The 109,895-nt window shown below is 43.1% G+C and overlaps 2 protein-coding genes and 1 long non-coding RNA gene across 7 annotated transcripts; all 3 read right to left on the bottom strand.

The window, feature by feature from the left end:
* Window positions 1-15,840: 15,840 nt before the first annotated feature.
* LOC102155331 lies at window positions 15,841-39,360 on the bottom strand. Of its 2 annotated transcripts, none has more exons than XR_005386280.1 (3): window positions 39,160-39,359; window positions 38,973-39,046; window positions 15,841-16,142 (listed from the first exon to the last, which is right to left on the bottom strand). It is a non-coding gene; the product is annotated as an uncharacterized LOC102155331 (long non-coding RNA). The 2 variants fall into 2 exon arrangements; XR_005386281.1 differs by lacking the exon at window positions 15,841-16,142 and adding an exon at window positions 19,427-23,339 and having other exon boundaries at window positions 39,160-39,360.
* A 5,048-nt stretch (window positions 39,361-44,408) lies between these two features.
* TSPYL2 (TSPY like 2) lies at window positions 44,409-51,320 on the bottom strand. 2 transcript variants are annotated; one of them, XM_038587486.1, is made up of 7 exons: window positions 50,368-51,320; window positions 48,981-49,058; window positions 48,745-48,856; window positions 48,514-48,659; window positions 48,288-48,385; window positions 47,232-47,992; window positions 44,409-45,132 (listed from the first exon to the last, which is right to left on the bottom strand). In XM_038587486.1, the coding sequence occupies exons 1-7, from the start codon at window positions 51,166-51,168 to the stop codon at window positions 44,963-44,965; spliced, it is 2,166 nt and encodes a 721-aa protein (XP_038443414.1). In that variant the 5' UTR covers window positions 51,169-51,320; the 3' UTR covers window positions 44,409-44,962. The 2 variants fall into 2 exon arrangements, with proteins under 2 accessions (XP_038443414.1, XP_038443415.1); XM_038587487.1 differs by having other exon boundaries at window positions 47,232-47,980.
* A 1,135-nt stretch (window positions 51,321-52,455) lies between these two features.
* Window positions 52,456-76,182, bottom strand: GPR173 (G protein-coupled receptor 173). 3 transcript variants are annotated; one of them, XM_038587483.1, is made up of 3 exons: window positions 75,506-76,182; window positions 61,493-61,581; window positions 52,456-56,525 (listed from the first exon to the last, which is right to left on the bottom strand). In XM_038587483.1, the coding sequence occupies exon 3, from the start codon at window positions 56,423-56,425 to the stop codon at window positions 55,304-55,306; it is 1,122 nt and encodes a 373-aa protein (XP_038443411.1). In that variant the 5' UTR covers window positions 56,426-56,525; window positions 61,493-61,581; window positions 75,506-76,182; the 3' UTR covers window positions 52,456-55,303. The 3 variants fall into 3 exon arrangements, with proteins under 3 accessions (XP_038443411.1, XP_038443413.1, XP_038443412.1); XM_038587485.1 differs by lacking the exon at window positions 75,506-76,182 and adding an exon at window positions 66,039-66,083; XM_038587484.1 differs by lacking the exon at window positions 61,493-61,581.
* Window positions 76,183-109,895: the final 33,713 nt, after the last annotated feature.

The raw sequence follows: 109,895 nt of genomic DNA, 5'->3' as shown, positions 1-109,895 counted from the left end.
TTCCTAGCTGCTTCAGCTAGCAGTATATCCAGGATTGCTGATAAGTGCCCCCATATTGAAAAGTTTGACCCTACCAATCAAAAAACTCCCCAGAAGGAAAAGTCCAGGGCCAGAGGGCTTCACAGGCAAATCCTACCAAACATTTAAAGAAGAGTTAATAGGTACCTATTCTCAAACTGTTCCAAAAAATAGAAAAGGAAAACTTCCGAATTCATTCTATCAAGCCAGTATCACTCTGTTACCAAAACCAGATAAAGACACCCACCACAAAAAAAAAAAAAAAAAAAGAGAACCACAGGCCAATATTTCTCATGAGTATAGTTGCAAAAATCCTCAACAAAGTAGTAAATACTGGGTATTTACACCCAAAATACAAAAACACTAATTTAAAAGGATACAGGCACCCCTATGTTTATAGCAGCACTACTTACAATAGCCAAATTATGGCAGCAGCCCACGTGTCCACCAATAGTTGAATGGATGAAGAAAAAGAAGTGAGACACACACACACACACACCCTCCCTAAGATACTATTCAGCCATAAAAAAGAATGAAATCTTGCCATTTGCAACAACATGGATAGAGCTAAGGTATAATGCTAAGGGAAATAAGTCAGAGAAAGACAAATACCATATGGTTTCACTCATGTGTGGAATTTTAAGAGAAAAACAAGCAAAGGGGAAAAAATGGAGAGAAAGAGGCAAACCAAGAAACAGACTCTTAACTATAGAGAACAAACTGATGGTTACCAGAGGGGAGGTGAGTGAGGGAATGTAAAAAAAGAGAAAAGTTTGAGCCTGCCAAAACCAGATAAAGACATCACAAGTAAAGAAAATTATAGATCAATTATCCCTAAGAATGTAGATGCAAAAGTCCTCAACAAAATACTAGCAAACCAAACCCAACAGTATATTAAAAATATTATACACTATAATCAGCGGGATTTATCACAGGAATGCAAGAGTGGCAGAAAAGGCATAGAGCTAATAAATTCAGCAAAGTTGCAGGGTACAAGATCAACACATAAAAATCAGTTTTGCTTTTATACATTAGCAATGAACAATCCAAAAATGAAATTAAGAAAGCAATTCCGTTTACAATAGCATCTAAAAGAAATACCTAAAAATAAATGTAACCAAGGAGGCCAAAGACTTGTTAGAAAACGTTGTTGAAAGAAATTAAAAGAGACATTCTGTGTTCATGGATTGGCAGACTATATTGTTAGGATGTCAATACTATCCAAACTAACATGCAGATTCAACACAATCTCTTTAAAAATTTCAACAGCCTTGGGATGCCTGGGTGGCTCAGTGGTTGCATGTCTGCCTTTGGCTCAGGTCTTGATCCCGGGGTCCTGGAATGGATCCCCACATCAGGCTTCCTGCATGGAGCCTGCTTCTCCCTCTACCTATGTCTCTGCCTCTGTGTGTGTGTGTCTTTCATGAATAAATAAATAAAAATAAAATCTTTTTAAAAATTCCAACAGCCTTTTTGCAGAAACATGGAAATGCCAATTTGCCAAGAAGAACATGCCAAGAAGAACAAAGTCAAATGGCCAAGTGGTTCTCTTTAATTAAAATTGAAATGTAATTAACATACAGCGTTATATTAGCTTCAGGCATACAATATAATGATTCAGCAATTCTATACATTACTCAGTGCAAGAGTACCAAATCAATTCGATGGGGCAAAGACAGTGTCTTTAACAGTTGGTGATGGTTCAACTAGATTTCCATATGCAAAAGAATGAAGTTGGACCCATACCCACTATTTTTTTGTAGCTAATATTTCCATTTTTCCGTGCCTGAGAGTAGGGGGTAAGAGTAGATCTCATGGAGAAGGTGGTGATGAGCTATTTGGAGAGATGAACAGGAGTTTGCCCGATTATAAGAATAAAGAGGAGAATCAACCTGAAGGTTCAACAGTAGCTAAGCCTGGAGACCAGACAACAGGGCTCAGCTTGTCTTGGGAATAACTAGAACATCGGAAGTAGGGTGGGAGGGACATGAGGTGGAGAATACTTTATAGAGCTATGGTCTTTGAGGCAGGTGGAGAGAGCTCTGAATTGAGAGCCCCACAGATGGTGACCTCCAGAAAGATGGCAGCTTCAAGGCAGTGTTGGAGGACACGCAACTCCCCCCCCCCCCCACTTCATGTTCCAGCTCCAACCTCCTCCCCTTGGGCCTCTGCCAGAGGTCCCTCCTTTCTTTCCTGGAAAGGGAGATGAGATGGGGAAGGAGACTTGGGCCCAGGAAAGTTGCCTACAGAACCTGTGGTGAGATCTGAATTTTGTGGGATGCTGGGGCAAGGGGTGGGGGAAAGTGGTTCAGATAAGGAGAATAGAGGAAGGCAGCCATGATAAGGGCAGGAATCTGTGTGTGAGAGAAAGATGGTGGGGAGATACCAAAGAGCCTGCCTTTGAGCCTAATCTGAAAGAGTTTGGATGCTGAGGCTGATGAGGGAGGGGCAGACCCTGGAGGTACCCAGAGGGCCATAACCGTCATTTTCCAAAAGCCATTTCTAGGTCATAATTACCTCTCTCCCTCCCCTGGCTGTACCACCCACTGCCTCCTTCCTAGTGGTTTCCTGACAGGCCCTAGCCTCTTCTGAAGTTCTTCCATCATCCACACACACCTCCCTGTCCTTGAGGAGAGGGTGTCCCATGTTTTTTCCTCATGATCTGCTCTAGGTAAGTAGACCACGGTCTTGAGAGGAGTGAAACCTCCTTTATTCCCTGCTCCACTGACAGATTCTACAGTGCTTCCTTCCCCTGAAAGGACTCCACACAGCATCTTACCAGGGGATTTTAGACAGTGGGGTGTCTATGGGGGTATTCTGATAAAGGGTTGGCTCTGGGGAGGGAAAGATAGCTTCTGAATAAACACAGGGCTGACTGGAGGTGTGTGAAGGGCATAGGAGTTGCATTCTCAGAGTCAGTAGAGAGGTATGAATAGTGACTTTACCGTGGTCTTGATCCAAAGGGAGACTTTGAAAAGAAGGTGATTCGGAGGATCAGAGTTAGGGAAGCTAGTTTGAACAGGTCAAGAAACCAAAGATTGGAAGGCATGCAAGTTCCTCACAGTATAGAGTATAGAAGCCCTGGTTTGGGTCCAGGCTTCCCACAGTACTGGGACTATCAGTGTAGCCCTCACAGAGGGGAAGCTTTGACAATACCTTCAGGTGCAAACAGGTCTACAAAGGATATAAAAAGGAAAGCAAGCCATAAGGCTAATAGGCACATGAAGAAATGCCCAAACTAAGTAGCTATCAGATAAATATAAATCTCAAAAAATATTATTAATAAAATCTTTTTTAAAAAGGGATGCTTGGGTGGCTCAGTGGTTGAACATCTGCCTTCAGCTCAGGTTGTGATGTTGGGATCCTGGGATCGAGTTCCACATCAGGCTCCCTATGGGGAGCCTGCTTCTCCCTCTGCCTGTGTCTCTGTCTCTCTCTCTCTCTCTGTGTCGCTCATGAATAAATAAATAAAATCTTAAAAATAGAGATTATTTAAAACCTATTAGACTGGTGAAAAGAATTTTAAAGTGAAATAAGGCCAAATGTTGAGGTGTATGTGTGTGTGTTTGTGTGTGTGTGTATAGGAATCCTCATGAACTGTTGATAGGAGTGCAGATGCTGCAGCCATTTTGGAAAGCTTAGTCAAATTAAGAATATACTCTATGGAAAAAAGAGAAAGAATATACTCTATGAACCCACAATTCCACTCCTTGATATATATCCCAAATAAATTCTCCCAAACGTGCATAAGGAGACATGTTGGAGGATGTGAATCACAACAAAATTTGTGGAATGGCAAAGAATTAGAAGTAACCTAGGTGACCATCGCTGGTGAGTAGACAGGAAAAATAAGGTATTTGAACACCATGTAGTGCTGTGAGGTAGTTGAGGTTGATAGAAGTCCTACTCAGTCTCTTGAATATATACCTTACAATACATTGTTGCCATTTTTCATCATAGCCAAATAAAAATGGAAATAACTCAAAATGTCCATAACTGATGAATAGATAAGTAAAATATGATCTATCCATATAGAATGGAATATTATTTGTCAATAAAAATGAGTGAAGGACTGACTCATGCTATATAAAGGGATGAGCCCTGAAGACATTTTGCTAAGTGAGAGAAGTCAGACACAAAAGATACATATTTCATGATTTCATTTCAATGAAAAGTCCAGAATAGGCAAATCTACAGAAGCATAAAATGGATTAGTGGTTGCCTAGGAAGGTGGTGGGGAGAGATTGGAGGGCAATGGGGAGTGACTACTAATGGATGCTAGTTTTCTTTTTGAGGTGATGAAAATATTTACTTATTTATTTATTTATTCATTCATTCATTCATTCATGAGAGATAGAGAGAGGCAGAGACACAGACAGAGAGAGAGGCAGAGAGAGAGAAGCAGGGTCCATGCAGGGAGCCCAACACGGGACTCGATCCCGGTCTCCAGGACCACGCCCTGGGCTGAAGGCAGGCGCCAAACCGCTGAGCCACCCAGGTGTCCCGAAAATATTTTATACTTAGATTGTGATGATGGTCAAACAACTCTGTAATTTATTCATTTGAGAGAGAGAGAGAAAGAAAGAGCACAAGCAGGAGGAGCGGCAAAGGCAGAGGGAGAAGCAGACTCCCTGCTGAGCTGGGAGCCCAATGCAGGGCTCGGTCCCAAGACCTGCAAATCATGACCTGAGCCGAAAGCAGATGCTCAACCATCTGAGGCACCCAAGTACCCCTCCCTTTTTCATTTTCACAATACATTACAAATACATGCAAACACAACAGTATACTTTACCAGAACACGTACAAACAAAAAGGTTATACACTAAAACATTAGCTTGATTCCCTGAGAATGGCAAATGGGAAAGGGGGAAATCAGTCATTCAGTTTATAAGGAGATGAAACTTAACTTAGGCACTATAAGGTTTCCTAGAGGGTTTGGGATTAGATTTGGATCTTGCAGGATGTATGTAGGGACTTGGGAGAGTTAAGGGGTGGTCTGAAGTCACGGTAGTGGCAAAATATGCGAAATGGAGCTAGATGGGGTTTGGAGGTGGTGCCAAGAGTCAGCCTTGGTCTGAGAGGAAGGACCAGGTGTAGAGGGGTTGGGAGATGAGACTGGCTAGAAAGGCTCAAGCTCTGGAGATGGCTTCTGGGCCAGTCTCCTCTCTGGCCATGTCATCCCCTCAGCTACTGCCAGGAGGTGCTGCTGGTATTGAACACTTTTCTGCCCTTTTCCTGCTATTCAGGTCTCATTCTCTTCTAAGGACCTTCCCCCCATAATGGTATCCATTGTGTTGTCCTATGATCAGCTCCACATAGGGGGTTAGGTAAAAGGCCAGACCTTTCCCCTAGACTAGGGATTAGGGTTGGGCTGGAGCAGGAGCTGGTGCCTCCATTACTCCTTGCTTCCCTTAACTATAGACCTGTGTCCCCAGCTGGGCCTGTCCCGCTATGTGGCTTATGTGGTCATCTGTACAACCTATAGCTAGGCCTGGGACAGCCTCAATATAGGATCCTCTCACAAACAAGCATTGCAGATGAAAATCTGAGGCCCAAAGGGAGCATAAAGGGGCCCAGAAAGAGCAAGCACATAAAAGCATACTCAGAGGAGGAACCACCCACCCAGGAACTACTGAACTGCCTGAGTGCAAATAGTGCCTCCACCAGTTATTGGCTATGTAATTTTTTTCACAAATTAATCTCTAATAGTCTCAGTTCCCACATGTTTATATTGAAGGAGAATAGCTGAATTATAGTACCTATCACGGAGGGTTATTGTGAGAAGTAAATGAGATTATGTATTTATGTATGTATTTATTTATTTATGTATTTTTTGAATCATATTTCTTGAAAAATGAATACAGACAAACACAGAGTGGGTGCCCAGTGCCCGGGGCTGCTCCTTTCCACAGGCCCCTGCATCATGGGTTCTCATAGCTGGTGTGAGACATGACCCTGGCTGTGGCTATGGCTCTACCTCAGAGGAGTTATGGGGTATTGAAAAAGGATGGGAAATGGGCTTGATGAAAACATGTACTACTTTGTATTTATTTTATATAGTTATGATAAGGGGTGTCTGGGTGGTGCATTTGGTTAAGGGTCTGACTCGGTATTGGCTCAAGTTGCAATCTCAGGATCATGGGATGAAGCCCTGCAACAGTCTCTGCACTCATCTCCAAGTCTGCTAAAGTTTCTCTCTCCCTCTCGCTCTGCCCCTCCCCACCTCATGTGATTGCTCTCTCTCTCTCTCTCTCTCTCTCTCTCTCCAATAAATAAATAAGTGATTACAGCTTGAATATAGTTTGAAGTTCAGAATTGTGATGCTACCAGCTTTGATTTACTTTTTCAACATTCCTCTGGCTAGGGTCTTTTCTGGTTCCATTGCAAATTTTAGACTTATTCGTCCAGCTCCATTAAAAATGTCAATGGTATTTTGTTAGGGATTGCATTGAATGTGTAGATTGCTCTGGGTAGAATAGACATTTTAACAATATTTGTTCTTCCAATCCAAGAGCATGGAATGTTTTTCCATTTCTTTGCATCTTCCTCAATTACTTTCATAAGTGTTCTGTAGTTCTCAGAGTACAGATCCTTTATCTCTTTGGTTAGGTTTATTTCTAGGTATCTTAAGGTTTTTGGTGCAGTTGTAAATGGGATTGATTATTTAATTTCTCTTTCTTCCATCTCATCAAGACAGTATGGTACTGACACAAAAACAGACACATAGATCAGTGGAAACAGAACAGGACCCAGAAAAATGGACCCTCAACTCTATGGTCAACTAATCTTTAACCAAGCAGAAAAGAATATCCAATGGAAAAAGACAGTCTCTTCAACAAATGGTGTTGAGAATTGGACAGCCACATGTAGAAGAATGAAACTGGACCATTTTCTTACACCATACACAAAGATAAACTCAAAATGGATGAAAGACCTAAGTGTAAGATAGGAATTCATCAAAATCCTAGAGGAGAACACAAGTAGCAACCTCTTTTACCTCAGCTGCAGCAACTTTTTGCTAGACACATCTCCAAAGGGAAGGAAACAAAAGCAAAAATGAATTATTGGGATGTCATCACGATAAAAAGCTTCTGCACAGCAAAGGAAACAGTTGACAAAACCAAAAGACAACCTAAGGAATGGGAGAAGATATTTGCAATTGTCTTATCAAATAAAGGACTGGTATCCAAGATCTATAAAGAATTTATCACACTCAACACCCCAAAAACAAGTAATCCAGTCAAGAAATAGGCAAAAGATGGGATGCCTGGGTGGCTCAGTGGTTGCATGTCTGCCTTTGGCTCAGGTCTTAATCCCGGGGTCCTGGAATCGAGTCCCGAATTAGGCTCACCACCGGAAGTCTGCTTCTTCCTCTGCCTATGTCTCTGCCTCTCTCTCTGTGTGTCTATCATGAATAAATAAACAAAATCTTTTTTAAAAATAGAGCTACCCTATGACCCAGTAATTGCACTACCAGGTATTTACCCAAAGACACAAATGTTGTAATGCAAAGGGGCACCCGCACCCCAATATTTATAGCAGCAAAGTCCGCAATAGCCAAACTATGGAATGAGCCAAGATGTCCACTGACAGATGAATGGATAAAGATGATGTGGGATATATATAGTGGAATATTACTCAACCATCAACAGGCTGAAATCTTACCATTTGCATCGACATGGATGGAACTGGAAGGTACTATGCTAAGGGAAATAAGTCAGTCAGAGAAAGACAATTATATGGTTTCACTCAAGTGTGGAATTTAAGAAACAAAACAGGATCATAGCGGAAGGGAAGGAAAAACAAAAAAGATGAAATGAGAGAGGGAGACAAACAGTAAGAGACTCTTAGCTAAAGGAAACAAACTGAGGGTTACTGGAAGGGAGGTGTGTCAGAGGACAAAGTAAATGGGTGATGGGCATTAAGGAGGGCACATGATGTAATGAGCACTGGGTGTTATATGCAATGAATGAGTAACTTAGCTCTACATCCGAAACTAATGATGCACTATATGTTAACTAATTGAATTTAAACTAGTTTTTTTAAAAAAGAGGAAAAAGATAAACAAATCTTTAAAAATATACATAATTATTACAAAAAATACACAGTATTAAAGAAGATAGTAAATCTTTAACTTATACAAATATCTAAGTATTTTCACATTTTTAATGATATAATCGAGTATCTTTTGTGAATATACATTTTACATAAGGTTTCATGCTGGAATATGCACACTGTTCCTGATCAGGACTTTTTACTAATGACTTCTTCAAAATCTTGATTGTTGCTATTAATGAGAAATGCTTTTTTTCTCAAGTAGAGGTAGGTACTTGTAAATGGAAAAGAAGACCTTTTTTATTAGCCAGAATTTCTATTTCATTATTGAAATAATTTAAATCCAGTTGAACATTTTAATACTTTAAAAATACTTATTCTTTCTTCAAGTTATTCACAGATGTTACTCTACTTATTTCAATTTTTTCTTTATGATTCAAACTATAATAGCAACATTACCAGGGGATGATTTTTTTAATAAAATAATTTTTATTGGTGTTCAATTTACCAACATACAGAATAACACCCAGTGGGGGATGATTTTTTTTTAACCTCACTTTTCCAAAGTTGAATTTTTGCTTTGAAAAGAAAATCAAATCTTTGTCAGTGCACATTAATCTATTTTCACATGGCCCTTCCAAATTTTTTTTAAGATTTTATTTCTTAAAATTATTTATTTGACACAGAGAGACAGAAAGACAGAAAGCACAAGCAGGAGGAGTAAGAGAGGGAGAAGCAGGCTCCTCACTGAGTCAGATGTGAGGCTCAATCCCAGGACCTTGGGATCATGACCTGAGCTGAAGGCAGACACTTAACCCATTGAGCCACCCAGGTGCCCTAGTCCTTCCAAGTTTCTTTTCTTTTTTTTTTAAGATTGTATTTATCTATTCATGAGCGACACAGAGAGAGAGGCAGAGATACAGGGAGAAGCAGGCTCCCCGCAAAGGAGCTCGATGTGATACTCGATCCCAGATCTCGAGATCACACCCTGAGCCGAAGGCAGATGCTCAAGGGATGAGCCAAGGATGGTGCTGAGCCACCCAGGCATCCCTTCAAGTTTCTATAAAGTATATTCAGGGACCAAAAAAAGACAGCTAATATTTTTTTCCACAATCTACCAGGTGAGAATGCTTCATGGAAAAAAATATTTTGATTTTTTACTTACAAATTTTTGAAAATATTCTTTCTTTGGATCAGCTCACACACTTATGAAACAGTAAACCATAAACATTAGGATTATGTTCTAATCCTTTGTCTTAAAACAAAGATAAAAAAACAGGTGGGATGTTAGTACCTTGTATTTTAATTAGATCATCATACCAACAGTACCATTCCCCATGGAAATCAGATCAAAAGGCAGACTCTTACAGATAAAGATTCCTCTGTATAAAACAATAAATAAAACAATGTATTGGGCAGCCCAGGTGGCTTAGCGGTTTAGCGCCGCCTTCAGCCCAGGGCCTGGTCCTGGAGACCCACGATTGAGTCCCACATCAGGCTCCCTGCATGGAGCCTGCTTCTCCCTCTGCCTGTGTCTCTGCCTCTCTCTCTCCCTTTCTCTCTGTGTGTCTCTCATGAATAAATAAATAAAATCTTTTTTAAAAATGTATTACTAGAATCTCAGGGTTTTTAGAACAAACTCTAGATGCAAAGCCTTTACGTGTCCTTATCACTGTGGTCTCACTACACAAATTTATTTGTTTCAAAATATTCATAAAAATGTAATGCATGATCCTGGATTGGGTCCTTTTGCTATAAATTACAGACATTATTAGGAAAATTGGTAAAGTTTGAATGAAATATGAGGATTAGGTTGTAGTGATATATTAACATTGATGGTTTTATTGTGATTATGTAGGAGAATGTCCTTATTTATAGAAAGCACACGAAAATATTTAAAAGTGATGGGTGTGCAACTAGGTCTGCAACTTGCTTTCAAGTGGTTCAGGAAAAGAAGTTCTCTATATTGTTCTTGCAATTTCTCTTTAACGTTGTGATTGGTCCATAATAAAAGATAATTAATAAAATATTTTCTTGGATATTTTAACCTGGAAGCATCTGCTTAGCATTGTTGCTTCTCTTGATAATTTTCCATACAAATCAGACATTTAGCCTGAGGAATGAGGGCTTGTAGGGCACCCAAGTCCAAACTTTTTTTTAAAATAAATTTATTTTATATTGGTGTTCAATTTACCAACATACAGAATAACACCCAGTGCTCATCCCGTCAAGTGCCCCCCTCAGTGCCCGTCACCCATTCACCCCAACCCCCCGCCCTCCTCCCCTTCCACCACCCCTAGTTCATTTCCCAGAGTTAGGAGTCTTTACGTTCTGTCTCCCTTTCTGATATTTCCCACACATTTCTTCTCCCTTCCCTTATATTCCCTTTCACTATTATTTATATTCCCCAAATGAATGAGAACATATAATGTTTGTCCTTCTCCGATTGACTTACTTCACTCAGCATAATACCCTCCAGTTCCATCCACGTTGAAGCAAATGGTGGGTATTTGTCATTTCTAATGGCTGAGTAATATTCCATTGTATACATAAACCACATCTTCTTTATCCATTCATCTTTCGATGGACACCGAGGCTCCTTCCACAGTTTGGCTATCGTGGCCATTGCTGCTATAAACATCAGGGTGCAGGTGTCCTGCCGTTTCACTGCATCTGTATCTTTGGGGTAAATCCCCAGCAGCCCAGCATCATTTATTGAAGACACTGTTTTTCCCTATTGTATATTCTATATTATCACCTCCTTTGTTGTAGATTATCTTTTTTTTTAAAGATTTCATTTATTTATTCATTTATTCATGAGGGACACAGAGAGAGAGGCAGAGACATAGGCAGAGGGAGAAGCAGGTTCCCTGTGGGGAGCCCAATGCAGGACTTGATCTCAGGACCCCAGGGTCATGACTGAAGGCAGACACTCAACCACTGAGCTACCTAGGCGACGCTTTTGTTGTAGATTAATTGAGCATATAAGTGTGGGTTTACTTCTGGGCTCTCCATTCTGTTCCATGACTGCTCTACTTCAAAACTTCCTTTGAACTGCCCCCACCAATAGTTGATGACAGCAGATAACTTCTGTGGGGCGGAATGCATGTACACACCTGGTCAGACGGCTACAGCTCTTGGAGGGAGGGTGTGCAACAGCTTTGGCAGCATGTTTTCAAATTAGCCAAGCACAAATACTCTCACAAAGGCTCACCTGGACATTATGTCTTCAGGCTAATAGAGAACAGGTGGGGCTGTCTTCTCCTTACAGGAGGGCAGTACTAAAGGATAAATGCTGTGGGAGTGGGTGACTGAAGACAAAAAGGAATATACGACTTCTTTTTACTTTCTCTTTCTCATTTTATTTATTCTCTATTATCCACACTCCCGTTCCTCTCCAAACCCTGCCACATAGACATCTCTTTGAATGTGTTTAACCTACATCTTTTTGCTTAGTTGAGTTCTTGTAAGATGTGTATTTGGTATGTACGTGCATGCATTTTTAACTTATGTGAATAGTGGTTGGGTTTTTTGTTTTGTTTTGTTGTTTTAAAGATTTTTTTAAAGCAACCTCTACACCCAACATGGAGCTCAGACTCACTATACCCTGAGATCAAGAGTTGCATGGTCCTCCAACTGAGCCAGACAGGCACTCCGTGAATAGTATTTTGGTTTTTTTTTTTTAAGATTTTATTTTTCATTTATTTATTTATTTTTGCTTTACCAATAGTCTTTAATAAATTTCAGGGTACATATAAAGTGCAAGTTATAAAACTTATGCCAGAAAATGAAATGAAGGATTCCCTTACCTATTTTCTTTTTTTTAATAAATTAATTTTTTACTGGTGTTCAATTTACCAACATACAGAATAACACCCAGTGCTCATCCCGTCAAGTGTCCCCCTCAGTGCCCGTCACCCACTCACCCCCACCCCCTACCCTCCTCCCCTTCCACCACCCCTAGTTCGTTTCCCAGAGTTAGGCGTCAATAGTATTTTGTTATATGGTTTAGTTTTTTCTGCCCAGTGCTATGTGCTGGAGATCATCAGTATTGCTCTGTGTATATCTAACTCACTGATCTAACTGCTGAAAGGCTATAGAGTGCATTCTTCACTATTTCCCTTTGCACTCCCCTGTGATGGGCACCCAGAATGCCTCCCTACCATTGCAAACCACACCATAATGAACATTCTCCTGCATTACCCTTTATGGATCTGTGTGAGAATTTCTTGAGTCCACGGGGGTAATGAATTTGACTGTGTACTGCCACATTCAGCAATGGGATGACTGCCAAAGTTTCTACAAGTGCATGGGGGTCCCTATGCCCCTGCATTCCCACCACAGGATTTGGCACGATTCAACTTTTTAAAATGTTGAGGGACCTATGAGACCTTAAGTGAAATCTCATTGTAGTTTTGTCTTGTATTTCTCTGATAACTAATGCATTTGAGCATCTTTTCTTCTGCCCATTAGCTTTTTTTGGATTTTAATTTCAGGAAACTGCTTGTTCATATCCTTTATAGACCTGTTTGTGGAGGCCCCTCCAGTGTTTTCCCTCTCTATGTGGGCTCCTTTCATTATCCTGATCCCATGGGAAGGCTGGATCCTAACCAAGGCTTCTGTGTGGTGCCCTTGTATTTTCATACAAATTTTAGGATCAGCTTGTCAAATTCTGAAAAAAAAAAAGCCTGCTGAGATTTTTATAGGTATTATGTTGAATCTATAGAGCTGTTAGAAGGAATCGACATGTTAGCAATACTGAGTTTTCCAATGAGTGAACAAGATATTCCTTTCCATTCATTTTGTTCTTTGTTCTTTCTCTTAGCAATACAGGTGTACACGTCTTTCACAGATTTTGTCAAATTTATTCCTAATTCACATTTTTAGATATGAATTTTAAACTGGAACTGGAATTTTAAAAATCTGGAATTTTAAAAATCCTTATGTCTAGTTGTTCATTGCTATATACATTTGGTATAATAATTGTTTTATGTATATTGATCTTGTATCTTGCAGCTTGCTGGATTCATTTATTAGTTCTAGAAGGGCTTTTTGTTGCTTTTTTGGTAGATACAATTGGATTTTCTACACAGATGATCATTTCATCTTTAAATACAGTTTTACTTCCTCCATTTCAATCTGGGTGCCTTTTACTTCTTTTGCTTGCCTCATTGCACTGGTGAGAAGCTCCAGTACAATGTTGACTAGAAGTAGTGAGAATGGACACCCCTGTGTTATTTTTGATCTTGGGGAAAAAAACATTCAGTCTTTCATTACTAAATATGATGTTAGATGTGGGATTTTTTAGATGCCCTGAATCAGGTGGAAGAAGCTCCTTTTCAGTCTTAGTTGGCCAAGTGGTTCTTTTCTTTTTTAATCAGAAATGGATATTGGGATTTGTCAAATGCTTTTCTGCATTATTGCAATGATCATATGGGTTTTTCTTGTCTTGGTTTATTGACATGGTGAATTGCACTGATTTTCCAATGTTAAACCCACCCTGTATTCCTGAGATAAACCCCACTTGGTCATGATATCCTATCTTACTAATATACTGTTCAATTTTTAAAAAAGATTTTATTTATTTATTCATGAGAGACACACAGAGAGAGAGGCAGAGGGATACAGGCAGAGGGAGAACCAGGCTCCATGCAGGGAGCCCGACAAGGGACTCAATCCCGGGACTCCAGGATCATGCCCTGGGCTGAAGGCAGGCGCTAAACCGCTGAGCCACCCAGACTGCCCTATACTGTTCAATTAAAAAAATTTTTTAAATGAAGTTCGATTTGCCAACATGTAGTATATAATGTTCAATTTGATTTGATAAAGTGTTAGTTAAAATTTTTGCATCTCTTGAGGTACCTAAGTGGCCCCGTCAGTTGAGATTCTGACTCTTGATTTCAGTTCAGGTCATGATCTTAGGGTCATGGGATCAGACCCCATGTCAGGCTGGGTGTGGATCCTGCTCGAGATTCTCTCTCGCTCGTTCTTTCTCTCTCTCTCCAAAAAAAAAAAAAACCCATTTTTTGCATCTCTTGAACTTTCACTTTTGATACTGTTTCTTCAAATTTGCCTCACCACCAAGTACTTATCTTCAGTATGAACCCCTCGTCCCGTCCAAATCCTCCAGATCTTGTCTGGGATGGTTACTAAGTCTGAGACTTTTCCCAAACTCAGAGAGGGTCCCAGAAAATTTAAGACAGAGACTGAAAGCATTTCTGATTGGCAAGTCCTACCTCTGGAAGCATGAATCAAATCCTGGCAGCAGCCTTGCCCCTCAACAGATGCAGGTTCTCAGTCTGAAGAGCTATCACACCCTTTAAAGCCTCTCAGTACCTGACAGGTTTGTTCTGAAAAGAAAAGCATTATTAAATGCTTAAGAAATCCCTTGCCCTGAAATAACGCCTCACTGTCACTGTTCCCCCACTTGGTATTGCTCTGCACTAAGGAAACAGCCAATATAGGTCATCTTCTCAAGAGGGGTCCACCCTTAAATACACTACTTCCTGTCTTCCCACTGAGGAATCCTATCCCATTCTACCTAATGAATTTGATATCCCACACCCTCAGGTGCCCAAAACACTGCTTCAAATTCTTGACTTTGTGGTTTTTGTGAATGACCTTTGTCTCCAAGACACTGGGAGAACACACAGGACAGGATACACTCTCTGCTTTTCTCATTGCACTAAAGAAATTCTACTTCGGGATGCCTGGGGTGGCTCAGCGGTTAAGCGTCTGCCTTTGGCTCAGGGTGTGATCCTGGAGTCCCAGGATTGAGTCCCACGTCGGGCTCCCTGCATGGAGCCTGCTTCTTCTTCTGCCTATGTCTCTGCCTCTCTCTCTGTGTGTCTCTCATGAAAAAATAATAAAATCTTTAAAAAAGAAAAAAGAAATTCTACTCCCTTCAAGCGCAAAAGTAATGATGGTAATAATAGCAAACACATAGAGAGCTGGACTTGGACTCACTGTGTGTCAGACACTATTCTAAATTAACTCATTTAATACCCTCAACCACCCTATGAAATAAGTACTGTTATTACCCTCATTTTTACAGGTGAAACTACAAATAAAGAAGTCCCCTGCCTCCCCTATGAAATGACAGATCTGGAATTTGATTCCAGGCAGTCTGCGCCAGAATCCACTGCACTACTAAGGTCTCGAGTGACAGAAGTGTGGCACTGTTCTGTACTTGCACACTAGGAGAGGGGCCCCTTCCCACCCCTACTATTTATACAAACTCTAAGACTTCAGAATATATCGTGTCTTTGGAATCTCTGGTGCCTCAGGTCAAATCTGACATCAGTGAGTTTCCCACTGCTGCTGACACCCAAATATACATATTTGGAAACAAAGACTTGGACTGAAGACTGAGGATTTAATGTCCTCAGAGTGACATGAAAAAATACTGCATTCATGAAGCAAGATCAGGAAGCTCTAAAAAGAAAGGTTCATCCCCTCGGTATTCTCAGGCCCTAGAACATGGCCTCTCAACAAATATTCACTGGAACATTTATCAGATGATCAAAATTATCAGGAACAAAACAGGACTACCTGCTACTACCATATACTCAACCTTGTCTTGGAAGCTATAAAGGAACAGTAGGGCAAAAAAATGAGGTGACTGGTATAACACTAGAAAAGCAGAGATAAAAAACCTATTTGTTGCTGATATTATTTTATGCCCAGGAAGCCCAAAAGGTTCTGATGAGAAAAATGCATTAAAATGAATATACTCATGAGGTGGCTTATAAGTTAAATGTATAGAAGTCAATAACCATTATCTATTTTAATAATTGCCTAGAAAAGCAATGGGGGAACTTTTTCCATTCATAAATAAAGGAACATATAGAGAATGACAACAAAAAGCTTTTAGCATCAACTCTGGGAAACGAACTAGGGGTGGTAGAAGGGGAGGAGGGCGGGGGGTGGGAGTGAATGGGTGACGGGCACTGGGGGTTATTCTGTATGTTAGTAAATTGAACACCAATAAAAAATAAATTAAAAAAAAGCTTTTAGCATCAAGCAATAATCAAAGAAGGATCTTCAAAGCATCCAGAGAAAAAGGACACCTACAAAAAAAAAAAAAAAGATCAATCAGACAATAGCAGACTTCTCAACAGCAATAATGGAAATCAGAAGACAATGTCATAATACCTTCTAAGGGTTTAGAGAGAAAAATATAATTTAGAATTGAGTACTCAGCAAACCTATCTTTCAAGAAGAATAAAAAAATAAAGGCATTTACACATTTACAGATAAATACAGTTTGAGGCAGTTTACTGTGAAGAGATTTGCACTAAAGGATCTTCTAAATTATATACTTCAAGAAGATGGAAAATCATCCCAAAAAAGGAAGACTAAGGTATAAAAAGGAAGCTGAGCAAATAAAATAGTAAACAAGTATTCAAATGTAAACAAGCACTGTGTGCATAAAATAATATTATTAACGTCTATTCTTTCAGTATGTTAATAGCTTCCTTAGGAAAGAAAGCACTAAAATAGTGAACAACAATAACATGTAAATTGGGAGACAGTGTTTCATGAAGTCCTTGTATTGTTTGGGTGGGAGATTACAATACTGGTTAACTGATTTTAGATTAAATACATATGGTAAAATTTTAAGACAAACCACTAAAAAATCTTTGGAAGGACCAATCAAGGAAAAAGAGAAAAGGCACAAATAAGTAATGTGAACAATGTAAAAGATATGGCCGAAATAAAAAAAAATAAGAGAATACAATTAATTTTATAACTTAGATGAATTGGACCTATTTCCAGGAAAATTCATTTATTTATTGGATGAGCCCACTCTACCCTTAACCAGACAAATACAGTAAGTGACCAAAGATGCAAAAATCCTAAACAATTTATTAGCAAACCAAATCCAGGGTGAGTAAAAAAAAATAATAAATAAATAAATAAAAAATAAAAAAAATTTAAAAAGATTTACTCTAACATGACAGGGTTGGGTCTAATTCCAGAAATGCAAGAGCAGTTTATCATTAGAAAGTCCCATTAACAAAGTGTCCCCATGACTCTGAGGGAGAAGCTCAGTCCTCTTTGTCAGCCCTAGGGAGAGGGGTAGCTGAGAAGGGGACAGATTTCCTGGGGAGGGGGTCTCTGAAGAGGACAGGCTGGGGAGAGGCCTGGAGCCTGTGAGAACATATTATACACTGCTATAATAATATATACACATGGCAACTCTGAAGTAGAGGCACTAACCTCCTTTTGAAAATGTAAAAAGTAAGGCTAAATGAGGTTAGAAAACTTGACCAAGGTCACAATGCTACTAAGTAGTCCAGCAGCAATCCAAATCAAGGTTGATCTAGATCTATGGCTCATGTTCTCCACCACTATGCTGTTTTTCCTTTACTGTTGACTGTGGTAGACATTCAATAAATGGTGGCCATGTGCCAGGTACTTGACATATGTTCTAACAGACACAAAAACTGTCCAAGGTAGGGGCACCTGGGTGGGTCAGTTGGTTAAGCATCTGACTGTATCTCAGGTCAGGTTTTGATCTCAGGGTTGTGAGTTCAAGGCCAGTGTTGGGCTCCCTGTTGGACATGGAGCCTACTTAAAAAAAAAAAAAAACTGTCCAAGGCATTAAACTCATTTTACTGATGAGAAAACTGATACTTGAGAGGATTAGTGTAAGGTCACACAATCAAGACATGGGGGTTCCTGGCTTGGAAACTGGGCTTGCCAGACTCCACAGCCCACTTGTCCTAGATTGTTACAAGGTGTGAATGAAACCCAAGTGGAGATGAATCTCAATGTTTGAAGTCAAGATAGGCAGGCCCTCTTCACTCCTTGAGAGATGAGGGTCTCTACATCACGGTTAGTGTCAGGAGTCAGAAAAACTCCTCTCCACAGAGATCTCTCTACCCATAGAGCTGAGGGAGACCCTAATCTCCAGGAGAGTGAGAATGACTCCAAACCCAGGGAGGTCTAAAGGAAGCAGGTCACATCAGCAGTATGGTCTAGATACGGAAGCCAAGGACATTGGAAGCTAGTATGGACAAGCTCATGGGAAGTCATGTCTAACCAACTTTTCATTACTTTTCTGAAGAGTTTGAACACAGTATGTCAGGAGGGCCACAAACTCCTCATATCCGGGTTTTAGTGTTAGAGTATCTTAGATGATCTCATGGACAGGTGAACAGTAAGTGTAGTTAGGCAGGTTAGTGCATATCATGCTGCTTCCTATCTTTGAGCCTTTGCCCATGCTGTACCACTTGCCTGGACTGCCCTCCTCTCCTCTTGTTAGTCATCCAGTAGATTATTACTCAACTCTTTAAAGCTCAGTTCATATGCCATCCCTTCTAAGAAATCTTCCCTGGTCTCCTGACTTGGGTCCTATATTCCTCAGAGACTCTCACGTCTATTGTACCCACTGTTACTGCACTGGCCACACTGAATTATGGTTCTGTGTCTGGGGACATATCCTGTTCTTTTCTGGGTCCTCAGTGTAGAGCAGGAGGCCTGACATGTAGTAGGTGGTCAGTTGATTTTGCTCAATTAGACTTATAACTAGTTGGATGGTTACATTGGTAGTGACTAATGAATTCATGTTGGTCTGGAGAGGGAAATCTCCAGTGGCGTGCTACAGGGCCTTGTTGTATACTGATAGCATTCTGATGAAATCAGTGGGTGACCAAAAAAAACTAAGGGAGTATGTTACATATTAGACAACAGAATTAGTATCCCAACAGTCATGGGCAAGTAGATACACTGGAGCGACATTGGTCCCAGGACCAACGAGTTTAGGGGAAAAGTCAGGACTGAAACCTCACAACCTATTGCAACCTTGACAATGGAAGAAAAGGAGTTTTGGAGCTGAAACTTAGCTCCCCATGTTGTCCAGCATTATAACAGTACTTACTATGTTCCAGGCTTTGTACCAGCCTCTGTACCACCACCACTTCCAGCCCAGTAACAGAAAAAGTCTAATGGGGGTGATTGGCTCGACCTGGGACCAAGAAACAGTTTCTCACAGAGCAGGGAGAGGGGGATCCTAGCTGGGATCAGACGGCTCAGTGAGAGCTGGGGTTTTGGTTTTCACCAAGTAATAGGCAGGCATGACAGTGCAGTGGTTTGAGGGCTGTTTGAGAAAGAGGTCCACCTTCAAGGCCCTCAGGGCAGAGAGCCAGTCATAGAGAACATGGGCCTTTGTCACCACCCTACCAACCAGGAGCTTGCTTCTCCAAAGAACCCAGGAGCTATCCTTACTGCTTCTTCAACCCTCACCCTTCCAAACAATGACATCCATGCTCCTTAGCATGGTATGAAGGGCCTTCATGACTAGCCTCATTCTCAATGCATTTCCCAATCATCCACATTAATTATTTAATTAGTTAATTAATTCAGTTTATTCCATAAATATTTATTGAATGTCTACTAAATATTACTATGCACTGTTCTTCTTGGAACTGGGGATACAGTTGTGAACAAAACAAAGTCCCTGCTTTGTGGAGCTTACAGTCTACTGGGAAACAACAAACACCAATCACAATAAATAAATACAAAATATATCAGGGAGTGATCATCACTTCGTACAAAAACATAAGACATCAAGTAGGATAATGGGGTTAGAAAACACTGGTGAATGGGACTAGTTTGGTCAGGGAATGCTTGTCTAGGGAGGTGACATTTGAGCATACGGGAAGTGGGTGGGAAACTCATGACATTATCTGGAAAGAAGAGTGTTGCAGGCAGTGAGAACAGCAAGTACAAAAGCTCTGAAGGGGGAGGGCACCTGACATGTTTGAGGAATATCCAGGAAGCTGGGGTGGCTGGAAAAAAAGTGAGAAATGGGAAGAGTAACAGGATAGGAGGTCAGAAAAAGCATGGGGACCAGACTGTGCAGGCTTTTGGGCCATGATGAGGGCTTTGACTTTTATTCTGGGGGAGCTGGGAGCAGGGAGAATTTCGAGCAGAAAAGAGACATGAACTGATACAGATTTTAAAAGGAATTTCAAAGAATTAGTAATACTAAGCAAAAGAAAAAAAGATGATTACTAAGAAAACAAAAAGGCATACAACAAAGGATCTATAATTAGAGTGTACTGTGTGGTTTAGACGTGAACAATAATTATAATGTCATACTTACGCAAACAATGATTATTGGTTGAACAAAATAGTATAAAATTTTTTTTTAAATGAAAGATGCAACCACAAAGATGAGCAAGCAACAAGAGACTATGAAGGATGACAAGGCAGATTAGAAAGCGAAAAATATGCAGCTTGTACACGTGAAAAATATACTTACTGAAATAAAAAACTCAGTAGTCAGATTAAGCACACAGAGTTGACAGAGCTGAAGAGAGAATCCATAAATTGAAAGATATATCTGAAGAAATTGCTTAGAATGAAATGTAGGAAGACAAGGAAATAGATTATATCAACAAGACATTATGAGATATGGAAGATACAATGAGGCTCAAAATATGACTAACTGGATTCTGAGAAAGAAAATATAGGAAGGATGGAAGAAAGGCAATATTTGAAAAGATAATGGCTGAGAATTTTCTAGAAATTATGAAAAACATGAATTCAAAAGCATGAAGCACATTTTTAAAGTAGAATAAAAAAGAAATACATGCCTAAACATGTTAGAATGAAACTGCATACCCTCTGCAGATCCCCCTCTGAGAGAGAGTGAGAGATAATTTCTTAAAAGTAGCTTAAGTATAAGAAAATAAAAACACCTACCAAAAATAGCCATTAGACAGCAGACTTCTAAATACCTATAACAAATTGTCTTTTAAGAATGAGGATAAAATAAAGACATTTGCATATCACAACAACTGGGAGAATTTAACACCAAGAGACCTGTTCTAAAAGAACATCTAAACATTGTATTTATGATAAAAGAAAATGATCCCAGAATCATAGTCTGAGATGCAAGAATGTATGCATGTAAATCCAAAAAAAATACTGTCTATATAAAATAATACTAATGATGATGCAGAATCTGTGAGGTTAAAAAAAAGGAACAAACTAACATACTCAAGACAATAGCATGTGGCAAAGAGAGGAATGATCAGAGATGAAGTTTCCTGCATTCTTCAAGAGGGAGGTTAAAATACAATTTCCTTTAGACCTTGTAAGTTATGCATGCATGGTAAAAGTTCAAGGATAACCACAGAAAGAATTTTTTAAAAAAGAATGCATAAATAAATTTCAAACAGTACAGAGGAAAAAAGTGAATAAGAAAGCAAATAAACAAATCTCCAAACTAAAAAACAGGCCAGAAAAAGAAAAATGAAGCATAGAAAAGGTGGTGGTAGGAAATAGAAATAAAAAAAGTATGATGTTAGAAACTAGCCCAAATATATCATAGAAAATGTAAACAGACTAAACTCACCCATTAAAAGGGATCATCAGATTAGATTTTTTTAAAAGGGTCCAGCTATATGTCATTTTTAAGAGATATTCAAGGATAAGGGTATGAGAATGTTGAAAAATGAAAGGATGGAAAATTCTTCATCACACAAATCCAAATAAGAAGAAAAGCTTGTGTTGTGTGATTAGATAGACTTCAAAAATGTGTTATTGAGAATAGAGAGGGTCATTACATATTTACCAGGAACGTATAACAATTCTTCATTTGAATATTCCTAATAAAATATCCTCAAAATATATAAAAATTGTTAAAAAGAACTCTAAGGAGAAACAGACAAATCCACCATCATAGTTGAAAATTAGCACACCTATTACAATTATTGGCATAGCACAACCAAAAAATCAGTGTAGAAAATTTGAATAATACAATTAACAAACTTGATACTAAACATAGGTGGAACTCTGTGTTCAACAATTAGAGAACACACATCTTATAAAGCACATAGGAAACATTCAAAAATATTTATCATGTACTTAGCCACAATACAAGTCTCATAAATTTTAGAGTTGCTACCACACAGACTGCATACTCAGACCACAATCCAATTACGATAGATTTCAATCACAGAGAGATACATTAAAAATTGCCCGCACATCTAGAAATTTAGAAACACACACCTCTATATAACTCACCAAAGAAGTAACCATGGTGGAAATGCTGAAGTACTCGGAACTGAACAATAATGAAATGGGACATGTTTGAATGTGTAGAAAAGTAGTATTTGGAATCTACATCCTTAAATGCACACACCATGAAACAAAAGAGGCTGAAAAATAATGAGCTCCATGTCCAACATAAGCAATTAGAAAAAGAACAACAGAATAAATCCAAAAAATGTGGACGGAAGTAGGTCAAAAAAGATGAGAGCAGAAATTAAAGAAATAGAAAACAAAGACACAATAGAGAGGAGTAACAGGGCCAAAAGTTGGTTCTTTGAAAAGACTAATAAAATGGACAACCCTCTGGTGAGATTGATCAAGAAAAAAAGTGAGAAGGCACAAATAACCAATATCAGCAATGAAAAAGGAGACATAGTTACAGATTATACACAGCAGAGGACTTTAAAAGGGGGGCCTTTATGCCAAAAACTCTGAAAGTGCAGATAAAATGGACCAATTCCTAGAAATTGATAACTTACCAAAATTGACTCAAGAAGAAAAAACAAATCCTGACTAGCCCTCTGGCTACTAAAGGAATTAAAGAAGTAGGTAAAACTCTTCCTAGCCTAAAACAAACACAAGAACAAAAAACAGGAGGCTGAATTTTCCAGTCGATGTGTAGATCACGGGTAGGTGAAAAGGTATTGGATCCCCTCAGCCCTGGAGGCATCCACGTAGGACGTAAGGCAGTGGAGAACCTAGGCAGGCCAATTCTCTCTATGGGCAGCCTCCTGTGGAGATCTTTACAGGGTGGCCCTTTGTGAGACAAGGCCTGACAAACCCCTCTACAGTTCCCGTAGGTAGTGAGCACGAATGAGTAACATCCAGCACTCAGCTACTGCTCTGTGGTAAATGTGCTAAGCAGAGTCAAGGAGGAGCTCTATCACTTGGACAGCCTCTTCAGTAGCCAGCTTCTGTAGTCTTCTGATCACTGAGGACAAGAGGGGCTGTGGAGCTGCTGGAGGAGTCTGTGTCCCAGTTGCCAAGAAACACCACACACAGCCCAAGTTGTGACTGGCTGGTGCAGGGCTGGGTGCAGGGAGGCCAAGCAGGGGTTGCTGGAGGGTGTAGCTCCAGGTGGTAGCCCTGAAACTCTGTCTTCACGAATACCAGACACTTCTATCCGTTTGTAGCTGATGAGCCCTTTTAATGGTGTCCAAGCTAGCTGCAGGGTGATGGTTCTAACAGTGATGCATGTTCTGCAAATAAGAGCTTCATCATTATTTCAAAATAATTAGGATGAAAGAGTTCAATTGGATTCGAAATCTAATTACACTGTCTCAAGAAATTTTAACAATACACTTGGTCAGTGAAACAAAAAGGGCTGATACCATTTCAACTGTTAAACATTTTTTAACAGGTTTTAAAATTGGCTTTAAATACTTTATTGCTTAATTGTACAAAGGAAGATTTTTGTTGAGGATTCAAATCTCTGTTAAGGATTTGAAGAACACATTAAAAAGTCTTGATTGGGATTTGTGTGTAGTCACTTCAAGCATAAAACCTGACATAAAAATAAGCATGTTATGGAAGCAGATGTCAAGTTTCTCATTTAAATTTTTGGAAAGATTTTATTTAGAAGTTTAATATTAAGTCAATGTTAAAAAGCAAAACACCAGGGAAAGATGGTTTTATAGGAGAATGTTACCAAACAAGTCATTCCAAAGTCATTTAGCATCTTCCAGAATATTGAAAAAAGGGAACACTAACTCATTCTATGATACCAGCAGAACTTGAGGCCAAAAGCAAATTATGATAGCAAAAGAAAGGAAAATTAAAGACTGATTTTACTCATTGACACAGATACAAAAACCCTAAACAAATATTGACAAACTAAATCTGGTACTCTATAAAAAGGAAAAGATCATGACCAGGTTGTGTTTAAACCAGAAATGCAAAAGTAGTCTTCCATGAGGAAAATCCATAAACATCATTTACCGCATTATTACATTCCTGGGGGGGAAAACCCCATGATCATCCTAAGAAATAGAAAAGGTAACTGACAAAAAAAAATTCAACACCCTTTTGTGATTTAAAAACAAAAATAGAAACTTCTTAGCATAGTGACAGGTGGGCACTTGCTTGAATCTGATAAAACCCAGAGAAATCCACAGCAAATATCATTCTTAATAGGGAAAAAAGTTAGTGGTGTTTCCTTGAAAATACCCAACAAGAGACGGATGACCATTACTGTTTTTTCTCTTGAACACTGTACTGGAGGTCCTGTCCATCTCAGTAACACAAGAAGAATAAATTAAGGGCATAAAGAATGGAAAGGAAAAAAACAAAATGATCATTATTTATAGCTGATATTGTTGTCAACATAGAAAACACAAAAGAATATACAGACAACTTAGAAGAAACAAGGGCTCCTCGAGAAATGGTCAATTCTAAGGATGGAGCAGGAAAATAAGATGAGTAGGGAGGATCTTATAGTGCCAAAGCAAGGAAGACAGTGCTAAAAAACAAAAGATGGAAGCATGTCAAAGGGACGCTGTAGCCAACCTGAAAGAGCCCCCAGTGGCCAAAGTTAGAACAATTTGAGCAACAAGACAAATGACAAAGGATTGGACTTATAAGTCAAATTCTTAAATAAATATGCAAGCGTTCATACGGATACAAACAGGCAACTGGGTACAAAAGCAAATGGGCAGGTAAATAAACAAATGAGAAGAAATAAATAGTTTTTACAGAAGAATTCCAAATACTACATGTAAATGCACCCCCCTTTCAGAGGGGGGGGCTTAAATCCTCTCCCTCTCCTTGAAGGTAGGCTAGATTCTTCTAAAGAACAGAAAATAAAAAGGGAAAAATAACAACTTCACAGCGGAGAAACTTGGTGAACACTGTTTTAACCGGTGATTAAGGCCAACATTGGTGATGTCATAGGGATATCACATACCTCTGATATAATGTGATGAAAAGGCCACTTCAACTCTATGGTATTCTTTCCAAAAACAACCCCAGTCTAATTATGAGGAAAACTTCAGACATCCAAACTGAGGGACATTCTACAGTACGCTTCAAAACTGTCAAGGGCATGAAAAGCATGGAAAGACTAAGAAACTGTCATAGACCAGAGGACAACAGAGGTGACAACTAAATGCAATGTGGTGTTTTGAACTGGATCCTAGAACAGAGAAAAAGACATTAGTGGGAAAACTGATAAATCCATATAAAGTGTGAAGTTTAGTTAATCATAATATACCAATATGGCTTTCTTAGTTTTGACAAATATACCATGGTGAGGAATACACAGGAGCTCTCTGTACTATCTCTTTACTTACTTTTCTGCTGTAAAATTAGTTAAAAATAAAAAGTTTGATTAAAAAGTTAAAGGTTAGCAAGGTGAATGGTTGTAATATTAATATAAAAATCAACTTCATTTCTATACACCTGCAAATGAGATAAAACATGTTAAGTAACAAGATCTCCTTTATAGTAACAACAAAACCATAGATACCAGGGAATAAGCCTAACACAAGATATGCAAGTCCTTATGTAGAGAATTAGAAAACTATACCAAGAGACATTCAAGAATTTATTTAAAATGAAAGGTATATCATGTTCATAGCTAGGAAGACTCATCTTCATAAACATATCAATTCTCTTCAAACTGATCTAGATTCATTGCAATTCCAATATTCTTGTAGGACATGACAAGATGATTTTAAAATGCGTTTGGAATAACAAAGGGCCAGGAACATATGATATTCCTGAAGAAGAATAAGATGGGAAGACTTTGCTGTACTAAATGTCGAGATCCTTTATGAAACCAAAGTAATTAAGGTAGTGTAATTAAGATAGTGTGATACTGGTTCAGGAAACAAAAAGTTGGCCAATAGCAGAGATCTCATAAATGGAACAATATAAATATGGGACTTTGGTGTATGACAGAGATGGCACTTCAGATCATTAGGTTATCAGTGTGGAAAGTAATGAAACTGGCTCCCTTGAGGCACCTAGGTGACTCATTTGGTTAAGTGTCTGCCTTCAACCCAGGTCATGATCTTGGGATTATGGGATCAAGCCCCTTGTCAGGCTCCCTGCTCAGTGGGGAGTCTGCCTCTACCTCTCCCTCTACCCCGCCCCCCTGCTCATGTTCTCTCTCTCAAATAAATAAAATAAAATCTTTAAAATTTTTTACTTATTTTTTATTTTTTAAAGATTTTATTTATTTATTTATTTATTTATTTATTTATTTATTTATGAGAGACACAGAGAGAGAGGCAGAGACATAGGCAGAGGGAGAAGCAAGCTCCATGCAGAGAGCCCGATGTGGGACTTGATCCTGAAATTCCAGGATCATGCCCTAAGCCAAAGGCAGACGCTCAACTGCTGAGCCACCCAGGCTTTCCAAATGAAATAAAATCTTAAAAAAAAAGAAACTGGCTCCCTACCTTATATCTTTATACCACACAAAAATCAATTCCATTTGGATTAAGGACTTAAATAGGGAAAAAATGCTTTTAAACTTTTATTTGAAGAAAATAAAGAATGTCTTTATGATCATAGGTTAGGTAGGACAACACAAAAAAGTGTGCTGGCTATACAGAAAAGATTGAATTTTTCAACTCAACTAAAAATAGGAATTCCTGCTCATGCAAAGACACCATAAAGGAAAAAAAAGCCACAAACTGAGAAAAGATATTCAACACATATAATTGGCAAATGATGAGTATCCAAATGATCGACTCCTACAAACCAATAAAAATGATAAAAATACCAATTTTAAAAATAGGCAAAAGACATTAGCATTCACTTCACAAAATAAGAAACATGAATCGCCAATAAACATGAAAAAAATCTTCAACCACATTAGTGATTGGAAAAATGCTAATTAAGTCCACATCGAAATCTCATTCTACACTCACTATAATGACAGAAATTAAAAAGTGGGACAATATCAAGTACTAATTAGGGTGTGGACCAATGGGATCTCTTATAAATTGCTGAAAGGTATATAAATTGGCAGTCTTCAGATAGGAATACATTTTGGCATAATACTGTCAAGCTGAATGTTTACATTGCTACTAACTTAATTCTATTCCTAAGTGTATACATTAGAAAGATGGGTGTGCATGTGTAGTAGGAGACATGTAGGAGACAACGCACAAGAATATTCATAGTAGCACTCTTCCTAAGGGCAAAAAGCTGGAAACAATCCAAATGTCTATCATCAGATAAACAGATGAATAATTTGTTTTATGGTCACCCAATGAAATATTATACAGCACTGAGAATGAATAAGCTAGAGTGACACGCAAAAACACAGGTGAATCTTTGAAACAATAATGAGTGAAAGAAGTCACAGAAGAGTGCATACAATATGATGCTATTTTACAAAGCCAAATAAATAATCTATTCATTAAACATTTCCACAAATATGAAAAACAATGTATCAAAAAGAGCAAGGGAACATTAAACATAAGACTTAAGAGAATGGGACTTTATGGTGGGGGATAGGGGAGACTAGGACAGAAAATGACATAGGGATAGACACTATCATTAATGTTGCTTTTGGGTGGGGTTGTGACTTCTTCAATTTTCATCATATTATTTCTTTATAACTCATGTATATAATTTTTTATTATATATCTAATATATTTTTCATGAACAGAGAATAGAAGAGTAGGAGGAAGTGAGGAATGACAGCTCTTTTGGAGAGTTTTGCTGTTAGGGGAACAGGGAAAGTTAGTTGCATGGGGATGTATGATGAATACGGTTTTAAATGTTTTTAAAGATGGCAGCAATAGGATATTAATGGAATGACAGAATAAGAGCTTTGGTGAACTGGCTTTCCCTTTAACACAATAAAAATATGGGCAAACCAAGTAAAATCAACGATCTCAAAACCTGCAATTAATGAAAGACACAGAATGACTTGGAAATCATCTAAGAGAAACTACAGAATCTTGGTATGACAATGGGTTCTGTGACATTTTAACTTGTAGCTAATTCCATCCTCCTTCCCTCTCTAGCTCAGTAGTATATAGTAGGCAAAGGCTGACTATATTGCAGACAGCAGAGAGGCCCGACTGCTTTGGCCAGGAATTTTTTTTTAAAGATTTTATTTATTTGTTTATGAGAGACACACAGAGAGAGGCAGAGACACAGGCAGAGGGAGAAGCAGGCTCCTCGTAGGGGGCCTGATGCGGGACTCGATCCCAGGACCCCAGGATTATGACCAGAGCCAAAGGTAGATCCTCAACCACAGAGCCACCCAGGTGTCCCTTTGGCCAGGAATTTAAAAGGAAATCCCAGAGAATGAGACAACCATAAGAAACTTTGAAAAGCTCTGATACATTCCCAGGTATCTAAAGGGCTGTGCACATATTCAAAGCTATGCACATGCCAAAAAAAGAGCTGGAAAAGGAAAGGCCCCAAGTCACTCACTTCTGGCTGACTGTAAGCAGAGTATGAAAGTTAAGGCTGCCTTTTAAACTGGCTAAAGTTTGAAAGCATGCTTTCTTGCACAGATCCCCTTGGCAAAGGGTGGAAGACATGTGGACAAGACATTTTTTTAAAGATTTTTAAAATTTATTTATTCATTCATGAAAGACAGAGAGAGAGAGAGAGACAGAGAGAGAGAGAGAGAGAGAGAGAGAGGCAGAGACACAGGCAGAGGGAGAAGCAGGCTCCATGCTGGGAGCCCGACATGGGACTCGATCTCGTCTCCAGGATCACGCCCTGGACCAAAGGCAGGCGCCAAACCACTGAGCCACCCCAGGATCCCCGTGGACAAGACATTTAAAGGAAATCCAACCAATCACTGGCTGACCACCAAAGTATATTTACACAGGTGTGACCTCCTAGCAATCCAGGCTTAAAAATAAAAACAAGAAGTTTTTAAAAATAAGCTAGCAGAGAACTCAGACCACATAGTGCAAGGAATATAGAATCCACTGAATTAGTTGAGAAAAGTAACTGGACAACTAAACAGCAATAAGGAAAATAACAAGGATAACCATACATACATACACACACATTCACATATTCCCAGAAAAACAAACCTTGAGGGTTTGTTTTATACCAGAGTTGTTAGAATAGAGTATCTAAAATGCCCAATTTTGGGGGCACCTGGCTGGCTCAGTTGGAAGAGCAAGCGACTCTTGATCTCGGGGTCATGTGTTCAAGCCCCATGTTGCATGTAAAGATTACCTAAACAAATAAAAGCTTTTTTAAAATGCTCAGTTTTTGACAAAAAATGATGAGATATGCAAAGAAATAGAAAAATATGTTACATGTACACATAAAAAAAGCAGCCAAAAGAACTTTTCCCTGAGGGAGTCCATGTTTGGAACTTAATAAACAAAGACTTTAAATTATTACTATATTTTCAAAGAAATAAAAGAAAGTATATCTATAAGAATTAAGGAAAAGTTTGAGAACAATGTCTCACCAAAGAGAGAATATCAATGAAGACGCAGAAATCACAAAAAGAATCAAATAGAAAATCTGGAGTTGAAAAGTATAATAACTGAGCAGCCTGGGTGGCTCAGCAGTTTAGCGCTGCCTTCAGCCCGGGGCATGATCCTGGAGACCCGGGATCGAGTCCCACATCAGGCTTCCAGCATGGAGCCTGCTTCTCCCTCTGCCTGCTTCTCCCTCTGCCTGTGTCTCTGCCTCTCTCTCTGTTTCTTGAATAAATAAATAAAATCTTTTAAAAAAGTATAACCAACATATGCATAATGGGAGTACCAAAAGAGCAAGAGGAAGAGAAAGCGCCAAAACATTGCAAAATTGATGAAAAACATTAATCTAGGGGCACCTAGGTGGCTCAGTGGTTGAGCATCTGCCTTTGGCTCAGGTCATCATCCCGGGGTCCTGGGATCGAGTTCCACATTGTACTCCCCGCAGGGAGGCTGTTTCTCCCTCTGCCTGTGTCTCTGCCTCTCTGTGTCTTTCATGAATAAATAAAATATTTAAAAAAAAACAAAAATATTAATCTGTACACGTAAGAAGTAAATGCAAGTAGAATACGCTCAAAGAGATCCACAACTAGACATATCATAGTGCAACTGATGAAAGCAAAGACAAAAAGAAAATCTTGACTACAGCAAGAGAAAAATGACTTATCACATATATGGGACCCTCAATAAGATTAACAGCTGACTTCTCATCAGAAACCATGGAGATCAGGGATCCCCGGTTTGGCGCCTGCCTTTGGCCCAGGGCACGATCCTGGAGACCCGGGATCGAATCCCACATCGGGCTCCTGGTGCATGGAGCCTGCTTCTCCCTCTGCCTGTGTCTCTGCCTCTCTTTCTCTCTGTGTGACTATCATAAATAAATAAAAACTTAAAAAAAATTAAAAAAAAAAAAGAAACCATGGAGATCAGAAGATAGTGTGATGGCATCTTCAAAATATTTACAGAAAAAGACTATCAATTCAGAATCTCTGTATCTAGCCAAACTGGTTCTTCAAACATAAAAGATAAGATAAACAAAATCTGAAATAATTTGTTGCTAGCAGACTTATCCTACAAGAAACGCTACTTTTAGGCTTAAATTAAGGGACACTAAATGGTAACTTGAAATAGGTATTATGAAAGTATTTTTGTTTTTAACTCTTATTTTCCTATCTGTTTTAAAATACAACTGTATAAAGCAATAATAATAAAACTGTGTTGATGGGCTTATAATGTAAGAAGGAATTCATATGATAATAACACTACAAAGAAGGAAAGAGGGAACAGAGGCATATTAGAACAAAGTTACTTTTGAAATCAGAATTAATTTGAAATAGATTGTTTCCAGTTAAGATCTTTTTTTTTTTTTAAAGATTTTACTTATTTATTTATGAGGGACACAGAGACACAGAGAGAGGCAGAGACACAGGCAGAGTGAGAAGCAGGCTCCATGCAGGAAGCCTGACGTGGGACTTGATCCCAGGTCTCCAGGATCACGCCCTGGGCTGAAGGCAGCGCTAAACCGCTGAGCCACCGGGGCTGCCCAAATATCCAGTTAAGATCTTAATTGTAGTCCCCAGGGCAACCATTAAAAACCTAAAAAAATATAATTAACAAGAAAATTTAAAAGTTAAGGTAAAAAATACTTAACACAAAAGAAGAAAGGAACTGAAGAACAAAGGAACAGAAAAGACAAATGACAAACAAAGCATATATTAATTCTTCACAAACTCTTCCAAAAATAGAGGAGGAAACACTTCTCAACTCATTCTATGCAGCCAGTATTACCCTGATACTAAAACCAGACAAAGACATCACAAGAAAACTATAGACCTATATACTATATGAATATAGATGTAAAAATCCTCAACAAAATACTAGCAAATGAAGTCCAACAGTGCATAGAAAGTATCATGTAGGGGATGCCCAGGTGGTGCAGCAGTTTAGCGCCTGCCTTTGGCCCAGGGCATGATCCCGGAGTTCCGGGATCAAGTCCCACATCAGGCTCCCTGCATGGAGCCTGCTTCTCCCACTGCCTGTCTCTCTCTGTCTCTTTCTCTCTCTGTCTTTCATGAATAAATAAATAAAATCTTTTTTTAAAAGTATTATGTAACACGACCAAGGGTGATTTATTTAAGGAATGCAACATTGGTTTATCATCTGAAAACTAACCAATGTAATATACTATATTAATAAAGTATAAATAACAGATGATCATCTCAATAGACACAGAAAAAGTATTTCAAAAAAATCCAACATCCATTCATAGCAAAAAGACAACAGAAAACTAGGAGGTGAAGGAAACTTCCTCAACTTGATAAAGGATATCTATATAACACCCACAACTAACATCACACTTAATGGAGAAAGACTCAATACCTTCTAAGATCAGAAGCAAGATAAGAATGTGCACTCTTATCACTTCTAGGCATCACTGTACTAGATAGATCTAGTCAGGGCAATTAATCAAGAAAAGGAAAAGAAAAGGTATCCAGATTAAGAAAAGTAAAACTGTATTTGCAGATGACATGATCTTATATATAGAAAACCCTAAGGAATCCACTAAAAAACTATTTGAACTAATAAGTTTAGCAATGTGACAGGACATAAGATCAAGAAACAAAAATCAAATATATTTTTATGAACTAGCAATGAACACTCTGGAAGTGAAATTAGGAAAATAATTCCATTTATAATAGTAGCAAAAAGAATAAAACACCTAGGAATAAATTTAACAAAAGAAGTGCAAGATGTGTACACTAAAAACTACAAAAACACTTCTGAAAACAATTATTTAGATCATGTTCATGGATTGGAAGGCTTAATATTGTCAAAGGCAATACTTCCCTTTTTAAAATATTTATTTATTTATTCATGAGAGACACACAGAGAGAGGTAGAGTCACAGGCAGAGGTTAGAAGCAGGCTGCATGCAGGGAGCCCGATGTGGGACTTGATCACAGAACCCCAGGATCACCCCCTGAGCTGAAGGCAGATGCTCAACTACTGAGCCACCCAGGTGTCCCAAAGGCAATACTTTCTAAATGGATATACAGATTTAATATAATCCCTATAAAAATCCCAGCTGTTTTTCTGCAGGAATTGACAAGCTGATCCTAAAATTCACAGGGAAATGCAAGGGACTTAGAATAGTCAAAACAGTCTTCAAAAGAAAAAGTTAGAGGACTCCCATTTCCTGATTTCAAAAGTTATGACATAGCTATAGTAATCAAGACAGTATGGTCTGGCATACTGACAGACCTACAGATCAATGGAGTAGAACTGAGAATCCAGAAAATTAACCTTTACATTTAAGATTTATGGTTAGTTGACCTTTGACAAGGGTTTCCAAGACAATTCAAAAGGGGTAAAAATATTCTTTTCAACAAAAGGTACTGGGACAACCAGATGGCCATATGCAGAAAAATGAAATGTGGACCTCTGCCTCACACCATACACAAAAACGAACTCCAAACGGATCATTGATCTAAATATAAGAGCTAAAACCATACAATTCCTAGAAGAAAAAGCAGGAAGAAACCTTTGTGACCTTGGGTTAGGGAGTGCTTTCTTGGGCTATGATGTAAAATACTCAAGTGACAAAAAATTGACAAATTGGACCTTCCTCAAATTAAAAACTTTTGTGCATCAAAGGACACCATCAAGAAAGTCAAAAGATAACTCACGGAATAGGAGAAAATATATGTAACTCTCATATCTGACAAGAGACCTGTGTCCAGAACATATAAAGAACACTTACAACTCAACAATAGGACAATCTAATTTTAAAAGGGCTAATGATTTGAATAGACATTTCTCCAAAGAAAATACTCAAATAGTCGATAAACACATGAAAAAATGTTCAACATTATTAGTTATTAGGGAAGTGCAAATCAAAAACAACGAAGTACCCCTTCATACTCGCTAGGATGGCTATAATGAAAAAGACAGACGGTAAAAAGTGTTGGTGAGGATATGAAGAAATTGGAACCCTCATACATTGCTGATGGGAATTCAAAATGGTGCAGGCACTTCTGCAAACAGTTCCCCCAAAAGTTAAACATAGATTTACCATAGGACCAAGCAATTCCCCTTCCTAGGTATCCACCAAAGGGAAAAGAAAACACACGTCCACACAAAAAAAAGACTTGTGCAGAAATGTTCAGAGCAATATTATTCAGAATGCCAAACATGGAAACAACTGAAATGTCCATCAGCTGATAAATGGATAGAATAAACAAAATGCAACATATCCATATAATGGAATATTATTTGGCAGTAAAAAGGAACACTACATCAATAACATGGATGAACCTCAAAAACATTATGCTGAGAGAAGTCAGTCATAAAGACCAATATATTATATGATCTCATTTATATAAAATGTCTAGACTATGGGACGCGTGGGTGGTTCAGAGGTTGAGCATCTGCCTTCGGCCCAGGGCATGGTCTTGGAGTCCTGGGATCAAGTTCCGCGTCAGGCTCCCTGCATGGAGCCTTCTTTTCCCTACGCCTGTGTCTCTGCCTCTCTCTCTCTGTGTCTCTCATGAATAAATAAATAAAATCTTTTAAAAAATAAAAATAAAACGTCTAGACTAGACAAATCAATAGATAGGGACAGAAAGAAGATTAGTGGTTATCTATGCGGGGATCAGAGGAATGTGGTGGTGTCTGCTAATGAGTAGGAAGCTTCTCTTTGGGGGGCATAAAATGTTCTAAAATTAATTGTAGTGATGGGTGCAGCAATTCTGCGAATATACAAAAACACTGAACAGTATCCTTTAAAAGGGCAAATTTTGTGATATTAAATATATCTCAATAAGGCTGTATAACAAAAAGATGGGAACAAGAGCAGAATGTCTGCGTGCTAATGGGAACAATCTCATAGAGAGGGGGAAATTGATGAAGCAATGTCTTCAAGTAGGTATAAGAGGGTGGAATCTAGTGCCAAAGTAGAGGGACTGGATTTTTGTGACAGCAGGGCCAATTTATCCGTAATAACAGAGAAGAAGGCAGAATCTGTGAATACAGATGCTGTTTGGTGGTGAGATGTGATGATGGGAATCTATGCAGGTTTTCTTCTGATGGTTTTAATCCCTCAGTCAAGTAGGCAGCTTGAGCAAAGGATGGAAGAAGTGGTAGCAGGAGATTTGAAGACAAAGAAGATAACAAAATAGTCAACCAGGAAGATAGGAGAGTGAATAGCCCAGGGAAGAGCAGTGGAGCCAACAGAGTTGGATTTAACCAGGACTGGGGTTCTGCCCTATAGATGGGCTGAGGTACAGAGGGCCAAGGAAGTGAGGATGTATGCAAGGGAATGATTGCCATGATGGACCTTGGAATCGAGGCTAGCTAAAGGAAGGACACATGAACAGGGAGGAAGTAAAGGGTAGTGAAAATTTTCCATCTTGGTGGTGTTGAGGGATCATTGGAGTTGAGGGGTCAGAGTACAGAGTACACTAGAGGATAAGAAGCACTGGCTGGATGGCAGGATGCCTGAAGCAGAGTATGGAGGCGATGCAGTCATAGGTACTGATAAGAGGGGTTAAAACTGTTGTAGAGGGTGGCTGTGGGAGGGTTGAAAGGCAAAAGCGTTAAAGGAAAGCAGATCACAGAACTGAGAAACAGGAACATTGGAAGGATCATCTATGAGGATATTAAACTACCCAAGAAGTGGGACTGGGGTAGTGTTCAAGAGTGTCAGTGAGCTGACAGCTAAATTCTAGGAATGAAGTATGACTGGGGCAGGTATGTGTGTATGTCTGTACCTGACTATAACACAGACGGGTGGGTAATGGTATAATGTGATGATCTGAGATTTAAAACAAGGTGGTTGTGGGATGCCTGGGTGGCTCAGTCGGTTGAGTGTCTGCCTCGCAATTTTGGCTCAGGTCATGACCTCAGGGTCAGATACAGTCCCATGTTGGGCTCCACCCTGGGTGTGGAGTTTTTAGAGTTCTCACTCTCTCTCTTTCTCTCTGCCCCTCCCCCACTCCCTCTCTCTCTCTCAAAAAACAAAACAAAACAAAACAAGGTGGTTGATATTTACATAATCTTAAAGTATCCCCCACAAATTACTTATTACAAAGGAAAAAAGAGGGGGATCCCTGGGTGGCTCAGCGGTTTGGCATCTGCCTTCGGCCCAGGGCGTGGTCTTGGAGTCCCGGGATCGAGTTCCACGTCAGGCTGCCTGCATGGAGCCTGCTTCTCCCCCTGCCTGTGTCTCTGCCTTTCTCTCTGTCTCTGATGAATAAAAAAATTAAAAATATTTTAAAAAAGCAAAGGAATAAATAAAAAATAAAAAATAAAAAAGCAAAGGATAAAAGAGTAACCATACTGGAGAAACCTGGCAGACATCACCTTAATAAATAAATAGTCAAAGTGAATAAAACTAGTATCAAGACAAACTGAAATCGTGTGCTTTTTGATATAAAGCACCGAAGACACATCTCTTCTGTGGTATTCTTGCCAAAATCACATAACTTAACTATAATCACAAAGAAACATCAGACAAACCCAAATTCTGTAAAATAGTTGGGCAGAATGCTTCAAAAGTATCAAAGTAAAAAAAAAAAGTATCAAAGTCATGAGAGACAAAGACTAAAGAACTGTCCCAGATTGAAAGAGCCTAAGGAGACATGACAACTAAATGCACTGTGGAATCCTGAATTAGATCCTAGAAGAGAAAAATTATATTTGTGGGATAACTGATGAAATCTGAATAAGTTCTATACTTTCATTAATAGTATTTTATCAAGATAAACTCTCTAATTTTGAGAATTGAACAAGAGTTGAATAATTTATTAACACTTAAAGAATCTGAGTGAAGGGAGATATGAGAATTCTTTGCCTTATTTCTACAACTTTTTAAATCTGAAATTACTTTAAAACAATTTTTTAAATTCTTTTTTATTTATTTTATTTATTTATTTATTTATTTATTTATTTATTTATTTATTTATTTATTTATTATAGACAGAGAGAGAGAGAGAGAGAGAGAGGCAGAGACACAGGAGGAGGGAGAAGCAGGCTCCATGCTGGGAGCTTGACGTGGGACTCGATCCCGGGACTCCAGGATCGCGCCCTGTGCCAAAGGCAGGCGTCAAACCGCTGAGCCACCCAGGGATCCCCCCCCCCTTTTTTTTAATTCTAAAAGGAAAGTTGTTTGAGGTGGGAAGAGAGAAAGTGGGAAGATGAATTCAACTGAGGACACCTACCTTCACCTCTTGGCCTCCTGGCAAGAAGGATATGAGGGGCTCCTGGTGAGCAGCGTGCTCAGGGGAAAGCCAATTTCTATTCGAGCAATGGTTCTCAGCAGGGCCATAGACAGTCAAGGAATGTTTGGGGGCATTTTTTATTATCACAGTAATTGGAGATCACTAGTGACATTTAGTGGCCATGGACCAGGAGTGCTCAGTATCCCACAGTGCACAAGACAGCACCACACAGCAAAAAAATTGTACTGCATCCCATACAACTTTAGAATGTCCCACCAGACAATAATCTCAGTGAAAAACCTGTTCATTTCACTCATTTATTCATTCAACAAACATCTATCGAGAGTGCCTATTAGAGGCTAAGCACTGTTTTTAGGTAATAGGGGTACATCAAGCACAGAAAAGACAAAAATCTCTGCCCTTCTGGAGCTTACAGTCCAGTAGGAGAGTCAAACAATAAACAGCAAACACAATGAAGGTGTTGATGATACATTATTGAAGAGGGTGAGGAGTAGTATGGAAAAAATAGGTTGGGGTATATCTTAGGAGAGAGTGGTAATTTTAAACAGTATGGTCAGGGTAGGCCTCATTGAGAAAGTGACATCTTAATAGAGACCTGAAGGAAGTGAGGTCATGAGCCTTGTACATATTTGGGGGAAACGCATTCTAGGTCCAGGGGATGGCCCAGTACAAACACCTGAGGTGGAAGTGTGCCTACAATGTTCAAGTATCATAAAGGAGGCTAGGATGGGTAGAATAGAGGGAACAAATGGGGAGAATGGTAGGAGAGAAGGTCAGAGAAGTTATGGAGGCCGGACCATGGATTTTAATATGTACTGACTTTTCCAGAAATTCAACAAATTGAAGGAGGATTGCACTTTGTTTAAAACTTTATGAAGAATTATTCATGACATGGAAAATCACATCATCATGGTTTCTAAGTCAGCAATCAACACATATGTGTCACATTCCCAGATACAAGTATCATTACATGCAAGACCATTCGTTATGTCTTCTAGTAAAATTATATTTTAGTCTTTACATATTGAAACACATATTGTTTTATTAGAAATTACTCTTCCCTTGCTTCCTTCTTATATTACAATTAGGACATTACATTGGTTGGGGAGGGATTATGTGTGTAGGCAGATTATGTTCTCTATGCACTTCATTTCAGAATAGTGAAAGAATCTCAAAATATAAATTATAAAAATGGAATGTTGGGTCCAATAGGTATGAGAACCACTAAAGCATGACAAGACAACAAAGAAATTGTTCAGAAGCCAGAGTGAGGATGAAGATTTCGCTGACGCCTGATGGTGAGTTCCAGAAGGCCTGGTTAAAGAATTTCAGGATGGAGACAGAAAAGAGGGAATTCAGGGCTGTGTGGAGATGTAACTAGGAGAATCCTGGTCTTCTGGTGGTGAAAAAAATTATAAAGGATAAAGGGCCTGGTTCACTTTTTCATCTAAGTTGCTTCCCACTCTGGAGGTCTCTGCCTGTTTAACACAGTAAGGTGAGGAACAAAGAAGGTTCTCTCTACAGTGAGGCCAGAAGCAGACCAAGGCCAGGCTCCATTCCACACCCCCCCACACACACACCACAGAACAGTCTAGAGCCCCAGGCTAAGCTCTAAGGCCTAACTCATTGCTATAAACAATGCACCTCTAATCTGCTTAGAAATGGGAAAGAGACAGAAAGATGAAAAACAGGAACAGAAAAAAGAAGCATTCAGAAAGAAGAATCAATGAGAGTGGGTCAGAGACAGGGAGAAAAAAAAAGCCAAAGACCGAGAGAGATTTTTTTTCAGTCACGACAGTCATGATTTATTGAAAATGTTCTAGGGGCCCGGCACAGGGCAAAGTGATGCACATATATTCTCTCAGGTGGAGATTATTAGACTCCCATTTGACAGATGAGGAAACTGAGGCCCATACAGGTGATGCAGATGGCTCAAGGTCTCATGGTTTGTTTTAATTGGCAGGGTCAGGGTTCAGCCTTCTAGGTCTGAGCTGTCTAGTATGTCTCAGAGAAGGAAACGGGGAGAAATACAGAGACACACAGAAAGATGGAGAGGGAGAGGAGCGGCAGAGAGATGGAGACTTACAGGCATGCAGATGATCACGTGAGCTGCAGACCAGCACAGAACCCTTTCCCAAGAGACAGGGGTGGGCATGGGTAATGAGCTCCGCGGGGGTACTCACCTGGTTGTTGTCTGGGGCTGCAGGGGCACTCGCCATCCCTTTGCTACCCGCACGATCCTCCGATACCCGCTGACCTAGGGTTAAGAGGCCGCCCAGGTAAAAGCTCGCCCAGGCCCCACCCCTCATGCGATCCAGCCCGGCCTCTTTCCCTCACATCCCCAGCCCCCGTAGCGTCATAGCGTCTCACCGTCTCACCAGACACCTCCTGCCCTCCGCGCCACCGCTGCCGAGGGGGAGCAGATTCAAGGGGCCGGCGGCTGGATCTAGCGTCCCTCCGGCGGGCTGGAGAGCTAGCGGGGGTAGCAGGCCTCCACGGCCACTGACCGCTCTCGGGCTCCCATTGGAGGAGTGCGCTCCTGCCTTCTCTGGGATTGGCTGGAGGTGGAAACGTTTTAGTTTTACCCCTCAGGCAGAGATCCAGGCCAAAGAAAACTCCGCCCCCTTGGGGGTCTCTGATTGGTTTATGAGCCAAGCCCATCCTTTTATAGGATTGGCCAGGAGAGGAGGACTTGTCATTGCCTTTTGCCAGTCTGTTTGACAGGGCTTCGGGAATTAATTGGGAACACGCAGACGCGAAGCCCAAAGTAGGCTGGGCGCGAGTCACTCACTGAACAATCGTTGATCCTCGGCTTCTTGACGTCTTACTCTCTGTAAGCCACCTCGTGTAAGACAAAGCTCTGCTAAGAGACACTTTATCCGCCACCTGTAGGGATTTCTGAGCCAGATTTCTTTTGCTCAAAATAAGCGTAGTTCCTAATTTCATCCCTGGAGAATGAGGTGGTTATGGGGGGCTGGCCAGTCACCCACCAGCCCCTGCTGCTAAGACATTGGTCAAGTGACAACCTTGCTAGGAGCCTCTGTTTAACCATCTGTGACATGGGAAGATACTTTTAAAATCTTTCCTAACAAGGCCGTTGTGAGGCTTGAGAATACACAAAATAATTGCCTGGAGCATATATAGTTAAGGTCTCTCCTCTTAATTCTTGCCTTTCCCATTGTTTCAGAATGAGGGAACTATGGCTCAAAAAAGCAAACTGATTGGCTTGAGGTCACTCAGCAATAAGACCCTGAATAAAACCCAAGTCCTGTCCTCCAAAGGAAAGCTATTTAAGAAGGAAGGAGAGAGAGGAAGAATATTTCTCTTTTTTAAAAGATTTTTATTTATTTATTTGAGAGAGAGAGCATGGGCACAAACATGAGCAGGGGAAGGGGCAGAGGGAGAAGCAGGGTCCCCCTGAGCAGGGAGCCTGATGCAGGGCTTGATACTCAGGACCCTGTGATCATGACCTGAGCCAAAGGCAGCCACTTAACAGACTGAGCCACTCAGGCGACCCAGGAAGGACATTTCTATTATCAGGGGTTCTTACTTTGGGTTGATGGATTTCCAATCCAGTCCAGAGACAGGGTTTGGAGGGGTGCATGAATTTGGATGGGAAAAATATACACATCTTTATTTACTCTGATTGAAATTTAGCATTTTTTTCAGTAAAGAATGTAACATAGTAATAGTACTTGTGATTCTGTCACCAATAGAAATCACAGATTTTTTCTTTTTTTAAAAGATTTTATTAATTTATTCATGAGAGACAGAGAGAGAGGCAGAGACACAGGTTTCCTGCAAGGAGCCCGATGCAGGACTCAATCCCGGATCCTGGGATCACATCCTGAGCCAAAGGTAGACGCTCAACCGCTGAACCACCCAGGCATCTTGGAAATCACAGATTTTCATATCGCATTATAGATGTTGTAGATCTGCTGAAATATCATGTATCTCACCTCTATTTTAATATTATGATAGTCATTAGACCCTCCACTAAATCTTATGATTTAAGGGATTAGTGAGGAGCATATATATTATCATAGCACATATTTGCTTTTTCCATATTTTAATAACTGTATTTCAATATAATCAGTTTCTTTTGTAACTCTAGGTATTTTATGTATTTAAAAGACATTGTTTTCTAAAGAAAGGTCCATAGGCTTCACCAGATCATCAAACAGGTCCATGGCACAAATTGTCTTAAACTCTGGGAAGGAAGATAGACCTGGTTTATCATGTTTCTTTATTGAACCCCTATCACCCAGTTTAGTATTAGATACACAGTAGGTGTTCAATAAATGTTTACTGAATGAGTGGAATTCCTCCCCAACCACCCTCCAATCAACCAAGAGAGCCAGTGCTGGCACTCTTGGTCACCTGGGAAGGAGGGATTTTGCCGAATCTGGTTTTGTCCCTGCCAATATGCCTTTGTTCACAGAAGTGGGTGGAACTTTAAAAGTCTGGTCCCAGGAGAACCTGGTCCCTGGGAACCTCACCTCCGGGAGCAGGGCCCTCTGCTGCAGAGGAGTGGTATAAGTTGTGAAGGATACAAAGACAAGTAGCTTCACCATGGGAACAGGCCCTGGGGCTCATTGCACCCTTGACTCCTTATCTTCCACCTGGTCCTCCTGGTTTCTGTTTAGGATCCCAGCAAAGGGGGCCTGTCTTCTCTGGTCTTCTGCAAAGACTATATTTTGGAGTTGGATGTGACCTTAAAGACCTTTGAGAACAGCTCTTCCTTTTGGAGGCCAAGACTCGGCAGGACCTGAAACCACACCACACAGTGAGGAGTGAGGACACAGGGAAAAGATGTCACTCTAGGTAAAGAACGTCTCCTCCCGTGCCTTAACACAAAACATGAGCACCCTAGCAAACTACATTAGAATCCTAAAATGGGCTCCTAACAGTGTTCCTGAAGCCAGAGGGTGGGTCTCTGATAGGGTGAGGGAAAAGGAGCCTCAAATGCCAGGATGAGGGGCTGGGGATTTGATTAGGGAGCAGAGAGGAATCAGGGAAGAGCATGATAAGGGCCAGGCTTCAGAGGTCTGCTTCAAGACTAGTCTCCATCTTGGAATCCTAGGCAGGTTGCTTCTCCCAGGCTGGTCCTCCAGTAAGATTAACCTAAGTCTGAAGATGGGAAAACTCAGGCCCTCTAGTGAGGGTGATGGAATCATTGTGAGGCAGAGCACACTGAAGGAAGGATACCCAGGCCATCTGTCTCTCAGATTGGCTGGGATCCTCTTGCTAGGGTGACCTCTTCTCCTGGCCAACTCAAGGCCCTTCGCCCCTGCTGTTGTCCCCACGATGTCACCACCTGCTCATTGGGACTGGCTCCTGATACTGCATGTAGGTATCTCCTCCCTCTGCACAAGATGCCTTTGACTCAGGATCCTGCACTCTGAGCTCTGGCCCTGAAGCAACATGTTTTCCTTTCCAGGCCAGAGTCTCCTCTATCCATCTCTGACAGTGCAGTCCCAGGTCAGAACCAGATGCATCAGGATCTCCCCCAAAACATTTATCAGAATCATGAGAGTATATCCAAGATCTGGTATTCCAACTATTTCATAGAGGTGGCCCAGAGAGGGAAAGGGCCTTGCCAAAGGTCCCACAACAACCTGGCAGTCATCCCTGATGCTTCTCAGTCCCCTCTTTTCTCATATCTAAAGCCCATTGGTTCCAGCATCTAAAAAGCTTTCATAGACAGGTTTCTCATGCAGAATTCCAATTAATTTATGTAGATTCTTCCCCCCTCAAGGAGATGGAGCTTAACACCCCACTCCCTAAGCATGGGCTACATTTAGTGGCTTCCTTGCAAAGAGTAGGGTATGGAAAGGGGGTTGGGGGTGGGGAGGAGTAACTTTACAGTGGAAAAGCCTGACATAGACTATTACCTCGGTCAGGTGATCAGAGTTAAAATCAACAGTGATAAGGCATATTGATAGCATGTACCCTTGATATGAGAATGGCAATTTCCTTCTGTGGTCTTCCTTCCCCAAACCCATAACCTCAATCTAATCATGAGAAAATAAACATCAGACAAATCCCAATTCAGGGGCATTCTACAAAATATCTGACGAGCATTGCTCAAATGTTGATGATTCCAGGGAAGTCTGAGAAACAGTCAGTTAGAGCCAAGAGGAGACTATGGAGACGTGACAACTAAATGTAACATGATATTCTGGATGGCATCCAGTAACAGAAAAATTACATTAAAAATTAAGGAAATCTGAATAAAGTACGGAGTTTAGTTAATAATAATGTATTGAGGGACACCTGGGGGGCTCAGTGGTTGAGCATCTGTCTTCCACTCAGGGCATGGTCCCGGGGTCCTGGGATGGAGTCCTATATCGAGCTCCCTACATGGAGCCTGCTTCTCCCTCTGCCTATGTCTCTGCCTCTGTGTGTTTATCATGAATAAATAAATAAAATCTTTAATAATAATAATAATGTATTGATATCGGTTCATTAATTATGACAACTGTACTATACTAATGCAAGATGTTAACAATGGGGGAAACTGGCTGTGGGGTATATGGGTACTCTCTGTATTACCTTCACAATAACTCTATAAATCTAAAACTTTTAAAATGAAAAATGTATTTTAAAAAACTCCCAAATCCACCCATTATACCTCTCTCACCTGAGGAATAGCGTCAACTTCCTCATTGCTCTCCCTCCCTCCAATCCATTCTTCTGGCATCCAGCAGGGGGCATTCTCTAAAACTGAAATCTGACCGTGTCTGAAGTCTTCCATTAAAACATGGGCGTTGGATGGAAAATTCGGAAGGCATATTGCAGAAGGCTAATCTGGGTATTTGTATAAATTATTTTTATGAGCTACAAAGAATCTGTAGGTATTTCTGGTGTCTGCCGAAATAAAGGTACTGTATCCAAAATCTAAAACTTGGCCTTTCCAAGGTCTGCTTTCAGACGCCCACCTCCTGACCCCAACCACCCCCTCCCCAATCACACAGCTACATAGTAATTTCCCTTTGCTTTTCCCTCTCTATGCACTCTTTGGCTCGAGCCATCTTTTTTTTGCCTTCTCTTCTAAGCCCAGTTCCTGGGATCCTGCACCCTCTCTCTAAAACAAGAGTATTCCTGCATTATTAGGATGTAAACGTCTCAACAGATTATCATTTTTTAAATACTACATGCAAACAAGAAAAATGGATTCCAACGCCTTCTCACGCCCAGCTCACACCAGGCCTGAGGAAAGGTTTGACGCACGATAAATAAAAAGATGAATCACTGAACAAATGGGTATTCTAGGGCGCAGGGTATTTGTGCGCCTGCGCGAGAAGGGGAGGCGTGGGAAGCTGTTTGCTACCTGCCGGGGTCCACTGCAGCCACTGGTAGGGGGTGGAGCTTTCTCAGCCTCGCCCTGCCATTGGCCAGGATGGTCCGCATTGGTCTGACGCAACACCTCTGCGGCCTGCAGAGTTCTCCCCTCAAAAGCTAAACAGCCCCCACCCCCCCACCCCCCCACCCCCGCCCCAAGCACACCACCATCTTGCAGCCCAGCACGTAGAAGAGACAGCGATTTGAGGGTCTGTGGAAGGGAAACTGGTCCTCGGGATGGCTCGCCAAGCGGGACAAAAGACTGGAAGCAGCACTTTCAATTTGCTCAGAATTTTATTAGGATTAGGTTCACAAGGAACAAGGAGGGGCTTCTGGGGGAGGGGGACAGGAATACCGCAATGACAAGCGGCCTTGTATAGACACCACCAAGGCTGGCTGGCGGGCTTGCGGGCACAGCGTGGGGGAGGGGGCGAGGGACGGAGGGAGAGGTTTGGGAGAACAGGGTGGCAGCAGAGCCCCCCAAGGCCACAGCGGCCCTCCCCGCTTCGGGATCAAGGGTGTCCACTCCACACAGCACGAGGAGGGGGATAGAGGGGCCCTGACCAAGGCATCACAATAAATACGTGTAGCAGCACACAGAAGCCTGCAGGGGAGGAGGGCCAAAAGGAAGGGGGAAATCCCCCTTTCCCTCCCCCCGAAATAAGAATTCTGCAATTACTAAACCATAAAAATAAACTTTAAACCCGTGTACGAAGTCGGTCACCCCCCAGAAGTGCAATGTGGGGCCGCGCGGCCCTAGCTGAGGGGGAGGGCAAATGGGGAGGGGGGAGAGGGATACAGAGAGGCAGCCCCTGCAAAGGTAAAATGTTTATCCAGTTTTGCCCCTCTTCCCCGGGTTGGCCCAAACGTTCTGGACCTGAAGCACCTCCTCCATGTCGGGATCTTCAGAGTCTTCCCCTCCTTCTGAGTCTTCTTCAATCCCCTCCTCCTCATCACTTCCTTCCTCATTATCACTCTCCTCACCTTCTTGTTCGCTGTCTGCACAGGGGGAGAGAGGCAAGCAAGGAGGGTGATTAGATGAGCAGGTAGATGTCATTCTTTTTTTGTTATTTGTCTAAACAACAGAAATTTATTTTCTCACAGTTCTGGAAGCTGGAAGATACCACTCTTCCCGGGGAACAGAGCCCACAGCCAGGGCTTTGGGGACCTGGAACACTAGCCAAGCACCTGTTTGGAACAAACACCACTGTGTGCATCTGCGTGTGTGTGTGTGTGTGTGTGTGTGTGTGTGTGTGTGTATACTCAAGCAAGTAGGGGGTGAGGGAGGAGTAGGAGGGAAGCAGAAAAGCAGGGTGGGCTCAATGCCTCTGGCCTATCAAAATTGATACATCTCTGAAAGTAGCTTTTTCTCTCCATGTAATGTGTCAATGTGTGTGTTTTCCTGAGCTCTGACCTCAGCTGAATAAACCTACTGTTCATTTCAAGGCAGCTCCCCCGCTTCTTCTCCATAGTCTGATCCAAACAGACCCCAGTCTGTCTTCTTTAGTCCAATTCCCCACCCCCACTCCCACTCCCACTCTGGAGCTGGGCAGATAGCTCTTCCTCCCCTTCTCTCAAAGATGCCATCCGGGGGCAATTCCCTCAGTTTCCCTACTCTAACTGAATACATGTCTAGATTGAATCTACTCTTATTCAGTGCCTCCTTCCTTGCCTTTGCCCTCAATGGAAATTTGCCAGAGAACCCATGGCCAAAACCCCCAGGAATGGTTGGCCTTCCAGCTCCTTCCATCTCCCCCAGGAGCCTGCCTCTCCAAAGTCAGCCTGCCCACAGTCTGGCTCAAACATCTTCTTGCCCACACTCCATCGTCCCCTTCCTAGCTAAGGTTTGACTCCATTGCCTTGCCCCTTGCTCATTACCTCCCCCTACCCCACTGTGGTCTGACTCTGACCCCACTAATCCATTGAAACTAATCTTGCCAAGGTCACAGATAATCTGTTTAGTTCCAAATCCAACGGACACATCCCAGTCCTCATTTACCTAGTCTTTCAGCAGCACTGAACACTGCTGACAATCCCCTCCTTCTGAGAACGCTCCATGACCCAGGTATTTTCCTAATTCTACCCTCTCAGAGCCTCAGTTTCCTCATCTATAATAGTACCTACCTCATAAGAGCTGCTGTGAGGATTAAATGAATTCATAAAGTAAGTAAATCACTTAGAATAGTGCCTGGCACATAGTAAACACTAGGATTCTGCTCTGGCTTTACCCCTTTATTTACCTCTTCTGACTTCCCAGACATATAATCAATCACCTGCCTGGGCTACCTATATCTTATGTCCAACAAGCCTTTCCAACTCCATGTTCCTGCCACCATGTCATTTCCCATCCTAAGAAATGGCACCTCTGCTTGCCAGTCCAGTCATCCAGGCCAGACCAAACCTGGTAGTCACCTTAAATACTGCCTTTTCCCTCAAACCCCATATACAAACCTTTCTTAACATTTCCTAAAATGCATGCTTCAGTGAATAGTGAACAATGGCTTCTGTGGTCAAGAAGTTAGGGAAATGCTGAGATCCACAATATTTAAATAGGTTTCTCATAGCAGGACTTTTCAGAGCCTTTAAGGTACTAATATACACGTCACCCTACCTGACTATATTAATGTATGCAGTATGTTCCCAACATATCTGACTACTGGACCTGTTTGTGAGAAGCAGTTTTTAGGACTGGTGAAGGATCCTCAGAAGACAAAACAAGCCTGGGAGTTCCCTGAAGCCCTGGGCTGGGTGTAGAGTGTGCTAAATTATAATGTGTTTGCCATTTTTCCCCTTTCTGTGTGTGAACTTGTCCTCCTTTTCTACCCACCTTCTCCTTATCTCTTCAGTTTTCATGTATCTTTTGCTCTGTTACAAGTATCTACCCACCACCTACAAATGGTATTTGTTTCTTTGGTTCTGTTATATTTGTCAGTTAAAGGTTCCCTAGCCTTGCTTTATTTAACAAGCAAGTTGCACAAAATGCTTTTTCTTTTCTCCACAAGAGCAGACTGTACTCATGCCTTGATACCCTGACCCTGGCCAGCTTTTCTCTGTCTGAGAAGACTAAGGAGGGAAAATAAGAGGGGCTCTAGGCTCACCTTCCTCACTGCCCTCTTCTTCTTCCTCCACTGATGATTCTTCAGAGATGTTCTCTACCTCATCCTCATAGTCATCCTGTTTGTTGCTGTTATCTTGATCCTTGTCAGGGTCATCAGTGTTATTCTTGTAATCTTCAATGTCTCTGTCGTCATCGTCACTGCCTTCATTGTCACCTTCATTGCCATCATCATCACTGCCTTCGTTATCGCCTTCATTGCCGTCATTATCTTCATCATCACTGCCCTCATTGTCTCCCTCATTGTCACTGTCGCTGCTGTCCTGGTTGTTGCCGTTGCTGCCATAGTTGTCACCTTTGGGGTTCTCATCATCACCATCAGGGTTCTCATCATTGTCATCAGTATTCTCTTCATTGTCATCAGTGTTGTCTTCAGGGTTCTCATTGTTGTCATCAGGATTCTCTGATGACTGACTGTTGTCAGTGTTCTCACTGTCATCAGAGCTCTCATTATTATCAGTGGTCTCACTGTCATCAGGACTCTCGTTGTCAGTGGTCTCATTGTGGTCAGGGCTCTCACTGTCACAGAGGCTCTCGCTAATGTCAGTTATCTCATTGTCAGTAGTCTCAAAGCAGTCGGTGGTCTCCATGAAGTCAGAGATCTTGATGTCATGAATGGTCTCATTGTCGGTGATACCATCACTGTCTGAGGTCTCGCTGATAATGTCTTCCATTACATGATAGTCATCAGAGTCTTCCAGGATCACTACCTCACACTTGTCCCTGTTTTTACTGTGGAGAAGCCTGGGATTGAGTATAGGGTTGGTGGGAGGCAGGGAAGACACAAAGGTAGTAAGTAACTGGGGAGGCAGTAGGCTATGAGGAATCCCAGGGATGAGGTTAGGGTGGGGAAAGTCCCATTTCTGCTCCTGACTGACTCAAGCCAATTACACCCCATTTAGGGGCATCATTCCCCACTTGCAAAATGTATTGGACCGAATTCTCTCAAAAGTCCCTTTGGCTCTATAACCTGTGTGACACTAGCCTAATCTTCCTCCCATCTCTAACAAAGCACCTCTCAGCCACCAACCCCACTCACCTTTCTTCCTTTTCTTGCTTCTTTCTGTTTGCCCTGTAGCCCCCTTCTCCCATCATGTAGTAGCGCAGAGGGTTAACCCACAGGTCATTTTTGATAATCTGTGGAAAGAAAAGTGGGGGAGGGGAACAGAGTTACGAGTACAAGCCACAAGGCCTACTCCCAATTCCCCAGTATCCAGAGGCAAGCCTAGCAAGGCTTTCTCTGGCAATGCCAGGAGGGGCCCTACCTCAGCAATCCTGTCAGCCTCTGGGAGGCTATGATTTGAGAACCAGCTGAAGAAGCTGTGGTTGGTGTCCTGGTTCCTGTGCCTGCGGGCCTGGGGCTCCTGGCCCCGGTGCCAGCGGATTGGGGTTGAGTGAGACACCAGCCGGCCTGGGGGAAAAGGAAGCTATGGAGAAGGCTGTGGACAAGGACAGATGGGGGTGGGATGTGGATTTTCCCTATGATTGCCTCTTACCTGAGCGGTTGCGCTGGAACTCCTTGACAATCACCATGTTTGTGAAGTAGGGGTTTGTCTGGAAGTACAGCTTCATCTTGTAGCCCATGGAGATATGTCTGAGATCCTGTACCTGCTCAGGGTACAGGTAACATTGGAATCCCCACCGCACCAAGGCCCCTCCCACCCAAGCCCCCTCACCTCCAAAGGCCAGAGTCCTTGCCCGATCCTAGTAAGAAATATATCTTTGGCCTGACCTGCAGATTGGTCAAGTAGCGGAAAATGTCTTCATCTCGTTGGTTGATCAAGATTGAAATTTTGGGGTGGTTGAGGAACTGATGGAGGGAGCAGTTTAGGTCAAGGAGTGACTGTTCAATGAGAGAAGGAGGGAGGGAAGGCCAGGCAGGGAAGAGCAAAAGAGAGGCTGGAGCAGAATTTCTTCTGTGTTCATGAGATGTGTGTAGAGCAAATGGTCATGGGACATAACCCACATTTTTCTTCCCATGTGGTGAACCTGTGTTTATGCAACGTCAAACCTCTGTATTAGGTTGCCTTGCCTTGGCTCATATTTGCTGTATGTCTAGGCGCTAAGGGTCTCTGTCTCTGTGACATTGTGTCCCTGGGAGCTGACAATTTGTATTCAGGAAACATTGTGTGCCCGTGAGCTAAAGGCCCATACCCAAGTGATGTTACACCTAGTTGCTTAGGGCCTGTAGTCACATGATGTTGGTCATTTTGGTGTTACATGTCTGTGTCCACATGATACTGTGTATCTGGGTCTGAGGGTTTGTGTCTAAGTGATGCTGTGTCTGGGTGCTGAAGACCAATAGTCACACGATGCTGTGTCTGCATGCTGAGGATCTGTGGCCACATAATACTGTGTGTGCGTGAGTTCCGACAGCTTGTGATCATGTGATACTTCGTAGGAGAATGCCAAGGTCTATATCTATGTAATTCCACCAGGAAGTTAAGCTCACATGTTCCTAACGTGTTGCATGTACGTATGTATGTGCCCCAGAGATAAGCTTTTCACCAACAGTGAATGAGATTCTTCTTACTCTCTTCTTCCCTTAATTTAACTTCTTGATCTTCAATTCTAGGTACCCCTTCGCCTGAGCCTTTAGGGGCTCCGGCCCCTTTCTCTCCAGCTAAGACTGGGATCTCCCTAATATCTAAGCAGAGATCTAGCCTTGCAGAGCCATGTGTGACTTAGGCACCCTTTCTGGGCAATTTCTCTGTTATGTGCCCTTCCCCTCCCTCTTCACCATCTCTGAGTCAGTTTATCTTCTCTGTGCCCCTCCCCTCCTCCTTTCACCATCTCTGGTCTAATTTTTCTGCTGTGTGACCCTCTAATACCCTCCCCATTTCACTGCCTGCGATTCATTTTTTTTATATTATGCTTCTCTTCTCCCCTCCTTCCCATCTGTAGTCCAGTTTTTATGCTATGTGACCCTCTTCCCCCTTCATTACCTCTAGCCCAGCTTCTCTGATGTTTTGCCCCTCTCCTTCCATTCCTCCTCCAACCAAATCTAGTCATTTTTCCAAAAGGGGTCCACCCCCACACTTTTTCTTTCCCCTCCCCTTCCCACCTCCCCCCTTTTTTGTCATGGGCTCTTGGTCCATGAATACAGATGACAAGGATACTGCTTTGACCCAGAAGCCTGGGATATGTTGGATGATGAGGTCTCTGCGCTCCAGGAAGGGTCTTCGCATCTGGATGAACTTGCGCTTCAGACGGAGGAAGGCCTTGCCTGCTTTGATGTTCACCGCCTCCAGGTCCAGTTGAATGTTTTCCAGTGCCTGCAGGATGCACTCTATCTTCTCGGCATTCCTCTCCTTCTTCACCTTCCTCTGCTTCCTCTTCCTCCTCCTCCTCCTCCTCTTCCTCACACTTTCCTTTTCATCCTCGTCGTCATCTTCCACTAAGATGATAGCCTCTTCCTTCCCCCTCGGGCCAGCTAACCCCTGGTACTCCCACTCTTCTGCGCTACAGGTTTCTAGGGCCTTCTCTCCAGCAAAACTGCTGGGCTCCATAACCTGAAAGTCAATCTCCAGACTTCCCCCAGAAGCCTCCGAAGGAGAGAATGTTTCTAGGCTCTCCGTGGGAGGGGGCGCCTCCCCGTACCCTGACTCCATCGCTGGCTCCCAGCCGGGACCCCCAGCACCCAGGGTGAAGTATGCGCGGATCCCTCCCTCCTCCAGAATGACATAGGGCGGCGGCGGGGGCAGAGTGGGGCCCAGTCCCACCCCCCTCATGTCAGCCAGCACCTGTGCCGCCTCGGTTTCCTCCCGGAGCCTCGGGCGCTGCTCCGGTGGAGGCAGGGGCAGTCGCAGGAGCGGAGGCGGCGGCGGCGGCGGCGGCGGCGGCAGCTGGTCGAGCTGAGTGGGCTCTGAGCTACTCAGGCGGCGGGCCTTGGCTGGAGGCCCCTCATCCTGGCGGTCCATGGTGACCGCGCTCACAGCTCAGGGGATCGCACTGGCTTCTTCGTTCTCAGCCAGGCCGCCGCTGCCTGTCACACCTGAAGCCGAGCCGCAGGACCTCACGCCACCAGCTCAGCTCACAGCCTCGCTCTGGCGTTCCCTCCCACAGCGCCTGCCCTACTCCCTCCGCGCCAAGCGCCCAGGACCCGCCCCCTCCCTGATGTAAGGGACCGTTCTGTCTCTCCATTGGCTGCCAGCCGCCGCCGGTCGCTCGCGCTCCCTCGACCTCTGCCCGCTCTCACGCAATCCGCTTGCCAACACCACACCTCATCGCTTTCCGATTGGCTTCACTTGGGCCTGCCAATCATCGGGCTGAATGCCCCAGCGACTAAAGGGAAGCTGCTGGGCGATTGGCTGCGAGGAAAGCTGAGGGAAAGGAGCCCCTCTCCCTCACCCAATGGGAAAAGTACCAGTGGCTCTTAAGACCAAAAAACAAAACAAAAAAACAAACGCAGGCTCTGAGCATAATGTGCTCAAACAAAATTGGGAGAGCCTCGCTGTCGTCTTCCCCCTTCTCTGCCCTCCCCTCAGCAACTACGCACTTCTTAAATCTGCCCTTTCCCCTAGCCCTGGCGTTAGCCCCTGTGGCGAACCGTGATGTGGCCCCCGGAGATAGGGTTGCCCTAAAGGAGCCTGGAATTTAGAAGGCTAGGACCTATGGTTTGGGGCCAGGTTTTGACGTGGCGTTTTCATCTCCGCAAAATGGCTCTAGAAATAATCGCACACAAAAAGTAACTTTCTCTGCGTCATTAAAATGATTGCGATTCCGTTCATCTGCTACATTTTTCTAGGACTTTATATCTCTTCATCCACTGAATACTTGGTCTCCTTCCAATCTTTTCCTCACCTTTTCCCCAGTGTATGATGTTTTTAATTGTATTTTAAATTTCGGGGGGCCAGATGGATGGTCTTTCCTGAGCCATGGTGGTAGGGTTCTGGCTTTAGGTCTGGGATTCACACCACGGGTCTGCTCCTTACTTTGTAACCCTAACCACATCATTGCCTCTCTCTGAGCTTCAGTTTCCTTTCCTCTAAATTAGGCATCCTTAAGACATGTAGGAAACTGCCCATTGTAGCCTTTCTGTGGTAGCATAAAATTGGAGGCAGCTTAGAGACCCATCACCAGGGGAATGGATAAGAAAAATGTGATATATGTAGAAGATGGACCACTAGAATGAATCAGATCTACGTGCAGCAACAAGGCTGGATCTCTCAAAAACTGAATGTTGAGTGAAAAAAGAAACAACAAGATTTATAGTACAATACTGTTTATGTAAATTAAAACACATAACAATACCATATATTTTTCACAGATACACAGATATGCAAATAAACACATGAACGGTGAATTGGAAGGACATACATTAAATACACGAGAGTGAGTGCCTATGTGGGAGAGGGGATTGGATCAGTGATGGGTGATGGAGGGTATGAAACAAAACAAAGAATAAAGGGGACTCGCATGGACCAACGATGATGTAGTGTGCCAAGAACTGAGGAGTAGGGTCAACTCAATTCTGTGCACCTGAGAGAATAAGTAAATAAATAGTAAAGTGAGTGCCCAGGGAGCAAGCTAGCTGGGTAGACTCCCGGGCTTGGCTTTCCCCCACCCTGTAACATGCCTCCTCCGAATTTAGTCAAAGCTTATACCGAAGTTCCAGCTGTATACAGTGGGAGCCCTCTTCAGAAGGGCTCTCATCCCAGACTGAATAGCCCCTCCAGAAGCCATTACTTTGTAGGGGGCATTTTCTAACCTCATTAGTTCCCCCTCAACTGTGATCCCCAAATCCCAGTCTCTATTCTCCAAAGTGGTCCACTTTTAGGAACACCTTGTGTGCGTTTTGGAGAGGAGACTGATACAGAAGTTGGAATGGTACCTGGGGGCTCCAGGCTTTGGGAAGAGGTGGGGTTCTCAAGTATCCTGTCCCCCGCGTTCGTGTTCAGAGCCTGGGCCACAGGAGGAAGATTTTACGAGATGGAAGCCCACCCTCTTGCTGCATACATACGTACATTTTAAAAATTCTATGCTCTGACCACTCTACTTCCTACTGCAGGCACATACTTTCCTTTGTCTTCTTTTAATTAGGTACATACGTGTGTGTGTGTATGTGCTATACGTCTCCACATACAGGCATTTGCTCACATGTGTGCACCAGGCAGTGGTGCCTTCCCACACAAAGTCACACAGAAACAGTCCCATTCAATCATACCTCCCCACATGTGGTCATGCAAACAGGACACACACACACACACACACACACACACACACAGAGTCAAAAAGAGAAAACATCCAATATAGCATTGTTCTTTTCAGTTTTCCATTTACAAAATCCAATGGTGAATCCAGGCAGTTAGAAAAAAGAAATGGAGGAAAACCCTCCAGAATGTACCCTATCTACTCCCACCCCTGTGGTCCCCCCACCCCACTCCCTGGGAAAGGCACTCCCATCACTATCACTGAGAGAACAGGTACCCTCACCCCAGCCTCTCAGCCACTCTGGCCTGCCTTTCCAGGGCCACCCCACAGCCAGGCTCATTAACGTCTCTCCTGCCTAGAGTGCCCTCCCCATTCCTCTTGGGCCAAGGCTTCCCCAGTTCTGGGGCTGTCTTGGGGATAGGGAGGGAGCTTAGGACAACAGCTTCTATCAGGAAGGGAAAGGGCGTAGATAAATACAGATCTCCCACTCCCCCAGGAAATGATAGGGGGACAAAGAATCTGGGCAAGGCCAGGCAAAGGAATGCCAGCTTAGCTCACCAGTCCATAAGAACTGGCAGTGATGTAAGCCCAGAGTGGACTCTGCCCTGGAAGGGAGGCTTGGGCTCTCCCACCTGGAGAATCTGGCTGCAGTCTGCTCCACTTTGGGTGGAGGGAGGAAGGGGGAGAAGGCTACTCAGGGGAAGGAAGTTGTGGGCTGAGGGCCCAGGAGGCCAAGGGCTACCGAGAGGGGCTTGAGGCCCCTGAGGCTTGAAGGGGACAAAAAGAGGTCAGATAGGAATGGACTCAAGTCCACAGTGCCTTGGAGCTTATACCACTATGTGTTACACCAAGGCCACCCCCTAACTTTTCATCTTCCATAGAATAGTGTGAACCCAGGAGACAATTCTGGGGTTGAGTTCTGCTCTGACCCCAGGCACTGGGATCCAGTTACTCTGGGGAGTTTGGCTCTCTCCCTACACTTCCCTGGGAGAAATGCTCCTGCCTGTATGGCACCCACATCAGCCTTAGTGGGGCTGGAGTGGATTTCCATCCTCAGGAAGAGGAGTTGGGGGCTGGGGATCCAGGAGGCAGCTCGAAAGAATGCAGCCAAGCTTGGGTCTCTTCAGCTTGAGGCGTGCAGCTCACATCCCAGGTCCTAGCCTGGGCCCATCCTAGGGGTCCTTCTCCCTCCACTTCTGGCTTCTTGAACAGCTGCTCAAGAAACATTTAGGAGGTCTGGACATGGTAGGAAGTGGGAAGAAACCAGGCTTGGGACCAGGGTTAGCTTAAAACAACATTGCACACAACATAGCAATTAAACATCTCTGCTCCCTGGGGACCCAGCACCCCCTTTGGTCCCTGTTGTAAGCAGATGAATTTCTCCCCAACATCCAGGCCTTGCTAAAGGACCCAGGAGGGGAGGGTGCATGGGAGCAGAGGGGGCAATAAGAGCTCTGGAAGTCTATTTTACAGGACAAATTTCTGCCTTCTGGACAATGTCAGAAGGAGAGACATTAAAGCAAGAAAGCCTGTCTTCTCAACTGTTAGTAGAAAACCCTGCATTTTCAGTCTTGTTTTCTTTTTCTGAATTGTCACTTCTGAGAGAAAGAGGAAGAAAGAGAGAGAGAGAGAGAGAGAAGAAAGGAGAGAGATCGTAGAAGTGGAGAAGGAGGCAGGGGAAGACAGGCCCCACAGAATTAGAAACACCTCTTTCCCAGTCTCCCACTCCAGGCTCCAACCCTGGGGAGGTGTTGGCAAAGGTGCCTAGATTCCAGGTGGTTCGAGGGGCTAGGGCTGGAGCTCAGAAAGAAAGGCTCCTGTGTGGGGCTCACCCTTCCCTTACTGCTGGCCCCATCACGGTAGCCATGACCTTCTCCCTGCCTGTCTGCCTACCAGCTTGCTTCACATGACACAGTAGGGTTCTCTGGGGGCCGGGGCACCTCCTGTGCCCCAGCAGGGGGCGTGAGTCCTCAGGCACTTCTTGAGGTCCTTGTTGAGCAGGAAGCAGACGATCGGGTTGACAGCAGCCTGGGCGAAACTCATCCAAACAGCGATTGCCAGGTAACGGTGGGGCACGGCACAGGCTTTCACAAACACTCGCCAGTAGCAGGCCACAATGTATGGTGACCAGAGGAGCAAGAAGAGCAGTGTGATTGCGTAGAACATACGGCCCAGCTGCTTTTCACCCTTGACCTCGTCCATGCCCAGGAGCCGTCGGCTGGCTGCGTGCCCATTCTGCCTGATACCCAGCAGGGTTGGTGGCATGGGCCCACGGCCAAAGCCAGCGATCCAGTTGGCAGCAGCCTGGCCGGTGGCCCCAGGGCCATGGAATGTCCAGTTCTGGCTGATGGCTGGCACCATCTGCACTGGCTTCATCTTGCGGTGACGATACTCGAAGAGGAGGAGCTTGCCATAGACAGCATGTGTAGCTGCCATGAGCACAGCCAACATAAGCATGAAGCCCAGCGTGTCATTGGCCTTGAAGTAGCGATGCTCAAAGATGCACTGGTCCTCCTCACGGATAAACTTGTAGGTGCCCACATCAAAGACGGGTGGGAAGGCCATGGCCACAGACAGGGTCCAGGCCATGCAGATGACAGCTGCGCATGTCCAGAGTGTCATGCGCTTAGCGTAGAAGCGGTGGTGGGCGATGGCCATGTAGCGGGTGACACTGATGCAGAATAGCATGAAGGCCGCATGGAAGCAAAAGAGCACGGCCATAAAGGCGACAATCTTGCAGCTGAGCGCACTGAAGGTCCATGAGGAGCCGTGGCGCACAGAAGCCAGCACAAAGGGGAAGCAGACAGCAGAGCGTATGCCGTCAGCCAGGCACAGGTCCAGTAGAAAGTAATAAGGAGCTTTGTGCAGGGCACGCTCCTTGAGCACCAGCAGGGACAGGATGGCATTGCCTGCCAGGCTTACGCACATGATCAGTCCCAGCAGCACCAGCTTCACGTAAGCTGATGCCGATGGTGGGGACAGTGCGCCGCTCACCTCTTCGGGCTCTCCAGTAGTGTTGGCCATACTGAGGGGCAGGTGCTGCTCCCAACCCTACGGGATCAGCCAGTCCAGTATTATTCGATGGGCCCTGGGGGACTCCATCAGTTGTCCTGCTCGGCTGCACCTGTAAATGGGGATAATGAGGGAGACACAGACACAGAGAGATAGAGAGATGAAGGCAGGAGAGAGCCAGAGACAAAAACACAGACAGAGGCACAGCATGAGAAAGGAGAGAACAAAGAGAAAACGGTGACAAAGATATAAATGGATACAAATTGAGATGGAAATGGGAGGATGAGTGTGAGAAGAGATAAGAAGAAATGGAACCAGAGAGACAGGGAAAGAGGGAGAGGGAATACGGAGATAGAGATGGAGAGAGAGAGAGAAACACAAGAAAAAGAAACAGTGAGAAACAGATGGAAAGGAAAGGTGAGGAAGAAACAGAAAGGGCAGTGTTAGTGGCCTCTGCACTTACTCCCCGGCTGGTGTCATGCCCTGCCCCTGGCCCATTGCTCTCCTACCCTCTCCTTGCTGGGTGAAGGAGGGTGCTTCACCTCTCTGGATGTCCTCTGTTACCTGTTTCCTCCATTGGTAGGTCTGTGAGGTGGGGATGTTGGTGCAGCTCTTCTCCCCCTTTGCAAAGCCCCAAGGTTATGTTCTTCAGACCATTTTGATTTCTGCCCATAGTAAGCCATACATTTTACATCATAACCCCATACATATACACATGCATGCACACATAACTGAATCAAAAGTTTCGCAAAACAGCACTGATCTTATGTGTGATGTACCCCATTAGTTCTATTCTATTTCATGATTTGTTTTCATTAATGCTGGCCACTAAATAGGTTAAATAGGTTTTTATATTATTATTATTTATGATCTGCAGTGTGCTTAGGATGCTCAGGAAAGAGTAGGAAGACTAGTGTGGTGGAAAAGGCTAGGCACAAAAACAGCGGTAGAAAGTGAAATCACAGAGATGTCTGGAGCCAGACTGTATAGGGCTGTGGGCCATGACAAGGACTTGGGTTTGTATTTTGAATGGGGCAGGGAGTACCATGAATATCAAGATATGTGTATGCTTGTGTGCACTCATTCATTGAAAAATGATTTATTGAGCAGCTACTGTGTGCCAGGTGCTGGGGACACAGCTGTGAACCAGATAGAAAAGGATCCTGGCCCTTATGGAGCTGATATTCTAGATAATAAAGAATATATACAGGTGAGGTACAGTAGGTCAGATGATGATAAGCTTCTAAAAAGAAAAGTAGGGCAGCCCAGGTGGCTCAGCGGTTTAGCGCCACCTTCGGCCCAGGGCATGATCCTGGAGACCCGGGATCGAGTCCCACGTCGGGCTCTCTGCATGGAGCCTGCTTCTCCCTCTGCCTGTGTCTCTGCCTCTCTCTCTGTGTTTCTCATGAATAAATAAATAAAATCTTTAAAATAATAAAAATAAAAAGAAAAGTAAATGAGGGAAAGAGGCTATGAAGTGCTAGGGGTGGGGGAAGTATACTTTTAGATGAAATGGACAGGGAAGGCTTCATGGAGGAGGTGTCATCTAAGCAAAGTCTTAAAGGTGGTGAGAGTGAGCCATGTGGATACTGGAGGGAAGAGAAGTCCAGGCAGAGGGTACAACCAGTGCAAAGGCCCTGAGGTGGGAGCACATGTGGTGTATTTGGGGAAGGCAAGGAGGCCACTATGCATGCAACGGAATGAGTGATCATAAAGTGGTGGGAAGTGAGGTCAGAAAGGTGGTGAGGCCAGATCACGCAGGCCACGGTAAGGATTGTGACTTTTACTCTGAGTGAGATGAGAGCCACGGGGGCAGAGGTGAGATGTGATAATGACCCGGGATTGAAAAGGATCCCCCTTGCTGTGAGGAGGCCAGGTGGGGCAAAGGTGGAAGTAGGGAAAACTACACAGGAGGCTCCTGCAATAATTCAGGTGAAAAATAAGGGACACTCTGTGTCTCTTACCCTGCTTTATTTTTCTTCATAAAATTAATTTTTCTAATGCACTATATAATTTACTTAAAATTCAGTTTATTGTCTGCCTCTCCGTATTTGAATGAAAGCTCCACAAGGGCAGGGATTATAGATTCAGACATCCTCCTCTAGAGGAGCAATGCACAACGCATAGTAGGCCCTTGGACAAAGGCTGTTAAAACAATTGGTTGAGGGACTAAATGGGCTGGTGGCTCAGGGAGGGAGGCCTGGAGGCATCCAAGGAGGATTTGCTGAAAAAGCAGCCTAGGAAGTAAAGGAGTGGGAGGACACGGGCAAAGCCTTCCTGTTGTGTGTGAGCTGGGGGCAGGGGAGGGGAGTGTGATAATGTAACATTGTAGGTCCCAGAGGGAAGCTGGAGAAGCTCAGAACTACTGTTAGGGCTGAGACGGCCTTGAGGTTGAAGGACAAAGGGCTGAGTGGAGCCTTTCTACCCTCTCCCTCCCAGGAAAAAAAAAGTCACCCCTCAATACTGTTTCCCAGCTCAATCCAGCCTGGCCTGCCACAGCCATCTGGGGCCAAGCTTTTTTGATGACACTCCGAAGTCTCAAATGCAATGCCAATAGACCATGAGAAGGTGCCAGGGCAGGGGCTTGGGAGAATTGGGGTTGGTAGACGCCCTTTTAGGTCCTCAAGGCCTGATAGCTCCCACAGAACTGCACCAGCTGACAGCTGGGTATGTGTAAATGTGTACACACACAAACACACACACACACACACACACACACACACCTTAGCCTTGAGGAGAAGAAGGGGGAAAGCATTACAGACAGAGAGAGATTGGATATAAAAGAGAATCAGAGATACACAGTGTTCGAGAAAAGAGGTTTGTGAGAGAGAGAGAGACAGAGAGACATGGGAGGGAGAAGGGGGGAAATAAACAGAGAAAGGAGAGCAGGCCTTACCCACAAACAGGAAGAGATAGAAATAGAGACAGAAAAGGGAAGAAGAGTGAGAAAAAGAGACAGAGACACACAGAGAAACAGAGCACAAGAGAGAAGGAAGGAGGGAGGGAGAGAGAGACAAGGAGAGGGATAATGCCAGGAAAGAAAGGAGAATAATATAGAGATATAGAGACGGGTTGGAACAGAGGGAGAGATAGAGACAGGGAGAAGCAGAAATAAGATGGTGAGAGTGGGAGACACAGAGAAACACACTAAGATCAAGAAGGTGGATAATTCATAGCCCAGAGCTTTGGTGAAAACAAAACCAGACACTAAAATGAAACAAAACAACACAAAACAATAGCCGCAAACGAACAAAATCTGGGGTAGCCTGGAAAGCTGGGGTAGCTCTAGAAGGGAGAAGGTTCTTTTGAGCACACGGGTGGCCATGGCCTGGGCCCATCCTGGGCTAAAACTGTGAGCGCATGCACACAACATATACACACCTGCTCGTGCCCAGACCCCCTCAGAAAGATAGGTAGACACTCACAGACACATAGGCTACTGCTGTGGAGACCTATGGACAGTAACCAGTTCACTCACAGGGACATCGCCTTGCAAGCATGTACGTGGTCTAGGGGGCCTTCCGCAGGCACAGCATTCAGTCTGAACAGTGTGTCGTCTTCAACAAAGGCGTTACTGCCCCCTAGGGGACATTTCGGAAAGTTGTAGGAGCAGTTTGGGTTGCCACAATGCACGGGCATAGGATATCCTTCTAACCGAAGGGGTCCGGGGAAGGATGCTGGCCATCCAATGATGTGTGGGGCAGTCCCACACAGCCAACACATGTCTTGAATCCGTAGGACTTTGGCCTAGTAATGAACTGAACCTTGAATCTAATAAGTCTATTTCGCATATAAATACAAATTTCCCCCTAGTTCAATATACCCTGCATTACCCAGGAATACAGCTGACAAGTAAGTCCAGAGGAGACTGTACTTTGTTTGGGGGAGCACTTTCTTTGAGTTAACTATTTTGGAAAATCTTACCCTTAGGCCTTTGCCTGTCATTTTCCTGCACTTTGAGCAAGGGGTAGCTTCTGATTTTTCCTCTTCCAAACCCACATTTACTCATAAGATATTACAAGCCTCTAACTATCTTATTGAATTTCCTGGGGATTGCCATGTCTAACACATTCACATATCAAAATACAAATTACTTCCTTATAAATCACTTTCCATTTATTTATTTATTTGTTTATTTATTTATTTATATTAGAATTAATACAACATGCAGATTGCATGAAGTACTATAAGGATTTTCTTTTGAAATTATATGTGCAGAGAGACTATATTACCTAAGAACTTCATTTCCGTATAGTAAAGGGGTGTTACAAAATGTTACATAAAAGAGGGTGTTAGGTATGAGAGGGATGAGAATTGCTCATATACACAGACACACTCAGACACACCTATGTGCAATGGCTCATAAACCCACAATTCTAACCCCCCTAACACACACACGCACACACACACACGGATGAACACTCAAATCCTGACAGATACACATACTCAAACCTACTCACACATAGACTCATATATACAATTACTCGATTTTTCAAATCTCACATAGTCAGACACAGGCACGGACACAGTGGCATACCTATGTCATCACATACACTGTTACACAAATTAATACTCAAAGTCACTTACATATACCACCATATTCACATGCACTTGAACTCTGCCACATGCATACACACAAACACACACATGTATGTACACACAGACAGAATCCTCCTCAGATATCCACAAATATATCTGCATGGAGAAAAAAACAGACAAGCTAGCTCACATATACACACATGATGTACTCTAACACACAGAGGCCAAGTGATCCAAACTCTTTCACATACATTAGCCATACTTGCCAAAACAGACATATAAATTCTGGCACATGTACACACAGATACCCATTCATGCACACACTCACTTATACAGGAAAGTATACCAGCTCCAACAGACACAAAGAGAAAACATGCAATATATAACACAACCAACCACAAGGAGAAAAACTGCCCATGTATACAAACATACTATTGCACAAACAGACACGTGTACATACACAAACTTGCTCACATTACTTGATATACACACCCTGAAACAGGTATACACCCAGAGACAAACCCACATATGTGCACATACCAGCCAATTCCTTCAGGCACAGGTGGAAACAGCAGAGTTGCTCGGCTGGTGGGCACATACCATAGCAGGGAGTCAGACCAAGAAAGATTCTAGGGGGTCAAAGGGAGATTGTAAATGCTTGGATCCCTTTCTATTGAAACATCCCAGATAGTCTGTTATTATTTATTTTTATTTTTATTTTTATTTTTGTAAGATTTTATTTATTTATTCATGAGAGACACACACAGAGAGAGGCAGAGACATAGGCAGAGGGAGAAGAAGGCTCCATGCAGGGAGCCCGATGTGGAACTCGATCCTGGGGCTCCAGGATCATGCCCTGAGCCAAAGGCAGACGCTCGACCACTGAGCCACCAAGGTGCCCCAACTCTTTTGTTAATTGCCTTGATTTCTGCTTCTTTAGAAAAAAACTTTTTTTCCTTCTAAAACATTTCAGATATAAAAAAGTATAAACTGTAAAAAATCCAGTAATGAACTTCAGTGCACTCATCGCCCAGATTCACCAATGATCAACCCTTATGGTCTTGTTTTGCCTATAACCTCACTTATTTCCCCCACTTTCCAAGTATTCTGAAGCATATCTATTATATCATTCATCTATAAGTATTTCACGGTATTTCTGAAAGGACTCTTAAAAATGTTACAATATATTTTTTATTATTTCTTGGTTTATTTGCTGATTTGCTTGTGACTGGCTTTTATTTATTTTATTTTATTTTTTTGTGACTGGCTTTTAATGTTAAAAATTAGCCAAATCTGATTCTTGGTGGGATTTCATAATTTATTTCATAATTAATTATTACCTTTTGTTTTTAGGTAAAAATATTCGTCAATAAAAGAATAAAACCTGACTGCAATTGAATTGATTCATTAAAGGGAAAGCTAGGCCTTTTTTTAAAAAAAATATTTATTTATTCATGAGAGACACACAGAGAGAGGCAGAGACACAGGTAGAGGGAGAAGCAGGCTACACTCAGGGAGCCCAATGTGGGACTCAATCCTGGAACCCCAGGATCACGCCCTTGGACCAAAGGCAGGCACTAAACCACTGAGCCACCCAGGCGTCCCAGGAAAGACAGGCCTTTAAGGCTTTGCTTCCAGAGCACTACTCTCTTAAGAATGCAGAAGACCTCAAATTTGTTTTTTTAAAAAATCAGTTTTTGAAGATCTGCTGGCCCCCTTCAATACTTCACATTCAAGTAGATTTAGATTTTTTTGTATATTTTTTTAATTGGAGTTCGATTTGCCAATATATAGTGTAACACCCAGTGCTCATCCCATCAAGTGCCCCCCTCAGTGCCCGTCACCCAGTCACCCCATCGCCCTGCCCACCTCCCCTTCCACTACCCCTTGTTCGTTTCCCAGAGTTAGGAGTCTCTCATGTTGTGTCACCCTCTCTGATATTTCCCACTCATTTTCTCTCCTTTCCCCTATAATCCCTTTCACTATTTTTTATATTCCCCGTATGAATGAATTTTTAAGATATTTCTTTTCCCATCAAAATGGGCTTTTTGATTAAAGCTGGAAAATCAGGAGACTCAGAAACTCACAAGACATATTCCCTTCCCAAATAATCCAGGCTGTCCCTAATTTAAGCAATTTAATGAGGATTGTCCCAAATTTGGATTCAGTTGCCAAATAAGCCCTCTCATCCTCACCCTAAAAGTCCAATTTGCGTGGAAAAGTTATCAAAAGAAACTTCATTTCCCAGTAGGCTATGTTGATCAACTGTCCATGAAACAAACACTCTCACAAAGAGAAATATTTGGACTTTTAGAAGCATCTCAAAGGGGTACCTGGGTGGCTCAGTGGGTTAAGCATCTGTCTGCCTTCTGCCAGGGTCATGGTCCCAGGGTCCTGGGATAGAGCCCTGCATCCAGCTCCCTGCTCAGCAGGGAGTCTACTTCTCCCTTTCCCATTGCCCCTCCCCGCTGCTTGTGTGCTCTCTTTCTCAGATAAATAAATTAAATCTTAAAAATTTTTTTAATATTTTATTTGTTTATTAATGAGAGACACAGACTGAGAGAGAGAGAGAGGCAGAGACACAGGCAGAGGGAGAAGCAGGCTCCATGCAGGGAGCCCGATGTGGGACTTGATCCCGGGACTCCAGGATCACGCCCTGGGCCTAAGGCAGGCGTTAAACCGCTGAGCCACCCAGGGATCCCCTAAAAAATTTTTTAAAAATTAAAAAAAGGCAACTCAAAATGCAAATTAAGAAGCCTGGCTCTTTTATGAGATGGGTTAGAGTATTCTTTTTTCTTTTTTATTCAGGTTAGAACATTCTTAGATGGAGCTCAACCAACTCGTGACAGGGTTGCATGATTAACAAGTAAAGCTAAGATGTCCCTCCCAGTAGAATCTCAACGTTCTGTCAGGAACATTCTAGCAGTCTGCCAGGAAATTGTCCACATCATATTTGGGACCAATGGAGTAAAAAGAATAAGAAAGGGGTCACTTTCAACTATTGCTACTAGGAGACACAGTGATGACGGGTCAAAGGACACTGAAATGTCACTAAGAAGATTGAATCAAAAGGGTTTTCATTTTATATTGATGCATCTCTAGATGTTGATTAATTGTGCTCAGCTCATAGTAAGGAAGTGCTCGGTTCATAGTAAGAAAGCCTGAAGAGAAATGCAAGAAGCACCAAAATAAACTAAGGTTGAAATATTCAAAGTGATACATGAATATTTTCTAATATCATGGAAACTCTGTATTAGTCCATGCACTGCTGCTGCTGTTGAGATGGCATGAAGTTTACATTCTGGAATTTGTTCTGAAAATGCCGAGATTCATGCACTAAGGAGCATTCATGTATAAAAGTTTGCCTGTAGGTCTAATTTCCACAATAAATGATGCTAAGTGAATTTGATTAAATCCGAGCTACCACCCACCGGTGTGTTGGATTTCTGTGAAGCTTTGGGGTCAGTACACTTTTCTCTACTGTTTTAAATCTAAGTGTTTAAGGATTTTGTAAAAGATTTATGAGCTAAAAGAAAATTTTCAGCATTTTTTGTGAAAGACTCGCATTTGCAGCTTTGATGCTTACTCCTTTCAACAAATGGCTCTTTGAGCATATGAATAAAGTTATAACAAAAAATTTTTAAGACACCTGGGGCATCTGGGTGGCTCAGTGGTTGAGCACCTGCCTTTGGCTCAAGTTGTGATCCCATGGTCCTTGAATGAATCCCGCATCAGGCTTAGCGCAGGGAGTCTGCTTCTCCCTCCGCCTGTCTCTGCCTCTCTGTGTCTCTCATGAATAAATTAATAAAATCTAAAAAAAAATTTAAGATAGTCAAAAATATATGAAAGTATACTGTCAAGGTTTATGGATTCAAAGCAAAATTAAAACTTAGAAGCGAGGTTATATATGATTCCCTGGGCGATATTTAGTTGGTGTTTTTAAGTTGAATACTAAAAAAAAGACTTATTTGTCTGTGTCTACTTAGGACAAAGGTTTCATCAATTATCCAAGTTCTGATTATTGCAGAGAAGGGAGTTTTAACTACTAAAACAAAACAAAAAAATCTTTGACCATTTGCTGCCACCCACTCATGCAATACGTTTCCTGTTGATGGTGACCACTAAGAGACAGCAGAGATCATTAGCTATTTCGAGTATAAAACCTGGGTCTTGGGGCACCTGGGTGGCTCAGTGGTTGAGTGTCTGCCTTTGGCTCAGGTTGTGATTCCGGGGTCCTGGGATCGAGTCTCGCATCGGGCTCCCCGCGGGGAGCTTGCTTCTCCCTCTGCCTATGTCTCTGCCTCTCTCTGTGTAGCTCACGAATAAATAAATAAAATATTAAAAAAAAAACCTGGGTCTCTACCTGGCCATGGTAAAAACAAGTGAGTTATGAAAGGGAGGTGAAAGAGAGAGGGACTAATAAGCAGTTAGCTATTGTGTTTCTTAAGAAAGGTTGGTATGGTGTGAAAGCTTCAGAGAAACCAAAATGGCACCCGATGTCCTCAAAGCTAATGCTTTTCAGGTGAGCTTTGCTAACCTGCAGAATCATGCAGCTATGTTTCATACATTCAAGCTAATTACTGAGGACATTAGGGCTAACTGTGCCTGCACGACCACCATGGACTAAATCTTACTTTCAACACCAGGCTTTCCAAGATCAAGAAGTAGCAGGTCACAATATAAGCTTATATCTGTGTCAAAAGTACTAATGGTTATTTGTTTCATTTGTTTTGTTTGAATTTTTACCAAGAAACACAGTAACTTGATGTAGAATATCTATGCCCAGCACAAACTACATTACCAAGTCATGATGGAAATGTTCATAAATGAGTCAAATTACCATAAAATAAAGTAAGGCAGTCACAACTGAAGGCTCAGAAGTGGGCATGAATGTTTACCACTACAAACTTGCATGAGTGAATAAAAGTTATGTTTCCAGAAGTGAGTTTAACTGTGCTATGAAAAAATCCTGAAAAGATTTCACTTGAAAGTTGTATACAAATTCAGTATTTAGTAACTCCCCTCAAACTTTGCATTTTTGTATTTCTCATCATAATTCATATAATATAAAGAAAATATGGGGCACCTGGGTGACTCAGTCAGTTAAGCATCTGTCTTCAGCTCAGGTCATGATTTCAGGGTCCTGGGATCAAGCCCCGCATCAGGCTCCTTGCTCTCAGGGAGCCTGCTTCTCCCTCTCCTCCCTGCTCGTGCTCTCTTTCGCTTTCTGTCTCTCAAATAAGTAAATAAAAATAAAGAAAATGTAAGGAATTTCTTTTCACCCTAGTACCCCTAAATCTTCTTCAGTTTACTCTAATGTGCTATATAGATATTTCACCCTTTCCATGTGCCAAGTTGGGAATGCCCTAAGACATTCACATCTAGTCACATTGCACAAACACACTAGCACACATGGACAGATATGTGCATACAAGCACACATGTACATTGAGATTCAAATTTGCACTCACATCCAGACTTACGCCAGCTTATAAGCACAATCAGGTATATGCATATATGTACACACACACACACACACACACACACATCTCCTCTTCTACACAGAAAGTTAGGCATGTGTGTAGGCACCCACCTACCAGCAAATCATGCAAAGATATACAAAACATGCACACACACAGATAACCATCCTTAAATAGAAATATAGGGGCCTAGGCAGAGAAAAACTCCCCATACATATGGACACATGCAGACACATACATACCAAATCATATGGACCTGGGGTGCCTGGGTGTCTCAGTCAGTTAAGCATCTAACTCTTGATTTCGGCTCAGGTCATGATCTCAGGGTCATAAGACCAAGTCCCACTGGGGTCCAAGCTGGGCGTGGAACCTGCTTAAGATTTTGTCTCTTTCTGTCCCCCCTTGCTCGCTCGCTCTCTCTCTGTCTGTCTTAAGAAAAATAACCAAACTGTATGGACCTACATGCTTTCACATACAATCATGCATGCATAGACATAAGAACTGACATTCAGGCACAGGGTAAGTCGATTCACATCCTGTAGATCCAGTCCTTCCTCCACCCCAGGCTCTTATAGTAAGAGATTAAAATCCACTCTTTTATACAAACTTTGCCCTGGTACACAAACATTATACACATAGTACAGACATGCTCACACTTACTGGCATATCGCTCAGGTTCACTGCTACACACGCAGAGGCAGGCAGGCAAATATAGAGCAATGCAGACTCACATATACATAGCCACATAGCCACCAATGCTTATACACAGACACAAACCCTTAGATGCACACACCCATTCACACCTATGCATTCACTTACACAACACAAAAACATACATCCTGATACATGGCCATATAAGCACAAATCCTTTATACACACACACCATCATATATAAACCTGGATACTAACCTTATGTGTATAGACTCAACAGAAATTCACATGTATACTGTTTCAGCCTGACTACTACAAACCTATTTACATATTCAGATAAAAACACAGTGATGTGTGTGTGCACGTGCACAACACACACACACATGTGCACCCCTATATGCAGCATACCAGCAACACAGGTAACATCTGCACTCACAGGGACACACATCACCATAGATACAGATGTGTACATTCATACACCCAGGTGTACACTGGGAAATACACATGCATGGCCAAACCCCCTCCATTGACCTCCTAGACACACACTTCCTTTCTCATACACTCATGGGTTTATACACACACTGGGATACATATAAGTATAAAGCCAGTTTTATATACAATAACACATATACACAGAATCTGCTCACTTTCTTACACATACACATGGATACAGATGTGGCAAATATGCACATAGAAACTATTCCGTTGCACTTGAAGATGGACACATACTATTACTTATACACCAGGCACATGCAATAATTGTAGTACTAGGTAACACTTGATATGGCACAGAGGAGTTATTATGTGCCAGGCACTGTCCTAAGCACTTTTCAAATATTAACTTATCTGATCTTCACCCTATGAGATACATACTATTACTACCCTTACTTTACAAGTAAGAAACTGGCTTAATTTCTTACAAGTAAGAAGCTGACTTGCCCAAAGCCCCACAGCTAATAAATGGCAGAACTAGGATGCAAACCCAGAGCCTGGCTCCAGACAGCTTGCCCACTGAACTTACTCACATGGAAAAACACCTCTCTCTCTCTCTCTCTCTCACACACACACACACACACACACAAATACACACCACTCTAGCACAAACCCATGTACACATAAGCCATGTACCAACATACTTGGATACCAATAGCCACACACATGTAAGCACATACACAAACATGGATATGGTCACATTTACAGACACTTTAGCAGAGGCATATATGCCCTAGGAAAGATATACACATTCCTACACACACCCACAATCACACACCCCACCTAGATACACCCACACCATCAAACACACAAAACACCCAAGATATACCACCTACGCACCATCTGGATGAATCCACACTCACATGCAGATACACCCACATTCTCAGAAACATTCCCCACTCAAATACACCCAAACACTCTCTCACACACACTATCCAGATATACTCACATGCACACACCCCACACAGATTGACCTATATACTCGCTTTCACACACTACCCAGATCTACACTATCTGTCTCTCATACGCAAGCCAGAGAAGCTTCTTACTTAGATACACCCACACTCACACCCAGATAGGTGCACATTATCTTTCTTATACATCATTAAGACACACCCACTTTCATACATACCCAATACTGATACAGCCACACTCTCACATACATCCCATCTGAACACACTATCCTCATACACACACATCTCTAATACAAATACACCCACATTCACTCCACCCAGTTACACTCACACTCTTATATGCAATATTAGGTATACTCAGACCCACAGACATCCCTAACCTAGAGCCTTCATATTTGACCCAGGTGCACCTACAATCTCACACATGGTACCATGACACACACACCATTCAAAGACACCTACACAGAGCACACTCACAAATTCCCAACCAAGTATATTCACACACACAGATACCTACACATTATCCAGAGACACCTGTTAACACACAAATCCTATCCATTTATACTCATATTTTCTCTCGCTCACACACTCACATACCCCAAACACAGACCCACTCACACAGCCCAACCCAGACACGTCTACTCTCTAAAACATATATACACTATCTAGATTCATTCCAAATGGACCGCTGATACACACACACATCAACTAGATACAATTCACTACCCTCTAGATACATCTCCATTAACACACACACATCCCACTCAGATATATCCAATTCTAACACATGCCTCCCAGACGCATCCCAGATACATCCATGCTCTCATCCCCTCCATGCCACTCAGATGCACTCGTACTCTGAACACACACTTCCCACCCAGAAATGTCCCCCAAACTCTCTCACACACCCCATCCAGTTATAAACACACTCACACACATATCCAAGTACATACACACCCAGATACACCACCAAAAGCTCTTACAACACACCATCCAGATATAGTTTATTACACATTCCACCACCCAAATACACCTGTGCTTTCACCCACCCACCATTTAGATACATTCATATTCAAACACACTCTACCCAAACTATACCCATACAACACTGTCTCACACACAGCCCACACATACCATTACACTCTCTCTTACATGCCATCCAGGTATATCCACACCTCACACACATGACATCCAGATACATCCACTCACACCCTCCAACCCAGCAAATCCCACTTACAACCATCCAGATACACCTACACACTCCTCCCACCAGATATATCCATGCTGTCATAAGCCTAACCAAACTCAGAAACTCCTGCACTCTCTTTTACACATACACAAAATCCAGACTGTCCCCCTCTCTTAATCACCATCATCTAGAATACTCACACTCCACACACACGATGCACATACACCTATAATCTCTCACACACATTATACACACATCTCATCCACATACACACCCACGTACCAGCCATAGATACTCCAATTATATACACACTCACATATACCCCTATAATCACCCAGGTGTGCCCAAATTCTCTTTTACACACACACACCATCTAGATACATTCTATCATACATTTCCATTGCCTAATAGACTTATATGCTCACCCACTTACACACCATCCAGATTTACCCATACTTAAATGCTCCCACCTCATCATTACACTCATACTCCCTCATGCACACTCTACCCAGAAACACTCATACTCTCTCTTAACACAACACAGATACATCTACACTATATAACACATACACTATCCAGACACTACACCACTCTCTTGCACCATCCAGATACACCCATACCCACATACTCCTCGAAAACGCACATCTTCACACATATTCCCACCCAGCCATACCCAAACTCTCACTCACACCGTCCTCCACCCAAATAGGCTGATGTTCTCATAGCACCTCACAAATGTACCATTTCCATACTCCCACATTCACACTCACCCCTCCCAAATACAGCCAAATGTCTCACATACATATCTTACCCAGAAACACCCAGACTGTCTCTTACATACACGCAACCCAGATCCTTTCTCTCCCTCTGCCTCTCTCTCATTCTTTTACCAAATATACCACTTTCTACACACACACATAGCCCACACTCTGCCCAGATATACCGTTACTTATACATATATATTGACATCTAGATTTCTGCCTGGATGGCATAATTTGGGTGCTCTCTGTGAAAACCATTTACCAACCTTAGACACTATACAATGCCATTTTGTCCTGGCCTCTCAGTGGTGGGGGGTGGGGATGGGAAGGGAGGTCTTTGTGTTTCATGAAATCCATTTCTGGGATCCCTGGGTGGCGCAGCGGTTTGGCGCCTGCCTTTGGCCTAGGGTGCGATCCTGGAGACCCAGGATCGATTCCCACGTCGGGCTCCCGGTGCATGGAGCCTGCTTCTCTCTGCCTGTGTCTCTGCCTCTCTTTCTCTCTCTGTGACTATCATAAATAAATAAAAATTAAAAAAAAAAGAAATCCATTTCTAAGGTCACAGGCCCCCTTGCCTAGGAGGACATCAGTGATGATTGGTCCCTACTTCTTGAGTGTGAATGATGACAAGAATTATCCTGAGACACCCCCTCCGTCACTGCCCTGCAAAAGCCCAGCACATGGTTGAGGCCAGGGAGGTCCCAGAAAAGGGTCATGTATTGCTCAGGTGTTATAGCTTGCCATCCTGTAGGATGTCTACACAGAGCCAGATATGGTCTAGCAGGGTGCCACTGACTCTTAGACATGCACATCAGTATATGCTGGGGTGTACACATAGCATCACACAGACTCATAAGTACCCTCCTTTATCACTTCCTCAGGGATTAGGGCTATCTGCATAAGCCCAAGGCCAAATCTCTCTCACTCACACACATATACCATCAGACAGGCACATGCATAAATGCCTACACTTATCCCTACACATCAACACACTCATAGCAATGCACATTCACCTGCACTTGGTCCCACATGTGTACATCCATTTACTCTCAAACACAGGCATGCATACATGTGACATAATGCCCACAAATGACATACATTCACTCACAAACACAGGTATACATACAGGTATATTTCCACATGTCCACAGACAGGCAGACTCTACATCACACCCAATGAGACAATGAACAAATATGACACACAGAGGTGAGCTCCCAAATGTAGACACACACATTCCCAGACATGACCACATAAGCATTTTCACACATGCTCACGTGTGGGTGTGCCCACATACATAAACATCCAGATGGGTACATGCTTGTCAATGAGATGATGTATTCACATACAGACATTGAAGCACACGTAGACGTTTATACACAACTGGGCATGCATGCCTATAAGCATATTCATATGCACATAGATATGCACATCACTCATTCCTATATGTACACACAACCAGACACGGAGACACTAATTTACTGACAAAACACACTCACGCAATCATAATGAGAATGCACACTACGTATGTTCACATATGTTCATACTCATATAAGAAGCTATGCAAACAAAGATCCATTTATACCCACATTCTCAGATAGGCTTGGACACACACATGCACACATGGAAGAATGCTCAAATATTCTCAGATACTTGTAAGTCTTCATAGGAAGAATTGCTAACACTTATCACATACACATGCAAAGACATCCACACACACAAACATACATATGGCATGCATATACATTCACTCACACTTTTCTACAACATATGCTCCAGAATAAATATAAACATGCATATACAAATAATTAGAACTACACAAACTGGTACATTCACACACCTGTACACTCAGACAAATATAGGCAGGCATATTCACACACACACACACACACACTCAGATGTGCATGAACACATGGGCAAATATAAAGACATGTTCACTCAAATGCATACACAGCCAGATGTTCACACATCCTAGCATACACACACACATATACACTCATGGTCACTCACAGGCATATCCATACTCACACATTCACACTTGAGCTCAGAAAAACACATACTGAGCTCATACTGAGCACATACTGAGCTCAAACAAAACACATACTGAGTTATGCACACTAAATATTTTGAAATGTATTCACTCATGCATACCACAACCAGACTTGCACTCACACAAACACAATCAGACATGTATATAAATGCATTCTTTCACTTATGCACACAGCCTCTTGTGCATATATACACAGGCATAGACCCCCCTCAACAGCCATACCCGTATACATAATCAAATGTGTACACATGGGCACACCCACAAAATATGTTTTCATGCACAAAATGTGTGTTCACACACTCCCCCCACACACAATTAGTTCTCTTTATATAAGGGTGATCATCTACACTAACATTTCCCTAATTAGATGTGGACCTGTAGGTCCATCTATAGACAATAGGTACTCAGACACACACAGGCATACACACAATTCAAAATGCTGGACAATCCACACGGACATTAACACACAGGCCATATTCATACACATACATGACAGACACACCCACACAGAAGCATATTGACACACACATACCCTCCCATACATGCATGGACACACACACACACCCTGACACTCCCAAACACACCATTCAGATAATCCTACACTCATGTGCACACATAGGCACACACAAATTATGCAGATAAAGCTAGGCATCACCTAACTGGGCATGCATACCTCAGCATTCTGAAACCCTCATACTTATATGCATATAATCAGACATGTACACTCAAAGACAAATGGATATCACACACATATACAACTAGACATTCAACAGGCCTGTTGGCTCACAGAAACACAGTTTCACTCAGTCTCAGAATCAAACATGCCCATTTGCTTACCCACTCAGACATGCAAAGTCATACCTACTCCACTGTACACACACAAGCCTACCCAGACACTCACACACTTGCACACGCCATCGTGTGGTCTGGCTCACACACAGATTCATACACACCCACAATGCCCATGGACAGACACAAATACTCACAGACTGCACACATTCACAGTTATACATATATACCCATTCTTAGGCCCAGATGCATCCAAACCACAGGCTGGGTTCTCTCCCTTCTATATCAAATGCTTCTTCAGAAAAGTCTACTCTATACCCAGAAGCCCCACCCCTTCCTACACTCACCATGGGGTCTTCTTGGTCTCAGACTTTCCCCTCCTCCTCCCCTGGCCTTAAGGACCTTCCTCCAGCCACCCACCCCTCACTCAATGTTTCACCACATCTCCACATCCGGAAACCAGCCAGCAGACCCCACTGCCCCCCGCCCCAGTTCAGGCTCTAGGTTAGCAAATCCCTGGGACCCATCCCCCAAGGGTCTGGCTGCTGCATGGGCCACACCCCAGCTCTACCCAAAAGCCCTGTGATCTCAGAAGCTTCAGCCTTGTCTCCAGGCACTGCCAACCACTGACCACAGGCCCAACTCTTGCCAAGTTTCCCCTCAACAGAGAGATGCCTACATCACCAGGGCCAGGAATGCTGCAGGCTGTAAGCCAGGCCTCTGCTAGCTCATGGGAGTTCAAGCCTGTGTCTGTGTGTTTGTGTGTGCATGCGTGCGTGCACACACACACACACACAGGGGCAAGTGCAGGGAAAGGAGATTGGAGTGGAGTGGGGGTGGGAGGCTCTGCCTCTAGCCATCACTCATCACCCCCTACAAAGGAAGAGTGACAACATTGAGCCCCTCCTGCCTCCCTTCCACTCCCCAACCCCCATTTGCCTACCTGCTATCCTCCCTAGATCTCTGCCAAGACCCTGGAAAAGAGGGACCAGTCCCTCCTCCAAATAATCAATAACAATATTAATCATGAATAATCAGCAATATTGACTGTGAGCTTTGTTGTTGTTTCAGGGCCACTACGATGCACCTCCTTTATTTGCATGCACCAACTCATTTAGTCACCCCACACACCCATGAAGGGAGGGTTACTGGTCTCTCTGACAGATGGAAAAACTGAGGTCCAATAAGTGGCACACTCTCACTGAAGTTAGGGGGGGTACTTGGGGGAAGTGTCCCAGAAGAATCCATGTTCTCCACATATCAGGCTTTCCTACTCCTCCAGACATAAAGACCGTTGGCCACTGTGCACAAGGCCATAAGACCTGAGGTTCCCAGATACAACATGGGCATCCGCAACAGATAGAGAGCCTTAGATAGAGGCTGGGGCCCCCACTGTGGCCCCTTGCAGGTTGTGTGGCATGGTCCTGGCCTCCCCAGAGCCATCAAGCAGCCTAGGGCCTAAAAGTGCTTCCCACATGCACCTCACTTTCCCAGCAGTGGCTTCCTCCCTTTAGCTGAGAATCACAGCAATATCCTCAATGGGGAGTGAGCACAAATCTGTGCTACCTGTAGGGAGATACAGGGCAAAGTAGAAAGAAAGGAAAGCAGGGAGGGCGGGGAGAAGGAAAAGAGGAGTGGGTGGTGGTCTGGGCTGGAATCAGCTTCTCTGTCATTGTCTACCTACCTGCCTGCTCACACACAGAGACAGAAGCACATACACCCTGCAAGCAGGCCAAAGAACCTGGAGAAGAGCGGAGGAGGAGGAGGAGGAGGAGGAGGAGGGAGAGGGAGAGGGAGAAGAGGCAGCTGCAGGAGGCTGAGCCTGCCTGGGGTGCAGGCATTGAGGAGAGCACTGCAAGGTTCTCAGGCATGCCTTCCAGAGTCAGCACACTAGGGAATATTAACACGGCCTCTCACCCCAAAGCGACCATAATGATCAAAACAGACCCTGTGTGGGGTGTGGGGAAACAGGTGGTAGTTCCTCTCTCATGGGACATTTGGGATTGGGGAAGATGGAGATGGCTGGAGGACTCTCCAGGCTTGGGTGCCCAAGTAGTCCTTGTGGTAGAGCGGGAATGGGGCGTGGGGGACACAGTAACACAGTCAGAGAGAGAAAGAGAAAAAGAGAGAGAGAGAGAGCACGGCAGTGATGGAGACTCTGAAATATATGTGGGGAGACAGAAGAGAAGTCTCGGCCTCCCATCCTTGGTGGAGAGATGCTGACTACTTACCTGGGTTCTCGCAGCAGGGCTGTGTTGGAATCCAGGGAGGGGGTTCAGGCTGTCTCACCCACGATAAAACACTGCCCAGGCCACATTGTGGGACCCTCAGTGATCTGGCGGCCAGTGGCACTCCTGCTTCTGTTGCGTGGATATAGCAGCCGGCGGGTCTAAAACGCAGACATCAGGGGAAGCAGGCACCGAAGGGGTGCACCAGGCAGGATTGGGGGTGTAGGGGAACACCAGGGGGGCAGCACATAGCATTGGGGTGCCCAGCTAGCTGGCAGGTGAGGGTCCAGGCAGGTGCTTCCCCCACTACACACTCCCACCCCCATCTTCATGCCACCGCCAAGCTGGGAGGGGGGCCAGCGCTGGCCCCTGCCACCCGTCTGCCCGCCTGGCTGCCGGTCCCCCCTCCCCCGCCCCGTCTGCCTGCTGGCCGCCGCCTTTTGTCCTCAAAAGACACGGTCCCCGCGGGGCCTCTGCCAAGCTTCTAGCAGATGCTCAGGGGCCAAGGCTCCTCTCTGGGAGCACTCTGGCCATGGCCTGGGAGAGCCCCAGGCTGGGGGGCTCTCATCCAGGCTCACCCCGCTCCCTGGGCCTGATGGGGATGGGGAAAAGGTGCAGGTCTACAGCCAGAGGCAGCAGCAGAGGTGGTGTTGGGGAGGGGATGGACGCCAGAAAGAGGGGGTGGGGGTAGAGAGAGAGGCTGGCCTGATAGCTGTGTCCCGGGTTTTAGATCCGGGTTGAGGAGGGTGGCTCAGAGCATCCGGGGGGGGGGGGTCCAGATGCAAAACGGGGGTAGTGTGGGTCTGCCGCAGGCATGCTCCTGGCCTGGGAACCACCCCGGCTCACGCAGATCCAGGTCCCAAGATGTTGGGGACACCCAGCCTAGATGGGACATCAGTGGGGAGCCCAGGGCTTTAAGCTGGACCCCATCCGGGCTGCCAGTCCCCCCTCTCCTCGATTTGCACGGTCCCTGCCTCAGGGGCGGGCGGGGGAGGAAGGCAGGCAGGGAGGGAGAGGGAGGGAAAGAGCGAGGCTGAGCAGGCAGACTCCTAGCCGACTGCTTGGTCCTCCCTGGGGCGGGGCGGGGGCGGGGGCGGGGGCTGGGGCGCAACCGGCTGGCGTGGGACCGTGCGGCCAGGACAATAGCTGGCTGGGGAAGTCAGACTCCCAGACGCCTTTCTGGGACACTTGAGGGAGGCACGCGTGGAGGTGGGGAGAGGTGGCCAGGGGGCTGCTGAGAGTGCAACTCACCTGGGCCACAAGAGCAGAGGAGGCAAGGATAGGGGTCCGGGGTCGGGTCGGGGCTGAAAGGTCCTGTGGAAGTTTCTCAAAAGCTTTGGAATGGAGGGATGCTTAGAGCTCCGCTAGGTAGGATAGATAACCTCATTGAGAATGGGTTCTGTGGGGATTTTCCCCCCAAGGCCCGTGGGCTGGTCTGGAAGGGGCGGGGTGCGGCGGTGGAGAGGGTCAAAGAGCGCTGCTTAGCTCTGAACAGCTGCTCTCAGGACGCCTCTCGTGCCACCCTACTTTCTCTGTGCTGATATACAGGCACATACTCATACCTAAAGCCACGTTCCAGGACCGCAGACCAACTGGGACAGGTGAGGAAGAAGCTTAGTACGCAGAGATTTGAAGACAAGTAAAAAAATATTTCTGTCCTGAATGGATTACATTGGGACCAAATGATGCCCTCATCATTTGTTCTTCACTAATTCACAGCACTCAAAAACTCCAAGTCTCTCAATAGAAACAATTTTCTTATATTTGTTTCCTTCTCTCACCCATTGTCTTACTCTTGCTAAGAGTAATGCTAAGCCCAGTGGTGGGCACTGGAGAAACAGGGGAATCAGACTTGCTCTCTGCCCTTAGGAAAGCCTTGCTGTGCTACCAGACTGTAGTCCTGCACCCCACCTGCATCCAAATGCCCTGCAGAGCCTGTGAAGTGTGGATCCCCAGACCTACTTCCCAGAAATAATAATCTAGGAGGTTTGAGATAAGGCTCCAAAATCTGTATTTTGACAAGGCCTTCAGGTGGTTACTTTTATGCCTACTGAAGTTTGGACACCGTGCTCTGGAAAAGGAGGAAAAACCCATGAGTCAAAGATAAATTCACAGTGGAAATTAGAAAATATTTTGAACTGACTGATCATGAAAATATTACATTTGAAATCCTGTGGGGTGCTGCTAAAGCTATGCTTAGCAATGTATAGCCTTAAATTATATATTATTTTTAAGAGGCAGCAAATCCATCTCAAAAAGTTAGAAAAGTAAACTACACTTAAAGAAAGTAGAAGGAGAGAAGTAACAGATGAGGGTAGAAATCAACAAAATAGAAATAGAACTGTTACAGAGAGGATCAACAAAGCTAAAAGTTGGTTCTTTTAAAAATCTAGGAAAATGATAAATCACCAAAACTGATCCAGAAAAAATATGTAGAAGGCACATAACTAGTATCAGGAACAAAAGAAGGAAGCACAACACCGTTCAAGGGTATGTTAAAATCTAAGACAATATTATGAAGAACTTTATACCAACAAATTTGAAAATTTTGATAAATGGGAAAATTCCTGGAAAAATACAATACACTAAAACTCACACAGAAAATAATTTAAATAGGGATCCCTGGGTGGCGCAGTGGTTTGGCGCCTGCCTTTGGCCCAGGGCATGATCCTGGAGACCCGGGATCGAATCCCACATCGGGCTCCCGGTGCATGGAGCCTGCTTCTCCCTCTGCCTGTGTCTCTGCCTCTCTCTCTCTCTGTGACTATCATAAATAAATAAAAAAAAAATTAAAAAAAAAAGAAAATAATTTAAATATAAATAAACCTATAACTATTAAACAATTGAACTTATAATTAAAAGGCTTTCTGCAGTCCTCCAGATTCAGAGACTGTCAATGGTGAATTCTACAAGATATTTAAAGAAGGAAATTTGGCAATTTTCTAACCTTGCACAAATTCTTCCAAGGAATTGAAGAAAAATTGTATGATCACTTCAATATATGCAACAAAAGGGATGCCTGGGTGGCTCAGCGGTTTTAGCGCCTGCCATAGGCCCAGGGCGTGATCCCAGAGTCCCTGGGATCAAGTCCCACGTCAGGCTCCCTGCATGGAGCCTGCTTCTCCCTCTGCCTGTGTCTCTGCCTCTCTCTCTCTCTCTCTGTCTCTCATGAATAAGTAAATAAAATCTTTAATATATATATATATATATATATATATATATATATATATATATGCCAAAAAGCATCACAATAAAGTTTACTAAGAATATAAGGGAGGGGCACCTGGGTGGCTCAATGATTGAGCGTCTGCCTTTGGCTCAGGTCGTGATCCCAGGGTTCTGGGATCGAGTTCTGCATCAGGCTCCCCACAGGGAGCCTGCTTCTCCCTTTTCCTATGTCTCTGCCTCCCTCTGTGTGTCTCTCATGAGTAAGTAAATAAAAAAATTTAAAAAGAGTATAAGGGAAATTTCTTAATTTAATACGTGTTATCTATCTGAAACCTATAGCAAATATCATACCTAATGAGAGATGTTGAATGCTTTCTGTAAGGATGCCCATCATAACTACTTTTATTCAAATTGTAATGGAGTCCACTAATGAAAGAAAAATAAATAAAAGACATAAGGATTAGAAAGGAAGATGTGAACATACAACATTAGCCAAGAAAATAAGCAATAAGTCAACACCCTAAAGAGACTAAAAGAAAAAGACAATACTGAATATTGCTGAGAATGTGGAGTGACTGGAATTCTCATACAATGGTGATGAGAGTATAGATTGACGTAATAGTTTGGAAACTGCTTAGCAATATCAACTAAAGGTGACCATATGTCCACCCCATAACCCAGCAATTGTTCTAGATATATGCCCAACAGAAATGCTTATATATGTTTACCAAAAGACATATGCATCAACGCTCATAAAAACACTATTTGTAATAGTCCAAACTAGAAATGACTCAAATGCCAACAGAAAAATGAGAAATTAATTGTGGTATATTCTCACACTGGAATACTACACAATGAGAAGAATTGCCCCACATCTACATATATTATGGATGAATTCTACAAACATTATGCTGAGCAGAATTACCAACATACAAAAGAGCACCTGCTGTATGATTCCATGTAGAGAAAGTTCTGAAACAGGTGAAACTAATCTATGGTGATAGAAGTCAGATTCGTGATTGCCTTTAAGGACTGAGTAGGAGGCCTAAGGAGACTTCTGGAATGCTAGAACCTTGTGTTTCTTGATTTCCACGCTGATTTCAAGGGTGGTTACTTAGTAACAATTCATTGAGAGTTGTGTATTTATGCCTCCTTGTACTTTATGTGTGTCATACTTCAATCAAAAAAAGTTTTTAAAAATGAAGGAGTAAAATAAGCAGTCAGATTGTTTCATCCTAATGGGAGGTAAAGGTGTGAACTGGGAGTTGTGGGAGCTCAAGGATGTCAGGGGCAGTTGGGGAGAGGTATTGATACCCAAGATAAGTGTAGAAGAAGTGAAAGTGAGTTGAAAGAAGTTTAAGAGTCAATAGTGTATGCCTAATAGCATTTACTCTAGCTCCAGGCTCCTGGAAGTTAGGAATCCCTGCCTCTCACCCTCCTTTCACCTCAAGTTCCTTATCTGTTAACTTGGGGTCATAATAGTGCTTACAGCATAGGGTTGTGAGGATAAATGAGGTAATATTTGTAACATGTTTATAATAACGCCAGGAGGGCAGCCTAGGTGGCTCAGCGGTTTAATGCCGCCTTCAGCCCAGGGTGTGATCCTGGAGACCCGGGATCGAGTCCCTTGTTGGGCTCCCTGCATGAAGCCTGCTTCTCCCTCTACCTGTGTCTCTGCCTCTCTCTATCTATCTATCTCTGTATCTCTCATGAATAAACAAATAAAATCTTTTAAAAAAAACCAATATAATAATGCCAAGAGAGGGGCACCTGGGTGGATCAGTGGTTGAGCATCTGCCTTTGACTCAGGTTGTGATCCTGGGCTCCTAAAATCGAGTCCCGCCATCAGGCTCCCTATAGGGAGCCTGCTTCTCCCTCTACCTCTCCCTGTGTGTGTCTCTTATTAATAAATAAATAAAATATTTAAAAAAAATAACACCAAGACATATAATTAGTACCATGCACATCTTGATTAAATAAAAAAGTGGTTGTCTAGGTAAGCAGAACATCCTATGCAGAATTTTGAGGATCCCAAAAGGCAAGATGTGCTTGGAGCATGGAGAAAGCAATTTGCTATGGCCTGGATGAGGGATGTTACTCTGGCATGAGCCATACCCTGAATGCCAGGCTGAGGATCTCAGACTTTCTCTTGAAGACAGAGATACTGACCTTGACTTCTGCTATCTTGGTTTCCCCTCAGTTAGCTTCCAACCCATGTCCTTTAAGGCCCTCAGGAGAAAGGATTGTTCTGGTGAGGTCACTGGAGATAGTGAGGAACAGCGATGAGGAAGGAGGGGGGCATAGAAGAGGCCAGCCGAATTCAGGCCCCCCAACCCTATCCTCTGCCCTGAAGCAGACTTCTTCCCTTGGCAGGGGGAGGAAAGGGTTCTCTCAAAAGGCCTGCCTATGAGATAAGCACATAGGAACCAACAGGCAGAGCTGTAGGGGGAAAAGACAGGGTGAGTGAGTAAGTCATTCACTTATAGCTAGTCTCCCATCTTGAGCCAACTTCAACATTCTAGGAATGGGAGACCCCTGCCTTTCTTCTGCTTATGCCCCTCTGTTTACTCCCTGAGCAGGTGGGGACATAACCACATTTTTAAAGGATTGTAGAAGTTCCTTTTTCCCTGTTGTCCCTTTCTCTGAAATGACAGTACTCCACCACCAGGTGGGCAAAAACACCTTAGAAGGGCTGCTGTGTTCTGCTTAATGGGTCTAGTCTCTATCAAATTGGGAGAAAGAGTGCCATGTTGTACCATGCAGTTATGCTTTCAAAAGTTAAACATTTTAAAGTGTGAAATGCAATATACAGATAGAAATGTATATAAGATTTATGCATGCAGATGAACAAATAGTCATACAGTGAAGACCCATGTAACCACGGCTCAGCTCATGAAATAGAACGTTAATGGTATCCAAGCCCCTAGCATGAATGATTCTTTTATTTTAAAGAAGAAAAAAACCACATTCCTATCATAAGGAATGTTCTACCTGGTATCTACTACTGTCGTAGTTACTGGATCTAAACGAGACTTTTACTCCAGGCTTGAATAAAAATGCTTCTTTCCGATTTTTTGGACAATTTTCTTAGGGCTCTCGTTCATTCTCTTAACAAACTTTAATTTTTTATGAACGTTTCAAACATATAAAGTGGAGAGTAGCATGAACACACAGACACGCACACACACAGTACACCATGAAGACTGGACAATGAATAAAATTCTGCCATATTTTTCCATCTTTTCCATTTTTTCTCTTTTTTTGAAGTATTTCAAAGCAAATCCCAGATATCACATCACATTCCGATATACCCTTAGTATACATTTCTAATAAGGGACATAATTTAAAAACCCCTAGGCCAAAAAAAATCCTAGGCCATTATTATACCTAAGCATAACAACAATTCCTTGTTAATGTCTAGTAATAAGCAAGTCCACAAATTGTCTTCATAATGAAATGTCTTTTTTCAGTGGGCTTGTTCTAATCAGAATACACTGCAGTGTCTGATGTGTCTCTTGAGGGTCCCTTAATCTAGAGCATGTCCTCTCTTCCTGCTTTATTGTGTGTCATGTTCTTGACTTGTTGCAGTTGTGCTATAGATGGACTCATATTCTGATTTTGTATGTTTGCTTCCTGGTGGTGTCATTTACGATGTTTTTTACTCTCCATTTTTCCTGGAGATGGAAATTCGCTCTGAGGCCTCTATTGCACTCAGATTATTTACTATTATTATTATTAGTCTTGCAAAACACTTCATTAGTGAGGTTCCTATTTCATCACACCAGGAGGCATACGATATCTGGCAGGTCCTACTTTTAATGCTGTTAAGGTTCATCAGTGGGTTAAGGTGGTAATAGCCTGATCCCTCCATGGAAAATTTCCCCATCATCCATTTATCTAATGATCTCATCTGTTGATGATTGTTGCCTGAATCAGTAATGTTTTGAAAACTTTTCTAAAATTCTATTAATTTTCTACATTCTTATGTAAGTAAAAACTTTCCTTCATCAACTTGGGCTATTGTGTTACCAAAAATACAGTTAAGACAAGATAGAGATGTAATTCTCTCATTACAAATGCCCATTTTATTTATTTTTTTATTATACTACTTTTACTTTTTTAAAGATTTTATTTATTTATTCATGAGAGACACACACAGAGAGGCAGAGACACAGGCAGAGGGAGAAGCAGGCTCCATGCAGGGAGCCTGATGTGGGACTCAATCCCAGGTCTCCAGGATCACGCGCTGGGCTGAAGGCAGCGCTAAATTGCTGAGCCACCTGGGCTGTCCACAAATGCCCATTTTAGAGTAATTGATGTTTTATGGTTCTGATGGTTCAAATGAGGTTTTGTTTAGACTATTTCTTTGTTTTTTGCTCCTTCTTGGTTTTATTTTTTTATTTTTAAAATATTTTTATTCATTTGAGAGAGAGAGACAGGGAGAGAGAGCAAGAGCTTGAGCGGGGGCAGACAGAAGGAGAGAGGGAGAGGAAGAGGCCAACTCCCTGCTGAGGAGGGAGCCAGACTCTGAGCTTAATCCCAGGACTTTGAGATCTGGACCTGAAGGCAGATGCCTAACCCACTGAGCCCCCCAGGCCCCCCACACCTTCTTGTTTTCAATGTCACTTGGAACTTATGGGTTTTTAAAAGTACATATTTGGTGTGTTTCAATCCATTGTAATCATTATTCTGTTTGGTGTTTCAATTATCCCTCATTCAGCCAGTGGGAAACCCCTTCAAGTTTGCTGCTGTGCTTTTTTGACATAACACTGGTAGTTTCTGATAGTTTTCTTGGTTTCTAGTATGGAAAGAGTCTGGGACTCATATTGGGCATTTCCTGCTCCAGACCTGGAATATATATAACACTCACACTTTGCATTCCTCTCCTTTCTTAAGCTAAAGGCAGAAGACTGGATATACTTCTTTACACCTTCTACAAGCATCTACTGAGTGGTTATTATATTTCCAGCACTGGGCTGAGCAACTCAGGCAAGAACAATCCCACTTATCACCATGTTCTAGTGCATTTTTCAGTATTAGAGTTAATTAGGCTGCTGCTGTTATCTCTGTCTTTCAGGAGAAAGTGCTCCTGGGTGCCACCTCAGTGTGATTTATTTATCTCTTACTATCTTGCAGTAAGCACTGACAGTGACAAACACTTGTCCCTCAACATGTCAAAAGAGTAAACATATTTTTAATTACACAAGTTATGCATGAGAACATGCACATTGTGAGACGCTTGAACAACACAGAAGTGTATAGGATAAGAAGCCATTGTCTGCCTTCACTCTCATCCAATCCCACCACACTCGACTGAAATAATTATTCCGATAGTGGTTGCCAAATGGTGATTTTCTAACTCCATTATTCCTTCTACATTTATTAGTTCACGTTCTACACTAAGGAAGAGCTTTTTCTTCTCCTCCGTTATTTATTTATTTGTTTGTTTGTTTAATTTTGTCATAGGGATTTGTGGGCTCTCATTTATTTTTTTGAATGGGTTATACATTGCAGCATTCATTATTTATTTTGATGCCCAGACTGCCCCAGAATTTGACAAGGGGCATCGTTTTCAAGCTTGTTTTTGTGTCCTTTTGATATGCCCATCATTCCTTGAACACTTCCTTATTTTCTGGAACAGTAAGATGTTCCAGGCTCATCTTGTACTGTTCCTGCCCTAGCTCTGGAATCAGCTATTTCTCCAAGAATTCAGCCTTGGTTCCTTTTGGTAGAGATACCAAGATATGGGTATCTAGTGTACTCGTTTCTTCTAGGCCATTTCAGCGGACAGAGCTAGTATAGGAACATATACATGTACATACACACTGCCTATGTCTATCTATCTATCTATCATCTATCTATCTATGCAATCTCTGTCTTTGTCTTAAAAATCATCAATTCATCTTGGTACTTCAATTCCAATCTCAAATCATGAGATTCATTGTAGCCTTCTCCCTTTCTATATTTCTAATTCCTTTCTCTAACAGTGAGAAACCTGGTTCTCATTATCCACAATACACTCACTTGTTCAATTCTAAGATACACATTCAGTACTTTCAGAACTGCCAACCCACACCACTATGAAAAATAAAGCTATTAACTAGGGTTTAATATTTGTTTACAGTTCTTTCTGGTTTTCCTCTTCAGTGTAGTTACGTTATTCTTTTGAATTAAGCTTATTTGTATCTGTTCATATTCCATTTCATTTCCCCCCCCATTGTTGATTGGGTGATTGTGTAAAACATGAACATAATTTAAAAAGTCAAATATATACAAAAAAAAAAAAAACCAAAGAAGTGGGTATAATTCCCATCCTCTGTACCCATTCCCAACCGCCAATTCTTTCCAACCCATTCCCACGCATCTTTTGTGGATAATAAATCCCACTAGTTTCAGATTTACCCTTACTGTGTTTCTTTTTGCACAAATAAACAATATGTATTTTTCATTTCTACTTCTTACACAGAATATAGCATACTATACATCTTGCACTCTGCTCTTTTTTGTACTATTTGTTTTACAAATACATCCTGAGAATGTATATACTTATAAAAACACTTTAGTGAAAAAAAACACTTTAGTGGTAAAATATAATACAGAAAGTACATAAAACATACATTCATTTTTGAAGACTAATTATATAACCACCATGCAGTTTTAAGAAATAGACATTGTCAGCACCCTAGAAGTCCTCTGGGTGACTTCTGTCAGTCATGGTTCCCTCTCTTCTCATCCTGAATGTTATGGTATTTATTTCCTTGCTTTTCTTTTTTCTTTCTTATTTTCTTTCTTTCTTTCTTTCTTTCTTTCTTTCTTTCTTTCTTTCTTTCTTTCTTTTTCTTTCTTTCCTTTCTTTCTTTCTTCTTTCATCCTTTCTTTCTGTTGTTGAAGTACAACTGGTAATTTCTTTGCTTGTCTTTATGGTTAACCACCTTAGTTTAGTTTTGCCTTTATTCAAGGGTAACACGCACAAAAGCACACAAAATTATGGGCAACTTGATAAGTTTTCACAAAGTGAACATATCCAAGTCAAGAAACAGATCATGACCAGTACTCAAGAAGCCCCAACTGTGTTCAACATCCCGCCCCCCGCAACCGGTCACTTTCTACTTTAGGGTAGCCACTAGTCTGACTTCTAAGAGCATGGTTTATTTTTGCTCTTATATAAGTGTAAAGCTAATGGAGTATGTGTTTCTTTTACTTATGTTTGTGAGATTTATCCACTCTGCTGTCTGAAGATAATTCATTCTTATTGTTGAGTAGCATCCCATTGTATAAACATACCACAATTTAAAAATTGGTTCCACTGGCATTGTTGGGAACTTGAGTTGTATATATATAGCCTGTAAATGAAAGAAAAATAACCTGAAGATCACAGCCTCATAGGTGAGACAGACAAATGAGGTAGAGTTGCAGAACAAGCTCTCCATGAGGGCTATACATGTGGAGTTATGGATAAATGGACTTTGAGATGCTGAAGGTAAGTTTTGAAGGATGAGAATATAGGATCTCTCTAAGAAGATATATAGAGACAGACAGAAAGAGACAGGGAGCTTCCCGGCAGAGGGAGGGCATGGTGAAGATCGGGGAACTGGTAGCATTTTGGGAGGCTGAGTCAGAGGGAGCTGCATTTAGAGGTGGAGGGGAAAGCTGAGGTTGCAGGGTCGGTTGGTAAGGCAAAGGATGTGTCACAAAAGTCCTAGGGTGCCAGAATAAAAATGAGACATTATCCCTTAGGGAATTGGAATGCTACTGAAAGACTGTTTTCTCTCCTCATTTGTTTTTGTCCACTTATTTTTTAAGATTTTATTTACTTATTCATGAGAGATACAGACAGAGAGAGAAGCAGGCTCCACGCAGGGAGCCCAATGTAGGACTCGATCCCGGATCCCGGGATCACACCCTGAGCTAAAGGCAGATGCTCAACCACTGAGCCACCCAGCGTCCCTGTCCCCTTATTTTACAACGGGGGCATCATATGGACGAATTTGCAGTTTAGAAAGGTCCCTCCGACTGTGGCAGGAATGATGGGACTGGAGGGGAAGAGCAGGAGGCTAGGAGACATATTTGTGGTTAAGAGTGAAAGTCTTGGAATCAGTCTTCCAAATTTTAACCAGCCCAGTTCTCTTTTGATCTCTAGACTCTCATATCCAACTTTCCACTCAACATCTCCACTTGAATGTCTAATAGGCATTCTCAAACTCAACACAACTAACAATGAACTCCTGACCTTGCCCCTAAAACTGGCTCCTCTTCCAGGCTTTCTCTTATTGTGTTGGCAACTTCATCCTTCTGGTTGTTCAGGCCACATTTTTAGAGTTCTTCTTCACTCCTCTTCTTTCATACCCCACATCCAATCCATCTTAAAGTTTACTAACCTATCCATTTGCATTTCCTAGATTCCATATAAATGGAATCACACAATATGTTTTCTTCTTTTTGCCCGCCTTCTTTCACTCAGCATAGTTTGAGATTCATCCTTGAGGTTGCGTGTGTCAATAATTCATTCCTTTTAGTGCTGAGTAGTATTTCATTGTATTTATACACCACAATTTTCTTCATCCATGCACCTGTTGATGGACAATTTGGGTTGTTTCTAGTTTTTGTCTATTACAAATAAAGTTGCTATGAGGGCACCTGGGTGGCTCAGTTAGTTTAAGCGGCTGCCTTTGGCTCAGGTCATTATCCCAGGGTCCTGAGATGGAGTCCTGTGTGGTCTCCCTGCTCAGTGGGGAGCCTGTTTCTCCCTCTCCTGCTGCAGCTCCCCCTGCTTGTGCTAGTTCTCCTCTCTCTCTGTCAAATAAATAAATAAAATCTTTTTTAAAAGCTGCTGTGAAGATTGGTGCACACAGCTTTGAATGGACATATGCTTTCATTTCTCCTGGGTAAATACATAAGAATGAGTAGGCTGAATTGCATAGTAGATGTAGGTTTAATTTTTAAAATATTTTCTTTATTTATTTATGAGAGACACACAGAGAGAGGCAGAGACATAGGCAGAGGGGGGAAGCAGGCTCCCTGCGGGAAGCCCAATGCAGGACTTGATCCCAGGACCCCGGGATCATGTCCTGAGTGGAAGGCAGATGCTCAACCGCTGAGCACACCCAGGCATCCCATTTTTGTAAGAAACAGTTAAACTGTTTTCCAAAATAGTTGTACTATTTCATTCCCATCGGCAGTGTATGAGACTTCCAGTTCCTCCATATCCTTGCCAAAACTTGCTATCCTCAGTCTTTCACATTTTAGTCATTTTAATAAGTGCGTAGTAGTACTTAATCGTGGTCTTGATTGGCATTTCCCTAATGACTAATGATGATGAGCATTTTTTTCACATGCAGGTTTGTCATCTGTATATTTTCTTTAATGAAGCGTCTATTCAGATCTTTTGCCTATTTAAAAAAATTGAGTTAACTTCCTATTATTGAGTTTTCAGAATTCTTTACATATTTTGGATACAAGTTCTTTATTACATATATACAGCATTATTCACAATAGACAAAGCATGGAAACAACCTGTGTCCGTCAACAGATGAATGAGTAAAGAAAATGTGGCTTGTGTGTGCATTATATATGTATATATATTACATATATACATGTATACACATACATATACACAAAAGTTATATATATTTATATATGTTGCATATATATGCATAACACACCACACAGAAGAATACTATTTAACTTGAAAAGAGAAGGAAATCTTGGGGCACCTGGGTGGTATGAGCAGTCAGTTGAACGTCCCACTCTTGGTTTTGGCCCAGATCATGATCTCCCAGTCGTGGGATGGAGTCCCATGTCAGGCTCCATGCTCAGCCCAGAGTCTGCTTGAGACTTTCTCTTCCTCTCCCTCTGGCCCCTCCCCCTTCTCTAAAAATGGATGCACAAATCTTTAAAAATAAAAGAACCTACTTTAAAAAGAAGGAAATCTTGCCATCTGCAACAACATGGATGAACTTGAAGAGCATTATGCATGATATCACTTATATTGTGGAATCTATTTTTTAAAAAGTTGAAGTTATAGAAATAGAAAGTAGAATGGTGGTCGCCAGGGGCTGAGAGGTGGGGAAAATAAGGAGAAGCTGGTAAAAGGGTACAAACTTTCAGTTATAGGATGAATAAGGTCTGAGGATATAATGTATAACATGGGGACTACTATAGTCACTAATGCTGTGCTATATAGTTGAAATTTGCTAAGAGAGTGAAACTTAAATGTTCTAAAAAAAAAAAGAAAGAAAAAAGAAACCACCAAAAATCAAACAGGTTAATATGTGAGGCAATGGACATGATGGTGGGAATATCTTCACAATGCAAACATATCAAATCATCATGTTGTACACTATTTTTTTCTTTTTTAAAATTTTACTTACTTTTATTCAAGTACAATTAACAGTGTTATAATAGTTTCAGGTGTACAATATAATGATTCAATGATTCTATACATTATTCAGTGCTCATCACAATGAGTGCGCTCTTAATCCCTTTCACCTATTTCACCCATCCTCCCACCCATCTCCCTACAATTCCATTTGTCAATCATATCTCAATCAAGCCGGAGAATTTTTTTCTGTCACCCCCTTTTTATTTCTTCCTTGACACAATATTTAGAAGTGTTATTTTGCTTCAAATATTTACATATTTCCCAAATATCTTTCAAAAATTTATCTTCAATTTAATTCTATCGTGTTGAGAGAAAATATTTTGTATGATTTCAATCTTTTAAGCTTATGGAACTTTGTTTTGTGGTCCGCAATATGGTTGTATTCATTCCCTAAGGCTGCCATAATAAATCACCACAAATTCTATAGCTTAAAACAATAGAAATTTATTCTGTCAATTATCGGAGGGCAGAAGTCTGAAGTCAAGGTATAGGCAGGGTTGGTTCCTTGTAGAGACTCTGAAGGATAATCTGTTCCATGCCTCTTTCACCAGCTTCTGGTGGCTTCCAAGTAATACTTGCCATTCCTTGGCTACTAGATGCATTACTTCAATCTCCTGCCTCTGTATTCACATTGCCTTCATCTCCTTGTCTCAAATCTCCCTCCAACCTTTATTTTGTAAGGACAACTGTCATTGGATTTAGAGCCCACTCTAACTGCCCTGACTAGAGCCTCTAGTCACTTTAGCTTGTTGCTCTCAGAGAGCCACCAGCTTTTTCTTAAATGCTTATCAGCAGGATGTCCATTGTTTTGAGAGTATACTTAAGTTTGAACTTCTACAGATCCTGTTTCAAATAAAATCAGTTTCTTGAGGATAAGCCTGGAGTTCTCCCTTATGAACTGCCTCTCTTCTTGGGCAAAATCTCTGAGCCACGGCTCCAGGCACTGAGTGAGGATCATAACTTCTGCTTTTCCCAGCTGAAACCTCTTCTCATGAGTGAGCTGGGGCAAAGGCTATAGAGGCTCTAGTATTTTTGGCCTGCTGTGCCTGGGGTAAGGTTTCTACCCTAGGAGTGGAGGCTAGATGGAGGAAGGGAATACCAGACCTTTCAGACACTTTCACTAGGAATTGGCCTCTGCAACAGAGTGGGCAGTGGATGAGAAATGTTGGTATCAGGCCTTTTTCCAGTGAGATATTATATCCCTTGATTGGGAGCTGAATAGAGAAAGAGTTCCCTTTTTTTTTTTTTGGCCACATCTTCCCAAAGTGGATCTTCCATCTACCTGAATTGGGGGGTGGAGGATGGAGTGGGTCATGGCTCAAGTGCCACAGACTCTCACCTGTGAGATTTAATAGATTTTCTTGAATAAATATTTCCTTATTTGTTGTATTCCCTTAGGACAATTTCTGGAGACTTTAAATGTTTTGATTGTAAAACAATATTTTTACTAGTCCGCAGAACTTATGTTGCCTTTCTGGAAGTGGAATCCCCTGAGTGGCCTGTCCTTTTACTTTTTAACTTATTTGTATCTTTGCATTCAAATTGGGTTTCTTTTCAGGCAGCATACAATTGAATATGCTCTTTTATGTAATCCTACAATCATTGTTTTTTTTGAAGACTTTATTTATTATTCATGAGAGACACACAGAGAGAGGAAGAGGACATAGGCAGAGGGATAAGCAGGCTCCCCTACAGGGAGAGCCCAATGCGGGACTCGATTCCCAGACCCCAGGATCACACAACCTGACTGAAGGCAGACGCTCAACCACTGAGTCACCCAGGTGTCCCATCATTGTTTTTTAAATAGAGTCATTTAAACTCTTCACATTAATATGTTATTGGTATGTCTGGGTTTAGACATTCCATATTGTTATTTGTTTTCTATTTGTCCCATCTGTTCTTCATTTCCCAGTATCCTCTTTTTTTTTAAAGATTTTATTTATTAATTTATTTATTTATTTATTTATTTATTTATTTGACACGGTGGGGGTGGGGGGAAGAGGCAGACAGGGAGGGGGAGAAGCAGGTTCCCCACTGAGCAGGAAACCTGATGTAGGGCTTCATCCACGACTCTGGGATCATGATCTGAGCAGAAGGCTGACACTGAACCACCCCCAGGCTCAACAGTATCCTCTTTTTATGCTTTGTTTTAGATTAATGTAGTGGTTTTTACTCCATTTTACTCTTTGTTGATTTGTTGGGTTATTTGCTATACTCTACTTTTTAGTAGTCAATTCAGGGTTCTAATATATATTACAATTTATCATAATATTACTCTAAAGTAATATTATACCACTTTGAATAGAGTATAAGAATTTTACAACTATATAATTCTATTTTATTTCTTCTAGGCTTTTTTTTTTTTTTGCTTTTGTTGGCATATATTTTGCTTTTACGTATAACTCCCCGATATTTATTTTTGCCCTAAACTGTCAATTTTTAAAGTTATTTTTAAAATTAAGAAATGGATGGTTTATATTTATCACATATTTATCATTTCTGATGCTATTTCTTTGTGCAAGTCCTAATTTCCATCTGGCATAATTTTCATTCTATCTGAAGGATTTTTAAAACCTTTTTTTTTTTTTTTTTGAGAGAGAGCATGAGTGGGATGGGGGAGAGGCAGAGGGAGAGAAAGAATCCTTAATCAGGCTCCCCGCCTAATGTGGAGGTCCACGTGAGGCTCCATCTCACAACTCTGAGATCATGACCTGAGCTGAAATCAAGAGTCAGACACTTAACCAACTGAGCCACCCAGGCATCCCTAGAACCTTTTTTTTGAACCCTGCATATTTGCTGATGAATTGAGTCTGTATCTCTAAAAAGTCATATTTGGTCTTCATTCTTGAAAATTATTTTCTCTGTTTTCAATTTTATTTTGACAATTTTTTTCTTTCCCTACATTAATGATGTTGCTCCACTGTTTCTGGTTCCCATGTTTCTGAAGAGAAATGTGCTGTTATATTTTACCTTTGAAACATAATGAATCTCTTTTTCCCACTGTCATCTTTTAAGATTTTTTCTTCTTTACAGCTTTTAATCATTTTGATTATAATGTAATTTGGTGTCGTTTCTGTATATTTCTTGCACTCCAGATTCATTGAGCTTTTTGGGTGTAGGTTTCTGGTTTGCATTAAATTTGGAAATTTTTCAGCTAGTATTTCTAAAAGCAATTTTTCTGTCCACCTCCCTTTGGCAACTCCAATACTATGTATATTAAGCAATTGGAAGCTGTCCTATAGCTCATTATTGCTCCATTCATTTTTAACAAAGCTTTTTTTTTTCCTATGTGTGCTTCATTTTGGAAGTTTTTTTTTTTAAATCCCATTATGTCTTCAAGTTCACTAATCTTTTCTTCTGAAATGTCTAATCTGCTGTTAACCCTCATACAATGTAATTTTCATCTCAGGCCATATATTTTTTATCTCTAGCAGTTCAATTTGAATCCCTTAAAAATAACTTTATGTCTCCTATTAACATACTCACTCTTTCCTTTATCTTTTTTCAACACAAAGAATACATTTATAATAGCTGTATTAATGTCCATGTCTATTCACTTTATCAACCCTGTGTTATTTCTGGATCTACTTCTATTGATTGATTTGTATCCTCATTATTGGTTGCATTTTCTTCTTCTGTGCATGCCTGATCGTTTTTTTAAAGGATTTACTTATTTATTTTAGAGAGGAGGGGAGGGGCAGAAGGAGAGGGAGGGAATCTCAAGTAGATTCCTTGCTGAGTGCAGAGCCTGAGGTGGGGCTCCTCATGAGATCATGACCTGAGCTGAAATCAAGAGTGGGATGCTTAAGCCAACTGAGCCACCCAGGTACCCCTGCCTAATAGTTTTTTATTGGATGCCAGACATTGTGAATTTTACCTGTTGGGTTCTGGTTTTTATAATAGTAATAATTCCTTTAAGCAATTTCGAATGTGCTGGGATGCAGTTAAGTTACATGGAAACATGTAACTTTTATCCTTTTGAGGCTTGCTTTCTAGCATTATTAGATGTAATCAGAACAGTCTTAGTCCAGGATAAAATTTATTGAGTACTGAGAAAATAACTGACTGAAAGATCTACCCCATACCCTGCATATTTGGGGATTTGTCTTACTCTGGTAGGTGAGAAGGTGAACTATTTCCATCCCTCTGTGAACTCTGGGGTTATTCCACCCATTCTTTTTCGGCTGGGGTACTTTGTCCATGACTTGGGTAATTTCTTCATACATATGCACTGATCAGAATTCAGCTGGAGATTCCAGGGGAATCCTATGCAGATCTCCAGAGTACATGCTCTCTCTCTCTCTCCTCCTCTCTCTCTCTCTCTCTCCTCTCTCTCCAGTTTCTCTGCCCTCCAAGCAGCTCTCTTTTTTGCTGGTCCTCTACTCAAGGAATTTTACTTGCCTTAGCCTCCCTGAATTCTCAACTGTTTCCTTCAACTCTGGGAGGCCATGGCCCTGTTTGGGTTTCCTCTCCCTGGGCTGAGGCCTGAAAACCCTCTTCAGGCAGTAAGATGGGGGATATTATACTACTTACTTCATTTCCCCCCTTCTCTCAGGTATCAGTGTCCTGAACTGCCTGTTTTACCATGTCTAAGAATCATCTGTTCCAATTTTTAAAAATTATTTAGAGTGGGAGGATAAGTCCATACCTGTTTCTCCATCATGGCCAGACACAAATCCTAAGTCAGTCTTGAATTAATCCTTGAATTCTACGTTAAGAGGATCAGCTATCAGGGCACCTGGGTGGCTCAGTGATTGAGTGTCTGCCTTTGGTTCAGGTCGTGATCCCGGGGTCCTGGGATCAAGTCCTGCACCAGGCTCCCCTCAGGGAGTCTGCTTCTCCCTCTGCCTCTCTCTGTGTGTCTCTCATGAATAAATAAATAAAGTCTTAAAAAGACCTAACTCTGGGAAACGAACAAGGGGTAGTGGAACGGGAGGTGGGTGGGGCGATGGGGTGACTGGGTGACCAGCACTGAGGGGGGCACTTGACGGGATGAGTACTGGGTGTTATACTATATGTTGGCAAATCGAACTCCAATAAAAAAATATAAAAAAAAATCTTAAAAAGTAAAAGAGGGTGGGGGATGGGGTAAATGGGTGACAGGCACTAAGGAAGGCACTTGACAGGATGAGTGCTGGGTGTTATACTTACTATATGTTGGCAAATTGAATTAAATAACACTTTTTTAAATAAAATATTTTTTAAAAAGATCAATTGTCTTTCTCAAATGACATGTACACACGTGTCCTGTGATGAAGAGGTTCAAGGAAACTCCCAAAGTTTCTATCAATGTAAAGGTGTGCTATCCTAACAATTACCACTTATTTATGATAATGAGGATGTTAGACAATTTTGTGTAATAAAGCATGTGGCATGTATGCACCATTAAGAGCATCTGCTACTAGAGACAGAAGGGAGTGCTGTTTAGGTCTGTATACCTAGAGTCACAAAGTACAGTGTGTGAATCCAGGCTTTGCTGTGGACTAGCAGGGGGACCCTGGGCAAGTTGTCTAACCCTTTGGTACATAAGTCTCCTCATTCACTGCTCTATCAACAGAATCAGGAGTGAATATGGGCTTTGCACCCACTCGAGGGGAAGAGTGCCAGGAAGGAGGTTGTAAAGGTTCAACTGGATCCAGGAGCAGGGTCTCTAGAACATGGGACCTCAGCATGTCCCACGTGGCATTGCAGGGAGAGGTGGGTGTTGCTTAGATCAGCCTTGGACATGATTCTGCAAGTAGCTAAGAGGCTTCTGGACAACAAGACCCACAGGATGAATTCTACAGCCCATGGGGCATGTACAGGGAGGAGTGACTGACTGAGGTTGAGAGTACTCTGGATATCTAGTCTTTCCACATTATATTGTGGGGACCATATTTGTTTCAGGGTCTTTGCTTGGCTTTGGCTATCTTTATGATGACAGCAGCTACTGCTGTCACAGACACTGCTATTAAAAAAGGCACAACCAGGGGTGATGGACAGGAGCTCCGGGGTCAGACATACCTGGGAGTGAGTGTTGGCATCTCTTCTCCTGTCTCTGGTGAGCTTGAGTGAGACAGTTAGCTGATACATAGTATATCAGTTACTCACCTGTACAACAGTTTTTAATAATAATAACCATCTCTCAAGTATGTTATGACTATTAAACGGAGTTAAATCTGGAATCGATAATAATGACAAAAACAATAATAATACGGGCTAGTGTTTATCTTCTGTTATTCTGTGTTGGGCCCTGTGAAAACCCTTGCTGGGACCATCTCATTTGCTTTTCACTACAACCTATGAGGACTGGCACTATTTCATGGTGGAGAAGACTGAGGCACAGAGAGAGTGAGGGAAGATCCCCAGTCACACAGCTGATATGAAGAGAACAAGCTGGGGCTGACACTCAGAACACCAGAAACCAAGTTCCAGGCCACTGCCAGGGATAAGGGTAGGGCATGGAGTGGTCCATTCCAGAAGGGGCTCTGCTGGGACTGAAAACTCAGCGAAGCAATCAGAATGGGCTGCTGGGGGCAGTGACTACTGGGAAAACACATCAAGAAGATGAAGGGGTTAGAGAGCAAGCGATGATGCCCTCCAGACAGTGGGGATCAGAGTACAGATCCAGGACTTAAGAACAAAGGAGAAAAAGAATTGGGATGCATTGGTACATACATTTATCATTTTAATAGCATTTCCCAACCTCTTGCTGTGTTCTGAAAGGGATCCAGAAGGGTTTCAGGAAAATCTGTCTTGGAACAGAGGCCTCAGAACCAATCTCACTCCCAGACACATTGTTCTGTATGACTTATACAGAGCTAGCTGAACTACGATTTTGTGAATTTAATTTATTTCTATCATTTACAACAACAGGAGATGACAAGTACTCAGATTTCTGGCTACATTGGGAAAATCACAACCGTTGGCCCTACAGGGATCTCATTCCTGCAAGGATAGTGGGTGGTAGCTGCACTGTGGATGCACCCTCAGATGGGGGCGCGATTAGTACCCACTCCAGAGGCTGATCGACAGGGAATGTATCATACCCAAGGGCTGCTCTTCCACACCTTGAGATGAGCTGGGTTCTCTTATGTACATTTGCTACATCGTCCCAGTACATGTAAGTTTGAGAACTCTGTTCCTGGACACCCTTCAGATGCCCTCACAAACAAATGCTCTGTGGAGCAGGTATTGATTTCATCACATGACTTTGCTTTATAAAAAGTTCCTCAGGGCGCCTGAGTGGCTTAGTGGTTCAGCGTCTGCTTTTGGCTCAGGTCACGATCTTGGGGTCCTGGGATAAAGTCCTGCATCTGGCTCCCCATGGAGACCCTGCTTTTCCCTCTGCCTATGCCTCTGCCTCTGTGTCTCTCATGAATAAATAAATAAAATCTTAAGAGAAAAGAGTCCCTCAAATAACATGTGAATATGGGCCAAGTGTAAAAGATTCCATCAATACATCAGTGCCTGCCTGGGCCTACCCCTAGAGTTACTTCAGGGTGTTTCTTTCAAATATATTTCTCTATATTTAAACCATATGTGTGGGTGTGTGCACGTGTGTGTGCGTGCACACACACACACACACACACACACTCACCCCAGGTCCCATTATGAGTGTCTCCCATTTGTTCTCTCCCCCATTATTGGCATATCCTGAAAAGATCCCTCTGATCAGTGTAAACTGGTCCCTTCATTCAGTTCCATAGCCAGTGGGCCCTCCATGGTAACACATGAACCCTTCATCTCTTAGCTACCATCCAACAATCACTGACTATGAATGGACACTTAGAGGTTTCTCCTGATTGAAACCTACTACCTTCCTTGAATATACAGCTCTGATCATGTGGGTGATGATTATACATTCTTTTAAAGGGAATTGCTGGGTCAAAGAGCAGTCATTCACTAATCCCAGTCAGTGCCCATTATACTATGTAGTGCTAGGCACTACAGAGACTAAGGATATTGAAAAGAAAAAGTCCTTGTCCTCATGAGCCTAGCATTGCAAGGTTTCTTTCAGGTGGATACACGCTGCCACGATGCCATCCCTAACTGGTCCAGGGGAAGAAAAGTGTATTGACTAGCATCCTCACATCTTTCTGGGGCAGGAGCTCTGAGGCAGGGTACTAGACACTTACAAATGTGACCCCATCAAGATCTTTAGGGCCTACGGATAAGACTGTTATCTAGGGGTGTGGTGGGTGAGGAGGGTGAGAGACAGGAAAGGACTGGTTCACTAGTAATGAGGTGGAGAGAGATGGGAATCAGAGTTCACTCCGTCATTTGGGAGGGAGGGTGCGCCTGCTTAGAAATGAAAATTCCTGGGCCCCAACCCAGATATACTGGATCAGAAACTCTGGGGGTGGGGCACAGCAATCATGCCTGAATAAGACCACCAGGTGATCTTGAAGTTTCACATGAGCATCAGAACCACCAGAATGATCCACAGGACTTAAGTGAGAAATAGCCCCTCTGTGGTGTCACCTCCTAGGGGTGGACCAGGGATGAGGTGTGAAGATGAAACTGTGGCCTGTGAGACCTAGCACGCTGGTGCAGAGATGGACCACAAACACTACAGGATGTACCACAGGGGAGGGTGTGTTTATTATGTAACAATACAAATACTGTGTATGGAGGGACAATAAGTCCACCCTGCCCCAGGGTGATTAGCCCCAACCACTGACAGAGGTGAGGATGATGCCGTCTCACACCCCAGGCCCCAAGCCCAGCATGGGCAGACACCCATTCTAGGACATCCCCATGGGGCCACTCCAGTCCGATTTTTGCCACACCATCTCCTGCACATTTGAATAACACGGGAGGTGGCAGAGGGGGAGGTGGCAGAGGGGAAGGTGGCTGGGGGTGGGATGAAGCAGGCAAGAATGCAGGGTGGCTCTGGTGGTCCATCTGAAGACTGCCAGCTCTGGCTCTTGCAGGGCACAGAGGAAAGGAGCCCCAAGCCCAGTCTCTGCGCTCACATGATCAAGCGCTGTGCTCTATGGGCAGGCATTCGTAGTGAGGGACTGGAGGACCAGTTCGAGCCATTCTGCAGTAGTGGTCCCCTGTCCAGGCAACAGGGCTGAAAATGCTTGCCCACCAGTACAGGGTTTAGTGAGATCACTCTAGGAGTCAGAAGCACCCTGTGCACCTGGTTCTGAGTGTTAGGGGATCACTGATCTATTTTACAGGGTCCCGAGAACTTCCTAGGTGCCAGCTCACTTAATCCTCATTAGGCCCCCTTAGAAGAAAACCATGTCACACCGATGAAGACACTCAGGCCCAGACAAAGCAGGTAACAGACTCGGGTTGTCCTGCTACCTTAGGGCACAGCTGGCCAGAGGCTAAAGCCCATAATGACAGCCACTGGAACACTAATGTGATCATGCTGCCCCAGGGCCTCCCAGGGTCCCTTCTCCGTGCTCACAGACCCAGCCCTGCAGAGCGTCATCCCATATCCTGATGGGACACTTACTGCAGCTCCTTCTCTCAGAATACCTTCCCTTTACCCTCAGCCCAGGGGAATTGCCCCGGACTCCCAACGTGGGGCTAGCATTTCACCTGCATCCTGGAGAATGTCCAGTTCCTCCTTAACAGGGACCTTATGACAGACCCCTGCATTGTAGCAGGAAAGACTTCTATCCTGCCAATGTTGTGCACTTGCAGGGAACAGAAAAGGCCCTGAGTGGCTGCTCTGAGCCAGAGCTGGGGTGCTGGTTGACAGGACAAAAGGGGGAGAGACAGGGTGCACTTGAGGCCCTGTGATTAGGGCCGGGGAGGGGAGCTAAAGAGGCCCCTGGGGTGGAAGGGGATGCCTGGTGGCTGACAAGGGGAACAGGGAGATTTCTGCAGAGAGAAGGGGTGTAGCAGCTGCCACCAGAAAAGGTGGTTTGGGTGAAAAGACAGGGATGTTCAGAGGGATTTAAGGGGGTTGCCAGGGGCAGTGAGAAGGGGAGGCCTCTCCACTCTCCAGGATACTGTATCCTACAGTGGGTGCTAAGAGATGGCAGAGATGACAGGATCCATGGGTCTCCTTTTGTGGATATAGGATTCACCCTAACCCCGAGGGGCAGGATGCAGAAGTTACTATGAACACAGGTGACCCGGGTGGGTCAGGTAACAGTCATCCCCAGGATCTAGACTTGAGAGGTCACTCTCAGAACTCTTCAGTCCCAGAGAAATCCCCATCCCTGCGGTGAACCTGATTTCCCAATGACAATGACATGCTGCTGACTTCAGACAGCTGGAGGGCTGCAAGACACCAGGCCTCTCCCCCACAGGGTGGACGGAACAGAGATTCACTGTCACTGCCCACATGGCAGCCCTGAGCTGAAGAGCTGTGCCTCTAGGTCACAGAGTGCAGCCGGCAGCTCTGTGAGGCCTCTGAGCTGAAGGGGAGCTATTTCCTAAAGGAAATCTCTTAGCCAGTTGGGTCTATGTTGTCAGGTGTGACATTTTTGAGCTGTTTGTGGTTAGTGTCTGGGACGAGAGGTCTCTGAACGACTTGTGGGTCTCTATCCCAGGATATGAGGTCTCTGAACTACTTGAGGGAAGGGGGTCTTTGTCCAGAGGGTTGGGTGTCTGAGGTAGTTCACGTATCTGCATCCGAGAATGTTTTTGAGAGGAAGGCAGGATGGACCTCACTCTCACAGGGCTTAGCACTAGGTCAGGGACTTCACATTTGCTGTGCTTTCTCCCATGCCCGCCCTGCTACCACAGGGATGAAAGCTTAGGCTCCCCATGCTCAGGGAGGGCCTTTCCTCAGTCATATAAAAGGAATACCTGCTAACATTACCCCCATCCCTCCTAGGGGCAAAACCCTGTGACAAACCTACGTATATATGTATTAACTCAGTTAATCTGCCCGGTCCCCAAGTAGAAGATCATCATTTGCAGGTGAAGAGGCTGAGGCTCAGGGAGGAAGGGCAATCTCAGCTCGTGAGGAGGAAGAAACTGGATGACTTAAGCTCTCTGAAGGAGGCAGAACTCAGCACAGCAAGGCCAGGTAGAGGGTGACCAGGAAGGGGGAATGGATAGGGTTGCCCTGGGCCACAGGATCCTGTAACCAACTCACTTTCAGGAGGTCTCTTTCTCTCCCACTCACACACCCTGTTCCCCAGCTCAATACTTGATGTATGAAATGTGGAGGAGGTGGTGGAAGGTAGAGAGCTGAGGGAAGTACCTCGGTGCATCAATTCGCCTAAAGCCTCAAGCAAACCTAAGGATTCCTCCTTCATTTCCCTCCTTGCAGCATTTTGGGGCTCTGAGATCAGCAGGAGGGCAGGCAAGGGCATGAGGGGATGTGAGGAACCATGTGTACAACGTAAGCCTCCCCATAACAAAAACAGGTCCTTGTCCTGTGGGCAGAGGGTCCTGATGTAGGTCAAGGCAATGCAACTGAGGCCAGGCCACAGGCAGCTGAGTTATTACCTCAGGGGCATCTTCTGCTCTGGAGAGACAGGCACATTATCCAACAGCAGAGCTGAGGGCCCATAGGTGGGTACAAATTCAGTGGGGCCAGTGTGCTGCCAGAGAGTCTCTCTGTCCTGGTCTCACTAATGTTCTTCCTTTCTGTCATCTCTGTGCTTGTAACTTTGTCTCCGTTGCTACCCACCTGGGTAGGGTCTCACTCATGCCAGGGGGCCCTTGCCTGGCCTCTCCTGAGGTTATTATCCTTTGACATGGATGCTCATGGGGAACTGTTGCGGAGATGCTCACGAGTCTATGGAATTGTCCAAGGAAGGCATGTTCAGCTGCATAGGAGTAGAAGAAAGGTTCTCCACTGGGACAAGCAAGGAGCTGCTCCCCATACACTGGGTGGCCTGGGCCTCTGAAAGAACCCTAGGGGGTTCTCTACCAAAAACAACAACAAAAAACCCTCAAACCAAACCAACATACAAAAAAACCAAAACCCAAACCTCCATGACTCAAACAGTTAAAGTCAAAGCCCTCACCATGGCCCTGAAGGTGCTACAGGATCTGGCCCCATCACCTCTCTCCCTCAACCGTGCTCAGCCAGCCGCACCGGCCTCCTCACTGTACTTCATACAGCCTGGACTAATGTCCACTCCTGCACTTTTCCACTGGCTCCTACCTCTGTCTGGGATACTTTTCTTGCAGATATTCATCTCCTCTAGGTGTCCGCTCAGGGATCACATGCTTTGAAAGACCTTCCTTGACCTGTTTCTAGAAATTGACCCCTCTATTTCATTATTCCGATTTAAATTTAACCGCAGCAATTGCCTGACAACTTCTTATATTTTTGTGCTGTATGATCCCAACAGAACGTAAGTAAGCTCTATGAGACCAAGGTTTTCTTGTGTTTTTTTTTTTTCTATTTCCAGAGGATTGTATTCCTAATATCCATACTATTACCTGACACCTAACTTGGAGGGAATTAATGAATGAATAAGAGAATGAATAAATAAATGCAAGGCTGTGGTGAGACCCATAGCTGCACACGCCAAAGTATTTTCCTAGGGAACATATTCAGGGGCGACAGGATGGTGATGAACTCGGCGGACATGATCTCACTCTCTCAGTGTCCTCGGGCCTCCTGGGAGATGGCCCCTTCCCTAAGAGAACCAAAGCTCCTGCTCTCCTTCTGATCTATTACCGATAGTCAACCACAGAGACCTGTCCCACACCAGGCCCCTACCACAGTCCAGTGCTCTAATCCGTCCTGCCCGGTTCCCCCACTAGACCCATTCTGCATTCCCTGGGGAGACAAAAGCCAGCACAACGCCCAGCACATGAAAATCGCTTGTAACGCTCCCTGTTGCAATGGCGGCCATTGGAGGGAGTTAAATTTCAGCTTCGGAAGATTTTCTCCCGAGTCCAAGACTGCAGGGAGCTGTGGGGTGTGCACCCTGGCTTTGCCCTCCCTCCCCTTGGGGCCAGTTTAGAATGGCCCATAGCGGGTTGTCTCAGCCAGCCGTTCCAGGTTCGCACCACCAAGGGGCGCGCGAGATGGAACAGGAAGAGTCACTGGACGAACCTCTCAGGGGCACAGAGGTAGGACCTTCCACACCTAGAGGGAGGTACCACTAGGGCAGGGGCGTCCGATTTTAGAATAATCCATTGGGTATGGGACAACACCGAGGGTCGGCATACCCCGCGTGTGGCATCAGCCACGGTTTCCAGCGCAGGCGCCAGGAGCCCCTCCGGGTACTTCCCCATCCGTCCCATTCCATTCTCCTGACGCATTTGAGCCCGAGTGGACACCCAGTCTGAGGTGGCAACCTCCATTTTAACATCGCCGACTCCACCCCTCCGTTTCTACTTGGTCTCGTCCAGCTGGGCAGCAACAGGGTGTGAGATTGGCTCTCCGACGTATGGGGCGGGGTCAGATACTTTCTAAGCGGTGATTGGTCCCGGCGAGATTGCGGGAGAAGGCCCTTCCGGGGCGCACCTTGCCTCCGGATAAACCCCCTAGTCCCCGCCCCCGTCTTCGCCTAGCCAGTTCCCACTGGCCCTCTGGCTGGAACAGGCAAGACCATGGCTGAGCGGGAGCTCAGGGTGAGGGGTCTGTGTGTGGTTTTTGTGCATGCGTGCCTCCGTGTGTGTGTGTGTGTGTGTGTGTGTGTGTGTGTGTGTGCGCGCGCGCGTGCGTCTGTGTCTGTGTCTGTCTGTGCGAGCGTGTACCTGTGTGTGGCCTTTCAGAATTTCTCTCCCGAGTCGAACTACTCACCGACCGACTGCCTCGAGGGGCTGAAGATGCTGTCCCAGTTGGTGGTTAGGTTCGGCGCAACATCTGGCTTGTAGCCAGTGTCTGGCGCTGGACGCGCGCGGTGACCGTGCCGTCTTCACGTGAGCTCTTTCAGCCTTGTTCAGCCCTAACTCAGTCACAAGCCTAGGCGGGTGCGTCTGGCACGGCACTGTCAATCGTACAGATGCAATCAATTAATGTCCAGGGCGAGGTCTGTGCGCTTGTTTGGCGTCCCTGTCTAGGAAGGAAAGTGTCAGGCAGTTTGGGGATGTGTATCGCTATAGATAGGACAGTACTGATGCAGTTTGGGTACATTAGATGTTTCTGAGCCTTTGGGGGGATTGTGAGTGAGTGGGATATGCCGTCTGAGTGGATTGTGTACGCTATGGGATAAGGTCTTTTAGGCTGATGTGCCTGTTCATCTGGGGGTGCACTTTCTGAGCTTTTTGTGCATTGGTGTCCCTGGGTCTGAGATCTCTATGTTGGCGTCTGGACCCTAGGGTGTGAGGTCTCTGAGCTGTTTGTGATTCTGGGTTTCAAGTTGTGATATCTCTGAGCTGCCTGGGGTGGGGGCATTGTCTTAAGGTATAAAGCATCGGAGCTGTTTGGGAGTCTGTATCCAAGGTGTAGGTTCTCTGATTTGTCTGGGGGCTTTATCTGAAGGTTCTGTGATGTTTCTGAGTTACTTGAACTTCTTTCTGTTTTCTGAGGTCTTTCCATTAGCTTGGGAGGTGTCTGCATGGTTTGGGAGTCTCTCTAGGATGTGACCTATCTGAGCAGATGTCTGTTGTGTTCTAGATGAAGACGTTGGTCTGTTGGGGTGCAAGAGTAGACTCCGTGTGTATGGCTTCTGTTGCTTTGGGGAGCCTGTGGCTCGAGTTGTGAACTCTCTGTGCAGAGATTTTTGGAATCTTTTTAGGTTGTGTTCAGTGATCTCTCTTTGTTGTCTCTGGGTATCTCAGCTGTTTGGCGTCTGTGTCTCAGAAGTAAAATCTTTTACCTTTGTGATTGTGAGGTCTTTGTCCAGGAACTGAGGGTTTGGGAACGTGGCAGATAGGATGCCAAAGCCCAGAGCCCCAAATTCTGGTTCTGTGTCATCGGACAAGTCACCTGTCTCCTGAAGCCTAAGTATGTATCCTCTTCAATAAAGGGGGCCAGGGACTGTCTTGGAAGGTACCTGTACAACTTAGAAGTGTGTGTAAAGGTCTTGACTCCCAGCCATCCTTCCCCATGAATTTTCTGATCACCTGCCGTGTGCCTGAGTACTTTTCTAGGAGTTAGGAATGCAACACAAGACAAAATTGACAACATCTCGCATTTTGTAGACTTAGCCAGTACGTCTATATTGACTACCAGAGGGGCAAGTGCTACATAGAAAGATAAGGCCGGTTAGAGAACAGAGCATGTAGGGAGCATGTTGTTATCTATTCAGGGTGATGAAGGGAAGGACTCCCTCAGACGGTAGTGACTGAGCAGAGAGCGAAGGAAGTGAAGGAGCAGGGCTGTGGAACTACCTGCATTGTTAGATCACTGCAGGCAGAAGGTACAGCAAGCGCATCAGCGCTCAGGGGAAATCCACTGGGTGTGTTCCCGGATATCAAGGAGTCCTGTGATGCTGGTAAAAACCCTCATCACTAGGGTTGAAATCAAAAGGTGTCTGGTATTGCTGTCTCTGTTTCTCCCACAACCTGGGAGGGAGGTGGTCTTCATCCCCATTTTACAGACAGAGGACCCAAGGATCCAAGAAGTATGTAGAATCTGCTCTCCTGCTTACCCTGAAATTGCTAAAAGAGGGGGAAACCTTGTGCTCTGTCACAAGAGACAGAGGGCTTAAGTGTCAGAGCTCCAGGGTGGACACCGTCCACGCTGGCTGTTAGCCAGCCAGCTGCTATAAGCGTTAATACAGGCGTCATGACCCTCATTACGTTTCTACACTTGATGGAGGTCAGGACTGAGAAAGAAGTGGGGGTAGAGAAGAGAGGCAGGAAGGGAAAGCTGAAGAGCAGTGAGGAAAAAAAAAAGCACTGGCTTCATGATATTGCCCAGATTTGGCCCAATTCACCTTAATTAACTGATCAAATTGAGATATATTTACCTCTTCCCTCTCCCTTTCTTTCCCTTCCCTTCCCCTCCCCATTCATCCCTAAAGCCATTCGGTGCTACAGAGCAAGGCAAGTGTACGTGCATAGGGGCATCTTGTACTTGAGGAGTCAGAGCCCAGGCACGGTGAGAAGGGCATCCGTACAGAAGAGCAGGCTGCCCTGGGGACAGAGCCCAAGGTGGTGAGGAGGATGTCCCTGGGGGTTGGGTGGGAAGAAGGCTGACTGGCTCAAGGATCCCAACTTGAGGGCTGTATGGAAGTCAAGGTCAGAGAATGGTTCATCAGAGCATGTGGGGGTGGGTGTCTGTTGTGCAAGAGGGCTGGCTTATATGCATTGGGGTTCATCAACTCAGTAAATGTGTAAGGATATTGGGAGACACAACTCTCACTTTTGGAAAAGGGAATTTCAAATACAGAAAGGAAGGAAACAACAAATGCTGAGGTGTTACATTGGGATTGGAGGTCTCCGCGTGAACTCATGCTTTTCAGTGTGTATGTGTGCGTATATGCATAGATTGAGAGAGAGAGAGGTATGAATGTATGTGTGTTGAAATGGGAGAGGGAAAGGACCAATGAGCCTGGCTCAGCTTATGGTACCAGGAATAAGGGACAGTTCAAGGAAGGATTGGGTGATGTCAGAAGGACACAAAATTGCCTGAAGGGTTCCCACTGGAACATACTGGGGATAATTTTATTTTTTCAGCTTTATTGAGATACTACTGATATACAACTTAAGTAAATGTAAGATGTACAAGGTGATGATGTGATACATGTATATACTGTGAAATATTCACTATGTGAGGTTAGTTAACACTCTGTCCCTTCACATAATTATCATTTCTTGTGGTGATAACATTTAAGATGTCCTCTTAACTTTCCCTATATAATACAGGATTATTAATGATAGTCATGCTATCTATATTACAATAGATCCCCATAACTTAATTATCTTCTGGCTGGAATTTTGTACCCAAGACCAACGTGCCCCCCCCCCCCCCAACCTCTGGCAAACACGATTCTAATCTCTTTCTGTGAGTTTGGCTTTTTTGTTGTCCACATATGTGAGAACATACAGTATTTCTCTTTGTCTGTCTGACATATCTCAGCATAAAGCCTTCAAGGTCCATCCAAGTAGTTGTAAAAGGCAGAATGTTCTTCCTTTTTTAACGGCCAAATAATATTTCATCCTGAATCTATGGCACATTTTCTCGATCCGTTGATCCCTCCATGGACCCAAATGTCATATCCATATCTTGGCTGTTGCTGCATAGTAAATCATAAAATTGGTGTTACTCCTCCAATTTTCTTTTTCTTTTGCAAAATTATTTGACCGTTCTAGTTCCTTTGCCTTTCCACATAAACTTCGTTATCAGTGTATATTACCAAAAAGTCCTACTGGGAGTTTTGATTGGAATTGTATTAAAATGATGGATCCCTTTGGGACTTGTTGACATCTAAATGATACTGACTTTATCGACCCATGAACACAGTATGTGTTTCCATTTATTTAGGTCTTCTTAGACTTCTTTCCTCAGCTTTTTGTCGTTTAAGGCATACGGATCCTGTGTGTGTTTTGCTAGGCTTGAGGGGAGGAGGCTGTTGTAAATATGGTATGGTATGTGTAGTTTCGGCTTTTTGTTTTGTTATGTAATCGCTCATTGCTAGCATGTAGAAATTTGCTTGACATTTTGTGTTGAGCTTGTATGCTGTTACAACGTTGAATTCATTATTAGTTCTAGGAGGTTCTTTTTTAATTTTATGGGATTATTTCTGTACATAATCATGTCACCTCTGAATTGGAATAATTTTATTTCCTCCTTCTTGATTTTTCTTTTTTCTTTCCTTTCTGCAATGGCTAGGCCTTCCAGCAAATATTGAATAACAGAGGGGAGAGTGGATATGTTAGCCTCATTCCTGGTCTTTGGAAGAAAGCACACTGTCCTTCTCCATTAAGAAGGATGGAGGGTGTAGGTATTTTTGTAAGATGCTTTATATCCAGGTTAAGAAAGCTCCCTTCTGTTCCCGGTTTGCTAAGTGCGTTTTTCGTGAATGGCTGTTGAATTTTGTCAGATGCTTTCTCTGCATGAATTGATGTGATCATGTTCTTTTTTTATATGATTTACTAATTATTTACTAATAATTACTACTATGATTTACTAATTATTTTTTAAAAGATTTACTTATACTTAAGAGAAAGAGAGAGAGAGAGAGTGTGTGTGTGTGTGTGTGTGTGTGAGTGTGAGCTGAGGGTTGGGGGAAGGAAGCAGAGGGAGAGGGACAAGCATACTCCCCGCTGAGCACGGAGCCCAACATGGGGCTCCATCCCAGGACGCTGAGATCATCATGACCTGAGCCAAAACCAAGAGTTGGACGCTTAACCGACTGAGCCACCCAGGCAGCCCTATTAACTGATTGTTGAATACTACACTGCCTTTGCAGTTCCAGGATAAGCCCAATTGGGTCAAATTGTATTATTATTATTTTTTTATATATTATTGAATGTGATTTTCGTACTCTCTCTGATTTTGGTATCAGGGTAATGCTAATCTGATAAAATGATTTGAGAAATGTTCCCTCTCTTCTATTTCCTTGAGGGGGTTATGTAGAATTGCTGTTAGTTCTTCTTAAATGTCTGGTACGATTTTCCAAAGAAAATCACGGCCTGGAATTTCATTCTTGAATGTGTTTAAATTAAAAAAAAAAGTAAATAATGTGTTTTTCAGATTAACCGGGTGATTTTTTTGTTCTTTGGTTTTTGGTTGAGCTTTATTTTTTTTTAATTTGTAAATTGTCTTTTTTTTAATAATAAATTTAGTTTTTATTGGTGTTCAATTTGCCAACATACAGAATAACAACACCCAGTGCTCGTCCCGTCAAGAGCCCCCCTCAGTGCCTGTCACCCATTCACCCCAACCCCCGCCCTCCTCCCCTTCCATCACCCCTAGTTCGTTTCCCGGAGTTCGGAGTCTTTATGTTCTGTCTCCCTTTCTGATATTTCCTACCCATTTCTTCTCCCTTCCCTTCTATTCCCTTTCACTATTATTTATATTCCCCAAATGAATGAGACCATATAATGTGTGTCCTTCTCCAGTTGACTCATTTCACTCAGCGTAATACCCTCCAGTTCCATCCACGTTGAAACAAATGGTGGGTATTTGTCGTTTCTAATAGCTGAGTAATATTCCATTGTATACATAAACCACATCTTTATCCATTCATCTTTCGATGGACACCGAGGCTCCTTCCACAGTTTGGCTATTGTGGACATTGCTGCTAGAAACATAGGGTGCAGGTGTCCCGGCGTTTCATTGCATCTGTATCTTTGGGGTAAATCCCCAACAGTGCAATTGCTGCGTGGTAGGGCAGGTCTATTTTTAACTATTTGAGGAACCTCCACACAGGTTTCCAGAGTGGCTGCGCCAGTTCACATTCCCACCAACAGTGTAAGAGGGTTCCTTTTTCTCCACATCCACTCCGACATTTGTGGTTTCCTGCCTTGTTAATTTTCCCCATTCTCACTGGTGTGAGGTGGTATCTCATTGTGGTTTTGATTTGTATTTCCCTGATGGCAAGTGATGCAGAGCATTTTCTCATGTGCGTGTTGGCCATGTCTGTGTCTTCCTCTGTGAGATTTCTCTTCATGTCTTTTGCCCATTTCATGACTGGATTGTTTGTTTCTATGGTGTTGAGTTTAATAAGTTCTTTATAGATCTTGGAAACTAGCCCTTTATCTGATATGTCATTTGAAAATATCTTCTCCCAACTGTAGGTTGTCTTTTAGATTTGTTGACTGTATCCTTTGCTGTGCAAAAGCTTCTTATCTTGATGAAGTCCCAATAGTTCATTTTTGCTTCTGTTTCTTTTGCCTTTGTGGATATATCTTGCAAGAAGTTACGGTGGCCGAGTTCAAAAAGGGTGTTGCCTGTGTTCTTCTCTAGGATTTTGATGGACTCTTGTCTCACATTTAGATCTTTCGTCCATTTTGAGTTTATCTTTGTGTATGGTGCAAGGGAGTGGTCTAGTTTCATTCTTCTGCATGTGGATGTCCAATTTTCCCAGCACCGTTTATTGAAGAGACTGTCTTTCTTCCAGTGGATAGTGTTTCCTCCTTTGTCGAATATTAGTTGACCATAAAGTTCAGGGTCCACTTCTGGATTCTCTATTCTGTTCCATTGACCTATGTGTCTGTTTTTGTGCCAGTACCACACTGTCTTGATGACCACAGCTTTGTAGTACAGCCTGAAATCTGGCATTGTGATGCCCCCAGCTATGGTTTTCTTTTTTAAAATTCCCCCGGCTATTCGGGGTCTTTTCTGATTCCACACAAATCTTCAAAAAATTTGTTCTAACTCTCTGAAGAAAGTCCATGGTATTTTGATACGGGTTGCATTAAACGTGTAAATTGCCCTGAGTAGCATTGACATTTTCACAATATTAATTCTGCCAATCCATGAGCATGGAATATTTTTCCATCTCTTTGTGTCTTCCTCAATTTCTTTCAGAAGTGTTCTGTAGTTTTTAGGGTATAGATCCTTTCCCTCTTTGGTTAAGTTTATTCCTAGGTATCTTATGCTTTTGGGTGCAGTTGTCAATGGGATTGACTCCTTAATTTCTCTTTCTTCAGTATCATTGTTACTGTGTAGAAATGCCACTGACTTCTGGGCATTGATTTTGTATCCTGCCACGTTACCAAATTGCTGTATGACTTCTAGCAATCTTGGGGTGGAGTCTTTTGGGTTTTCTATGTAGAGTATCATGTCATCGGTGAAGAAGGAGAGTTTGACTTCTTCTTTGCCAATTCGAATGCCTTTAATGTCTTTTTGTTGTCTGATTGCTGAGGCTAGGACTTCCAGTACTATGTTGAATAGCAGTGGTGGGAGTGGACATCCCTGTCTTGTTCCTGATCTTAGGGGAAAGGCTCCCAGTGCTTCCCCATTGAGAATTATATTTGCTGTGGGTTTTTCGTAGATGGCTTTTAAGATGTCGAGGAATGTTCCCTCTATCCCTACACTGTGAAGAGTTTTGATCAGGAATGGATGCTGTATTTTGTCAAATGCTT

This window comes from Canis lupus, chromosome X (assembly GCF_011100685.1).
Source record: "Canis lupus familiaris isolate Mischka breed German Shepherd chromosome X, alternate assembly UU_Cfam_GSD_1.0, whole genome shotgun sequence".
Lineage (NCBI taxonomy): Eukaryota > Metazoa > Chordata > Mammalia > Carnivora > Canidae > Canis > Canis lupus.
This window is presented reverse-complemented; position numbering and strand designations above follow the sequence as displayed.

Excerpts from the sequence above, each read along its gene's own strand:
- TSPYL2 (XM_038587486.1), bottom strand. The coding sequence starts at position 51,168 with ATGGACCGCCAGGATGAGGGGCCTCCAGCCAAGGCCCGCCGCCTGAGT. Across the intron at positions 47,993-48,287 it reads AAGCAAGAAAAGGAAGAAAG|GCTTCTCCACAGTAAAAACA; the intron begins GTGAGTGGGGTT and ends ACTCAATCCCAG. Across the intron at positions 45,133-47,231 it reads AGAAGAGGGCAGTGAGGAAG|ACAGCGAACAAGAAGGTGAG; the intron begins GTGAGCCTAGAG and ends CCCCCTGTGCAG.
- GPR173 (XM_038587483.1), bottom strand. The coding sequence starts at position 56,425 with ATGGCCAACACTACTGGAGAGCCCGAAGAGGTGAGCGGCGCACTGTCC.